This window comes from Ahaetulla prasina, chromosome 5 (assembly GCF_028640845.1).
Source record: "Ahaetulla prasina isolate Xishuangbanna chromosome 5, ASM2864084v1, whole genome shotgun sequence".
Classification (NCBI taxonomy): Eukaryota; Metazoa; Chordata; class Lepidosauria; order Squamata; family Colubridae; genus Ahaetulla; species Ahaetulla prasina.
The window spans coordinates 54,580,079-54,689,576 of record NC_080543.1 but is presented as its reverse complement, the minus strand read 5'-3'; the positions used below and the strand labels follow the sequence as shown (position 1 = coordinate 54,689,576).

Here is a 109,498-nt window from a genome sequence, read left to right as displayed (position 1 = left end):
TTGTCTTACTCATATTCACCTAGGCTAGGGCAACCAAACCTGGGATGCCTAAATCAGATTTACATCTACAGAGAAGAGAATTAAAGTGTTTTATTTATCTCTGCTGTTGTCTATTGGTTGCTGGGATTTTTGCAGTCCAATTACAGTAGCCCCCATTCAGAGGTGCTTTGGAATAACATCATCTAACATAAGCTTGATTTGGAAGGGAAGTTATATACTGTATTTCCCTAAAATATACTGTTCGTAGTTAATTGTTTTGCTTATGAATGTTTGAACTATTGAAAATGTAGCCAAGTGATAGATCAGGGGTGAAATACTACCGGTTCGCTCCGGTTCGATGAATCGGTAGTAAAAAGTCCCATGTTTTTGATGCAATCTGAAATATTCAGGACAATGTCTATTATTGAGTAGCTGCTTCTTTTAATAATTTCAGTTTAATTTTGCTATCTAATGGTCTTGTATTTTAGCCTACATTTTCTTTCCTTACAGTTCTAACACTAATTCTATAGTTCTTGAGCCAATTGTTCATTTATTTTGGGAATTGATTAATAAGTATTATAATTATAACTAAAATGTAAGTTGCTAGAAACTGGGAGACCTGCCTTAGTCAAAAAAACAAAAACAGCTGGATGACCTTGGGGCAGTCACTTTCTCTTATCCCTAGGAAGGAAGCAATGGGGAGCCACTTTTGAAAAACCTTGCCAAGAAAACTGTGGAGACCTCTTCGGGCAGACCCTGAGAACTGGATATGATTGAAAAGAAGGGGGAAAAAGTGTGTATGTAAAAAGTTACATATTTGTGTAGGTTATAGTACTGATTTGCATTTTCTATTATCTCAGAAACAACTCTCAGATATCAATTTCTCTATGAAGATGCTAAACTGGAAATAAACTGACATATATGATTCTTATACCCTAGTGGAAGGTTGCTCTGAAGAAAGTGAAATTAGCTTATTTGGATTTTAAAACAAGACTAATATAACATACATTTTTGGTGTCGATATAATAGACTTTTCAGGAAATTATTAATAACAAATAGCTGCAATTGCTCTGTTAATGGACAGGCGAATCCCGATTTGGAATGTTAATATATGACTTGTTCTATTATTATTACTTTTGGGATGGAAATCTACATTACAGAATTAGTTACTATCTGTGTCGTTTGTCAACATTTGCAGTAGTATTTTTTCTTCAACAAAAGAGTCAAGACTTTTGAATAATTTGAGCAATTGAATATTGAATATTCAATTCAACAACATAACTTTTTAAGTCTTTTTTTAAAGGTTTTGTTTAAAAAACCCTAAATGAATATAATAAATGTAATTACATGAGAATGTCTTCTGCTATGGGAAAGATAGAAAAGTTGGAAATTTCTATTTTTTTTTCCTTTTAGGCATAATGATGGGAATATTCTGTTTCTTGCTGAAGCACTGTAGTCATTCAATATTTGGTATCCAAGCAAAATTATTTCAATCGTGGTTCAGATTATGAAACTTATCTCTCTAATATACAACATATCATGTTTTAGTCATCACACATTCCAATGTTATCATTCCCTGAATTAGAAACATTACAACTTATTTACACACTAGAGTTAGAACAAGCTTGTAACTTTATTCATTTATTTACTTAGCCTGAAAAATTTAGTACCTGGAATAAATAAATAAAAAGAAGTATCTTCTATATAAGAAACACCTGCTTTCCTTTGATTTAACTGCCCTGCTTTTACTTTATTAGTATTGGCAGCATTTTGGTAAAGCAGATGATTTCGTTGACACTAAAATATTTGATGTTAGCCTATAAAATGAGTTTTAAAAATAATACACAGAAGCAAGAAAAATAATACACAACCACAAATGGTTGTTCTCTACATTTGTTAGATACTAAATGCCATCAGGGGATGTGATGGCTCAGTGGTTAAGATGCTGAGCTTGTCGATCGAAAGGTCGGCAGTTCAGAGGTTCGAATCCCTTGTCCCGCATAACGGGGTGAGCTCCCATTACTTGTCCCAGCTTCTCCTAATCTAGCAGTTCAAAAGCATGTAAAAAACACAAATAGAAAAATAGGGACCACCTTTGGTGGGAAGGTAACAGCGTTCCATGCGCCTTTGGTGTTGAGTCATGCCAGCCACATGACCACTGAGACATCTTTGGACAGCGCTGGCTCTTCAGCTTTCAAACAGAGATGAGCACCGTCCCCTAGAGTTGGGAACGACTAGCACAAATGTGCAAGGGGAACCTTTACCTTTATCTGCCATCAGCTTTGCTTACATTTAGATGATCAGGATTATAGTTCTACGTATCTTGAAGAAACATAAAATTGGGAAAAGCTGCTCTACAGAGTATCTCTCAGTGAGAAATATACAAGTTCACTGAAACTGGCTCATACCCGACATTCCCCAAACGCACCAACGACCTAACACATATAGATTTCACTGAAGAAAATGTTGAAAAAGCTCTTCGCAAACTGAAACCATCCCTATCTATAGGACCTGATGGACTATGTGCATACTTCTTAAAAAAGCTTTCCACTAATATAGCAGAACCCCTAAGAATAATCTTTGGAAAAGCCTTCACAACCAGTTCCCTTCCCAAACTTTGGGCACTAGCCACGGTCATCCCTGTCTTCAAAAAATGAGACCCCAGCCTAGTTGAAAATTACAGACCAATCTCTCTATGCTGCGTCACCTGTTGTCGTGTCCCACTCCTCCGCTGACGGCCGGGTCAGGGAAATCCGAATCAGGCTTGCCTCTGCAGCTCTGCCCAAAGTCCTAGCAAAGTCCTCAGAGCAGGCAGGAGACCAGTAAGTGACTTCAGCAAGATAAGTTCGACTTTTGCCTGACTCAGAGACTGCCAGAAAGTAGATCCTTTATATAGGCCATGGGGTGTGGCTCCATGACTCAGCACTCATTAAGGCCTGCCCCTCCCTTCCTTCTGTTGCCTCCACCTCTCCAATCTTCTGATGCGAGGGTCACTCCAATCAGCTGTTGTTGGGAGTAAACCCTCCTCAGGCTCACCTGCTGTGGAGGAGGGGGAGGGGTCTAGCTGCTCCGTTTGCCTGGGCATGGAGTCAGGGCTGGGGCAGGGAGATGCTCCTTCTTCTGCAGTTTGTGTGGGCATGGAGCCAGGACTTGGGCCGGGAGGCATACATTCCTCCGTGTTCGGGAGCAGGTAAGAAGGCCCCGGCTGCTCTGAGGGCGGGCAAGACACAACACCTGTAAAGTTATGGAATCTATCATCAACCAATCCATTATCCTCCACCTAGAAACAAACTATCTACTCTCTAATAAACAATTTGGTTTCAGAAAAAAATTATCATGTAATTTACAACTTCTTCACTGCAAAAACATATAGACTACAAATCTTGATCAAGGCAAAACAATAGATGCAATTTACATAGACTTCTGTAAAGCTTTTGACTCAGTGGTACATGACAAACTTTTCCTAAAACTAAAATCCTACGGCATGTCCGAACCCCTCCACAATTGGATAACAGCATTCCTGTCAAACAGACAACAAGTGGTCAAAATAGGCAGTGCCCTATCAAATCCTGTTCCTGTGAATAGCGGCGTTCCCCAAGGCAGTGTTCTTGGACCAACGCTCTTCATATTATATATTAATGATCTCTGTGTCCATATTAAAAGTAATTGTGTTCTTTTCACTGACGATTTCAAACTATTTAACACTACCAACAATACAGCTCCCCTTCAAAAAGACCTTGACTTTGTGTCAGAATGGTCAAAAACTTGGCAACTCCAAATCTCAACCAGCAAATGCTCTGTCTTACACATTGGAAAAAAAGAATCTAAACACTAAATACAAACTCAATTGACATTACCTTACAGATGACCCCCATCTTGTTAAAGACCTTGGAGTTTTCATACCAAATGATCTAAGTGCCAAAGCCCACTGCAACTACATCGCAAAAAAGGCTTTAAGAGTTGTAAACCTAATCTTACGTAGCTTCTTCTCCAGAAACACTACACTACTAACCAGAGCTTATAAAACATTTGCTAGACTAATTGTTGAATACAGCTCACCTGTCTGGAACCCATACCATATTTCAGACATCAATACAATTGAACGGGTCCAGAAATATTTTACAAGAGTTCTCCACTCCTCTGAATACAATAAAATACCTTATACCACCAGACTTGAAATCTTGGGTTTAGAAAACTTAGAACTCCGCCGCCTTCGACAGGACCTGTGTTTAACTCATAGAATCATCTATTGCAATGTCCTTCCTGTTGAAGACTACTTCAGCTTCAATCACAACAATACAAGAGCAAACAATAGATTTAAACTTAATATTAACCGCTTCAATCTTGATTGCAGAAAATATGACTTCTGTAACAGGGTTATTAATACTTGGAACACACTACCTGACTCTGTGGTCTCTTCTCAAAATTCCCAAAGCTTTAACCAAAAACTGTCTACTATTGACCTCACCCCATTCCTAAGAAGTCTGTAAGGGGCATGCATAAGAGCACAAACGTGCCTACTATTCCTGTCCTATTGTTTCCTTTCATTATATCCAAATAATATAGTTATTACATACTTATGCTTATATATATGCTTATATATTATATAGTATTTTTCATGCTTATGCTTACATATACTGTTGTGACTAAATAAATAAATAAATAAAAATAAATAAACTGAAACTGAAACCCTGTTTACTGAAAATAGATTATTACAAAGAATAAAGTTTTGAGTAAGGGATGGAGGAGGAAATTCATTGTTGTTCCATAGTACAGGACAAGAAATGAGAAATTCCAGTTAAAAAAAGTAAAGGTCAGTTAAATATCAGTTAAAAAAATTCTAATAGGAGAAAATGGACTTTGATGAAGGTGTTTAAAGAGAGGCTGAATGGCCATCTGTCAGGGAACTGTCCTGGATTCATACCCTGGGGAAATGAGTTTTTTTTATTTTGTTACCAATTTATGTAGCTATCTATTTCACATTCAACTCTGGGAAGTGAACACAAGCTTAAACATGAAAAATACAACAGAATAAATAATTAACAATAACACAATAATAGCACAATGGTGACTGAGCTAAATGCTGCTGTTTAGATTAAAATTGTATGTGATTTGTGTCTCATGGCAAGTACATGAATGCAGAGAATGGAAGTAATTTATTATAATCCAAAAATATGGATTTTTCCAATTTGAACTCATTCTTTGTGAAACTGAAATCAACACCAAATTTCAACATAGCAGCAATTTAGTACCAAATTTGGTATCTGTCATGAATATAAGGTTATCCCTCAAAACAGTTTGAAGGACACTACCTGAGAGTGTTACATTATGTTTACATTGCTGGAAATCAGCAGGCTCTCCTATCCTTTGACACTTTTCTGCACATATTTGCTATCACCTGTAACAGTTTCTTTAACACTACCAGACAAATAAGACACCAGAGAGAATCCTACATAATCATTCTGCTTTCCAATACTGCCCCCAAGAGAACATAATATGTTTTTGATATAAAAGGATAACAGAAAGCTGATTTTTTTGCAAGAAAGCTGAATAACTTTGCCGCTACAGTGAGTTATCCTGACCTTCTTTCAGCTTGCACCCACAAATCTTCCAATCTCTTGGAACGAGAAGGAAAGGAGAGAAAAGGGATAAGAAAAAAATCTATTTTGTCAATGGTGCCTAGCTGACAATCACAGTTGGATAAAGACATTCACTAAACAGTAAACATATATGAAAAAGTTATGTAGAGAAGAATAGGAGCTGCTGATGAATTATTTCAAAACTCTTTTTAGTGCTCACTTTTTTTCAGTCTGTTCTCAAGTATGCTTTCTTGTACTGTAATTCTCACTTCTGTATATATTCGATTCTTACTATGCTACAGAGCTCGACAACGACATCGCTCATGCAAACATCTTAACAACACTGCTAACATGGGATACCTCTTGCCCATATCCTCTCATCTTCCTGGGTGACCTAACTCTACCGTCCATTAACTGGATAACAAATGAATGTACAACTGAACCGATCCATACTACAATATACAATGCTGTTACAAACCTACGTCTTGAACAGCTAGTAACTAACAATACAAGACTCAACAACTGCCTTGACCTCATCTTCTGCAACAACACAAACTCAATTTATGGACTACAAATAAAAGAACCCTTTTCCAACAGCGACCATTGCATGATAAACTTTTCTCTCAATATACGCCCCTACATAAATCATCATAATAACAGTATTCCAAACTACAATTACAAAAAAGCCAACTATGACCTTATAAACAATGACCTCTCATTTCTTGACTGGCAAAATCTGTTCTCAACCTGTATCACTGCTGAAGACCACTATAAAGTTTTCCTACTTGAAGTCAATAGAGTCATTAAACTATACGTACCACAAACCACCACCAAAACCAGAAAAAGCAAATTACCCATATCAATAAAAAAGCTTCAATCAAAAAAAAAAAAAAATCCCTCCGGAGAAGAAACAAAAAGGGCTATGTAACAAATTTCAAAAACCACTACAAAAATATATGTAACCAAATAAAAACTGAATGTACTAATTACCACACCAAGCAAGAAGAAGACCTTCTACGCACAAATTCCAATCATGCTTTTTATAATTTTGTGAATAATAAACTTAAAGACTCAAGACCCATCCCACCACTAAAAAATTCTAACGATAAAGAATGTAATGATGAAACAGTTAAAGCAAACCTCTTTAACACATTCTTTGGCTCAGTCTTTGTTAACAGTAATGGCTCTTACCCGACTTTCCCCAATCGTACCAACAATGAGTACAACGAACTAACACATATAGACTTCACAGAAGATAATGTTGAAAAAGCTCTTCACAAACTGAAACCATCTCTATCTATTGGGCCTGAGGGACTATGTGCATACTTCTTAAAAAAACTTTCCACTAATATAGCAGAACCCCTAAGCATAATCTTTGAAAAAGCTTTCATGACCAGTTCCCTTCCTAAACTTTGGTCACTAGCCACAGTCATCCCTGTCTTCAAAAAAGGAGACCCCAGCCTAGTTGAAAATTACAGACCAATCTCTCTATGCTGCGTCACCTGTAAAGTTATGGAATCTATCATCAACCAATCCATTATCCTCCACCTAGAAACAAACTATCTACTCTCTAATAAACAATTTGGTTTCAGAAAAAAATTATCATGTAACTTACAACTTCTTCACTGCAAAAACATATAGACTACAAATCTTGATCTGGGCAAAGCAATAGATGCAATCTACATAGACTTCTGTAAAGCTTTTCACTCAGTAGTAAATGATAAACTTCTCCTAAAACTAAAATCCTACAGCATTTCAGGACCCCTCCACAATTGGATAACAGCTTTCCTGTCAAACAGACAACAAGTGGTCAAAATTGGCAATGCTCTATCAAATCCTGTTCCTGTCAATAGCAGCGTTCCCCAAGGTAGCGTTCTTGGACCAACGTTCTTCATATTATACATCAACGATCTCTGCTACCATATCACAAGTAATTGTGTTTTCTTTGCTGACGATGTCAAACTATTTAACACCACCAACAATAGTAATACCCTTCAAAAAGACCTTGATTTTGTATCCAATTGGTCTAAAACTTGGCAACTCCAAATCTCAACCAGCAAATGCTCAGTCTTACATATTGGAAAAAAGAACCTAAACACTAAGTACATACTTGATGGACATTACCTTACAGATGACCCCCACCCTGTTAAAGACCTTGGAGTTTTCATATCAAATGATCTAAGTGCCAAAGCCCAGTGCAACTACATCACAAAAAAGGCTCTAAGAGTTGTAAACCTAACCTTACGTAGCTTCTTTTCCAAAAACACTACAAAGCTTATACAAACTACAAACCAAAGCTTATAAAACATTTGCTAGACCAATTCTTGAATACAGCTCTAGAACCCATACCACATCTCTGACATTAATACAATTGAATGCGTCCAGAAACATTTTACAAGATGAGTACTCCGCTCCTCTGAAAACAACAAAATACCTTATACCACCAGACTTGAAATCCTGGGATTAGAAAATTTAGAACTCCGCCGACTCCGCCAAGACCTGTGTTTAACACACAGAATCATCTATTACAATGCCCTTCCTGTTAAAGACTACTTCAGCTTCAATTGCAATAATACAAGAGCAAACAATAGATTTAAACTTAATGTTAACCACTTCAATTTTGATTGCAGAAAATATGACTTTTTTAACAGAGCTGTTAACGCTTGGAACACATTACCTGACTCTGTGGTCTCTTCTCAAAATCCCCAAAGCTTTAACCAAAACCTGTCTACTATTGACCTCACCCCATTCCTAAGAGGACTATAAGGGGCGTTCATAAAAGCACAAAAGTGCCTACTGTTCCTGTCCTATTGTTTCCTTTCATTATATCAAATAGTTATTGCATACTTTTGCTCATATATATGCTTATATGATATGTTGTTGTTTTATGTTGATGCTTGTGTATACTGTTGTGACAAAATAAAATAAAAAAAACACCTCAGAAATGCTCCACAGACTTTCAAAGAGTGTTAAGTTGTAATTTATGAGGTTAACATGCTGTATTATTAGCAACATACACTCGATTTCCAACTTTTAAAACATGTTTTCCTGTTTGTGTGTTATTAGCATAATATTTCATTTGGTTCTAGTACTTCTTATTATGTAATATTACAGCTGAATCATTCACCTTCTTCTCATGACAGATGACTAATATTATAGTCTCTGAATAAGTGGTTTATGATCCACTAACAAAAATGTTTATCCTCAGAGATAAGTATTTAAAAAAATATATAGTCCACACATATACAGTACCATATTTTATGCTGAGTGTAGGGATATCCCATATCCAAAAAAAAAATGTAAATGACGGCATACACAATGGGCTTCTTTGATCTGTCTTGTAGTGTCGGTAGCAAGATGCTATTATGCTCTGCAGTTTTATCAGTAAAGAAGAATGATTGGTAAATGTTTTCTAGTAGCTGCTGACATTTGATGGGAAGGCAGGCAAAACTAGGGAATTTACCAATCTTTAACTTGTCTAACATTAAAATGACAGGACTAGCATAAGGCACAGAATGAGGGCAGCACAATTTAGGCCAGCATATTTTTCTACTAACATACAGATAGGATAAGCATTTGTTAATAAATCTGTGAGGAAAACCCAACTGGCTAATTCAGTCTGGGAGGGAAAATAGTGCATTTCCTAGTTACAAATTATGATAAGATAAATAATAGCTGAAAAAACATGCCAAATGTAAGTATGTTAACATTTTCTTCATCAAACCATAATTGTATCTTTAGGGCATAGGGTCTGTGTTTCAAGGAAATATAATTTATGCACCGTCATAATTTCATTGTATTTTTAGCTCAATGTTCCTGTCCGGGACACAAAGTTTCAAGTTCCTTTTACAGAGAAATTCACAAACATTACTGTCATGTGAATATTTCTTACCTTTTAAAAAATATACGATCTCTCATCACTAGCAAAAAGTAAATGGTAATATTGTAATATTTAGATGTGTACATTATATTATTATTATTCATTGTCAATATTTTTTTATGTATAGCCATACATTTCCAACATTAAAACCTGTAGTTAGTGCTAACTCTATCATGGTTTTACTGCTGCTGTTTCTGCTTTCATGTAGCTCAGATTTTTGTTCTTGCAATCTGACAAAGTGTAATCACAAGGATTTGCCACACACTTTTTAATCATAATTACCATATTTTTCACCCCACAAGATGCACCAGACCATAAGACGCACCTAGGTTTAGTGGAGAACAAAAATATCAGATGGAGCCCGGCTGCTATTCACCAAAGGACCAGCATAGTTTCCACCCACTTTGTGGGGGAGGAGTGCATCTTATGGAGCAAAAATATGGTATATATTATTTTTTAAAAGAATGCCTTGAGGCAAATTACAGTTGCATAGAATGGCATGAATTATAATGCTAATCTTGCATTTGGAAATATTTTTATTCTATCATAATTTCAAACACAACAAACTTTCAATGTGTTTTTGGTAAATCAGTACTGTTATTAAACAGAAACTGGCCTAAATGCCATTTTATATTTTATATATCCTGTTGTGTTTGTTTTTAAGTTATTCACTTACCAGTTGTAGTAAACTGTAGATGATATATTTAAACATTCCTTCTTTGCCAAAATTGCGTAAATTTTTATTAGAATGTTAATGAATAATTCTGAAATTGTCAAAACCTGTGGCAGATAAACTAGGTTTTTCATCTAGTAATAGGTTTTGGCTGATAAAAGAAGAGAACCATCCCCAACAATACATCCTGTGACCTTCAGATGGTCCTCTATCAAGGCCAACCATTCTGTACAATATAAATTATGTTGCTAAATAAAGATCCAGGCCAACTCAAAGTCATGACCAGACGTTGATTCCCAAATAAGTATTCAACGCACATACCAAGTTTGTGGGAACACATGCTTTTCAGTTATTTTAGTCAGATATTATTAGGGAGATATTTTAAGAATAAACTTTAATATCCAAACAAGATTTTGGAAACTCAACTCTAGCACATTTTTACCTGCCTTAATTAATAGGATGACTTCTTTGTGCAACCCATAAAATCGGGTCATTTGAAAATGATTGTTTTAAATATATATTTAAAATATTTACTTTGTTCATTATTTACTTCAGCAGAGCTGCAAAATATACTTCTTAAATTGTTGCTGACATTTGGAAATTTTATCTCTCTGAATATTTTATCAGTTATCAGAATAGGTTTTTAAACTCAGAATTCAAGAATAATATTGGTGAAATATTTAAAATTTATGTCCTGTTTATTTGGAATGTTAACTAAGAGGCTTCATTTTATATGATCTGATTTTCTTTAGCATTTTCTTTTTAATTCTCTTCTGATATTAATTGCACCAGAAATTATGCATTGTACTTCCTCCAGTCAACATTACTGGCATTCAAAGCATATTTTATCATTTTGCCTGTTTTAAAAATATGATGCCATATGGGTAGATAATTACAATCAACATAAATATATTAAATCAGTATACTTCTAAGTTCAAAAAGGTTTATAATTGGATTGACTATAATTTTAAGAAACATTCCTTTGCATTACATATTGTACAGCTGAAATGGTAAACATTATAAAAATTAGATTTTAATCTATAAAATATTGACATGATAAAATAGATTAATTGAAATAATTCCCACAATCAGAACACTTTAGTCCACTTTAATCAGTGGAACAACTTGCCTCTAGAAGTTTTGAATGCTCCAACACTGGAATTTTTTAAGAAGAATAGAATAACAGAGTTGGAAGGGACCTTGGAGGTCTTCTAGTCCAGAGGTCTCCAACCTTGGCCAATTTAAGACTTGTGGACTGCAAGTCCCAGAATTCTGGGACTTGAAGTCCACAAGTCTTAAAGTGGCCAAGGGTGGAGACCTCTGTTCTAGTCCAACCTCCTGCTTAGGCCGGAAACCCTACACCACTTCAGACAAATGGTTATCCAATCTCTGTGTGCCACCTCTGGCACGTGTGCCATAGGTTTGCCATCACAGGTATAGGGTTTCCTGCCTGAGCAGACCTCCTCTAGAAGACCTCCAAGGTCCCTTCCAACTCTGTTATTCTGCTATTCTGTAGCACTACATGTTCTTTTGTAGAAAGTTAGCACCCACCCCTCTCCTAGAAGAATGAAATATTCTAGAAAATATTAAAAAGGAGGAATATTATATTTCCCTGGACGAGAAATGGAGAAACAAGTTTTTAACACAGGAAGCAGACTCACTCTTGATAGCCCCCACCCTCCTCAATAGCCCACTGCAGATATCAGCACTTAAGAGATAAAGAGATGGCTAGGTCTATATCTAAGCAAGATCCCAAGATCACCCAAGATCCAGCAAAGGTAGGATTAGCCCTCAGCCACAGTAGGAATTGCCCAATGCCCCTTCATTACTTCACCCAGTAAGATTCAACCAAGCCTGGGACACAGACAGCCTACAAAGTTAGCTAAGACCCCGCCCCCTGGGAGTCTGACAGCCAATAGGATAATTGCCCTTGCCACAGGAACAGGAAGCTCAAGTTCAAAGTCCAAGAGAGAGTATAAATAACATTCACTCTCCACTCTGTCAGCTATCCAGGACTTCAAATCTATGTGTTCCTATTCACGATTAAACCATCCTTCCAAGCAGCCTCCATGTTTCCAGTGTCTTTCAGTTCCACTTGGAACTGAACCCAGATGGATATTTCTTCCAACACTTTATCATCCCCAATGGCATCTGTGGCCTTCTTTCACTTTCCTAATGACAAAAACAATCTTGTGCCATTAACCTCTCCCCTTTGGAGCGGAGGGTGAGGTTTGTGAGGCTTTTGTCACTCTAATCTTCTTTTCCTCACCCCTGGTGTCATCATAACATGGATAATTGGTGAGAAAGTTAAAAGTTGTTCAGCTGCTGTAGAAAGAATTTTAATATGAAAGAATTGAATTTTAATTTAAAAATTAGATTTATTCCTATTGTGCCTCTGACACCCCTACCCCCTTTGATCATTAACATGATCCACAAACCAAACTAGAAAACCATATTGCAGAGTACAGTAATCCACTTCTTCCTCTGATAATCAATGATCAGAGTAAACTAATTACCTGCACAAATAATAACAGACAGAGAAAATCCTTTCACAATACAGTTTCTTTGGGTATTGGAGGTGGCATTGGAGCCAGTAGGCTTATATCAAAGGGAACAGGTCTGCATATTCATCAAAGTAAGATAAGAACATTTCCACCAGAGCTGCGCATCCACCAAATTAAACATTACAGAGGGAATATTCACACACGCACCCACACACCACAAAAACCCGATCCCCTCCTATAAATATTTCCAGTCTGTACCCCAATCTTGTAGCTACTTTCGAGCCCTATCTTTTGTGCTCTTGAAATAAACCTTCTCCTCTTCAAGCAACGTGTCTGGATTTCATCTTGATTTGTTCTTGTGTAACCCCAGGTCAGATTGGGACCTCAAATGCTTCTAATACTGCTTTAGTTTCATAATTTAGTTTCTTTTTTTTTATTGAAAAAGTTTTTACAATTTTTTTTACCCTCCTTTTCCCCCCTCCCCCCTCCCTCCCCTCCCTCCAAAACCACCCTCCTCCCTCCCCCCCCCTCCGACTTCCCAGAGCAAACACAAGGTATAGTTCAAAAAGAAAACAATCATACGCTAAATTTTTCCTAACACAAATTATAGTCCTCCCCTTCTTCTCAAATCCTAACTTCCCCATACAAATCAGAGATAAATACATCCTAATCATTCAAAGGCAATCTGATATCTCTTAATCTGATCTATTTTGCGTATATTCAATCCATTTTTTCCATTCAGTTAGATATTTTTCTTGTGTAGTATCTTTCAAAAAGGCTGAGATTTTGGCCATCTCAGCCAAATTAGCAACTTTCAATAGCCATTCTTCTATTGTGGGTAACTCTTTTTTCTTCCAGTATTGTCCTATCAATAATCTTGCCGCTGTTATTAAATTTAGAATCAGCTTAGTCTCAGTTACTGTACAGTCCGTAATAATTCCCAGTAAAAAAATTGCGGTAGGAACTTTTATCTTCTTTTTGATAATTTTGTTTCTTGTACATAAATCTGCATATTATCATTCTTCACATTATTTGCCTCCTATCTAATGTAATTGTAATGCTACTAATGACAAACATACATAATAAAAACTCAGAATATAAACCTAAGAAGTAACATTTATCTCTGGGTAGTCACAATTTTTCTTCCTGCAAATGTATGGGAATGTATTGAGATAGGGCTACTGTACTTTGGCTGCCAGAATCCAAACTATAAGTAGATGTCTGCAACACCTAATCCAATTGGTCTTCAGTATTTTGTAGCCCAGATAAGGTAGCCCCATTAATAAGAGTTATCTTTCTACAGAAATTTCTCAACACGTTCCTGTTTTTAAAAAGTCTGCTTATTTTCTACTCTCGTGTTTTAAAGTGCTTAGCCAACAAAAAAGTAGCTTTCCAAAGAGACTGAATCTGCCAAATCTTAATTATGAGGTACCTAGCTTTTGTAAAGATGAAAATCAGCTACTTCATTCTACATCAAACTTGGGGAAGCTACTGCTCAAAATATTACTGAACTATAATTTCCAGAGATGTTGAGACAAGAAAGAATGTAAAATTCTCCACCCCTATCCTATTCTTTAACATGAACAGGGGAATAACTGTGGAAAATAAATGTTGGGAATTTTAACTTTGTGAACTTTCAGTGCATTTATTTGTGGAAAAATAATAATGTACACCTACATAGCGAGGTGATGCAGAAATAACAATTAAATAAACAATTCTAGAGGCAATGCAAAATGATTTTTCTGGTGCAGGAGCTGATTACACTGCAGAATTAGTTTATCTTTATAAGATAGCAAAATAAGATAGAAAAATTTATTAAGTGACTTTTGCCCCATTTTTTAATTTTTCTTGCCACATTTGTTAAGTGAATCACTGCAGTTGTTAAATTAATTAAATTAATTAATTAAGTGAATCTAGCTTCCCCACTGACTTTGCTTGTCAGAAAGTCACAAGATGATCACGACCCCAGGACACTGCAGCCTTCATAAATATGACAGTTGTCAAGCATCTGAATATAAATTACATGACAATGGGAATGCTGCAACGGTTGTTAAGTATGAAAAATGGTCATAAGTCACTTTTTTTCAGTGTTATTGTAACTTCGGTCACCAAATATTGATCATCAATTGTGTTGTAAATGTTGTACCTTGATGAAAGTATCTTTTTTTTTATGTACACTGAGAGCATATGCACCAAGACAAATTCCTTGTGTGTCCAATCACACTTGGCCAATAAAATTCTATTCTATTCTATTCTATTCAAATGAACTGTTATAAGTCAAGGACTACCAGTATGCTCTTTAAAGGAGAATAGACCTTAGTACAGGTAGTCCTCAACTTACACTATTTAGTGACTGTTCACAGTTCAACAGCACTAAAAAAAGGGACTTACAACCAGTTTTAACAACCGTTGCAGAATTCCCATGGTCACATGATCAGAATTTGGATGCTTGGCAATTGGCTCATATTTATGATGGCTGCAGTGTCCTGAGGCCATGTGATCACCTTTGCTTCTGACAAGCAAAGTCAATGGGGAAACCAGATTCACTTAACAACTATTACTCATTTAACATCTGCAATGATTGACTTAACAACTGTGGCAAGAACTCATAAAATGGGGCAAAGCTCACTTAACAAATGCCTGTTAGCGACAGAAATTTTGAGCTCAATTGTGATAAGTTGAGGACTACCTGTATTTTTACAGCTTTTATTTTATAGGATGTTACTGTATTTTAAATTTGGCCAATTGAATAAGTTTTTTAAGGGTTGTTCTTAGTACTGTATGTGTTGTTCTTTTTGTATTTTATTTTGGCTGTGCACTGCCCTGAGTCCTTCGGGAGAAGGGCGGTATACAAATTAAAATATTATTATTATTATTGTTGTTGTTATTATTATTATTATTATTATTATTAGCATAGACTGGAATTTAAAGGACAGAAAAGAATGCAAGAAAAAAAACTACTCAAGTTCCTCATTAAACAAACAAATAAATAAATAAAATAAATAAACACATGTGGCTATTCCTATCTCTTCGTTATAAAGAAAAACACTGCTTATATCTCTTTGAAAACTGTGTTTGGTATAATTATAATTGTATAAACATAGAATTAAACGATGCAATATAGTTTTGAACTGGATATCGAAACTACAGTAATTCAAATAATACGATAGTTAAATGATGGAGATCGGTAACGACAAGACGAAGCCACCGCGTTTCTCAGTAGTCTTTTAGCGCCGCTTCCCGTCCGCCAGGCGGACAGCAGTTCTTCAAGTCTGGGGAGAAAAAGACCGTTGATTTGTCATCCCTCATACTCCGCACCGCACCGCACCCCTCCCCTCCTTTTGTGTCAGCCATTTTGGTTAGCCGCGCCTCCTTCGTCTGCGCTTGCGTGTAAAGACGCGACCGAGCGTGAGCGAGTTGCGCGCGTCGCCTCAGCCACAGGATCCACAGGCGTGCTTGTCTCTGCTCGTGGCCTGAACCGGAGAAGATGGCGTTGCACGTTCCGAAGGCCCCTGGCTTTGCCCAGATGCTGAAAGAAGGAGCGAAGGTGAGCGGAGATATTTGCGGGGAAAGGCAGCAGGGCGGCGACAGGAAAGAGGGAAGAGAGAAGGTTCCAGAAGAGAAATCGCAGCCTGCGTTCTAGGCACCGGCTCCACGCGCCGATCAAAGAGGCGGAGCTTTAGGGCCTCCCCGCCGTTACTGCGGCTCACGCTGGGGGCTACGAGCGGCGCGCCGTTGTCTGTTGAGGAATTAATATGGAGCTCACTCCCGCTTGGGGAATGGTTCTCGACTCCGAAACGACAACAGCAGCGCCCAAGGCGGCCTTTCTCGGCATGCCGGGAATTCTGGAGTTGAGTTGCAGCGGTGGCTGACAGGAGCAGGTCAGGGAAATCTCAAGGCGGCCATTCGACTTCTGCTAGTCTTTCTAGCTGTTTCCCACCCAACCGGACGTTTATGGTTGCATGGTTGTATTTGTTTCAACCTTGGAGCAAATATTTTATTAAGAATTAAGGAATTGCTGTGCAAATTGCACGACGGTTGTAACTTCGAGTGGTCACTAAATGAATGCTTGTTAAGTCGAGGACCAACATTTATTGGAAACTTCGTGCATCGTACAATATCTCCATGTTTCTTAGACTCTTGTTTAGAACCCAAATGATTGGAAAAGAGCCAGTCTGATATTTGTTGGATGAATGGACAAGTATAAAAGCTCCCTAAAAAACAACTGGTGATAGTCATACAGCTTTTCTCTGCTTCTGTAATATAGCTGGAAACTAATAGTGTAACAGAGACGTTATAGTTTTAATATTTCCAACAACATTGGAAATGATGCAAAAGGAGATTATTGGAATTTCTGTTCATTGGCAGAGTGACTCTTGAAAAAGAGATAGCATGGTTATGGGGGAAAGTAGCAGAAAAAAAATAGTTTCGAAATGTGACAATCAGCTGAGAACTAGAAAAGAAACATGTCCACTAAACATCTCTCCAGATATATGGCAGGTGAATTGTCTCTTGAAAGTCTTGCCAAGTCCCTTTTTTCTGGTCATTATTTGACTGCAGCCCATACATTGTTGTTCACCAGATTATACAGAGGCACATATACACAAATGTTCACAGAGGCAATACAAGGGAAAAACAATATGCAGAAGTGATATGTTTTGAAATAATAGAAGTGATATGTTCTATACCTGCCCCATCTAATGTGACTATGCACCCAAAGTAATACCTAAATAGATTTTCATGAGCACAGAGAATGATTCATGGTTGCTGCTGAAAAATCAAGCTGCAAGAATATCAGAAATCACCGTTTCTCTATTATTGTTTTAAGATATTTTCCTCTTAGTCTTTTTTTAAAAAAATCCTGACAGCATTTAGTCCTTTTTGCCTTAAGACAGAATCAGAAATGGTAGAAGAATGGAAAATGAAAAGGAATATATAATTTTCAGAGTTTTCATAAGTATTATATTTCATGTAATCATCTCTTAATTCTGACTTAAATTTTGTATGTCTAGCATTATTCTGGATTGGAAGAAGCTGTGTTTCGAAACATTCAAGCATGTAAAGAACTTGCTCAGACAACACGCACAGCCTATGGCCCAAATGGTAAGATGTCAATTTTTAAAAAAAATATGTTTAATTTTTTTATTTACCTAATATTCCATTACTAGTATTAAAAATTAACTGGGATTCTGTAAAGTTTAAAATTGTTTTATAATTTCTCAACTGCACTTTATTTTATTACATGAATAATAGCCAACGCATTCAGTATATTGGACAGCTCACATAAAAACCCAAAACTAAATCTAGAAATTAACTTGTCTTGTTAATTACTTTATCAATTTGTTATCACATTGTCCTTAAGTACTATTTTATGTTTTTGCTTGTTTCAGGGATGAACAAAATGGTTATTAATCATTTGGAAAAGCTTTTTGTTACTAATGATGCTGCTACCATTTTAAGAGAATTGCAGGTAATTTTTTATTGATACTCAAATTATCATTTATGATTACATTTTAATACATTTAATTGTACATTATTTCTTCATGAATTCATTTGCTAATGCAGGCTTTTTTGGGGGAGAGGTACATTTTTCTGTGAGAGATTCTGTGTGCTGGTAGCCGGTGAGAGAGTCTGAAATTACTCTCAATGAAGATTTGAAGTAATTAAAAAATACTACAGATATATGCTGGTGGCCTGCAAAAGGCAAATTACATAGCATTTTTGTCCCATAAAAGATTCAGGAATAGTAACTGATAACTTGAATATGTATTATTAAATACGTTTTTTGATTGATTTTAATTGGATTTTAATATGTGTTCAATTGTTTCTTCTAATATAAAATATTCAATAGGTTCAACATCCTGCAGCAAAAATGATTGTCATGGCTTCTCATATGCAAGAACAAGAAGTTGGTGACGGGACAAATTTTGTTCTTGTTTTTGCTGGTGCTCTTCTTGAACATGCTGAAGAACTTCTAAGAATGGGACTTTCTGTTTCAGAGGTATGGGCATTTTGTTAGATAGAATTACATTTGCTAGTTAGAATTGCATTTCCAAAAATATTCCATTTCTAGATCATACTATTATTAGTCTAACTGTTAACAGTTTATTACATAAGAAATTTATTAAGTTTATTGGGGCTAATTTCCAAATAAACAATTACAGCTTCGGTCTTATTTCTAGTAATTAATTTAAAAACATATTTGAAAATACCTTCTAATGCTGCCCCATACAAAGTATGCCACATACATTCGTAATACATGTGGTGCTCTGACAGACCACAAGCTTTTATGAATATTTATATGCTACAGAATAGGCATTTGCGTATATTTAATTGTAGGTGATTGAAGGCTATGAAAAAGCTTGCAAGAAAGCATTGGAAATTCTGCCTGATCTTGTATGCTGCTCTGCAAAAAATCTTCGGGATGTTGGAGAAGTGGCATCCTTGTTACAAACTTCAGTAATGAGTAAACAGTGTGGTAGTGAAAGCTTTCTAACACAGCTTATTGCTCAAGCATGTGGTAAGTAATTTTACTAGTGGTCTACTTAATATATATATTATTCATTTTATATTCACATTACTAGTATGGACGAAATAATTTTTTTTTACCATAAACAACCAATGGAAAATCATTTCTAATCTTGTCTTAACTCTAGGAATTCTGGTTTTTGAATGTTTGGTTTTCAGATAAGACATCTACCTCTGCATCATTAGATCTGCAATCCTCCATGTAATAGGAAAATAATACACTTTTCATATTAAATGAAGTATATTTTCAATGAATCAATTTCCATACCTTTATTCCAAATTAGCATACAATTTAACATAGAAAAATAGAGCTCTGAAAGCTAATAAACCTTCCTAAAGTTATGTTTTTGATTCTTTCACAGTATCCATTTTTCCTGAATCGGGTCATTTCAATGTTGATAACATCAGAGTGTGCAAAATCTTAGTAAGTTGTGATATTTCTTTTTAGTAATACATAATGCAGATGTTCCAAACTTTCTTGGGAACCTTAGTGTCTAAGTAATCACTTCACAGTCCTCGTAGGCTAAAAGAAATAGCTGTTTATTAAATAGTTAGGTCCAAATTTAAAATATCCTATATTTACCTTTGTGAATTTAATATAAAATATGGAGTGCACAGTAGGAGAACTGTGGGGAGCTAAATATATTGTCTCCAGTTTCTGGCAAGTTGCAGGAATACTTTGAGGAGAAGTTTTAATCCTAAAACTCCCAATTTTAAGAAAAATATTTCATTATCTAGTGTTTTATTTTATAAATTGTGATATTATTAATGTTGATGTTATACATTGGATAGGATGTGAAAAACAGTTTCTTAAGGATCTTCAGGAGTTACTGTCCCTATCTTTAAAATATTTGGTATCAAATTTTTGAAGCAGTGACACATAGTATATTGAATGAATAATACATACATGACAGAAAAAGACAGTTCTAAATCAGCAGTCTATATTTTGTATGGTTAAGTGAGCCTAATTTGGAAAAAGGAAAAAGTTGAAGTATTTATTCATAAATAAATATATTCATTTATTCAAAATATTAGCATTAAAGTATTGTTTTTAATTATTTAATTGGTGTGATTGTTGTTTTTTTTATCGTTTTCAGGGTTCTGGTATTAATGCATCCACTGTATTGCATGGCATGGTATTTAAAAAAGAAACGGAGGGTGATGTTACTTCTGTTAAAGATGCTAAAATAGCTGTCTACTCTTGTCCTTTTGATGGAATGATAACAGAAACTAAGGTATGATTAACTTTGGGTAGTAATTTTTGAGTTTGACAGGGAAAGCTTCTGTAATAGTTTACAATTAGTAACAGGCAACATTTCTGGATCTCAAATTTATTAAAAGGACAAAAGAGAAAAGCAAGAAAATTCAAGTAATAATTTAAATTCTGAGGTATATATAACCAACTACATAAAGTAACCCAAAAGGCTTTACTCAAAAACTGTCCACGGTTGACCTCACCACTTTCCTTAGAGGACTCTAAGGGGCATGCATAAGAGCACAAACGTGCCTACCGTTCCTGTCCTATTGTTTCTTCCCCTATGTATATATATGTTTATAGTACCTCGTTTCTCCTCATATATACGTTCTTATATTATATAACCCTTTATGCAACGCTTGTATATATTGTTACGACAAATAAAAAATAAAATAAATAAATAAAATAAATAAGTATTGTTCTATTATGTGCTCCTATAGTGCCAGGAGTAATTGGTCTTTGATTATTACCAATTGGAGTAGAAAGATTTCCATAGACTAAAGAGTTAAAAGCAACGTACAGTGCCTTATTCAGTGACTGTTTGATGGTAATAATCAAAAACCATCATGATTTGTGTTGAAAAACAAATGTTAAGACCAATGCCCACATCTTATGATTCATAGTGTGACCGGGCAGCTTGACTATTTTATATCATTGTCACATTTTCTGTGTACCTTTTCTCTTATAAAATGTTAAGTTTACCACTAACCAACCAAAAATGGAACATTCTTAATTTAAGTAACAAAACAAATCCCACTAACCATCTGTAGGGAAGAATCACTCTGTGATCTGTATCCTTGATACTACTATTTAATTACTTTGATAAATTCATCTCTAAGTTACATTAGCAAGGGAATGGATTAAGGGTTATTGCATGTTACTACAGCTGCTATTTATCTAATATTTCTGGAATATTTTATTTCCTAGTTCTCTTTTGCAATCACTAAAACATTGAAAGGTTGCCCTTGATTTATGGCCACAATTGGGACCATTATTCGTCATAGCTTGGTGCAGTTGTAAATTTTATTGGCATTTTTACACATTCATTAAATAGATTTCACAGTTCTTAAGTGAATCTGGCTTCCCCAGACGACATTGCTTGTTGGAAACTGGCTGGACAGTTGCAAATTGTGATCATGTGATCACAGAAAGCTGCAAGCAGTTGTAAATGTGAACCTGCTTCCAAGAGCCCAAATTACAATTGTGACTACGGAGATAGTGTAAGGGTCATATCTTTGAAGAAAGGTCATAAATCATCTTTTCTGAGGGCATTGTAACTTTGAATTGTCATTAAATGAATGAGGACTATCTCTAATGAATTCTATCCGAGAACAAGAATAAGCTTATTTTTGGTAAGGCAAAATGTTCAGCATACAAGTTTTATGAATGCTAGGGAAAATGCTTTATTCTTGCAGGGAACAGTACTGATAAAAAATGCTGAAGAGCTGATGAATTTCAGTAAAGGAGAAGAGAACTTAATGGAGCAACAGGTCAAAGCTATTGCTGACGCTGGTGCAAATGTGGTAGTTTCAGGTGGAAAAGTGGCAGACATGGCCCTGCATTATGCAAACAAATACAACCTTATGTTAATCCGGTAAGATTTACTAAAATGAGAAATCTAAATTTTCCACTTAGTTAAAATAGCACACTTTAAAAAAATCTCATTACCTTATGATTTCAAGTTCAGATATGATTTTGATTTCAAAAGCTAAGCTTTAATTTTTTTAAATCACTTTATAACATAACTTAATGCGAAATCAAAGTAGAGGGTCACGACTGGGAAGAATCATATGCTTTCTTCTGTACCACTTTCTTATTTTCCTCCTTAAATGGTATTTCCTATTCAGCTTTGGAAGTAAAGTTTGATGTCCATTTTCAATTAACTTGATACAAGATTTCTTAAATAATTGAAATACAAATTATAAAGAAATATGCACACCCTTGCAAAGTGAACAGTTATGAGATACTTATTTGGTGCTTAGTTTTCTTACTCTGAGTCATGTACATTTGGAAAACTTTGATTAAAGTTACATAATACAAATAGTGTGGAAAAAGTATTTCTGTTTATCATGAGAATACAGTTTGAACACAGGAAGATAACGACATATGATGAGCATGATAGAAATTTGTTTACTATCCATAAAACGAACATAAATATTCCTGAAAAGTTTTATTTTGCAATAAGAATTTTTAAATTATAAAATGTTTTCCTTCTTGAAATATTCATATATTTTAAAGGCTGAATTCCAAATGGGACCTCAGGAGATTATGTAAAACAGTTGGTGCTACAGCTCTGCCCAGACTGGTATGTAATTAGCACTAATGTCTATTTCTATTGCAATAATAATTCTTGACATAACCATATTTTTTCTTTACTTACAGACTCCACCTAATTTAGAAGAAATGGGCCGCTGCAATAGTGTGTATTTATCAGAAATTGGGGAAACACAAGTTGTCGTGTTTAAACATGGTATTTTTCTTTTTTTAGTGTACCAGATTTTTTTTGTCCTTAGAATTACAGGTAGTCCTCTACTGTAGAGATAATACCTTACATAATACCTCTACTGTTTTACGACCATAATTAAGGCTATAATTTACATTAAGCAAGATAATTGTTACATGAATTGTGCTTGATTTTATGGTGTCTTTTTTTGCTACCGTTTTTAAGTAAATCACTGCAATTACTTGTAGTATATGGCTTCCCCTATTGACTCTGCTTCTCAGAAGCTAGCTGAGAAGATCACAAATAGGGGTGCTGCAACCATTGCAAATACATGACAGTTGCAGAATATCTGAATTTTGACCAACTTACCGTTGGGATACTGCATCAGTCATGTGAGGACTTGGTCTTAAGTCACTATTTTCAGTGCTGTTGTAACTTTGGTCGCTAAATGAATGTTTGTAATTTGAGGACTACCTGTAATATTTACATTTGTAAAATAATGTTTCTTGAATCTTTTTTTTTCGCAGAAAAGGAAGATGGAGCTATTTCAACAATAGTAATTCGTGGTTCCACAGACAACCTAATGGATGATGTAGAAAGAGCAATTGATGATGGTGTAAATACTTTCAAAGTACTCACTCGGGTGAGTAAAGCCTTGGGGATCTATAATTTGGGGATATTATATAATGTGCATTTACAGAACTGTTAATATTTTTGCTATGTTGTGTATAATTGGTTGAATCACTCAAGTCAGTCATGTTGGGAGTGATCAGTGGAAAAAGAAGGGGTCGCCCTAGTACCACTGGCTGGACACTTATAAAGGATGACACAGGGATGACCACAGTGGATCTGAAGAAAGCAGTGCAAACAGAGGGGCATGGAGAGTGCTAATCTAGAATGTCCGAGGGTAGGACACCACTGAATGGTTGACTACAAGGATATAATATATTGATTGGCATATTATATTATGATTGGCATTTATACAATATGCTTATCTCATTTGTATCAACTATATACTGTTCTATTAAAATAATGCATTCATTGTGTTTTTAAAATGTTATTAGAAATGAGTACTTTCTTGAAGTTTTCGTGTTTCAGATTTTTAACTTGGCATTTCAAACCAAGTATTTTACATTTCATTTTAATTTTGTAGGATAAACGCCTTGTCCCAGGGGGTGGTGCAACTGAGATTGAATTAGCAAAACAGATAACGTCATATGGAGAGGTATGCTATAAACATATTTTTCAGTCAGATTTCTTTTTTAATTCAATACAACTTAACAGAAACCCCCACCTCTATTTAGACTTGCCCAGGTCTTGATCAGTATGCAATCAAGAAATTTGCTGAGGCATTTGAAGCTATTCCCCGAGCTCTGGCAGAAAATTCTGGAATTAAAGCAAATGAGCTTATTTCAAAGCTATATGCAGTACATCAAGAAGGCAATAAAAATGTTGGATTTGATATTGAGGTAAGACTAGCTACAAATTCACAATAATGTAAAGTAGAAAATCTTAAATTGATTTCAATATTTTTCTAAACATATTAAGTGGTGCCATTAACATTCACAATACGTTTAATAGGCTGTAGCATTTTTCATGGATGGTTACGTATAGGGAATGGGAGCATTGGGTACATCATGTTGAATGAACAAAAATAGTGATAATATCTAATGAATTATTAATATTTTATAACTAAAATGAGAGGCAGTGACTGTGTCACCCAAGTTATTTTTCTTGGCATAAGTAATAATACATTCTAGCAATTTTGAGGCACCCCCATCTAGATCAGAGGCAGACTACGTATGTTTCTATGATCATGCTATAATGTCATTGTTTAACACAGAGATACAATTAAGCATACAAATCTATAGTGCTAGTTCACCATTTGGGTGACACAGCAGATTTAGGGCCTGTAAATTAAGATGGGATAAATAATAGCTTGTAATCAGAGACAAAGACAGTTAATCATTCTAACCTAAACAGGCTGAAGCTGCAGCTGTGAAAGATATGTTGGAAGCAGGGGTATTAGATACACATCTTGGAAAATACTGGGGTATCAAGCTGGCTACAAATGCTGCCGTAACAGTATTGAGAGTTGATCAGGTGAGTTGGCATTATAGAGTTTTCAGTTTTGTACAATATTGGAATACTATTCCAAATGTCAATTTTAACATTAAATAAATTTACAAAAATGTATTTATATTTGGAGCCATGCTTTTATAGTCTGCAGATGCTTGTTTGGACGATAGGTATTGACTTATACAAATAAAAGAATTGAATTCTTAGGTTCATAAGTATGACTTTTCAAATGAAACATGTCAAAATGTGTATGTGATACAAAATTTCTATAGATTATTGTGGCCAAAGCAGCAGGTGGTCCAAAAGCCCCTAAAGTATCAGAGCACTGGGACAAGGATGACTGGAAAGATGCCCCTGAGCAATAGTGTACAGTAAGATATGGCCTTGTGTGTAATGTTGACAAGAGTGGAAACTGCATGAATGCTTTTTACACTCTGCCTGAAATGGATATGTTTACTCCCGTACTCACATATGTATGCCACATCACTAATAATCTGCTTGAAATGTTAAAGCATCTTACATGCCGGTTTAGCTCTGCCTGGTAAGGCCTGTTATTAAGAACACAAAGCCTGCAATTACTGCAGGTTCGAGCCCGGCCCAAGGTTGACTCAGCCTTCCATCCTTTATAAGGTAGGTAAAATGAGGACCCAGATTGTTGGGGGGGCAATAAGTTGACTTTGTAAATATATACAAATAGAATGAGACTATTGCCCTATACATTGTAAGCCGCCCTGAGTCTTCGGAGAAGGGCGGGGTATAAATGTAAACAAAACAACAAAAAAAAAAACATTAAAATCCTCTTTTAAGACTATTGAATTGATAGCACTAAAAGCATATGAGTTGATTGCCAAAAACGACCAAAGGATGAGTAATCACTTTGTGAAATAAGTTTTTAACTACGGCCTGGTAGACTGACCGGCAATATTATTATACCAGTCTACTTAAATATGCCTTGCTATTTAAATCTGTAAATACAGCTGTTATTGTTGAAGCTATTTTAATTTCCTGTTCTGTATGGATATAATTGTTCTGCACAAACACCATTGCATTTTAAAACAGCCTTGGTGTTGGGAACATCAAGTTTCAGACACAATTGGCCATGAAGAACTAGCTTTCACCTTACTATTACTTTCATGAAACCTGAGAAAATTGAATAACCCTTAACTTTGCTCCAAAGACAGTAGTATGCATGCAAAATCAAATACTTAATTTTTGTGTTTTCAAAATGCATTGTCAGCCTATCATGGCATAAAAACCTGTATTTAAAGTATTAATAGACCTGCATATCTTTGTATTGACAATTTGAAATATCTTAATTTCTTTTGTAGATTATCATGGCCAAACCAAGTGGTGGCCCTAAACCGCCATCAGGGAAGAAGGATTTGGATGATGACCAAAGTGACTGAAATAGTTAAGCACATGTAGACATTGTTGTGTATCTTGCCAAATATGTTCAAATTACCTTTAAATTATGAAACTAATCTGTAATAGAAGTTACCTTGAAGCATTTCAATAAAAACAATATCAGTACACTTGTCTTTTTGTCTGATTTAGAAGACATGGTTATTTAAAAGGCTGCCAGGTATACAAGTGTATCTTGTGTAGTACTTTATTTAGTATTGCTACTAAATAGTCCTTCACAAAGTACTTGCTACTTATTTCAGTATTGTACAGCCAGACAGACATTGAAGAATACCCTGTTTCCACCCAAATAAGACATCCCCTGATAATAAGCCCAAGCGGGCTTTTAAGTGCATGCAGTAAGGTCAAGCGCTTATTTCAGTGTTCAAAAAAATATAAGACAGGGTCTTATTTTCGGGGAAACATGGAAGAACTGTCAAAATGTTCAAAATAGATGTTTTTCAGTGCACAGGACCATAATGAGGAACCTATTTTTCACCTGTAGAAACAGATCTTTTGCGAAAAATATGTGCATGTGATCCAGGTACATCTTAAAGTACACAAAGCTGTAAAAATGTGGTTGCCATAACAATTTGAAAATAAGTGCTTTGTACATATTTGTAGTCAAGGTGGTATTTTTACTGTTTTGCATAGTTCTAATACTTAATCTTTTATTAAATACAAAATAATTCTTGAACCTTTTGTTATGCACAAGACTTTTGGAAATGGCTGATTACATTATGTATTGCAAAAGATCAGGAAGTAGATTTAAACTGCATTTTTAATTTTAAAAAATCATGGCAACTACAATATGAAGAAATGATTCCCATTATATTACAAGAAGCATGTGTACTATATTTATATATGAGATAACATTTGTTTATTTTCTCATTATTAAATTTACAAACAGTTCATTTTCCTCACAGAGGCACTCTTGGTAGTGTACAAATAATATGTTAAAAAAACAACTGAGTATAAAAATCAATAGAGGAAAAATAGTAAAATTTAACATGAAAAGTGAATCAAAAGGTTGGGGGGAAGACCTTCAGGGCATTAACCAGCCACAGCTACTACTCTGTCAGGGCCAAGGGAGAAGGCAGAGCCAGGTTTTTATAGACATTTTTGAAAGGCTGGGAGACTGGGGCCATCTTTGCCTCGGGAAAGTGTTGCAAAATACTATATAGGGGTGAACCGTGTTTTAGCTTTTTAAATAGGGTAGTCAAATATAATTTGACACTCCTGAATTGTGTTCTGCAGGGCATCTCACCTATCATAACTTGTGAAAATAAATTGACAATAAACTTTCAAACTATTCGTTAGCCCTATTTATCTCGCAGTAATGATAGATCTCTGCGTACTGCATCTTTTAGGATTTTTTAAAAAATTAATAATGGTGAAGCTTTCCTAGGTTGAATTTTTCCAGTTTACAATATTCTTTCATAGAAGAGAAGATACGCTTGTGACTTCAGGACCTTGGATATGGATACTGCTTGCACATGAGTGTCACTTACATGAAACCATTGTCTTCTGGGTGACTCAGATTCTGAAGCTGAAATTTTTTTAAAAAAGAGGAAATTTTCCTTATTAGTTTTCAACTGGTTCATAGGAATTTAATTTCAAAGTATTTTTCCAAATTCCTTCTACTTACTTGGTTGAATTTTGTCATTGACAAGATCAGAAAGTTGGCTGGTGGTACTTGTCTTCACATAAGCAGTATAATGACCAGATCTCATAGTCCCACTATGTTCGACAATACCATATAATGAGTACAATACTTCTGAAGTCCCCTCTCTTACATTCTGTAAAAGGAACATCTAGAGTATTGAAGTAGCCTTGTTGCTTGCCAGCAAAAAATAAAAAGTTGCACTTTAGTTTTTCCAAAGGTGCATTTTCAAGAGTGAACTGGACTGCCTTTTTAACTTTGAAGAAGTCCAGTTTGACAAAGCACCTTTGGTCAACCATGACTTGTATGACACAGAATCTCCACGAACATTTTCACTTTCGTTTCTTTAAAAGTTGTATATTTTAGTAAAACTATAAAAGCCTAGTATTGCTGAGCATAAAAATATATTAAGCATATTCACTTTGAGATAAGGTAAAATCACACCACTGAAGTAAAAACAATTATGACTAGGTAAGATACAAAGGTGAATAATATAATGAACATGAGTGATGTACTTAAAAGGAAGTAAGTGATCCTGAACATACTAATCTTCAGATTTTGACAAAATGACAACAGGGAGATGAGGGAACCTAAATTTGAGAAATCTCAGTGGTAACACCAGATTTGAAACAGTTCTAGTGAAGAGGTAGAACAGATGAGTACAGAAAAATACATATTATATAAGATTACCTGAACAGAGGGAGAAAAAGGCAAAAAAAAGTACTTGATCTTAAACAGAAACAATGAAAAACATTTAGGCATTTACCACCTTTTTTTTAATAAGTAACTCAAGGTGGCACTCCTTCCTACTTTCCCCAAAACAACAATTAAGCTGGGCTGAGCAACTAACTCAGTCATCCAGCCGGCTTTTATGCTTAAAGTGGGACTAGATCTCGCAGTCTCCTGATTTCCAGTCTATTGCCCTTAACTATTTGATGAAATTATTTGTATACTGCTTTTATTATTTTTACAAATACCTCAAGGTGATGAACATATCTGACACACCTTCTTTCTTCCCTTTTGCCCATAATACCCCTGTGAGATGGGTTGGGCTGAGAAAGAACGATTGGCCCAAAGTCACTCAGCTAAGGGTCTGAGTCTGGGTCTGCTGCTTTCTAGCCTATTGCCTTAACTATTAGACCAAACTGGCTCTAACTGAAGTCAGAATCACACACATTTAGGCAAATGGCCAGTCAAAATTGTCAAGAGCGATGTTAAATTTTTTAGAAATAAAAGCAAAGAAGTCTTTAATCTGACGCCACAATTTTTACTAGTTCTGGAAGTCAACCTAAAGTTATAATTCCATGTAAGGATCAGGTGCTTTTGATCAAATCAGTTTGCATACAACTGAGGAATCAGAACTTTAAAGAAAACCTCTGCCTGCCTTCCTCCTTTTTGAGATAGTCAAGGGAACATTGTTTATCAGTCTCCTAATTAAATGCTAATCAGGATTTATCCCACTCAGCTGCTTCATTCAAAGGCTGTGCTTTGTTACCTGCTGTGAACTGTAACATGTAATACAGCTGTCAAATTAGTAATGGAAATAACACAAGTACTTTATTATTTACCTTGCACTTCACTGAGCAGAAAGGAGCCAAATCCATAATTTCAGGAAACGATATGTGCTTGTTTACTTTTTGGAGATTATATCCAGCCTTGAAAAGAACCAGAAAATGCAAAGTAAGACCAAAGTTTAGCAATAAGTTTATATAGTCCAGAGGGTAACTCCCAGTTTTTCCAGCCTGCATTGATATATGTCAAGGCTCTGGAATTTGTAATCCTAAGTACCAGGAGACCACTCAACTGCCTATTCAACATAAAACCACAGAAGCAAATATCCTAGAAAATTAGGAAAAGAACCCACCCTATTCTTAAAGGCAAAAGGTCTAGTCATAAATTTAAGTTATTTTAAGGTTCAAATTTCATATAGCAATAAATAAGAATGTCCAAGGGCCGGTTTAGCTCTGCCTGGTAAGGCCTGTTATTAAGAACACAAAGCCTGCAATTACTGCAGGTTCGAGCCCGGCCCAAGGTTGACTCAGCCTTCCATCCTTTATAAGGTAGGTAAAATGAGGACCCAGATTGTTGGGGGGGCAATAAGTTGACTTTGTAAATATATACAAATAGAATGAGACTATTGCCCTATACATTGTAAGCCGCCCTGAGTCTTCGGAGAAGGGCGGGGTATAAATGTAAACAAAATATATATATATATATTGATGCTTCTCTTAATCACTTCCTACAAGTTGCATTAAACTAAGATAATTGAACTTAAGTCATTAATTATACCTGTTGAAATCTTTTTAAATGAAGGGTTAAAATTGGAGGAGCGAGAGAAATAAGCATTTGTTTTTTGGCATTAGTGTATACATATTTCTTGGCATCTGGAGAAAAAAGGGAAAAACAAATCATGACTTAATAAATATTCAATAACATTACCTCTTATGCAATTGTTTAGGTTTACTATGTATATGAGATTTCATAATTTTGAATTTCCAGCATTATTATTATTATACAGCTGAACATTCAGCCTCAATTATTTCTATGAGAAGGAAAAGTAAATGCTCATGTTTTATAAAATCCAGAGAAAAAATACCAAAACTAAATCATTTGCTAAGTTTCTAGAAACTGTATTTACGCCATTTTCTTTGTCATTTATGGTAATTTAGGATTTTGCTTATAATTTCAAAATAGGTTCAAAATAGTATGTAAATATTTTCATATCTTAAAATAAATCAAGCTATATTATCAGGCATAGATCTGAAAGCCAAAAGCCATCTTTGATTTTTTCAATTATTGCTTTCCTCCTTAAATTTAAATATATCTCGCAGAGAAATTTGCTTAGGTTCTAGGTTTTTTTGCTTCATTATACAGATATATGGCATACAGAATTCAAAAATATTGTGCACCTATAATTCAAAATGTTATTTTTTTATCTGAAAAACTTGGCAAAAACAAAAAGATATATATCTTCATAGTATTAGCAATTCTACCTGTGCTGCTGGGAGTCCACTTATTCCAACTAAAGAATCAAACATATTGTCATAAATATTTAAACAATGAATTCCACTCAGTCTTGCCATACAGTCCCTTAGGCCTTTCAAAGTTATATTCAAGTCATATTCAACACATATTCACTTCAAACCGGCAATTTGTTTTTCTTTAGGGATCCTTATGACAATGAGACTTTTTATCCCTTTATAAAACAATCATACATACAATACCGTGTTTCTCCAAAAAGAAGGCCGGATCTTATTTTCTTTTGACCTCCAAAAAAACAGCTAGGCCTTCTTTTTGGAGGGTTCTAATTATTGACTCACCTCGTGGCGGTGGCACCGACAGCCCCACCCATCAGGAGCCCGCTGCTGGCCCACTTCTTCTGTGGCTGCTTACCGCCACTCGCACGCATCGCCCCGGTCTCGTATCTTACCTTCAGATGCCTGCCAGAAGGCATCTGCAGCTGGTAATAGAGCTCTGGATCGATCCAGAGCTGTTATCAGCTGCAGATGCTTTCCGGCAGGCATCTGAAAGCAAAATGGAGGCTATGGCGATGCATACAAGTGGCAAGCGGCCGCAGAAGAAGCAGTCGCAAAAGGCAGCAAGGCAGGTGTCGGGGTGTGCGAGGCCTGGTAAGTAGGGCCGCTCCACCCCCATCCTATCTTATTTTTTACCTGTGCCTTGCCCCACTCCCTGCACCCGAGGGTGGGCAGGGTCTTAATTAGGGCTAATTTTGGGGTGGGGCTTAATTTGATCCCATGCGCTCAAAAACATGGTAGGGTTTCTTTTCAAGGTGGGTCCTGAAAAAAGTGGGCCTTTTTGGAGAAACACAGTACTTCCCATCTAGTTCCATTAAAACAAGAAATTGCTCTTATTCAATGTCTTGATAAGAAAAATAAATCCAATATTGAATTTTGAATAATTCTATAAATTGATTAAAAAATAATTTTAACATACTTATTTTATTAGTCTTGATTCCACAAAGTTGATTCCGTGTGCACACTTCGCAAAGCAATTTGTTGTTTTCACAAAGTTTCTCAATATGAGTAAACTGATTCAAGCAATGAAAAATTGAATTTTCTTCTATCTTTATAGTATTGCTGTCTGCAAGACTACAAAATGCTGTTTCTGGATCTTCATTTACTACTTCATATGTTTGTGATTCAAAACCATAAAATTCCTCCAAACTATCTGTATCATCACTCGGCTCTTCCTCCTCCAGGAATAACTTGCTGAAGTCACTGATAATATCATCATCTTCTTCAACCTTATCTTCCTTAAGATGCAAATCATCAAATTTATTGACACACTCTGTAGTGGGAAGAAACTCTTTTATAGAAACATCCAAATTGACTTCATTATTTGCCTCTTGATCACAACTGTCTGCATTTTCATCATGTTTTCCTGTGATCTGTACTTGAACTGTACTTTCTGGCTCATCTACACATTTTTTATCCACACAATGCTCTTCACACGTGTTTAATGACTCTTCCTCTTCTGGTTTCAGACACCTTATGTCAGAGTTACTTTCTATTGTTTGTTTATTGCAATCATGATCAGGTTCAGTTTTTTCAGTAACATCACTATCTGTTAGATGAATAACTTTCTCCTGAAATTTCTGCTGATGGCGTTGGTTCTGCCAAATAAAATATATAAAAAAGCATTTCAAAAGAATAATTACCCGTAATGTATGCTGAAAATGTATAAGCACTATTGTCTTTAAAACTGGAATAAATTGAACTAATGTATGAATTATAAACAGAATTAACATATGAGTTACAAGCAATATGGTAGCATCCAAATTTAAAACTTAACAGTCTGATGTTAATATGAAGTGAGCTTTGGATACTCACATATCATTTTTATATTTGCGTATTTCAAATGGACTTCAAATTTCTCAGCAAAGCTGTAACATAAACTCTATATAAATGACATTCAAATATGAATTTGTCACTTCTTTAGTGAATATCCAAATTAGAATATAGCCAAGGAAAATGCTAAGCAACACTTCAGTTCCACTTACAAGCCATCTTTAAGGCATGGTTTTATACTTTCCTATCCTCACGATTTATTTATTTATTTATTTATTTATTTAATCAAATTTTTATACCGCCCTTCTCCCGAAGGACTCAGGGCGGTTTACAGCCAGATAAAAACAGAACAACAAAATAAATACAGAATAAAATAATATTTAAAATACTTATTCAATTTGGCCCAGATTAAAATATCTTTAAAACAATAATACCCACTAAAATTAAAACCAGATAAAATCTAAAATCCTATGCCAGTCCTGCGCGGAAGAATAAATATGTCTTCAGCTCACGGCGAAAGGTTCGAAGATCCGGAAGTTGGTGAAGTCCTTGGGGAAGTTCATTCCAGAAGGTGGGAGCCCCCACAGAGAAGGCCCTTCCCCTGGGGGCCGCCAGCCGACATTGTTTGGCGGACGGCACCCTGAGGAGTCCCTCTCTGTGAGAGCGCACGGGTTGGTGAGAGGCAATCGATAGCAGTAGGCAGTCCCGTAAGTAACCCGGTCCTAAGCCATGGAACGCTTTAAAGGTAGTAACCAGCACCTTGAAGTGCACCCGGAAGACCACAGGTAGCCTTTACTAACCTTTGCTTGCTTTCTGGCCATTTTCTTCGTCTTTTTCTGTAGATGCTTACTTGTAACAGGAATTTCATCTCTTTCTTTAACGTAACATTCATTTTCTATGTTTTCTTCACAACTGTCAATTTCTTTTTCCTGTAATTTTTTAACATTATTTTTCTTGCCATTCTTAAAAAAAAATAATTTTAGATAGATTAGAGAGCATACAAAGCCAATTCTACCGTATATTTTATTATAGATTTCTGGCTGTTATTAAAAGGAATATGGAAAAAATGGCAATATTCTTTTGATTATTGCTCAGTGTGGCTTGAGTTTTCTTTAATCCATCAAAATCTAAACAAAAGACATGCCTATTTTTTTTAACCAGTTTTACAAATACTTTTTATCCATTAATGAAAATATGCATTGAATATCAAAGTTTGGGAATTCCTCTTATAGCAGTTACTGTAGCGGGAAAAAACAGAAAAAAACAAAAAGCAACTTCTGAAGTTTGAAGATTCTCAAATTATTTGAGGCACAAAGCTTTTTCTTTAGTGGAAAAAAAAATTCAGCAGCTACTCTTTATGAACTTTAAGAATTGGAAAATATTCTTCAAACTAATGAAATCTTAAAATATTTGTTGCCATATGTTTTTCTTAAGGAGTTCATTTATAATATCATGTTGGCTACTCACAAAACAGACAAAATACTCTTTAAATACTGCACTTGACTATTTTATAAGCAGAAAATTGGTCATTTCGCCATGCTTTCGGTATCTGAATTTTATCATCTAAAAGTAAACTTTTTACTTACTTGATCATTTAAGACGGGAAGTGACAAATCAAGAAATGGTTCATGTACCAAAGAAACCTGAAACGAACATTTTACCCTTTACAAAAGGAAAAAAGATGTGTATAATGTCTCCAGAGACTAGATTATATATAATGGGGTATATAAAAACATAATTTCACTTTACATATACTTTAATAATTTGAAAATATGCACCTGCACCCTTTTGAAAGAGATTATACTACATTTGTATGTTTTATCTTACTTTGTTTTGTTCCTGTTAGTCATGGGAAAGTCCTATATAGCAACTACTATAGCTTCTAAGCTTTTTAAAATTGTGCCTGGGCAGAACTTTACAACACTGATATATTTATGATTTGCATTATTTGGGTTAAATAAGCCAAGATTGCCTAGATTCACACAAACATCGTTTAGTCTTTATTAACACAATCACACCAAGTCACTTTATAGTGTAGCACAATGTTGAACGCTGTCAGAAGAAGATAATTTGAAAAAATCCCTGGGAGTGACATTAGCTAGTATTACTTCCCCTCAAATTTATAGACATAAATGCATGCATACATACATAGACACACACACACACATACAACTTACTGTTTGGCACTCTTCACACATGATTGTACTTGTTAATTCTCCACCAAAAATGCGGTCCACAAAACTATGCATTAGCTTTTTCTTTTCATATCCTAAAATAAAAGACAAGATACCAACAATATACATTTTAATCTTCATTTAACCAATGATTACCCTGCTACACTGGTAGAAAAAAATGTATATTTCAGTATAGATGTTTTCTGAGGTTTTCACAGGTGTTTGTATGTAGGTCTTTGGTTGTTCAGGTTTTCTCCCGTGTAAAATTAGAAGTGTCTTGGCGACGTTTCGACGAAGTCTCATTCGTCATCTTCAGGTTTCAGCTTCGTGCTTCTGGGAGCAATTGCTCCCAGAAGCACGAAGCTGAAGCCTGAAGATGACGAATGAGACTTCGTCGAAACGTCGCCAAGACACTTCTAATTTTACATGGGAGAAAACCCGAACAACCAAAGACCTACAGTATAGATGTGTATCTATACAGAAAAGAGAATGTAAGAATTTTATATTTGAAAAAATGAACAGAGCTTCTATTAGAAGCTATTTATAATAGCTTCTAATAACATTTTCTTCTCAATTTGTGCCCTAAAATGTATTGGTGTACAATATCTTTGCTATATTGCCAAGTCACAAAAGCCTATAGTCCAACATATCTGTAGGATGCCCCTATATTCCTGTTTTCCCAGTCTCCAGAGATACTTCAGAGAGTCCAATGATTTGGTTATATCCAAAGAATTATTTTTTTCAAAGGCAGATACTTTTGAAGATCTTTTCAATGTTTTATGCAATATTGAGGCTGTTGCTTAAGAAAAACAACAAAAACTAGAATTGCAGTGTGAGGAAATCTAGAGATCTGATTATCTTAAGATAATCAAATACAGGTAGTACTCATTTACCAATTGCCTCATTCAACAACTTTTTCAAGTTACCACAGTGCTGTCCCTGTCATGTGATCACCATTACAGTCAGTACTCATTACCTGTTGTTTTTCTTGGCTTCCCCTTAAAGAACAGATAAGCATACAATGGAGAATAAACCTAGGTAGCTCATGGCTGCCAATGCTAGTGCACTTTTAATGCGTGTCCCGCATTTTGTATGCTGGGTCCTTTCTCATAATCTCTTCTACATTAGAAGGGCAGGGAAGTGGATTAGGCAGCCAACAAAAGCTGAAGGTGTGAAACTGACTAGTCTTGTCAGTTTCAGTCTCAACATCCCTGGGGTGAACATTCCAAAAGGCAGTGGAGTGTGAAAAGGAAAGCATAGTCATAGTTAGAGATTTCCCACTTAGTAACCACTTTGCTTAGTGATAGACTTGCCAGTGTCAACTGGGGAGCTAAAAGTCTACTTGTATACATATATACAAACTTCAGTTGCCATTTAATCAAATGAAACAAACAAAAAACATATGTAACAACAATTGACAAACTTCATATTGTAGATCTATTAACTTTGCAACTTTATGTCTTCCTTGCAGACATTAAGTTGAAGAGAAGAATTCAAAATTTGCAAGTATACCAACACATAACATAAATGCTAAAATCAAATCAGATAATCTACAGACAGGTGTAAATGGAAGTTGAACGTAACAAAGTGCTGCTGGGAGAGAAGTCTAACCCTAAATTATGCTAGCTGAATATTAACTAATAGAACTCTTTACATTATTATACTACTATCTAAATGAATATCATTTTTAAAACAACTCTCATTCAAGGAAAGATAGGTTCACTTCATCCACAAAAGTGAAAGATTCCATTTAAAATATGCAAATGGTGATAAGATAGGGCTAATTTACCTTTAACTTCTTTTCTCAATTCTTCATTTTCTTTGTCAGAATTATTCAGTGCCTTAAAAATTGCAGCACTCGTTCTCTAGAAATAAATATAATGAAGTATTTTTAGTTCAACAGTTGTATTTGTCGAAGAGAAATACTATTCATAGATAAGTTTATTACTCAATAGAAAATATTAGCTTTAGTATTAGTGTGTATCTGCAACTCTGTAAAATAAAGATATTTATTCCACATTTCCTACTCTGTACTTGTAACAAGTTTGAAAGGTTCTCCAATTCTCTGAGGAAGATTTAAAGGAACTGGATGGGGAATGAAAAATGAGATAGGCTGAATAAAAAGTCATCAAAATAATTTCTCATATTTTTGTACAAACCAGATTTTGGTGGATTAAGTAACTTTCTTATGGTTAGAGGCCCAATGGCTTATGGTAGTCCTTGGGAACGATGAAGGGAATATTCCATTAAATTTAGAGCATTGCTCATATTGTACATAAAAGTTCAATAAGCATTTTTCTTCATTAGAATGACAAAAATAGTGCAAGCTTAATCAACATGAATCACAGATCTACTGTCCACTAAATATGTACAAGATTGAAGCCCAGCTCATATCCATTTTTTAAAAAAAGACTTCAGTCACTTAATATATAGATTTTGTCAGTTGATTTTCAGAAATAATTGACAGTTTCATTCTCATTAATCTTTTTTGTAAATAAAGAAGAATGTGTCTTTCAGGATAAAATTACAATAATGATTCATCATGAAATATTTACTTGGATTTCTTCAGTTCTCATCCCATCCAACAGATATCTAAGCAACTCTTGGCTGTCCTGCTGCTGATATCCTTTGAATCGTGTTGCTCTATTGTAAAATATGCACAAATACAGATTAAAGAAAGTGCAAATTGCACTGAATTTAGTATTTCCAGACAATGGAGGGCAGAATTGTAAATAAAAAGGTGTTATAAGAACAAATATTGTTGAAATTATGAAAGTTTATTTCATTGTACTATTCCTGATATAATCTGATAGTCAGAAAAATATTGCTTAGAGATTCACAATATAATTTTATGCATATATTTCTAAAATCCTGCATTAATTCCTTAAATGCATACAATACAAAAGCCTTTATATATTTATAAGTAAATTGTCATCTTGAAATTCTCTGAAAAAGGTGTATGTGTGTGTATATACATATATATACATACATACGTACACACACATATATATAAACTGATAACTTCACTTTAATATTTAGCTGATCAGTTAGTTATAACAATTTAAATAAATTAGCATATTATCAAAATAATATAATACAATTATGACTAAGACATTGAGTATAATGTAAACTATAATAAATTCTACATACAGATCTCTCTCTTAAACGGACATGCTGGCTTAGTATGTAATACTATTCCAAAATTTAAGGTCCCAGTCCATTCTTATGATTGGATAAGAAGCTGATGTTGAATTGGATTAAAACATTAGTTTAAGCCAATTGTAAAAAAAAAATTTTTTTTAAAAATAAAACAATCTGCTAACTCTTTTGATCTGAAAATATATCTGCTAATCAGTACTTTTACAATTTTATAAATAAAGTACTCACTTTTTACAAATCTGAGAGAAAAGTTCTCTAGGGGTCACAGATCCTTTTTTTGTCTCTTGCATTTCTGCCAGAAACTGGCACATTGCTAGGGTTAGAGGTCTTGGAGGATCAAGCATTACTACCAAAGGTTCCTAAAAACAATATAAAGAGACTTTTATAAATTCATGCATATTTTATGCATTCATTTATTCATTTTGTTTGGGGTTTATATATTTATATTTAGGGTTGGGTGTCACCTGCATGCTGATGATGCCTAGTTATATTTTCTGACCCTGATCTAACTAACTAAGGCTGTCAAGTTTGTCTGTGTGCATTTGGATAGGGAATCACTGTCTCCAACTGAGTCCTAACAAGACTGGGTGGGTCTGGGTATTTGGGCTACCCAGATCTGGGAATATTCCACCTTTGATGTTGGATGGGGTGGCACTTCCATCTTCAAAGTTGGTATGCAATCTGGGGTTTTTTCCTGGATTTGCAGAGCAGGTGGCAACTGTGGGCAGGAAGGGCTTTGCACAACATTAGGTATACCAGTTGCACCATTTCCAAAATTAGAGAGCTTTCAAATGACTCATGTCACTTCTCAGCTTGACTACTTCAATATGTTCAATATGGGATTTTCCTTGACCACCACCCACAAACTTCAACTGGTCTAGAACTCAATAGTGTGAGCAGTGATGAATGTGCTTTGGTATGCCCATGTAACATCTCTGCTTTGTGATCTACAGAATTTGTCAGTTTGCTTGTGGGTGCAATTCAAAATGCTAGCTGTTATCTATAAACACTATACATGGTATAGGGCCTGATTATTTGAGAAATTCCTATCTCCCATAGTGTCTGCTTGGCCATTTCAATATTGCAGCATTGACATACTTGAGGTTCCTTTGATTAAACAATGTCATCTATTGATCTTCTGGAAGTGCACTTTCACTGTAGCAGCAGAGAATGAGGTTCTCGGAGAACTAGATGCCCCCCGCTCCTACAGTTCAAAACAGCGAAGACCTGACTTTTAACCTAGGCCTTTGATGAGGGAGAATGAGAATGCTTGCTTCATTCCATCTGATGTGTCCACTTACCATACTTTACTAATTTTGTTGTAATTCCTTTGATTGTTGTGAGCCTCCCATAGTTATTGGGAATTGTGTGGGTATAAGTTTGATAAATTATTATTGTTTCTTCTGATGTGAGCTGAAAAAGCCAGTCTAACTCTCTGAAGCAAAAGAGGCATACATTTTTGTAGGAATAATGGGCTGAACACCAAAAAGGATTAAGAAGAACTCCAAGCTTTCTTCTCATTTACACTGAATTCTCTTTATGATTATCAAGTATTTTAATGTTTGTTAACTCAGTTTAATGTTATTTTCTGCAATTTAAAGTAGTGTAGTACTTTAAATTGTTAAAGTATTACAATTTAAAGTAGTATACTGGCTTGACATTACAACTTTATGTCAGAAAAAATAAAACATGCAGTTATTTCAGGGCCCTGGACTTAGGCATAATAAAAATATCCTGTTATTCAACATTTTTAGTCTCTCCTCAGCCACTTCAAAGAATGAGTGAGAGACATAAGTCTTTGTGCACATAAACAGTGCAATTTAGCTTGATGCTTGAGTAAGATCAAAGAATCAACACCCATATTATTTTCTGTCTTTAAAAACTATGAAATAATAGCAAAATTTACTTAGTGAATTTAAATATACTCATACCGTTATAGAGAATTCTGGTGGTTTAAGTGTAATTGTTGAATCAGGCATTTTTACTTCTTTCAGCAACTCTCTCAGAACTGATGTTTGTGAGAGATTCTATGGGAAAAAAGTGAATTGTTTACAAATTTAAAAACTCAAAAGATATATATCTTTTATTTATGTTCAAAAGGCTATGACCCTATAATTTATTATATAAATTTAATAGAATTGCCTGTAAAAAATGTGTTGCTCACCATATTTTTTCCACATTGCTTTTACAAATGATTCTACCGATAGTCTTTGACTTATGACTTTCAAAGATTGCTTTATGACTATTGAAAATTACAGCGGCCACAAAATAGGTGCTTTATGGTAAATATCATAAATATCCTTAAGTATGACTGCACGTTAATTGGATCAGCTTTATGACAAGTTGTAATGTTCTGTGGACACATGACTGCAATTTCCCGTTTTTAGCTAGCTTCCAGCAAACAAAACCCTTATCCACTGAATGGGGTGGCTTAATGTCCATGGTGTTCACTTAATGACCCCAGCAAAAAAAAAAAAAAGCTGAAAAATTAATTCCGGACATAGGGATGCCTTAACTTACAATCATAACAACTTATGACCAGATTTTAATGTTATGTAATTTAATGTACCTGTAATAGCATTTAAATAAAAATTGGAATAAAATTTTGTGACAAGACTTAATGAGACATACAAATTATCAGGTTTTATATATAAAATAGGATACACATTTAAAATAGAATTAAATGAAAGATGACCCAGTAAACATTACATGTTCTCAAACCTCTATAAATTTATGAATACCCACCACTCTTAACACTCACAAATAAAGCTCTCCTAAGTGCTGATATTAAAATTAAAATTGAAAAGAATCTGAAATGCAATTTTATAAGATAATGATTTCCACATCAAAATTAGTAAAAAAACAAAACTAGTAAGTAGCAATACCTTACGATTGTATTTTTTCCAGGACAATCATAAGGTATGACACAATAAAGTTCTGAGAAGTTGATTAATTTATATCACACCTGCAAAACCGCATTAAAAAAACATGTATTTCCTAGGTTGCTAAGACCTTTCACCGTCATTTCTGAATTGCCATTTAATTGATTTTTATTGTCTTTGAACAAGATTTCCTTCTTCTCCTTCTCTTCCTCATTTTTGTGGTCTTTAAGTTTTTTGTTTTCCAAAGGTTTTTCTTCATTTTTAGAAGCTAAAAAATATTTTTTTAAAAATACAATAAATAAAAAGCAATAAAAATTGTTCAGCATCTCAAGGATAAAGTAGAGCAATTGCAAATGTTATTTAAAGCAAAAACAAGTACTATAAAACATATAATTTCACCGTTACCCCCTCAAACAATTGATTTATTGATAAAATAGGCTAGGTCATTGGATTCATAGATAGCTAATCAAAGCTGATACATTTAACTTTCAGCTATATAGCTAACATAGAAAAAACAGGCTCTTTAAATAAGTCCATCGAGTTTCAATTAGCAGTACCATCCTAAAACATTTTAGTCAGTTTGAAATTTTTAAACTCTTTAGTATATTACTGTAATACTGTATACATTTTTACTACAGATTTTGCCCTATAGCATTATGAATAAGTGATAGTAAAGATGGACATTTCCTGCATGCTAGTAAAAATTGACTGGTAAAACCCTGACCTCCCAATGATGCTATTTAAAAAGAATGTATGTCAAACACTTATAGCCTGTCCCATTGTTTTAGGAATCTGGGTCAGAGAATGAAATGTGAAAGAAGAGAATTGTAGTATTTAAAGTAATTATTTGTCAAATTTATATAACTGCGTATCTCACACAAAGTGACTATGGATGGTGTAGAATAAAACCAGCAATTGAAACACTCCACAAAACATAAATATAGATTAAAACAAGACCACAAGAGGGAAAATAATACACATAAGCCAATATTACAAGAGAGACAATTTGGTGTAGTGATATAGGCACAAGGCTAGAAACTGGAAAACCGTGAGTTCTAATGATGCTTTTGGCAAGAAGCCATTTGGGTGACCTGAAGCTAGTCACTCCTGCTCAGCCCCAAAAAAAGAAGTAATGCCAAACCACTTCCAAAATCTTGCCAAGAAAACTGCATAGACTAGTCCAGACAATTTCTTGGAGTCAACAGTATTTCAAAGGCACAAAAAACAAAACCAAATTAGTCTTGAGTCAATAAATATAATTTATGAAGGCAAGAAATGTATGGGGCTTTCAAATGTAGAATATATAAAATAAGGGATATTAGTACTTACAATTTAATTTTAACCTAAGAGTAGTTGCTACAAATTTAAATTAAGTATTAGTTCAAATTTTCACTAATTCCTTTCCCTCCAGTCACTGAAGACTACAGTATTCCTGATTTGCTCTAACATCTGTTAAAAATAGTTACATTTTTAAAATCAGTTGGTTATGCATTAAAATTTTTTAGTACTCCCAATATCATTTAATGTAAGTGAATGATTATGTCTTATCAAGTTTGTGTTAACTTTTGATGATGACAAAGTTTCCCATGAGAATAATGCAACTAGTACACCTTAAAAGGAGCTGACCTGTATTTGGAATGCTCACACAAGTTTGTTTTCTAATAAAATCCACAAGCTGGCCCAGTCGAGTAGACGAATTATATTGTATTTCATCATCACATAAGTAGCACCTAGTTTGATTAAAGAGTCCAGAAATGCACAATTAATAATTTGGTTTACATCAAACTAGAACAGTATGTAGTAGAACATAATTCACACATTTTTGAAATGCAAATATATTACTCTAACAGTCCTTAGAAAAATACCTCATTCCAATTTGTGCTAAACATTTACCATTAGTCTAGTGGTTAAGGCATCAGGCTAAAAAGCAAGAAACTGTGAGTTCAAGTCCTGCCTTAATCATGAAAGCTAGCTGGGTGATTTTGGACCAGTCACCCTCTCTCAGCTAAGCCATCTCACAGGATTATTGTTGTGAAAACAGGAGTTGAAAACAAGAATAGGAAGGTATAGTGGACATGTTTGCTGCCTTGAGTTATTTGCAAAAATAGTAAAGGTGGAATACAAATAAATAAAAAAAATCGTTATTTTTTATATTGATAAAACTTACCAGACACACCAGTTTTCCACATTAAGAACCAAACAGTGAGGTTCTGATCTTGGTGTTTCATAGTGTTTTAAGGCATGTTGCTCTTGACAATTTCTGCCACAACCCTGTAATGTAACATCACAAGTATAGAACTTTAACATTCACATACAATGTAAGGTATTTTGTTAAGGTGAAACAAAAATTGTTTTAGTTTACAGTTAAAAATGACTTCTGCAATTTAAGTACATAGTTATTATTTACATGAAGTCCTTGATAGATTCAAAATTAATTAAATAAAAGCAAGTTTGGGCATCCTGCCAATTTGTTCAGTGTTCTGTTGTTAATATGTCTCTAAAAACAGATTGATTTGTTAGACCTGCTACTAGCTGAATGAAGACAATTTCACAACAATAACTTGTGATCGCAAAATTCTATAAACACTCTCCAGGCAATTGCTTGAGCATTTGAAAATGCATCTGGAACATCTTGGTCCCTGGTGTGAGGTTGGCCACAACCCTCCTGACTTTCTATAAAAACCTAAAGACCTGGGTCTGTCAGCTAGCTTGTGGCACCAATGGGAGAACATCACAATGGAGGTGGTTGATTAACAGACTAACGACAGATTGCACCTTCCCCACATCTTGCCTCCTCCCCATCTTTAATTAGATTGTAATGTTTGGCTTGTTTATGTAATGTAATGTTTTGTGTGTGTGTGTGTGTGTGTCTGATTGTAAGTCGCCCAGAGTTATCCTATGGTAAGATGAGGCACCGTAAATTTCATAAATAAATGGCAATTCACTCTTGCAAAGTAAAGAAAGGATGCACACTTACAACAAGATTTTCAAGATAGCAATTTCAACGGTGAAAAATGGAAGTTACATGGAATTACTGAATTTGAAGCAAAAGGATCTGGAAGGCCATGAACAATCTGTTAGAATTTCTCAAAATGTACGTCTTACAAACAGAAGCTAAGATTATTGCTTAGATCAGTACAAATTAGATACTTTAGGAAGATGGTAATTTTACTGAATACTTCAAAATCAACCATGAAGTCTTTACTAGAAATATATTTTAAAAAGGGGAAGGTGGTTCTAGAATGGCCATCACAGTCTGCAGCAGGGATAAAATCCAGGAGGTTCTGATAGGATCTGGAGAACTGATAGTGGAAATTTTGAGCAGTTCGGAGAACCGGCAAATACCACCTCTGGCTGGCCTCAGAGTGGGGTGGGAATGGGAATTTTGCAGTATCCTTCCCCTGGAGTGGGGTGGGAATGGAGATTTTGCAGTGTCCTTCCCCTGCCACGCCACCAAGCCACACCATGCCCAAGCCACTCCCACAGAACCGGTAGTAAAAAAAAATGGATTTCACCACTGGTTTGCAGACTTTAAAATGATTGGCCATTTGGGGGGGATACTCATATATGCAGTTTCAAAAGAAAGCCTAATATTATTTTTGAGCTAAAAGCAAAAGATTTGGACAGCTATGGGAAACATTCAGAAATAATTGTATATGCCCTAAGAGGTCATAAACTACTGGCTGAAAGACAGTCCAAAATTATGCATTTGTTTATTTACTGTTTTCTTGTTTGAATCTGGAAATAATTGTGCATTCAAATTTACAGAAAGAAGGTATGCTTAAATTTTCAACCATGTAGAGGATATTTTGTGATGCTTGAATGGGATTGTATGACAGAAATTTTTTTGGTTCTATTATTTTCCTCATCAGTAATAAAATGAAATCCTAATTTAAAACATCGGCAATATATCTTCCATCGTTAGTAATAGTAACTGGGACATACCCTATGGCCACATTTTAAACATAACCATATTGATGGTTTGTCTTCTGCACTCCTATCAGATTTTTCATCTGTCTTATTGTCATCTATCTGGCAATCCTGGCAGGAATTCAAGTCCACAGTCTGCAACACTTTTTTCAGAAGACTTTGTTCCAATCCTTTGCGAAGGTGCTTGCATGTTGGTCCTGTGAGAAATTTTACACAGAATAAGAATCAACATTAAAGACGCTTTAAATATACATTATTTAGAGTCCATAAAATACAGCCAAAGATCAGTTGTCTGTCAATACCAAACTTCTGAGAAACGGACTACCCTATACATACACACACACACACACACACACACACATATATGTATATATACACATATACATATAGAGAAGAAAAAGTAACAAATCCCCTTCAGAAATCTGATCCATTCATTTTGCAAAATGTTTGTCAATGGCTCTTATCTACAGCACTTATTTGAAAAGTAGCTCCTGGATTTTAATTTGATGCGAATTACCTGAAAACTAGATTACCGAAATATATGGGCTTATGCCTTAAATATGGACTAAGATAAACATATTTACCTGTAAATATTGTTTTACTCTGTAGAAGTTGAACCTTAATTGGATAAACATCTTCAAGGCCACATTAAGCATTTTGCTAAGGAGTAAAATCTTACTGTTCTCCATAGCAGTGCAACTTAAACAAATTATCTGTATATGTTATGCATACCCAGTACATCTGGTGAGACATCTGCAGGAATATTTTTTCCTTTTGTTCGCTTCTTTCCCATTGTAGCAATACAGGCTTTAATTTCACATCAAACTATAAAAGAAAACATTATTTTCCAATAAAATTTTAAAACCTGTAAATAGCAACTAATTTATTATATACAAGAAAGGATTTCTGCTTCCTTTCTATTGTGTTTATCAATGGAACTAAACATTTTACATATATCTGTTCAAAGCAAATTGTGACAAACTGTTTTGGAAAATATTCTATTATTTTAATACAGATTCATGGATGTCTCCATAGTAGCTTTTAAATATTAATCTATGTGATTGAGCAAAGGGAATTTTAAATTCAGCAATAGTTTAAAGAAAAGTATAATTTTGTGTATATTGAATGGGATCAAGCCACAATCTCAAAATATTTAATTCAGAGCTAAAGATTATTTAACACTGGGAAAATTAATAAACCTTATCAATGTATCTATGAAGAGATACACAAATACATTTGTAAATGTAATTGTATTTCCATGGGAATCATTCAAGGACAATAACTCCATCCTACCATACTTTAGGCCAGGGGTCTCCAACCTTGGTCCCTTTAAGACTTGTGGACTTCAACTCCCAGAGTCCCTCAGCCAGCAAAGCTGGCTGAAGAACTCTGGGAGTTGAAGTCCACAAGTCTTAAAGGAACCAAGGTTGGAGACCCCTGCTTTAGGCAATTGTTTTCTGAATTTCTTTTTTTCCAGGGAAATTCTTTAATTGAATGTGTTTTTTATTCATGTTTTCATAATAACAAACATGTGGAACAGCCTAGAAAACAAAATGGCTTCTTTTACTAGTGAATTTGTTTTGTTTCTTATGTTTGACTACTATGAAGATATGAGTCAAAAGCATTTGACTTAAAACGCTTTAAAGTGAAAACGTAACATTAAACACAGCAGTTTGGATATCTCTGTACATACTTTATTTTCCTTACACTTGCAAAGGTAACAAACCCAAACCAAACCCAAAACCCATTCTTCTTAAACAGGGGCAATAGTTCTTTAAATGGGCTAATTTTCTGCGCTTTCAAGAGCAACCTGGAACACTCCAAGCCAGGGAAAAGCTAGCATTTGCCTGTTAAGCAATAATTAAAAAGAGCAAGAATCAGTTGCTAATACTTTAAAGGGCACGTCCAACCAAGCTCTGTTCTTGGATTGACAAGCAAATTTGCTGAATTACTGCACTTTCAAATATAATGTCCAGCCTTTTGCATAGCAAAAAGGCCGTCCAATTTCCTGGCGGACGTGGAAATTTTCTTTTTCTCAGCCTACACCTGCCTCAGTCAAAGGGAGGAGACAGAGAAACAGCTGGAAATGCCAAATGCCAGCACGAACTCTGGCAGGAAAACAAGAATGGCATTAGAAACGCTGCGGGCGACCGGCTTCAGCCATTTCTGCCCGAACGCGCCGCATAGTCCCATGTGAAAGAATCCAGCCGGCCTTTGATTGGCCACTTCAACTTTTTCGCAGCCCGCCTACTCGGTCTTTACTGACAACAGCCGAAACCAATAGTGAAGCATTTCTTACCTTCTTCGAATTAGAGACAGAAGTTCAAGGGGCCGCTGAGGAAAAAAAAGTTCCACGCAGCAAGCTGCAGAAGATCTGCTGTCACTACGCCTCCATAAGAAACCTTCCGAATTTAAATATTTTACGACACATCCCTGCGACGCCAGTGGAGATTTACGACTCTCGGCCAATCCTGTTCCATATTAGTGGCATAGAGCGTTTGCTCCGGAGAGGCTCCTTTACTCGGCAGAAACTTCCGGTCCATTGGCTGTTGGGTAAGAACTCTACGAAAATATAAGCCAAGGCGGCGGTGGCGGAAGTGTGTAGTCAGCGGAGAGTCGTTGCTCTCCAGCTGATGACGCGGCGTAGCAAAAACGGGAACAACGCGACAGCAAGCAGGGTTTTAAGTGCAGTGGCTTGCGATTGAGCGGTAGTGTGTGGCGTTTTTCGTTTTCCAGTGGAAGCAAAATAGACTCCCCCATCTCCGTCTTTAATATAAAAAAGGATCAGAATAGTGACATTTCATTAAAACTGGGATTTCTGCATTTTTAGAAAAGCAGTGTGTTCCCATGTAATGTAGCAGACACAATAGTTTGCAAGCAATTTTGTGTTTACATTTGGGCTACGAAGGTTTTTATATAGGAATTTGGCTTGCAAGCCAAAATGGGCATTCCAGCTTTCGATATTAACGGTTACTATATTACAGAGCTTCGTCGTCAGCTTTCTGTATTTAGGAAATAAGCTCTCTATGGAGTTCATCGTTTAATGTGTCGTTAGTATATAAAATAATTGTAAAAAGACTTAAAGGTTAACTTGTAAAAAATATATTCGCTAGAGTTAATAGTTTTCAGAAAAAGAAAAGAGTATCTTGGTTTTGCTATTCCTGCTGAGTGCTTCTCTATTGGCATAGAAAGGGAAAATAGATTTTGACCAAGTTGTCTGCATTGTGATTTCACATTTTTATCTGACCAATTCCAAAGTCCAATCTTCAGCAGAACGTGCTCATATTTGGTCATATTTGTATCAATCATTCACTTTTTTTCTCCCTCCACTGTTATATGTAATATGTAATAGGGAAAAAGGTCAACTTTCAAAGCAAACGTTCATGAATTCATGTACTCTAAGCAGTAAGTGAAGCCCAGAATGAAACTCTACATCCTGATCTGGAACTTAATACTGCTAAAAACAAATGGGTTTCTACATATACACATAATAATAGGTCTACTTCCTTTTGGGAAAAGCAATTTAATTTTATTAAACATTACAATATTAAATTGTTAAAACAATAAGCTAAAGAAATTAAGAAAAAAGATAAGAAAAAACAGCAATAAAGTAACAGTTCAATGGTTTAGCACTATTCACTATACCTCTGTCTAACTTTGTAGTAGAATGCTACATAATTTTTCCTCAAAGTCATTATATTATCACCATTCCCTAGATTGAATGTGCACTTACTTGTTTGGTCCAGTAGTTAAGGCACCTGATAAGAAACTATGGTACTCTGAGTTCTAGTCCCGCTTTAGGCATGAAAACAAGCTGGGTGACTTTGGGCCAGTCACTCAAACTTAGCACAACCTACCACCCAGAATTATTGTTGGAAAAATAGGAGGAAGGAGAGTTAGTTATATTTGCTGCCTTGAATTATTTCTAAAAATAATAAGGGTGGGATAAAAATAAACATGAAGAAATTATAATTTGTAAACTACTTACAATGTTCTCTACAACAATATCAGTAATGTTCTTGTCTGTTTCACAAATGTATAGCATCTCCATTTTTTCTATTGATTCATATTCTTGGCTATTTACTTTTCCTCAGTCTCAAACTTTAATATGCTAGATTGTCATCGGGTGACCTGATAGATATTGACTTCTATTACCCATCATGGTTTTAGTCAATCAGGGCTTCATCATAATGTCTTTCAATAAGATAATGAAAACACAGATTTGATTACCAACCTTAGTTGCATCTGTGCCAAACATAGCATTCCCTTCTAATGTTACGGATAATGCTAGTTAGTTTAAGCCAGTGGTGAAATTCAAAATTTTTCCCTACTGGTTCTGTGGGCATGGCTTGGTGGGTGTGGCAGGGGAAGGATATTGCAAAATCTTCATTCCCACCCCATTCTGGGGCCATTTCTGGTATTTGCCAGTTCTCTGAACTACTCAAAATTTCTGCTACCGGTTCTCCAGAACCTGTTAGAACCACCTGGATTTCACCCCTAGTTTAATACATTCTTTGGGCAAAATGTAGGAAAAGCCCAAACAAGTAGGGTCACTATTCTTTGCAAGATGGGAACTCTAATCTAGAGACTATCTTGAAAGCCAACATACTGTTGCTCTCCATCAGTTACAAGGTATGCACGTTCAGGACTTGTTTTATACAGTGAATTACATTCTGACATTGCAGAAATAGGAAAGGTAAATTTTCATTATTAAGAATAGTGTAAATACTTGTTTGCAAATAGATTGTATCATTATCTTGAAGCTATATAATTACAGTATACCATTTAGGAACTGAAAATGTTTGACTCCATAGTTGTTTTTAAGAATTTAAAAGTGTACCCAATAACATTTTCTCCATTTGTTTATAGAAATTACATTAATACATCAAAAATGAGCAATTTGGAAGAAGCTGAACTACAACTTTCTGAATTAGATTTACTTTCTAGTATGTTTCCTAATGAAGATGACTTTAAGGTGACTGATCAGTTGGCTTTAGCAGAACTGAAAGATTATGTTGGAAAACGTACTTTAGAAGTGCCATCTTCGAAAATACAATTCATCTTATATTTAGATGTAGAAAGTCCAGATGAAAATAAGGTAATGTATCCTTATATTAAAAGAAAAGTTCACAAATTGATTGCTAGTTGAATTTAAAGATTTTTTTTTTAACTTTAAAAAACTTCTTTCTAGGTACCATTTACTTTGTGCTGTGCTTTCCCATTAAAATATCCAACTATTCTTCCAGAAATCACTATAAGGTACATTTTGATACATACAGGATAAGTAGGCTGAAAGATGAAATGCAGTATAATTTTAATAGGATACTATAATTCTCATATTGGTAAATAGAGTGATCTTAGTTACATAATAAAATCTCAAGAAGAGAAATATATGTTAAGTTCTTATGATCTGAAAAGTACGATATAAATCTAATAGATTTTATAGAACTGTAATTCTTAATATTAAACATGAAATGCATATATTTAATTAGATTTTATTAATAAATATATATGATTTGGACCCTTGCAATCTTCAGGACCATTTTCTTCAGCTCACATTACATGATCTATTCAGGAAAGGTTGCATTGGGAACTAACCCTGAGTGCTTAACCACTGAAGTTACATTGGTTCCCACACTTTTATCTTTTGGGAAACAGTTAAGATTGTGCTCTTGCCCAAGGCTTTAGGAGTATATTTGAAAGATAATAGCATTTTTAAAAAAGAGTTTAATATTCATTCTTTAATTGTTAACCTATATAGAGCTGTTTAAATAAGCAACATAGGAATAATTGTAAATAAATATTGGCATATTACTGAGATACAGGAATGCAAAAGATGGCAAAAACCATACATCATTTGAATAGTTGAGTAAAGATGCAAAAAAGCAGGTATATTATTACTATGAATATGTGTATGTGTGTGTGTGTGTATTTTATACCTGAATTGCCTTATCAGTGAGAGGGGGAGTATATAAGTTAACAAACAAATGTTATGAGATATGCCCCGGTTGATCTTGATTGACCTATTTTGGACCTTTCTGAATTGAGGCATATTTTCACCATGGTTTTTGATTAGGCATTTAATATATTTCTTCCTGTTGTCTGAGAGACTGTGAAATATAGTTAAGTAAGTTTTTGCGTGCATTTGACTTCAGTTGGCAAACTGACTTTTAATTGGTGGGTACCTGTGGGCAATTAAGATCATTCTTACTCTTTGGTTATAACATCTCTTGCTGCATTAGTTATGACTAAATGAACACTTTTAACCTATATCCAATCTGTTACTGTCAATATAAAACAGTTAAGTATAATTGAGAACAAGTCTTGCTTTATATCAAAACAGATTTTTAAATTTTTTTACTTTATCTGTACTCAAAATGATGCCCTTTTTTAGATCTCCATTGATAAGCCGATCACAGCAAGTTCAGATGAATGCAGATCTCATTGCTTACTTGAAGAAACATTGTGCTGGTGATGTTTGCATATTAAATGCAAGAGAATGGGTTAAAGACTATGCTGCCATGTATATCAACAAAGGACCCTTACTGTCTACTGTTGAGAAATTAGATTTTCAGAAATCAGAATGTATTCTCACTAGACTCTGGATTTACAGTCATCATATTTATAACAAACAGAAAAGAAAAAATATAATTGATTGGTCTAAGGAACTCTCTCTTTCTGGATTCAGCATGCCTGGAAAACCAGGCATCATTTGCGTAGAAGGACCACAAAAGATGTGTGAAGAATTTTGGGCAAGGTAACATTTTCATCAAATTCCTTGTTCTCTAAGTAACAAAGGGATGGGTTTCTATTTTTGCTTGACTGACTCGGAAACAATATCTTATATTTAATTGCATTGGAGAGAAGATTCTGTTTAGCAGGGTGGAACATTTCCTTACCAAGATAAGAGATTGGATTGGAAATATATTTCTTTCTGTTTAAATTAGTGGAAATATTTACTTTTTTAATTTATTCATTCATTCAATTTATAAGTTGCCTAACTCAAGGCAATTATAATAATACAGAATGCAAAAGTAACAGTAAACATGAAATCAATTCTAAAATTTTTGGTAGCTTTTCCGAAAGCAGAGATATTGGGGGTTTAAAAGCAGTTGTTAAGGAGAGTATAAAGCTTATGATAGTGGGAATAATATTTTCTCCTATGAACTGTTGTCCCAGTGAACATCATCTATTGATTTCAATAGAAAATCATTTCTATTGTAACCTATACTTCCTGTCCTTCAAGAATTTATAATATACTTATTGTGTTTAGAATAAGAAGATTATCATGGCAGCGAATTTTAATCCGGCACAGAGAAGACATTTCCATAGAAGGGACTGAAGCTGAAATGGAGAAAGAAAAGAAGTTTATGATTTTTGAAGAAAAAATATTTGATGCGCATGGTGCTAGAGGGAATCACATGGATTTGGGACAATTGTATCATTTTTTAATTGACAAGAGTTGTGGTGAAATATTTCAACTCTATTTTGGAGTTGAAGGACAATAAGTTAATTTGGGAAAAACATTAAGGATCTAAACTAAGGATGTAGATTTTTTTTCTTTTTATTTTATTGAAAGAATATAATTCTAAAAGTTGTATTTTATACTTGAAAAATAAATCAATGGATTTGAAACTGGATGCCAGAAAATGTTATTTGCTTTGGTAATTTAAGTAAAGTTTCTGGATATATTATCAATACCTCATTGCTGTTTGTATTTCAGAAATAGCAAAGTTCTGTGCTTATATTACTCGGGGATAGAAGAAATGGCTATGTACAGTATCTGATCTTGGCTAAAATTAAGCCTTTTGCCAGTTTTACGTTAAAATATTTTAGTTCTTTTATAGTTTTATGTGGATAAATAGTTCAGTTTGCTATGAAATTTGTTTGCATTGCAAGATGCTTGAATATGTTGTTCTCTGGAACACTGGCCAGATGTTTTAGGTCTTAATTCTGTCTTGAACCAAGAGGTGCAACTCCTTTCAATTATCTTGCAATTGATCAGGATTCTACTGAGCAGCAGGTAATACATTTGCAAAGAACTCCATAGTTCACAGGTGTATCCATGAACCTAAACTGAAAAATTACTTCCAAATCTACACTGTGCACATTGGGAAAAAGATGATACGGAAAAATAGGATGGCAGTGGGGATACTGTCTTTTAATTGATTGAAGAAGATGAATTTCTAACATATTCTGGACTCTCCTGGATCAGGAGTCCCTATGCTCAGTCATTCAAAGCCCTGGTCAGCTCATATCTGACTACTGCAAGGCACTCTACAATGGGGCTACCCCTGAAAAGCACTTAAAAACTACAACTGATGCATGGGCAGCTTCTGGGCCTCCTAGAATTGCCCATGTTACACTGCAGCTAGTGAGCTGCACTGGCTGGTAGTTTGCTTTTGAGTGCAATTTAAAGTGCCTATATACTACCTATAAAGCCCTGCATGGCATGGGTCCAGGTTACCTGAAGAACAGTCTCATCCCAATGGGACAGGCCCATTCCATCTGTGCCAGCAATGCTGTGGATCCCATCATTCAAGGAATTTCAGCTGGCAGTGTCCAGAAGAGCCTCCTCTGCCATGGCTCCTGCTCTTTAAAATAACTTGCCCACCTGGGGCGAGACCACTCTCACGCTCTTGACCTGGGTCTGAAAAACCTGGCTCTGCCAGTTGAGTTGGGGACTAGCATGCTAGAGGTGGTTGATGGACTAATAACAGATCTCACCCCTCCACTCCTTGTTCCCTCCCTCTCCATCTTTTATCTACCTACCTACCTAATTGCAACTATTTACAATTAAAATTATACACATTTTTTGTTCGTGGTGATCTTTCACTTAAAAAAAAAAACATTGCTCAATGTATTTTTACCCCTGTATTGTTTTTTGGGGGTGGGGGAGGACTTTGTGTGTTTGTCATGTTAAAAATATTAAATGAATAAAAAAGTTATCCTAAATAAACCTTGGCATATATCAATAAATGTTTTGGCTGCATGCTTTTTTAAATCTGCAGACAATCATGATTTTTCCACCTGAAGGCGGCGTTTTGAGCTTTCTCATTAAAAGAGCATAAATTCTGTTGTTACCACAACATACTGCAGATGTAGTTAACAACCATCTTCAGCAGTGTAAAACGTAATTGGTACCGATTGGTGTACAAGCGTAATCCCTCAGAAATTGGGGTGGGGTGGGGAGGGAGGATGAGTAGTTATCAAAAAAAAAGCTGACATAAAACCATCATCTTAAAAATGGCAATTAATTTAGAATAGTTAAGAAAGCATCTATAAAAGCAAACATCTTTCCATCGGACTTCTTTCAATGATTTCAGTAAATTCAGTAACCAATTCATCAGCAACCGCTCCCTCGACCGCGTTCTACACCCCCCCCCCACCACGTGCAATACTTTTTGTATCCTTCCCTAAACAGAGAGGAGCACTAAAGGGGAGGAGCCTCCGTCCCTTCCGCCATTACCTTTACTTCCGTTTAACCCGGAAACAGCCTTTCCTCCACTTCCTGCCCGTGGGACCAACTGTAACCCCTGCCCTCTGTTTTCCCTTCCCTTTTTCCCCAGGTTCTTGACGGCGTTGCAGTCGCTATCATGGGAGGCAAGAACAAGCAGCGAACTAAGGGCAACGTACGGGTAAGCGAGTTGATGCCGCCGGGCGGGGATTGGGTATTTCTGGAGAGGGGCCAGGTAGGGTTGCCTTTCCAGGGCTTTCGGACACGGAGGACAGCTTTGCCTAACTTTTGGCTAAATAAAAAAGCAGCTTATTCCGCACCAAAAGGGACGTTGTATCTAGACACTAGTTTTAAAGGTGTTGCTTTAATTGTCGCTGGCAAGAGAGTAGCATCGGTGACTTCTCTAACAAGGCTTCGCGGGACCCTCCTTGCAATCTTATTTTCCTTTATGGCGAATCTCTCCTTTTAAGGAATGCAAATTGCTAAGTGTGCCTGAACTTTCAAGAGGGGAAAAGTACAAGTAATATTTCGGCTTCTAAAAAGTAAATGGCTCGGAAGCGTTTAAAATGTCAAAAAAATGAATTCAGATAACAAATGATTCCCATATGGCCTTGGCTTTCTTGGTTGTGGGCAGTGTCATATGCACATTTTTAATGCTGTAATCATTTATACCCCTTTCTGCTTTAAATAGTTAGGGTTGCATCCTTGTAGTTAGTGAATCTTCATGTGTCCTGAGTGCCTTGTGTGAAAATTGTTAAACATCTTCTCAAAACTTGATGCACTCTTACTGATTCCATGTTTTCTATGGCAGAAACTGAATATGTCTGGCCTGTTGCTTGTTTGTTTTCTTTTAAGTCACATCCTAAATATTTAAGAATGAACACACTAGCATTGTGAAGGCCATCAGAGATTTAAATTGTGGTAGGAATCTTAACTTTGCTCTGCAGTAACATTTGTTCAGATAAGTTTTTTGGAATTCATTCTAAATGCAGAACTCAAAAGTGATGAAAATAGGAAAAAAGTGGTAGATGAAGATAGAAAGAAGGAATGATGGTTAGGAATTAGAATATCAATTTATAGTGTATTTAACCAATGAGATGTTCATTCAGAAAACCATCCAGTTCTGATTTATAGTTAATTTTTTAAATATAGCATTTTCTTTGGGAATCAGTTCCACTCATCTATATGTGTAATTGCCTTCAGAAATATAGGTGTTGACAGCATGGGGAAATTTGGTGACAGGATATTAGTAATAGTTCAATTGTAAAATTGTCACCAGATGTTAAATTGCCTTATATTTTGTCAAGTAATGAGCTTTCTTAATAAATAAGTAATTAATCTGCTGTAACTTAATTTACAAATTGTCCAATTACTAATTTACTTTATTGTTACTTTATTGTAAATTAATTTTTTAATATTTTGTAAACTTTAGCTTGGTTTTTGGCGGGGGGAGATAAAACAGCATTATTTGCTTTAACAATGTAAGGAATCAAGAAGAAAACCGTAAAGTTAACAATTTGATATGTATGCTGCCTTGAGTTTATAAAAATAAAGATGGGATATACATAATTAAAATAAAAATTGCAATTTTGGACATAACAATGATTCCCAAGGAAGTTTGTTTAGGATTTTACAATTCTGAAACAGCAGTTCTTTTTCTCTCTTTCAAATATAGCCTTCTAGCAGTGGAAGAACAGCTGAACTTCTAGCTAAAGAACAAGGAACTGTTCCTGGATTTGTTGGCTTTGGCACCTCTTCAAGTGACCTGGGATATGTTCCTGCAATTCAGGGAGCTGAAGAAATAGATAGCCTTATAGATGCTGATTTTCGTATGGTGCTAAGAAAACTTTCCAAAAGAGATGTCACAACCAAGTTAAAAGTAGGCTTGTTATATTTAGAGGATCATTATATATTTATTTAAAGGATTATTAATTGCTGTAACATTTTTGATGTTTTGTTTGTTTCTTCCTAAAATTTTTCTGCAAGTGCGGGGGTCTCTTTTTTCATATCTGTTGAGTGTTGATCTGTTGGTTGCATCAGGAATTGACTGACTGGCTTGTCACCCAAGCTTGATGTGGACTGAAAGAGAGTGACTGGCCCAAAGTCTTTTAAGCACAACTTTTAAGGCTAAGACGGGGCTAGAATTCACAGTCTCCTGGTTTTTAGCCTGGTGCTTATTCACTAGATCAAACTGGCTCTCAACTATAATATTTTTGAGCTTATAATTTATTTGTAATTTGTATTTTTTTAAAAAAATAATTTTATAATATGTAAAAATAAAATATCAAAAAATAAAAGCTGAAAAACAACACAAGCATACTCTACATATAAAAGTCATTCAGCCAAGTTTTTAAACACGACTTAACGCAGTATCATTGTTCTACTCTTCCATTACATCAGTAGAAAGCAGTTGAAAAACAAAGTGAATATTTAGCAATATTTCAAGGTTTTAAAACTGGATTAAGTAATCTTTTTTGTTCTTTCCCATGTTAATCTATAATTCCTCATTTATCACTTATGGTCCCAGATTTTAGATATAAAATTCAGTATTGCATTATATTTTTACAACATTTTTTGTTGTACCATTTTAATAAACTTACATTAAACCATGATAATGGGGCAAGGAACTTCCTGTTAGAACTTGACTAACTTAAAAAGTTATAAAATTATTGCATACATTTAGTAAATATTGATATAGAAAATGCAGTGTGTTATGTGTATTAAATCAATGTAATTGACGTACATACATCAATATATAGCACAATTATTTATACTATTTATATAACTGCACATTTCACAGTGGCAACTTTGTGCAGAATAAGAAATTGTGCTCGGGTAGGGTGAGTTGGAGCCTGGAGATGGCTGTATTGTATTGTATTGTATTGTATTGAAGGAAAATGGCTGAAATGCCAGGTTTTTCTTTAATTTTAAAGCTGCCAAGAGTTGTGCTTCTTAAAATTGGTGGCCATAGAAGTCTAGTAAATTAATAGATTTTTTTAAAAAATCAATACTTTCTTGTACACATAGTATCAATTGGTAAATATTAACTTTTTTAATAATCACCATAACAGAAAGCATATAACCGATACAATCATCAGCTTTGTGTTTTGTTTTTTTAAAAAAAACCTAATTATTTTTAATTTTAGGCTATACAAGAATTTGGGGCAATGTGCAAAGAAAGAGAGACGGAGATTGTTAAAGGAGTTCTACCTTACTGGCCTAGAATTTATTGTAAAATTTCTCTTGTAAGTACTGAAATTTATATTTATTGGAAGAGCTTGAACCAAGCCTGCTTTTAATTAGCTGCTGTAGTGGTCAGAGATGAATGCAGAGTTCTGTTGTACCTTTTGGAAGGTTGATTTGTTCTGCAAAAAACTTAGAATTAGCAGTGATAGTGCTCTAGTGTGGTATGGAAAGTGGTATGGAAAGCCATACAGAAAATCGGGCTTTAATGTTATGTATATTTTTAGCCGTAAGATATGACTTAATAAAATTTGCTTTAGAGAAATACATAATCTAAAATTGTTCATATGTATAGTGAAATTATGTAATTATTTTTGTACTTGCCAATGTTTATGGTAGGATCATGATCGTCGAGTCCGGGAAGCGACACAGCAAGCTTTTGAACAGCTTATTCTGAAAGTCAGAAAACATTTAGCTCCTCATTTAAAAAACATTATGGGATATTGGCTTATAGCTCAGTGTGATATTTACTCTCCAGCAGCATCAGCAGCAAAAGAGGCATTTGAAAAGGCCTTTCCACCAAGCAAACAATCTGAAGCCTTAATGTTTTGTAAAGATGAAATCTTAAATGTAAGTTCAAGTTTGTATGCTTTTTAATTTTTGTTACATATATAATTAAAAATTAACAGAAGGGTGTGGCTGCCTAAAGAAATCCAACAGAAACAATTTTTTGTTTTTATACTTGCTAGATGTTTTCATAGTTCTCAAGTGTCCAGTCATTCCCACTTTTTAAAATGATGATGCTCTGTACCTTTGAGTTGGCCTTATGGCCTGGGACTTCCTGGATGAGTCCATGCAGTTTTCCTGTCAACAATTTTGCCATAACTTTCTTTTTACAGCTGAGATTGGCTCAAAAGCATCTAGTTGGTTTATTTATTTATTTATTTATTTATTTATTCAAATTTTTATACCGCCCTATCTCCCGAAGGTTTCACACCTGAGGCAAGACTACCACTCACAGTCTCCCAGTTTGTTGCATGATGCTGTAGACTACTATTTTAAATATTATTTAATTCTTAATAAATACATAGAATGATAAATGTATCTGCTTAATTAACCTTTTCTGAGACCACAATAACCTGAGTGTAATGTCAGTTAAGACGTATTACAATTCATACATACAATGAAAGAAAACCTTTCTGAAATTATTTTGAATTGATTATGTGAAACTGAAATTTAGTAGTAGTAATTTATCTTCTTTATCTATGTTCCATATATATGTGTGTATGTTACATATTCCCCAACCTATTCATTTATTTGACTTTTTTGTCTGGGTGAAGTGCTTTCAGAAGACATAATTATTGGATATTCTTTTTAAGCAGAATAAATATGCAAAGATCCATTTACTTGGATTCATACCATAATAATTTTAAATTAAAGAAATGTACATTTGGCATTGTAATACTGCATTCTTGTATTTAAAAAAGAACAATTACTTTTTATCTATAAATTGAGTATTTTTCCATTTAAGAATATCTGACTATTTTTGTCCAGGTACTACAGGATAATCTTTTGAAAGAAACTCCTGATACACTAAGTGATCCACAGTATGTACAGTATATTTTAATTTCTTTGGAAAAATAAATTTAGTTTAAGTATTTAAAAAGATATTTTTGAATTAAAGGAAATGAAAGATGTTCAAGGTCTATCATGTCACGTGACATGAAATATTCTCCCAGTTAAGTTTTCTTCCTTTTTTGAAGACTTCCTCTAGTAGTTTTAATAGATGGAAGTGATTTCTATGCAGAGAAACGTCTTCTGGCCATTGGTACTGCTGGTCAGAGCTTAAGTCCCTCTTCAAAATGAAGGTTGTTGCCTTTTCACATTAACAAGAACTGTGTTGTTTCTGCACAGTAAAAAACCTTGTTAACTCTCCCATATTTTGATTTCTTGGAATGTGCAGATTTTCTAAATGTGTTAATAAGAAATGATATGTATTAGGGTGCTATGGAACTCCAATTGCCACTGATGTGCACTCAATTCTGTGACTTTAAACCTGACAAAACTGAAATTTTGGAAGTTTCCTATTATTTGCAGTAATAATAGATCTGTGTAGTTGATGCATACATACAATTAAGATTCTGGTTTTCAGGATATGGGTGTATTGTCTTTAATGGGATTTAAAATCAAATATGAAAAAATATAGTGAAATATTAATTTGTAAACCATGTTTTTGTGTTTTTTATTCAGAGCAGTTCCAGAAGAAGAAAGAGAAGCCAAGTTTCATAGAATTATAACCTCTTCTTTATTATCTTTAAAGAAATTGCTTTGTATGATTCCCGATAATGAGATTAAATCATTGGAAGAGAGACTTAAGACGCTTCTCTCTCAAAACAAATTTTGGAAATATGGGAAACATAACATAGCACAGGTATCTTTACCATTTTGCTTTCCTCAAAAAATTATTCTGAAATATAACAAAGATAAAATAAGAATTTGTATTGTAGGCATGAAGACTGTTTTTTGTTTTAAACACAGAACGTATGTTTCATATTTACTGGATTTAGCTGAAAGAATTCTTCGAAAAAACTCATTAGCATTATTACAATTTTTTAACTGGCAATATTGTTTAAAATCCTTTAACAATGGTGATAAAGATTGCATTCCAATTTCCTAATGACTAAGTAGTATCTTATATCCCAACTCCTCAAATATTAGTCCTGGATAAGAACTATTTATGTAAAGAAGTTTTGAAGTATTCGTTCAAATGAAAATACAACTATTATAATTATTAACATAGTTTCATATTTTTCTACTGTATGTTATTTTGTATTTTAAAATGCAACCTTTATTTTAAATAAATCATGAAATTTGAGGAGGGAGGTGAGTCCTTCTGCAGAAAGACTGCAGATTTGGTTCTTAAGTAAAGTAGTTGCTAACTTAGAATTACTGATTGCAAGTGCTCTTATGACTTTACTTCAGCTTTCCTTTGCTTTACAATGTCACAAAATATAATGGTATTGGGAATGACCTTGGGAAGCAGGGCAAAGGGAACAATCAGATAAAAGGCAATTTAGCCAGCAGCAGGAATATGGGCAGGGTAAGCAGCTCATAAGAAACTCTTCCTAGTTTCTTTGGCTATAAAGGATGTGGGAGAGATGTCAACTTGTCAGACTTGTAAGATTTTATTAATGTAACTTCAGAGTAAAGTAGAATTGGTTCATCTAGCTATATTTCCTGTCTGGTCTACTTTGCAGGCTGACGGAAAGATATGATCCCAAACAATTGGGTAAGCCCAAACAATAGAGAACCTTTCTGGAACTCAAAAAGAAGGAAGAAACTGAGCAAAAGGGCAAATTGTATAGTCCTTCCCCCCTCCCCCCATTGGAATGCTCACTTGGTGCTGCAATAATTAACAAAAATAGAATTGTTTGCATTTAGAATCACTCTAGAGGAAAGGATTGAAAGAGAGTAAGCAGGCACATACGTAATGGGGAATATATTTCAAAAGGAGTTCTCTCGCATCAGCATTTTTCTGCTCCTTGCTTACGAGGGAAACAAAAAGCCTTTAGTATGAAACAGATTAGGGTTTTACGACTCTTAGAAAATGGCTCATAGGATTAGGATTGGTAGTTGGTTTTCCATGATAATTTTAAGTGATTGTATGATATAGAGATAGTACAGGTAGTCTTCACTTAACAACCACGATTGGGACCAGCAACTCTGCCACTAAGCAAGCAATTGCTAAGTGAAACGTGACCACAATGGACATATGACATTACTTCCCATTCAATCATTAACCAAGCCACTGTTAGTTGTTAATGAGACATCATGTGACTGCAATTTGTGATTTTATTGCTACCTTCTCAATTGACTTATTGGAAGTTGCTTGTGAAGCACACAAAAGGATGCTGCAACAGTATTTTATTTTTTATTTATTTATAATTTAATTTCTATACCACCCTTCTCCCGAAGGACTCAGGGCGGTTTACAGCCATATTAAAATAAAAAATACAAATAGTAAATTTAAAACAAAATTAAAAACAAATATTTAATAGGCTGAATCAATTAAAACGGTCATAGACCGACATAAAACCCATATTAAAATTACAATTAAAAATTTCACTTAGGCTAGTCCCGCACAATGAAATAATAAAGTCTTCAGTTCACGTTTGAAGGTCCGGAGGTCGGGGAGTTGGCGTAACCCCAGAGGCAGCTCATTCCAAAGGGCCGGTGCTGCCACAGAGAAGGCGCTCCCCCTGGGGGCCGCCAACCGACATTGTTTGGTCGACGGCACCCTGAGCAGGCCCACTCTGGGAGCGCACAGGTCGTTGGGAGGCTATCGGTGGCCTCGTTATAAATGCCCACTGGTTGTGAACCACCTAAATGTCAATTATGTGGTCATGAGGATAGTGCAGCAGTCATAAATGCAAGGGCTGATCATAAAGTTTTTCAGCATTGTCAGAACCTTGAATGGTTGCTTAACAGGACAGTCATTAGAACGAGGTCTAATTGTACTGTAAATCATATCAACATGAAAATATTCAGGTTTCCTCTTGTTTCTATTTTAGGTTCGTTCGGCTTTCTTTGAGGTAATTACTACTTTTTGTCAACGTATTCCTGAGTCCATGAATGAAGAAGCATCAAGAGTTTGTCCAGCTGTTCTTCTTAGCATTGATGATAGTGATGCTATTGTATGCATTGCTCTTTGGGAAGCTGTACTTCATGTCCTTACTACTATTGAGGTAATCTGGAAGTCATTATGTCTTTAAGTCATTATACATTGAAACCGTTACTTAACTCATAGGCACCTTTCAGATTATATATCTTTTTAAAATCATTTTTATTTTATTGTATTCAAACTATTAAAATACAAATGCCAAAAAAAGAAAAAATACAAAAACAAAACAAAATTTGACAAAACTACACAAAAAAAGTACATTAAAAAGAAAAAACAAAACACATTCACATAAATTGTCCCTCCGAATTGAATACTGATAAATATACTTCAAAGATAATAACTCTTCCCCCCTTGAGAAACCGGGACCCCACAATTTATATATTTCTAACACACTGTTTACCCAACCCAATTAGTTTGACATCTATGTGCTATCAAGATACATAGTTGACAGGTAAAACCAACGGCTAAATCAAACTTCAAAACCCTCTGTTAACAGTCTGTCTATTGTATTTCACTTGTAGAAAGTCCATAATGGTTTTTGGTCTACCTTAAGTCATCACAATCATTGCCTCTGATCCATTCAGGATCAAATATCTTCAATTGGTTATTAATAATAAAGCTTATCCTTAAGATAACAGTTGGATTTTATTCCCTAAATTCTTGTATATATTTCCATAGCATTTGTTGTACCAAAATGTCTCCTATAAATTGTAACATAGCATCTCTTAACACATGCTTTCTGATTGAGTATAATAAATCCATTCCCCAATCTCCTTTGATCTTCTTTGAACTCTGAAAAAGTCGAGTTCATCACCAGTCATTTCTATCAACTTGGAGTTCTCTAACCAACTTGTTAGAGATTTGGTAGAGGGGGCCATTAGACATAATAACATTCTTCCTGCCGGTCAAGGTCAGGCCGAGCCTACATCTGGAGAAGGAGTGGTCGGAGTGATGTCTTGAGATGGGACGGTTGGCGATTGGAGTATGTGATTGGCAGAAGGGTCAAAGAGGTGGTGATTTGGGGGTTTGTCTTACTGAAGAAAAATCCGGATCCCCAGATTCAGAGTTTATCCAGTTGTGCCAGTTTACCTATGCTAGTAAAAAAACTTTGAAAGATGTTTGCTTCGGAGTCTTTTCTGCAGGAGGGGGTTTTCTGGAATGCTGACATTAGGATGCTTCATTTTCAGTATCAAGAAACTAAGTATTCTTTAATTTACTGCTTCACATTTATTGCTCTGCAGGATTGTTGGAGCCATGTAAATGCAAAAAAAGGAGTTCTACCAAAATTATGGACAGTGCTTCAGGAAGGAGGAAGAGGACTTGCTACTGTTATATATCCTAATATCTTGCCATTTATTAGCAAGGTGCCTCATAATGTTGCAGATCCAAAGTTAAATTATTCAACAACATTCTTCACTTCTATAATTAAAGGGTATAATAATTAGCTCATGCTTTTTTAATTAAATAATGGTTATGTGTTTAAAGTTTTTTACGTTTATGTTTTAAGTGTGTGTGTGTATTTGTGTTTTATTTAAAGATGAAGAACAAGAAATAGTTGAATTTGAAAGCTGCAAATATAAGGTCTTCTGAAAATTGTAATGAAATTGTTAAAATAATATTTTGATGATGAGGTTTGTAAACTTCCCTCCATGTAGCATTTTTTATGTAATGTTTTGGTGCTAATTTTTCAGTTGCTGCTACTAAAAACACCATATAAATCTAATTATTGATTATAGCATTATTTAATTCAATGTGAATATGAAAATTAACTTAGTTAATTAATTAGTTAATTAGTAGAAACTAATTAGATAATTAATTCCTGCCTTTATTATTTTTACAAATAAATCAAGGCAGTGTTCATTCTGATCCTTCATCTTCTGTTTGCTTAGGCTATTCACCGAAAGAGCGATGGTTTGTCGTTCAGAATCTTCAGCAATCATATCAACTTTTATGGAGTGTTTACAATTTACAGTCCTACAGAATATTGGTGAAGAAGAAGAAGAAGTTAAAATACAAGAAATGCTTATAAATATCCAGGTATGTTAGCATGGCAAAAATAAAATATTGGATTATCTCTAAAAGTTTTAATTGATTTTTATATTAATATTAGATTGGTGAGTTTAGTTTGCACCAAATATTAATGGTTTAAACAGTTTTCGGCTGAAATATGCTCTTATGAAGCAACAAAAATGTTACGTGAAAAAACCATGTTTTTCATAAAATTTTCTTCTGTTTGCTCCTCCTATTAAAAATTTCCCCTTTACACGGCAACAAGGCTTCTGTTTTTTCTAATTATATTATTGTTGGATTGTACACAGCATCAACCTGGATACAGGTAATCCTTGACTTAGAACCATTTGTTTAATGACTGAAGTTACAATGGCCTGAAAAAAGTGACTTATGACTGTTTTTCCTACAGTCACATGTTCACCATTCGGATGTTTAACAATTGCCATGTATTTCTGACAGTTGCATTGTCCTGGGGTCAAAAAGGATCCCCTTTTATGACCTTCTGACAAGCAAAGTCGGTGGGGAAGCCAGTTTCACTTAACAACCATGTTACTTACTTAACATCTGTAGCAATTCACTTAATTTTGGCAAGAAAAGTCATAAAATGGAGCAAAACGCACTTAATAACTGTCTTTGCTTAGCAATGGAAATTTGGACTCAAATGTGGTCGTAAATTGAGGACTAACTTCACATACCTATTCCCTCTGTCCCACTTCTGCTCATGAGATGAACTTTATCCATATGGGCTTGTAAAAAATAACTAAAAATAAAAGGAATATGCTGCATAGGTTGAAACAGCTTTCAGAAAAGGTATTAATACATGTTGAGATTAAAATGCATTTGTTTTGTTTTTTTACAGTTAATTCCTCTCATTGATACAGTAATTAAAGAGCCCAAGTTACAAAATGGATCTTTGTTTTATGAGATAGCAGACATGCTGAATGTTTGGAAAACAAAAGCAGAAATAACTAATGACGATAGAACATCCCTCACTTTTCAGAGAATGTTATCTAACTTTTGGGATGGCCTTTCAAATATATGTGTGGGACATGTTGCTGTAATGGATGCAGATGAGAAATCGTTGGCTGCTGTGTCTTCTTTGTTGCAAATTCTTCAGAACCCAGAAAACAAGATGAAAACAAATAGAAAAAAAGCTGTAAATGTAAGATTTGCAGAAGACAAAAAAGTTGAAATTAACGCCGAACATGAGAATTTTGTTGACATGAAAACTAGCAATGAATCCAGTAATGTTATTCATGAAATTCATGGGAAACATACTTTTCCTCTACAGAATGAATCTTTAGAAGGTTTAGTTTGTAAACTTGCAGAACTAAGTATAGGGTACAACAGCCAACAGATATCTGACCAACACTTAAAGTTCCTCTCTGCTCTACTCAGCACCTTTGCTTCCCATAAAGTTTTCCAGGTGCTTATAGAAGAAAATGGTGATGTTCAGTATGAAAATCCATCTATTCAGTTTCTTCACGAAAAGTTAATTGTTTGGCTGAAAGAAGATTGGAGAAAAGAGACAGACTTCCTGGTTGATATTTTATATAGCATTCTCCATTGCTGCAGCAGTCCCATAGAGAGGGAAAATATTCTCAATGATTTAACAAAGGTACAGTTTTCTTATGCAGTAAATTGATTTCATTCAATTTGTTTTAATGCATTCTGTTAAACTAATTAGAATTTGGAAAAGTAACATTTGTACTTGCACCTGGGTAGCTATGGCTTATCAAGTAACATGCATAAATGTCTTAATATTTGGAAGTAGAATTGCATTAGGACAGTTATAAAATACTTTTAATTATCTTTTAAAAGTATCTGTTTTTTATCTGTTACTAATTTTGCTTATTTATTCATTTCCTGGTAAATCAGTTATAAACTGATTTTAAACAATATTTTAAACATAACATATAAAGAACAATAAACGTATCATAAACAATATTTTAAACAATATCATTAAGAGCAGCACAAACACCAACTTGCTTATCAGGGAAGCTGCAAATCAATTAGTATTGAAGTGCAACTAAAATCAGTTTTATATATCAAACAATGTATTTCCTAGGTTTTGGAAGGTCAATTAAGAGAGCCAACATCTGTCTTCTGAGACATAGTTTCACATTCTAGATATTGTGAACATTCAGGTTTTTGTCTATATTTTCACTAGCCATACTTTCTGATAATAAGACAAAGTACTATGCTTAAGGGGGAAGAATAAGTTTTCTTCAAGTACACATTCTCTGACTAGAGAGTCTCTGGTGAGGCATACCCAATGAAACTAGATCTCATGCAAATCTAGTCTAGTTTTCATGTTAAATAAAACAGATATTATGCATGGGCCATATGTATATACATGTTTCTTCAGAAAAGAAGTAGCAATAGAAATAGCACTTAGACTTATATACTGCTTCACAGTGCTTTACAACCCTCTCTAAGCAGTTTACATAGTCAGCATATTGAGGACAATTTGGGTCCTCATTTTACCCACCTCAGAAGGCTGGAAGGCTGAGTCAACCTTGAGCCTGGTGAGACTTGAGCTGCCAAATTGCAGTCAGCCGGCAGTCAGCAGAAGTAGCCTGCAGTACTGCACTCTAACCCTTGTGCCACCGTACTACTCAAGATGGTGTTTACAATATTAAGTAGAGCTATGCAGCTGCCTAATTTGTATAGCAAAGTTGAGTGTGTATGTAGATGAAAGTGTTGCATGTGTTAGCACCTTTTTAGATCAAATAATCATTTTTCTGTGATTGTGCAGCTAATTTCAAAGCCAGGAAAAAGCAGAGGTTTTTAAAGGAGTGGCCAATAAAATAGAATAGAATTTTTTTATTGACCAAGTGTGATTGGACACACAAGGAATTTGTCTTGGTGCATATGCTCTCAGTGTACATAAAAGAAAAGATGCCTTCATCAAGGTACAACATTTACAACACAAATGATAGTCAATATATCAATATAAATCATAAGGATTGCCAGCAACAAAGTTACAGTCATACAGTCATAAGTGGAAAGAGATTGGTGATGGGAATGATGAGAAGATTAATAGTAGTGCAGATTTAGTAAATAGTTTGACAGTGTTGAGGGAATTATTTGTTTAGCAGAGTGATGGCCTTCGGGGAAAAAACTGTTCTTGTGTCTAGTTGTTCTGGTGTGCAGTGCTCTATAGCGTCGTTTTGAGGGTAGGAGTTGAAACAGTTTAACATCCATGGCCATTCATTCCCAGATTTCCTTCGAATCCATATCCCTTTCTAATATTACATGATTCTGGGAGACTGTCCAGTGTTGTTGTCATGTTTTGATGTTATTTCTTTTTCTTTTCAAGATGGATCTAAAATGGAGTATTCTTCTTCAAATAATCCAAAAGGTATGTTCAAATCCCCTCTTTCCCCCTCCCCCAATTTGCATTTGTATTAGTCTAGGATCCAGAAATGCACTAAGTTGCTTCGGTATAAATTGGCGTCTTAATTGTTCCTTCTATGGCTTATGGCTTGCTGGGTCACTGTTCCTTTGGAATGAATGAGCTCATGTTGCTTGGCAGCAAAAACAGCTGTTTTCCCTCTTTGGCCTGTTTGTGGGTAATTTTTCATTGCATAAATGTTTCTCACTACCAAACATATCTGTCTTATTATATTAAAGTGACTGTTCTGGTTACATATTATATAGGTAGATGAGTTGGAAATAAACATTTAAGAAAAATTAGATGAGAACAGCCAAGAGTACAGTGCTTGATTTTTCTTTTCTGCTGAAACTCTGAGAATAGTGTAATGGAAAGGGAGCAAATCAGTTAAAAAGAAGAAAGTGCAAAGTATTATCTTTTTCATTTAACCTTCAAGACAAACTGAGAGAAGAGAGCTGACAGTGACATTGGGTCAATCACTTGCCCCAACCCACCTCGCAGGGTTGTTGCTGAGGGGAAAATAGGTCTTGAAGAAGGAGTATAATGTCTGTAAACTGCCTTGCTTTACTTATAAAGGCAGGGGGAAAATTAATAAGTGAAACAGATACAGCATGACTTTTAGCTGAACAAAAGACATACATGACTTTCTATGCCAAAGTCTTTCAAATGAATATGGCTCTGCAGAGTGTTTGAAGGAACATTTCACAAAATTTCACAAAATGTGCTGACATAAGTAAAGAAGCTTTTACAGCAGGTTTTTACTGAGTCCTCTGGAAAATCTATGGTGGTTTGCTTTAAAGTGAAGTTGTGGTTTCAGATGGTTTGAACAGGCATAAGAGGGGAAATTGCCCATTTTAGAAATTGATTAATTGCCTGTTTTTCAAGATTCCTTTCAAGATGGAACATTTTAAGTATCTTTGATTTAACCAAGTCTTTAAACTGAATATCTAGTAGTTTTGATTAGAAGTATTTCTCTGCCGGGGGTGGGGGTGGGGGGTGGGGCAGGCACGTAAGTAAGTTCCTTAAAAGCATTATATAAAAAAGCATTATATAAAACCTTTTTTATATAATGCTTTTATGGAACTTACTGATCTGATACTTTGAAGAGTACATGTGTTTTTTTGATGCAGATTTTTATAACAAACCAAGAGGTATATTTTGACATTAAAAGAGTAAAAAACTACTTTGAAAAATATTTGTGTACTTTCTAAACCTTAGGCTTGTTCAAGCTCTGAGAAACATTCCTTAAGTTCTACATGGCTAAAAGGAGATGTATTAGGTGAGAAGCTTGTGACTCTGGCCCATGATCTGTGTAACATCAGCTTGAAGATGACAGTAACTTCAGCCGAATCATTTCATTCAGAACAATGGACTCTCCTAAGCTTGGTATTATCTCAGTTAATTAAAAATGGTAAGTGATGCAGACTTTTCTAATGAGTAATAGACTTCTAGCTATCCATAGCTATGGATAGAAAATTTGAGGCACTGATGTAGGTAAATTAGACAGTATAGTATTTATCATGTGTGCTAATAAAAAGCCAGAGTTTTTTCCAGCACACTAAAAATGAGGACTCAGATAGTAGTAGAGCTGATGGTTTTATGATTATGTAATAAAATGTCTCTTTTAATCCACAGAGTCCTTAATTGGTGAAGTTTATGTTAAAAGAATAATTGACAAACTTCAAGCTGCTCTGTCAAAAGCTAAGGATCTTTCAGAAGCTGGAAATACAGAACTATCAGTGTCTTTCATCTGTGACATAGCCTCCAGTTTTTTCACTTCGGTTAAAGGATGTTTAATGATGCCGTCCTCTGAAGATTTATTATTCACTATTTTCCAGTTATGTGCACAGACCCAGGATACAACACGTTTATCAGGTACAGTTGCGTAGTATGTATGACCAATTCCAAATTGATTTTTTGTGTATATTTCTTACCACCTGTTTGTAACTAAAAATTGCAAGTTCTTTGATTCCTTATATACATATATATATTTACATATATATACATATACATAATATACATTTATATATACACATGCTATATGTAAGTATACATAAACACACACACATACAGAATCAAAAATTACAAAAATGGTGATCATGTTTTCAGTTCACTTATACACTGTAAGCCGCCCTGAGTCTCCGGAGAAGGGCGGGATATAAATGTAAAAAAAAAAAAAAAAAAGTTAGAAATATTGAGAAAACAGAATTTCTGCATGTATGTCAGCCAAACAATGTCGACTGGCGGCCCCCAGGGGGAGGGCCTTCTCTGTGGGGGCTCCTACCCTGTGGAACGAGCTTCCCCTTGGGCTTCGACAACTACCTGACCTTAGGACCTTTCGCCGCGAACTTAAAACCTATTTATTTCGTATGGCTGGACTGGCCTGATTTTAAATTTTAATTTTTTAATTGAATTTTGATGGGTTTTAAATTTTTGTAATTCTTATGGGGTGTAATGTTATTTTAAATTTTCTGGCAAATTAGAATCAGTTTTTTAAGGATTGTTTTAATAATTGTGTATGTTTCTGTTTGTATTTTATTTGCCTGTTCACCGCCCTGAGTCCTTCGGGAGAAGGGTGGTATACAAATTAAAACATTATTATGATGATGATGATGATGATGATGATGATGATGTTTGAATGTACATAACAAATTGTTTAAACAGGAACTAAAATTACACCTTTTTCAATTGAGAAATATGCAGTTTCTTAAAAAAAGAATCTTGGCAGAAACATAAACAATTTAATTCTGTAAAACAGAGTAAGGATGGATCAGGCCTGGTACTATTAGGCAAACAGATACAGCAATGTGTTTTTCATGGTTAAGTCTTCTAATCTGTAATTGAATGCATATTAACTTTTACGAAGTATAAATTGATAAACCTTTTTATCATTTATCCATAAAATAGTTTCATTGGAAAATAAGAACATAGCTTTCTTACTTAAGTGATGAAAACATGATTCTGCTCATAAGCTTTCAGTTTTACAGCATGATTAATGTGTATCAATCTGTTTAATAGTTAAAATTTGGATCCATTGTTTCTTCATGTAGATTTCCTTGTAAATAAATTGAAGCACACTTGGATGTGTGGCATCACTTCACTTGTGCATCAGCGTAGCATTCTGCATAAGGAGAGCAGCTTCCTACAGAAATCTGCATTCTGGGTCAAGAACCAGCTTCAGACATCAGTATTGGATATAAAAAGGTAGCTTTAGAATGCACTACATAATTTATTTGCTCAAAGCTAGCCATCACTCAAACTACTATCCTGTAAGAAGAATTTCATATTTTATTCTGAAATCAATCTTTATTTTGTTTGAAAGCATGATGTTCTGTCCCCTCCCTTCCTCCCCAAAACAATACGCCAGCCGATGCCATCTGCCAGCAATTTATTTACACTTGGCCGGGCTTCTTCTGGCAACGAAAAGTTCTGGCAACGTTCCTTCACGTGCCAGCCAAGTCCTTATCAAGTAGCAGCGTGCTGACAGACCGTTGCCAGGGCAACCAGGAGTCTGCAGGATGATCTAAAGTACTCACAAGAAATCCCAGCCTTCAGTCCAAAGCAGTCAAGGAGCCAGTAGTCCCTAACTTTTCCGACACAAGGGCCTACGGAGCACTCTCCCTGCTTTTATCCCCTGTGGGGTGTGGCTCCATGACTCAGCACTCCCTGGGCCTGCCCCACCTTTTCCTCTGCTGCGCACGCTTATCTCGGCGTCACTGTTTCGCATCTAGCCAAGATTGATCTTCAGCAGCTGGTTCTTGGGGCGTTGCCAGGGAGGAGGAGGGGTCAGGAGAAAGAGGCCTTGTCAGCTCTTCGTCCTCCTCCTGGCCTGCAGCGGGAATCTGGGATGGTGCCAGGGAGGAGGAGGGTCCGGGGGGTGGGGAGAGGAGGCCTTGCCAGCTCCTCCTCCTCACTCTCCGAGTCATCTGGCTCCAGGAGGCCAGGCCTGGGTGCCGGAGCCACAACACATGACCACAATTGGGACTGGACTTCCATCACTAAGCCATGAGGTTGTTAAGTGAATTATCACTTGACCGTGCACAGCATTACAATATTTTTTGTTATGGTTGTTATACAAACCATTCAGTTGTGGAGTGAATCTGGCTTTCCCCATTGATTTGCTTGTTGGAAGATGGCTAGGAAGGTCACAAATGGAGATCTCATGACCCCAGGGTGCTGCATCCCTTGTAAATGTATGTTGGTTGTCAAGTGCCGGAATTATGATCATGTGACTGTGGGGATGCATTGGTCATAAGTGCAAAGACCGGTCATATGTCACCTTTTTCAGCAGCTTCATAACTTCACACTAAATGAATGATAGTAAATTGTGGACCACCTGAACTTCATTTTTCCCATCCCATTTTGGTTCTTGTTCCTTTTCCTATAAAGTAAGTTTTATTGAGATTAAGTGACTAGTAATCACTTAATAAACTTTACCATTGTCAGCTTTTGTTTCACCACACTGCCTTGTCTTCCATGGATATTCTGTATGTTCTGTTGTGTTATTGTTAAAATGCGTAGGCTGCCAAATCATCCAGATTTACCTTCCAAATCATTATAGAAATTATTTTATGCTCATTGTATGAGCTTGAGATTTGCTAAGGCTCATTATACTAAATGATGGTTTCATTGTTTATCTTTGTCAGATTGCGTCTATATATGTGTTTTTCGTACGGACAGATATTTTGCTATTATCTGAATTCTGTATCAAACAAAAAGTTGGTTTATTTTCAGTTTGCAGGTTTTGATCTCTGTGGTCAATAATTTGTTGACTACATTGCTAGAAGCTGAAGATGTTTCTGCTTATGTTCTGAACGATTATGTTGAATGGCTTACTCCAACTCAGATTGAATGGGAAAAGATGCGGGAGTCTCTGTCCAGTGAGGTATGTAAGCTAAAGCAAAATTGATACACAGTAGAGAAATCTTTAGTGTTCGTATATTTTACCTGCTTAGATTTTTTTCATCTAAGAATTCTGCATTAATTATTCTAAGCTTAAAATAAATGAAAGGTGTAAGAAAGATATTATTATAAAATATACATTATAATACTTGCTTTCAACACACTCATTTAAAATATATTTTAAGTATAGCAGTAATAATTTTCTCCATGTATGAAATATACTTTACATATATAATTATACATTATATTTATAATATATATTTTATTTATGTGTAATGTAAATATATCCCTTGACAATTCATGCTATATTTAGCTTTAATTATTATCATGAATTAAATGGTAAATCATGAAATTTTATCAGTATAGAATGAAATATTTGAAATTTTGCTTTTCTCAAAGGAACATATAATACTTTTATATATGTTTTTTTATATGTCATTACAGTGGTTGAGGAAACCACTTCTGGAAGGAAGACTAAATATTAATTGTGAATTACCTGGAATAGATCATAAATTTTCTTTCCCAGCTAAACTTCCAAGTCATCTTTGTACTGCAGCTCTGCTTAGTAGAATGGCATTATTGATACTGGAAAAGGAGGCTGTGTTTGAAAATTCCGAAGTAGAAAGAAAAAAAATTGATAATATCAGTAAGTGATAGCAAAAAATAATAATTAAACCTATCTGTGACAGTCTATTATATTCTTTTATATTCTATTATGTTATGTTATATTCTAATGACCTATTGGGATAAATAATTGAATGTCACAACCATATCTTATGATGGAACAGCACTGTTTTGCATAATTAATAGGTGCCATCCACAATGATATTTCCAGGTTCTAGGCCAGCATTTCTCAACTAGAGTTTTGTGAAACCTGAGTGTTCTGCTACAAGACCCTAATGGTTCACCAAGAGAATACGATTGAAAAAAAATGTTTTTTGAACTATCTACTCCATGTAATGCTCGTGCTCGTGGCAGTGTAATTTTTACACTGTGACTTAGCTGTGGGCATATTGTTTTGCTGTTGGGACATGAAAACAATTCATTTCTAACCTACACAACTCAAAATATTTACAACCGGAATCATGTAGATTAGAAGTGAATAGCTTTGTGTCGTTTTAATATTTTTTCTAATTTTTATATAGGGTTTCCTTAGATCTGAAAATTATTTTAAGGCTTTCTCCAAGTTAAAAAGGTTGAGAAAGGCTACTCTATGCCATAAACTATTTATATTTGTTGAAATACTGCTATTAGCTTTCATTGTTGCCTTTCCTTTTCAATTCTTTATTGATAATTGAAATTATTATAAATAATTTAAATAATTATAACATTTATTATAAAATTATAGATGAACTACAAACTTGTATAAATAATTAAAATAAGCTTTCTTATAAGTTTCTTAATGCACTATTATACATAATTATTTTTATTTAGTAAATTGATAAATTAAATGTCAATCATACTATATAAATATATATATACTAAATGCAGTGTTTTCTTATTTAATAAAACCATAAAGAGTTAAGTGTATACATCTAACTAGTAACTGTTAAATTATAGAAATATATTTTTGTGTTTTTCCAGTTGTAGAACAGTTATATGCCTTACAGTGGATTGAAGAATTAGCAAACCCATCTGATCTGCTACTTGAATTTCTTCATAATAATGAAGTAATGAAAATTTCACATGAAAATTTCTGTCTACTCAATAATATTTCCCATCTTTTACAAATATTATTCAATAGGTAAGTATTAAAGGAAATTGTATTTCTCATAAGGCTCTTATTAGAAATTGTCTTGAATTTTTGATTATAAATGTACATAGTGCCTTTATATAAGCAATTCTCCCCTAAAATAAATATAAATGATTTTATTGTACTCATATATAAGCCATGTTATATAAGGGGCGTGTATAAGAGCACCAGCATGCCTACCGTCCCTGTTCTAATGTTCCCTTTAGCTGTATTCATTTTATGTATGCATTTCATGCTTATATTTATATATATTATTTAATATGTATGTGACAAAATAAATAAATAATAAATAAATGTTAATGTTAGAAATTTTGTATTCTTTGTAGATCAAAAGAGAGTGGACGACTTTGGGCTTTAACAATGGCTAAATTGATAAAAACAAAAAACTTTGCATCCTGTGAGATTAAAGCACTTTTTGATTCATTTGAGAGGTATGATAAATAATAAACTGGGAGTTCATGGGAACTATAATTTCTTGTCCTATTTTTAGTGATTAAATCAAGACAGGAAAAAAGGCTGTATAGAATGTCTTCCACTGCAAATAGAGATGATGTTGCCATTATCATTATTGGTCTCAAACTGAAGAAACTTTGTCCTTTTCTGTAGAGCTGAACATGTGTATATCTGTGTATGTCTGTTTTTTTATGTGTGTATGTGTATACACACATATACATAGGATAATAATAGTTGTCTATTGCATCTGAATCTTATATTAACTAATAGCCAATACTTAACACACACACACACACCTTCAATTCTCTAATGGCTTTTTATCCTATATTACCTAACATTTCTAACCCTAGATCCATAACTGTTTCAAATAGAATAGAATAGAATAGAATTTTTATTGGCCAAGTGTGATTGGACACGCAAGGAATTTGTCTTGGTGCATATAAATGGGGCAGCTGTACAAAATGTCTTACTTTCTTGAAGTTACATGTGTTTTGCTACTCATAGAGTTCTGCATATAACAATCTCTCTCATCCTGATTTTTGTAATTTTTTTATCAGTACAAAAAGTTTTATATTGATTTCCTAATTTTCTTTTCCCCATGAACAGCTTTTTCCCATTAACTGAAGGAAACCTGCATACACTTCAGAGTCTGTCTCCAGTTTTATCGGAGGAAGATAAGGAAGAACTTGTCATTAGGTTCACAGCTAAACTAATGACATGTAATGGAACTGATCTCTTCGGTACTGAGGGTTAGTGTCTTAAATAATTTTTCCAATGCTACACTGAGTTGGAAGAGGTAGGACGTTTAGTGCACACAATCACATATTTATTTTGATAATTGCAAAACTATTTTAATGAATCTTGTTACCTTACTAGAATTATCAGTATTCAGTTCTGATCACTAAACACTTTATTCCTTTTGTTTTCTTATTATACTCAAAGACATTTGATAACTTTTATTAAACTGATATTTCACACAATTCAGGAGCATTTGGATATCTTGGCATTTTAAATTCCTGCTTGAATACTCAAGATACTGATTATGGAGAAGTAATGGCTGGAATATTGAAGGTCATCATATCTTGGCGCAGTGATTATGAAGATAGTTTTCTTTTCAGCTGGTGAATTATTTAATTATCTTATTTTTCAAAGATAATTCATATAATAACTAAAATAGCTTTGCTCGCATTATAATAGTTGAATTTTATTTATTTTAAACTATGATTTTAGTCCAATAATTGGAAGCTTGTCTTGTATCAGCTTTGTCAAACTGGTCCTCTATAGATGTTCTAGCATTTGAATGCATTTTGTTTTAGAAAAGACATAATGTGTGTAACAGGAATAAGAGTGCATCTTAATACACTGTTATTGTTCACAGATTATAACGAGTGTTACACTTTTAAAAAAAACTTCTAGAATCAATTATTTCTTTAAATGTATTCAATTTTTTTGATTGAAAGCTGCCATTGTGATACAAAAGAGCTTAATTTCAGTATATACTTTTGTGCTTTGAGAATGTTGATTTTTACCAAAGAGATTTTAGTAAAAAGATTTTTACCAAAGAGAATGTTGATTTCTACCAAAGATTTTTACCAAAGCTTAATATACTTCATAAGACAAGCTGAGCTGTCCATAAATCAGGTATTGTTTGAGGAGTTCTTGGTGCTCTCTAAGTTTGATTGTTTGCTTGTAGATGTTTCATTACCCAACAGGTAACATCACATTTTGGGGGGGGGGTTTGGGTATTGAAACATTTACAAACAAACAACTAAGCTCACAGGGTACCAAGAATTCCACAGTGCAGTGCTGAGCTGCAGATACTTTTTTCTATTGGAAATAAATTTTTGTTATTTGCGTTCTTGTTTGTTTTGAACTTTCTCAACTGAATGTTTTCTTTAGTAAATGAAATCTTGACAGAAGAAAAATTGGAGGTGTTGGTTTTATTGTAATACAAACATTTGTCTTGCCCTTTCATTTTAATTTAGCTTCTAACATTTTCTTAATTTTTTGCCCCAGCAATCTACAAGAAACAAATCCACAGCTGCTTGGTTTTAATATAGAAATGATCCGTTTCATTTCTCTGTTGCTGAAGAAGTCTGTCTCCTTATTGGAGAGTGAATGGGATTTTGTCATGTGCTCCATGCTAGCTTGGTTAGAAGTAAGTAAGAAACATAAAAAGAATGATATAATTTCTCCATTTGAAGAATTTCATATTCCTTGTGGGAAAAAAATCTCATTTTTTGGAAATGTAAAATATGATGAAAAAGCTTACGTAAACCAGTAAGGTTTATTATATGATCAATATTCTATGATTCTGGTTATAAAATGTTTAAGGTTTTGTGGAACTAAATTAACCCAGTAGTCTATACTAATTTGAAGTAGTATGGATTAAAATATGGAAATATGTATATCATTTAAAGAGTCATCTGTTAACTTCTAAAATCTACTCTGGAGCACAAATCATCATTTTGATTTGTTATAAAATGGTAGATTTTTTTAATGTATAGCTGAAGAGTTATGTGAGAAATATTATTTGATGTGACATGTTTTAAAATTTGCTATGAAAAAGAATAATTTAATTTAATTGTTTGCAGACAACCTGTGAAAACCCAGAAGTCTTTCCTGCTGCACAGGTACAAGTCTTTGCTTCTGTTAGCTGTGACCTGACTGCTTCTCTGAGTGCATATTTCCAGACAGCAACTCCTGAAATCGTTGAAAAATTTCCAGAAAACCTCATGTCTGAATGGCGGGACTTCTTTTCAGAAGGCATTCATAGCTTGCTTCTGCCTCTGTTGGCAAAAATCACCAGTAAGTTTGTGACAAAGGGTAAATATACAGACAGGCAATGTAGAGTCATAACATAAAAATACTTTGACAGGCTATTTAACACTTCAGGTTTTTGTTAGTAAACATTGGCAGTATAAAATATGTAGGTATATTTTGTGGTTTCCAGGATGATATAAAGAAAAAATCTGCACATAATTGCAAGATATTACTTTTCCTTCATAATTTCCATTCTACCATGTTCTTTCAGAATTTTTTGAATATATTTCAATTTTTCTATTTCACTGGTGGCATCATGTAAAACTATCATTTTGAAAGTATGACTGAATAGTATTTATGACACTTTAGATGAAAATCATTATTTATAATTGCTAATTGAATATTATATTTAATATTCGAGTTACGATGGTTTCAGGCTCTGAATTATCTTGTACTTTCTATACAGGAAAAGAACAAGATGTAATGGAAACATCATTTCAGAACTCCATGTTGAAATCTTTGGGTAAAGCTTTAACATATATATCAAAGGATCAGTTACTGAACCACAGGCTTCCTGCCAAATTTGTTGCTGGTCAGAAAACAAATCTCCCTGACAATTTACAGACTTTGTTAAATACTTTTTCTCCATTATTACTCTTCAGAGCTAGATCTGTTCAAATTACAGTGTACCACATGCTAAACAAGTAAGTTATTTCCAATTTCCTTAGAGCATGCTGTGATCTAGTTCTTTTTAATTTTATCAGTATAAGAAATACTTTAAAGCTAGGGAATATAGAAATATTATTATTTATCACAGTAAAAAAATATACATTTTCTATATACTAATAATTTCTTAATCATTCTAGGCTTTCTTTTTAGGGGAAGATAACCGAACTAGTGATTATAACCTCAAGGCCATATAGTTCAGAATTGATTATGAGCTGGATAGGATAGTATACTATAGAGATATTTACTACTATACCCTTTTGAGCTCCCTGTAATAATTTCTTCATAGATATGGCACGTATAAGAATCTGCGGGAGGATGGGGCAAAATTAAAATAGACTTCTATTTCATTGTACTGCGAAAGTACTCTATGATTGTATTCTAGATATGTACAATACGAATATTATAGGCACCAGTGTGACTCAGTTACTCAGTTAATCATCTTGGCCATTGGGTTCTTTGATCTGCCTGGCTTATTTTTCATTCTATAAGAATCTGGCATTCTTCAAAACCAAACATAAGCATCTAATCTAATATGTATCAGCAGATATAGCTTTCTGCTTTATAAAAATCCCCCACCCTGGAATGTAAATATTATCTAAAATGACTGGTGAATTGGTAGTTTGTGACTGGCCCTGCTCACCAAGGCAACTATTTAATAAAAAACCAAGTCTTTTCACTGTAGCCTTTTAATGACTGGGTCTATCATATACCAAAAATTAATGTCTTAATATTAAATCATTTTATTATGATTACTTCTCAAAGTCAGATAAATATTTATGCTATAAAAGTATAAATAGGTTCTTCTCATTTCTTTATTTCATATTCTAGGTTAATGTCTGATTTACCTAAATTTGACAATGTGGATCTCAGATCGTATGGTGATGAAGAAGAGGAACTATTATTGTATGTTTCATTTTATATTTACGATGATTTATAGAGGTCCCTGTCTGGATGATTTTGGGCCAACCCACTCATAGGGTTGTTGTTGTGGAGAAAATAGGAAAAGGGAGGTGTGTTGGATATGTTCACCACCTTGAGTTATTTGTAAAAATGATAAAGGTGAGATACAAATAAATACATAAATAGTTTGAACTATTTGCCTTGAGGTATTTGTAAAAATAATAAGATAATATACAAATAAATAAATACCATGTTTCCCCAAAAATAAGACTTATTTTATTTGGCCTCAAAAATAAGCATAGGGCTTATTTTCAGGGATGTTTTTATTTTTTCCATGTACAGGAGGCCCACTTCTGCTTGCTCGGGGGAGGGCAGGGGGCCATGTGGTGCACTAGTGCTGTTGCCACGAGGCAGGGCGGTGGAACTGCCTCATGCGCCCTAGCACCAGCTTACCTCAGGGGCCCTGCAGCCAGGCCACCCATGCCCTGACACCTGCCTTGCCTTGCAGAGGTGGCTCCAGCAGCCCCATCAAGCAAGATCCTGCATGGCCACCCGCCCACTTCTTCTGCTTGCTTGCGGCCACAACACAGTAGGCCGCCAAAGATCACACTAGTGCCATGACCACAAGGTGAGGCGGGGGGTGGAGCTATTCCATGCACCATGCACTGGATTACCTCAGGGCTCCCACAGCCAGGCCATCCCCGACACATGCCTCACCTTGCGGCCAAGGCACCAACACCAGCACACCACTCTGCCTCCTGCTATGTTGCAGCTGCGAACAAGTAGAAGTGGGCCTGCAGCCATGTGGGTTTCTGCTGCACATGGCTATTGGTGCTGCCACCGTGCAGTAGCTGTTGGAGCATGGATGGCCTGGCTGCAGAGGCCCAGAGATAAGTTGGTGTGAGGTGCATGAGGCGGTTCCACATACTCCCTACCTCATGATCACAGCACTGCAAGCAACCAGATGGAATGGGCGGCCAGGTGGCTGTGCAGACTTTTAAGGTAGGGAGTATGTGCAAAAGTAAAAAACATACTAAGGCTTATTTTTGGGATAGGGCTTATTTTCAGAGAAACAGGGTAGTTTCAACTACTTGCCATGTTTTTGCCACAGTGCTGCTGGTTTTTTTTAAGAAATAAAAGTAGGATAGTTTTTAATAATCAGAAGTTAGAAATCAGTGTAGCAGGATAAAACAAATAATATTTTAGCAATGATGAGTTTTATATATAGGAAAAATCATAACATTAAACATTTTGTAAATGAAGATATATATGTAAATATGTTAAATTCCCATTACCAAATTCCAGTATAGGCCATGAACTCAAGTTTCTGAACATGCATTTAAATCAGATTGAGATTTTTGAAGACCAATTCTATTTAGTTTATGTATTAAAAAGGTATGCAATCATTAGTTTGATCACTTATCTTCTAAGAGACCTAGCTCTCTTTTTCTTTAGGTTGGAGGAAATTATGGCCTTTAGTCATGGTCACTAGAGACAAAAAATATTTTATTTGGAAAGAAATATGAGATAAAATAAACCTTCCTTACACTAATGCATTTTGGAACTTCCTCTTGGATGTCTGCACACTAAGAAAAGTATGTGCTGTGGAGGAAGAGATACAAGCTTTTAAACTCATAAATGAAAAGCTTTATGGGTAAGAATTATATTAGTCTGTATATAGATGCTATGGGTGACCAAGGATTGAAAAGAATACAGTAAAATACTATGTTATGAAAGTTACTCGTACTATTGCTGACTCTATTTTAAGCAATAAGGCTCTCTTAATGTATATGTGTGTGTATTTCTGTATGTAGAAAATAGATTGTTGTTTTTTTCTACATACAATATTTCCTCCCTTTATTTTATTTAGATCCCCACCAGCAGCACTTATGACTGTTCTTACCACTCAGGAAGATTTAATAGAAAACATCCTAGAATGCATTCCAGTTGGAGAATTTGCAGAAATTCAGCCAATGAGTGACGAGTTTTGCCTTATTTTAGGATATCTTCTTACCTGGAAATTAATTCTCTCTTTCTTCAAAGGTGCTTCTTCCCAGGTAAAATTATTTATTTTCCACCCACCATCCTATGAACCCTTCAGGTAGCAGGTCAGTTCAGTTAAGAGTGCTGATCTGTGTACATAAACATTTTACCATTACCAATAGAAATGAATTCATTTCAGGTTGTTTGATCAGGAATTAGGAACTTAAAATCAAAAGCATTCTCATGTCTAGCCGTAAGAGCACGGAAGAAAATTATTCCACACCTAGCAATAGGAAAGCAATATTGAGCTCCCGAGACTATTTGTATTATTGCTTTGTTGTTAAGAATGAAATGTAAACTGTTTGGTAGACAAATAAGATGAAATAAAAATAAATTTTTAAAATAAAAAAATATTTTGTAATAGGAATGTTTATTTTATCTGGCTGTAAACCGCCCTGAGTCCTTCGGGAGAAGGGCGGTATAAAAATTTAAATAATAAATAAATAAATAAATAAATAAAATTTTGATAGGCAAATTTTAAAATAAGATTTAATTGTCATTCTGTAATATAGACTTTATCTGTACACGACACATAATCTCGGGTTGCTTAGAAGATATAAAGACATGTTGATATATTATTATATATGGATGTATGGTTTATCCATCATCTGTACTCATGCTAGCACCTGACAATTTTACCTATTGTTGTCAGGAATAAAATGCCACCAGTGCTCTCTAGTATGATGTAGTGCTTTTGCATGGGCCACTAAACATTAGACGCTGAGAGTAGAAATAAAATAAAATGAAAACATACTTTTAAATGAGCCTTTCTCTATTCCATTTACTTCATGGTCTATTGATGCAGGGGCTTTAGGGGCATTTTCCAGTAAGAATTCTTATTTTATAAAAATGTTTTATAATTAATGGGAATTATTTTACATGTTATTTTTCCTCCAGCTTCGAGCTCTTTATTCACAATACCTTCGAAGAACTAAGAGTTTGAATAAACTACTATATCACTTGTTCAGGCTTATGCCAGAAAACCCAACTTTTCCTGGATCAACATCAGAACTTTCAAATAAAGATGTAAAAACTTATTTTACTGAAGAGCTTGATTTAGACATCAAAGGCAAGTCGAAATATTCCTAATTGTTCTGTATTTCATTATTTAAGAGATTTTTTTTTGTTAGGACTCCTCTAGGGTAGTCATTGTCCTCTAAAATGTTGCCCTATTTTCAGGTGGTTTAATGGCGTAACAAATACTTCCTAAAATATCATTTTATATTGCAGTAATATATGAAAAATCAGCACAAAATAGCTGACACTCTGTGTGCTGAATAGATCCCAGTTAAAGCGGTTTCTTTGACTATTTTTATTTACATTTTTTTGGTATTTACTTACCAATCCCTGCAGTGTTTTCATAGAATTTTTTTTCCCTTTGAAATTTCAAGCTGAAAGAATCTCTACATGCTTCTATATGGTCACCATCCCATGTTCAAAGTGAAATCTGGGATGATTGCCAAAACTGTGAATGATTGTGAGGCATTTCACTGCCTCTAACCTAGGAAGAAGTCAGAATACTTAATATGTGCAGTAACAGGGTAATGCCTTGAAATGTGTTGGAATTCCCAGTCAGCATGGCCGTGGGGATGTGGGTACCATTTTGAGAAAAGAGGGAAAAACAATTTTCTGTTATGTAATAGGTTTGACATAGGCAGCTTGGAATTAAAATAATTTTGAAAGCAATTCTCTATCCTTATCTTAGAATAAGCCGTAGTGAATTTAGTAATTCAAGTTAAGAATGTATACTATTTTACTCACCTTACTAAGAAATGGAAACACTGTAACTGAAAGCACTTTTAAAACTGGCTTTATTTCTATATTTTTTCCATTTGTCCTATAGACACACTAGCAATGTCCTCACACATTCCACATTTGGCTTGCACTGTCTATTGTATGACCTTAAAAGATTTGCCAGCTATGGTTCGTCTTTGGTGGAACAGCTGTGAGAAGCGAGTCTTCAACATTGTAGATAAATTTACAAGCAAATACGTTAGTGGTATACTGTCTTCCCAAGAAATATCTTCTGTACAGACTAGTACCCAGTTGTTTAATGGCATGACGGTTTGTATCATTATCTTTTTATTATTTCACTATCTGTATTGTGTGCATTTCATTGTGTGGTATGCTTAATTAAATAGTGATACAATGTTTTTCTGACAGTTGATTGGAAGCACTGTGTAGGGCTGCTTTCAAAAAATGCAGTGAAATCTGCAACCTACACATTCTTCTACGAAGCATTTCTGTTCTAAGTACCACCAAAGCTGTTTACATTACTGAATGAAAAAGAATGCCTTAGAACAGCAGTCCCCAACCTTGTTGGCACAGGGGACCAGTTTTGTGAAAGGCAATTTTTTTCCTCCACGGGAGGAAGGGGGTGCAATCTAGATCCTGTGCATGCAGTTTCGCTCGTCTGCTACTCACCTCCAGCTGTGCGGCTCAGTTCCTAAAAGGTCATGGACAGGTTACTGGTCTGCGGATTGGGGAACTCTGCCTTAGAATATATGCAGAAACCTAGCTATTGTTGGGTAGTGCCTCTCCCTCAAATAATGGCTTATCTTATAGAAATAAATTCCAGATGACAATACAATTCCACTTGTAAGAAATATGAAGTTATGATTACCAAGCATATGAATTGTGCTGCGATTTTTCTTCACAGAAAAATTAAGCTCATTCATAACAATACAGAATCCATTGTTTTTAAAAACTCTAAGCATCTTCTATCTTGTAAATGTAAGAATATAAATGTTAAGACTTGTTTATCATTTGTATAGATTTGTGTTCTAAACAGTTTTAATGTTAGCCTCAGATTATTAGTTAAAATATTGAATAGTGCATACAGGTAGTCTTACGACAACAATTGAGCCCAAATTTTTTGTTGCTAAGCAAAACATTTATTAAGTGAGTTTTGCCCCATTTTACAACTTTTCATGCCTCAGTTGTTAAATGAATCACTGCAGTTAAGTTTGTAACACTATTGTTAAATGAACCTGGCTTTGCTTGTCAGGTCACATAAGAAGATCATGTAATCCAGTTGCCAAGTGTCTGAATTTGGGGAGGGTGCAATGGTTGTGTAAAAAACTATCACAAGTCACTTTTTTCTGTGCTGTTGTAACTTTGAATGATCACTAAATGAACTGTTGTAAGTTGAAGACTGCCTATATTGTGGAATAGAAAGTATAACTGGTGATCTCTTAATACTAATTCAGCCTTACTTAACCCAGTTTGAACATCTTTAGGTGGAAAGATGTTCACTGTACTATACTATTATAAACATGGCTTTCATTGTTGCTTAAAAATAAAATTTGAAAAAAAAATCACATGAAGGTGGTCCATTTATCCAGCAACTCTTCAAAGTTATGACAACACTGAATGAATGTTAAATGTGACTGGTTCTTGGAGTTACAGCCATTGCAGTGTCCTTGCGGTCATTTGATCAATATCAGTGACTTGGCAGCACCCCTTATGATCGTAGTGTACATTTCAACTGCTCTTGCCTATCTCTTCCATCTCTGCCCTTTTATTTGTGCTGCACTCCCACCTGCTCCTGCCAACTTTTGCCATTTTCTTCCTCCTGCTGCTGCTGCCAAGGCATGCCCAGTCAAGGCAGGTGTTGGGTCTTGCATGGCCTCCATGAAGCCTTGTAAAGTTTTAGGAAGGCAACACAGGGTTAACAACTGCCTCAGCTGGGCAGAAGGAAAATAGCAAAAGTCAGTGGCAGGGGTGGTGGTGGTGGTGGGTAGATCGCAGGGCAACCAAAAGGACAGAGATGGGGTGAGAAATAGACAAATGAAGTTGAAGTGGAGATCAGACAGGCAGCAAAAATGAAGGGAGACCTTTGTCTAACTACTTCAGCTGGAACTGCCATCGCTAAAAGGTAGGGTCATGTGATGGTTCACCTAATTACTTGCTTAGTGATGGAAATTTCGTCCCAGTTAGGGTCATTAAGCTAGGTCTTGAAAGTAGGATCGAAACGTTGTTATAATAAACAGTAACATTTTTGTTTTACAGGTAAAAGCTCGATCTACCACTCGAGAAGTCATTGCTACTTACTCAGTTGATGATATATTCATTGAACTGATCATACAGCTTCCCCCAAATTATCCTTTGGGCTCCATAGCTGTAGAGAGTGGGAAAAGGGTTGGTGTAGCAGTTCAGCAATGGCGCAATTGGATGCTGCAGCTTAGCACTTACCTCACTCATCAGGTAGTTTTTCATATACAGTCTTGACTTTGGTCATATGAATTAGATCTGTTTTAAATAACAGTTACCTGAACTACTTGAAAGATTAAAAAAATTGTCTGGGACTCAAAAGCAATACTTGTTGGACTGTTTATAAAACAGTTGCATTCTTCCCGGATCACATAACTGATCTCCAGTGCTGCAACAATATCCCAGGAAAGCATATAGCAGGTCAAACTGATTATTCAACACATCATCACTACATAAAAACCTTACTGTATATATTATATACTGTATTATGAATTATATTACATGCATATATAGAAAACTGTAAAAGATAAGATGAAAAATTGGGATTTAAAAAATCACTGAATGGTGATATTGCACAAAGCTGAAATGCAAAATTTTCCCAACAGAATGGAAGCATTATGGAAGGGCTAGCATTGTGGAAAAACAATGTGGATAAACGATTTGAGGGCATTGAAGACTGCATGATCTGTTTCTCAGTTATACATGGCTCCAACTACTCCCTTCCCAAAAAAGCTTGCAGAACATGCAAGAAAAAGTTCCATTCAGCCTGCCTGGTAAGTATCTTAACTACTTATTATTTCTGAATGAAAACAAGTCTGAAATTTATATGTCTTTAATGCTATTAGTAGTCATATGAACATTTAAAAAATAGCTTAATAAAAGTTTCTGGTTAATTTTGTAAAGGGAGCTTTTAAGAAAATGTTAGGATCCTTTAAAATGAAATGATTTGCTGTTTTCAGAAAGGCAATAGAAGTTTTTATTTTTCAGAGTTTTTTATACCTTTGATGTAGATTAGAGCTTAAAGGAAGCTGACTTGCAAAAGAGAGTTACTATTTCATGGAGTAGTCTAGTATTGTTGGCTACTAGGCTATTCCGTGAAAATACTTCATTACAAATAGGCACTTAATATTTATCTTCAGAGATAGATTTAAAGATGCCATAAAGTATTCGATCTTGACTGGCTAGTGTTTAATTGTAAATTGTAAATGCAAGACTGTTCTTAATATTTGCTTCTCTAAAATTTCTCTAGTACAAATGGTTTACATCTAGCAACAAATCCACTTGCCCTCTTTGCCGAGAGACTTTCTTCTGATATACATCATTTTTCTGCTTCAGCGAGCCTAAAGAAGCATTTGAAAACCATACTTGGACTGAGCAGTAAAACCTTAATTTCTTCCCTTACAATAAAAAGTTCGAACTGATTAATCATTTATTAGTATTACTTACTATCTTTGCATTAAAATGTTCAGATATGAAATGTAGAAATGGATGACATGTAACAGTTTTTGACCTCTGGCTGTTTCGTAGTCTCTTACATAAGCCCTGTTAAGGTCAAAAGATTTTTAGCAGCATGAAGAGCAATTTAATAGTTTGTTTGATTAGAGATCATGATTAGAATTGGCATTAAAGGCTCAAAAAGAGAGGGATAGACACACACTTGAAATACCCACAAATACATCTGTGGTACTGATTCTTAAACTGTATATTGAATTTGAAGTAGCGGCAAACAATATTGTGAACCAGCTAGTGCAACTCATACCAGCTGCTTGTACTGTAGTAGGGACCAGTGATGTGCAAAAGATTCTGAATTTAAACATTCAAGTTTGAAACAGTTCCAATCATATTTTAAGTATTCTGACTATCTAATGATATTCTAAACCTGAAACATTTAGTGTGAAATTGAAATAACTATTTCAAAGTTGAAACAGTTGTTTTTACTTAAAACTTGCAGGTGCTTGTTTTTATTTCTGTCACGCCAATGCAGAATATCATTAAGTATTTCAAACTTGAAACAGGTGTTTTTACCTAAACTTTGCAAATCCCAGAATATACAGCAAAAAACAAGAGAATTAACTCCATGCTAAATTTATCATTCAGATGAAAAAAGAAGCAATTTAGGACAGCAGCCACATTTTTTCTCCTGTATGATAGGATTGTAACAATGTTTATGCAGTATTTTACTTTCCACATTTATAAATTTATTGTCAAAATTTTGATTTTACACATGGAAATATTATGCATATTTTTGAATTAAGGTAATATGCTAATGTGTACTTGTTGACAACAGCTAGAATTTAATCTTAATTAAATGTAACAAATTAATCCAAGATAGCATTTTAAAGCGAAGAGTCTGCTATATGAAGATTCCTCTAGAAGCCAGTTTCAGGATTTGTAGAATTTCAGAACTGAGAGATACTCCCTCCCTGCTTGTCTGGAAATTACTTTACTGCCATTTAAACCACATTCCTGCAATATTTTAATAATTTCATCTGCAATTTAAAACAAGAGATTATCATTCAGTTTAGAAACAACTGACTTTACTGCCAACCTAACTGAATCTTGGGGGCGGGGGATGACACTGCACTGGAGCCATTTCCATGTATTTTATCTCTATATAATAAAAAGAAAGCCTATTTCGTTAGATCTTAATATCCTGTGCTGGCTACAACCTTCAGTACACGTTAAATAAGTTAATCTGCCCAAGGTCTGAATGTCAGAAACTAGTCCCTGTGCTTCATTTCATTTTATAATTTCTCTCTACATTTGAAAGGGCATCTACGTTTTCTTCTTGATGGTGTTTAATAGCAACATAGTAATATAGAGAATAAAGCTCAGACCTGCATCTATTACAATCGAATTTGAAATATAATTTTTACCCAGAACTCAAAAGATTTTACATAATTATTAAAAAGTTTTTTGCGTGACAGCCACCCCAATATTTAGGAAGAAATTGAGATATGGCTACCTGGATTATTTTCTTTAATTGTAACTAAATAAAACAATCCTCTCGCCGATAGTAGGTCTGACACAAGTGGAAAGAGTCTATCCATAACCTCTCTGCCATTTTTACCTCCAGCCCAGGCTGCCTCTATTCCATGAGTTTGTATCTAGAACAAATAAAATATGGAAAATTGAGCTGAAAGGTCACACAGGGTAGACCTGTTCAGTTATTTCAAAAGACAGGGAAAGGAAGAATAATAATGTTACTGGACATTACACATGTTTAAGAATTGTTCTGCAGTTCTTGTTCTGTGTTTCTTGGGAAGATTCTTCTTCAGCTGTTAGATGCTGCAATAGTGGATTTTTTCAATGGACAATGTAGAAACAAGCAAAAGCATAAGTGAAGGATGATAATGTTCTATGTATAAGTTAATTGGTTAGAAATACAAAAACTGGGGTATGAAAAAATCAATTTCCAACTAACTGATTTTTTTCAATACGAGTGATACTTGTAAAGTATAAGCTGTAAATTATAGGTAATTGGTAAATCGTTAATTAGTATTCTTAAATCTCATATGGTCATACCTCAGCAGAAGGGGTTACCACATAAGGTGGGTTAAATAACAGCAAATCAACTTTTCCATGTAATCGTGGCGACAATCCTGTTACCTGAACATAAATAAAAACATTAGCATTTATGTAATGCATATGATTATGCAGGTTCACTACAAAAGGTATCAAATGATACAGTTTCCTTCTTATAGATGCATAATCTAATTCAAAGAAACAAGGAAGAAAATGAAAAGCAAGTATTGGAGAGATTTTACCAAGCATATAAATTTTGCCAAGCATATAAAATCTAATGCAAGCTAATCTTATTCCCAAACTGCTTATTCCAGGAAAACTACAATGTTTAAAATATATCTATTCAATACCACCTTTCTGGTCTTTAAGTTTGATATTATAATTAAAATTTATCATACAGCCTTAAAAAATTGTTTATTATACATTATATAATGGATAAAGGAGCTTGCACATTGTAACTTTTTTTCTATCATTCACATGCTTTAGATAGCTCTACTGCTAAGAAGTTTCACTCATTCTACACCCAAGCTAGAATACACAGAGGTACCAAGCACCACTAACATTATTCAAGCTAACATACAGTGAATCACTTGAAAACAATATCGGAGCAGCACAAATCATAACTTGTATTATGAAATCAGCTCTGTTGTAATTTGGCTCCTCCAGCAGCCAAATCAGAGGAGGTGGTGAAATGGGAGTGCATCAAAGCAACCTAAGAGCACCGAGAGGGAAGACGGAATAGAGCTGGGAGAGAGAGAGACAGAGGCGGAGCCTGGGCCATCCATCAGCCCTCAGATGGAGAGTCAACAGCTCCCAGGTCTGGAGGTGGCTGATGAAGAGGAGGAACAGCTGGGTCCAGTGCCTGATGCACGGATGTGCAAAAGGCAGAGGAGAGGAGAGCAGTGGAAATCTGTGGACTGATTCTTGGGAAGGAAGAGCCACCACTGCTAGCAGAGCTCCACCGTAGCTCAGGATAAATGCAAGTGGGTGGGGGGGAGATGAATAGATGTGGCAGACAACTATTCATCTCTCTGCTGGACGGACTTGTTAGCCTGCAGTGAGAGAGAAACTTTTTGCCAGGGCTGCTGGCGCTCCTAATAAAGGAATCTCTGAATTAATTTCAGAGGGTTTGTTGTGCTTGGGTCAGAACAAGCTGATTGCCACACAGGCAAGCAAAAGAGCTCCATTACTTCTAGACATTCATGTTATAAATAGCCATTCTTATCCTAAAATTTAACATAAACAATATTTGAATATTGATAACATTTTAAAATTTGCTGACCGAAACAATTATAATTTGTCTTACCAGGTCAGTAATTACTGGCTGAATGTGAACACTATTTTCTCTAGCTGTCTCTACTGTGCATAGACCAGCCACAGGGTTGATATCAGTACACCTGTATGCACAAAACTATATTTTAGTAAACAAACTATCTTTTGTTACTTTAGAAATAATTGGTCAAATATAATTTAGTTCAGATATTTGATTGCATTACCATCTTGATTTTTCTGATGCCTTCCCCAGATACCCCCCGTTTCTTGAAATACGTAAGTCCTTGATTAACAATCACTTGTTTAGTGATAGAGGGTGTGTGGTTTCGTGTGCTGCCTGTATCTCCTTGATGAGGCTTTGCTTGTCTGCGTAGTCCGGTTTCTGGCATGCTGCAGACCAGTACCAGTCTACGGACCAAGGATTGGGGACCCCGATTTACAACAGCATTAAACAAATGGAAATTATGACTGATTCTCAAAGTTCCAGCCATCTGATTCAGTGTAATGCCTTTTATGTGCTGTACCTTACATGTACACGGCTGTAAGAAAGCGCTACTGTATACATATGGAGGACACATTAAAGTAGATAAATATTGGTTTTCAAAACAATGGTGAAATACAAACAACAGTTCTGAACTGAGCCATGATCTTGTGGAACTGTCAAATATACTATTTAACACCAAATTGTATTTCTTTTATCCAATTTTTTTTTACTGAGTGAAGAATTATACCATTGACATAATTCAAATTTACATGTAATAATAGTTCATATTCACATTCCAAAGACTGCTGCATTATTTAACAAAAATTATCAGAATTTTCAGAAGCACCCTATTTTTTGCTTACCGTATATAACTCAAATGGCATATAAATACTTACATATAAACTGCTTTGGATCCAACAATTGAAGCTAAAAAAGTTGAAACTACTCCAGATCCAGATCCTACTTCAAGGCATATATCAATGCTAAATGAATGCAAAAATAATAGTTCAGAGATTAAAATGAGAATTACAATATAACATACAAAACATACATTTTTTAATGTATACATTTTTGAACTATCAGTTTTCAAATTAAAAATTAGATCCAGCAGTCAATGAGTAATATCAGTTATAAATTTAATAAATGTAATCTGAAACTATAAAATAATTACATGATCCAATCTGGGTGAGTCAACCTCTGGTCCAGGTGACTGACGCAGATTGGATTTTGCAACATTATCCTAGGACAAGTATATTTGCCTTCATTTGTAAAAAAAATCACTGCCATAATTGTAATTTAAATTAAATAACTATATCTATATGCTTCCCAGAGCTGTTCAGTGTTAGGTGGCATCCACCTTTAATAAATTATTGTATTATTACTATTACTATTATTCAACTTCGCTGATTTCTCAGATTGATTAAATTCTACCTGCAATGCTATTTTACACATCAATAAGGAAACATGTTATATTTATGGGTAACCTAAGTCTAGAGGCTTTATAGATTTTATTCGATTTATGTCTGGATTTTACTTTGTACATTAATATTTCAGAGATGCTTATTTGCTTTATTCTTAGTCCCTGCAGTTAGGTGCAATTCTAGCAAAACCAAGCAGCTGGAGGAGTGGTGGTAATACACATACACACACACACACACACTCTCTCTCTCTTTCTTTATAAAGTTCATCTGAACTCTTTCCAGCAAAAAATATCTTGTCACTTGATGCAATAATGGCCAAACAATTCTTCTGCAACAGAACAGAACTGGAGTATGTACAGTAGATGGAATTTGCAGCATACTGCTTTGGAAAATAGATAACAGGCCACAAATTAACCAGAAAGTTTATACATTATGGTGACTTGTATGTTATTTAATAGATTACGAAAATCTCCTTTTAAGTGAATTGGATTCCATGGAACTTCTTGCCATTGTCTTTGTCCAGAAAGAGTCCTTCCCCATCTCCACTTTTCCTGATGGTTTCCCTGTCAAATGTTCGTCCCTGAAGAACCCTACTTAAGCTTTTCAAGACCAAGATCAGTCAATGATAACTGGGTGATCTATTTACTTTTTTTAATCGTCTCATATATGATGAGTACCAGCTTAATTCTCCCGGACGTTCATTTCTAGCTCTTTTTTTAAAAAAAATAAATAAAAAAAAAGCGGTTTATTCAATGTGCACCTGGATCTTATGCACGCTCCAGGCCACGTTTACACATTTCGCTAAATTCGACTATGTAAATTGCAATGCGCAGCAACGTTTCCTTATCTCGCCCTTGCCATGCCCGCCGGTGCGCAGTCCCCGAACTCTTCTCTTGCTTGCGCAGCGCCGCCTCACCCGGCGTTTCTCAGAGCTTCGGCATCCCGCTCGAGGGCGTCGAGCAGCAAGTAAGTGTCTTCGGCGGGCTCATAAACAGCGCTGAAGGGACCCTCTGGACCCACGTGCTGGTGCCGCGGGGTTGGGATCATCGCCGCCTCGGTTCTTCTCCCGGCCCCGAAGGTGAGCCTGAAGCAGCCATAGACCTGCAAAACACAAAAATAATAATTTTTCTTTATTCCCGATTTAGCGAATCACACGCCTCGCTTTCAACCAGGGCAAGAGAAACAAGGAAAACCGACCCTTCGCTCCTTTCACGCCTGCGCTTGGTCAGAAACGCCCAATGATCGCGGCAGAGACACTAAAGCCCGCCCCTTCCAAGAAACAGTAGCCACCGATTCGTCGGTCTTAGAGATGGAAAGCTTGCGTGCAGTTAGTATCTGCTGTTCAGGCTCACCTCTCGAAGGAGGTTTATTTGCCTGTTGTGTAGCAAGTTTATTTGTTTTTATTTACTTATATCCCATTTTTATTATTTTTATAAATGTCTCAAGCCGGCAAACATACCAACAACACATTGTGATGGGTTGGGCTGACTCCATAGTCTCTACTCAAAATCCCAAAATCTTCAACCAAAAGCTGTCTACTATTGACCTCACCCCATTCCTGAGAGGACTATAAGGGGCGTGCATAAGAGCACAAAAGTGCCTACCGTTCCTGTCCTATTGTTCCCTTCATTATATCCAATTAATATAGTTGATCTCATTCGTCATCTTCAGGCTTCAGCTTCGTGCTTCTGGGAGCAATGTGTGATCGCAGCTGTTTCTTCCTTTTAACTGCTAGTGGGGGTTTGAACTGATTGGGTGGGAGCTTGGCTGTGCTCTGATTGGATGGGGTTTTTTCTGTGCTCTGATTGGCTGGGGGTGTGTCCTGTGTTGGTGGGGGCTTGGTTGTGCTCAGTCTAGTCTGTGCTGCAGGGGGATTTGAGCTGGTGAGCTGCATAGCTATTGTTTGGCTTTGTGGTCGTGCTACATCTTCATAGTGGGTGTCAGTCTGCTGCATGAATGGATTGGAGGGGTTTGAAATGGCTAATGTTGCAGCTGCGGTCTGGCTTCTGGTCCTTGGTCGTGCTTCCTGATCAGTGTGGGTTTGGGTCTGCTTTCTGGGTGGATGTGTGGTGGTGACATCCTGTGTGGACCTCGTGAGTGTGGGTCTGGTGTCATTCCTCGTGTTAGGGACTCGTTTGTCAATAAGGCGGGTTTCCAAATGGCTGGTAGGCGGAGGTGTCATCTCGTTTGTTCATGCTGTGTGGGCGTTTTCTATCTCAATGGCTTCTCTGATTATTCTGTTGTTAAAGTGTTCAGTTTTGGCGATAGTTCTGGTCTTTTTAAAGTCAATATCATGTCCTGTGACTTTAAAGTGTTGGACCAGGAAGAAGTTGGTTCCTCTTTTTGAATGAGTTCTTGTGTTCTTCAATGCGTGCACTTATTCTTCTGTTGGTTTGTCCAATGTATGTGGTGGGGCAGGCGGTGCATGGGATTTCATATACTCCTTGATTTTCTAACTCAATTTTGTCTTTGGGGTTTCTTAGGATGGGGGATATTTTTCTGTTTGTGCAGAATGCTGTTTTGATGTTGTGTTTGTGGAGGATCTTGCTGATTCTGTCTGTGGTGCCTTTTATATATGGGAGGAGGGCTGTGCCGTTTTCTTGTTCTCTGTCTTGGATTTTAGTGGGGGTTCTTTTGGATTAGCTTGGTAATCTTATTTCTTTGGAATCCATTGGATGTTAGTACGTTAGTGAGAGTGTCTAGTTCGGTTTTAGGTGTTGTTCATCAGCTAAGCATTTTGTTCTGGAGATGAGTGTCTTGGCTACGGAGTTGATCTGTGCTGGGTGGTGGTGTGAGAGTGCGTGCAGATAGCGGTTTGTGTGTGTTTTCTTCTGGTAGATGGTGTGTCCTAGGGAGCCATTGGGTTTTGTAGACTAAGACATCCAGGAAGGAAGTTGGTTATTAACTTCTGTTTCCATGGTGAACTGTATTTTGGGGTGTAGGCTATTGAGGTGTGTGAGGAAGTTGTCAAGTTTTTCTTTCCCGTGTGGCCAGATTATGAAGGTGTCGTCTACATATCTGAGCCAGAGTTTGGGTTTGTGATCAGATTTTCTAGAGCTTGGGTTTCAAAGTGTTCCATGTAGAGATTGGCAATGACAGGTGAGAGGGTGATCCCATGGGTGCTCCTTCTACTTGTTTGTATTTTTGTCCATTATAGATGAAGTATGTGTTGGATAGGCAGTGGTTGGTCAGATCTAGGATGTGCTTGGGGGGGTTATATTTGTTTTGGATAGCTGTCAAGGCTTCTTTGATTGGCACTTGGGTGAAGAGGATATGACATCAAAGCTCACGAGTAGGTCGCTGGGCTGTAAGTTTTGTTTCTTTATGATCTCTACGAACTGGAATGAGTTTTTTACGTGTGAGGTGATGGATTCTGCATAGGACTGTAGTTGTTTGGCGAGAAATTTGGCTAGGTTTTGTAGAGGTGAGCCTATGGAGCTGACTATGGGTCTGAGTGGGGGTTCCTTCTTTGTGTATCTTGGGAGGCCATAGAGCTTAGGGCATCTGGATGATTTCTCTCTGGGAATGATTCTTTGTTGGATTTCTTCGCTGATGGGGAGGCTTTTATTTTGGATCTAGTGGTTTTCTAGGTAGGTGGTGGGGTCTGTGTTTAGGGGCTTGTATGCAGGGTCTTGGAGTAGGTTGGTTAATTTGGTTTGGTAGTCAGATGTGTTCATAACCACCGTGGCGTTGCCCTTGTCTGCTGGTAGGATTATTATGCTGGTATCTTTTTTCAGGTTAAGTAGTGCTGTCTGTTCCTCTTTGGGTAAGTTGCTTTTGGGTGGCTTGCTGGTGCAGAGGATGTTGGAGATCTCGAGTCTGATTTTGTTAGCGTCATCGGGGTTGATTTTGGTCAGGCTGGTTTCAACTCCGCATATAATGGTTTCGGGGGATGTATTTGGGAGTGACTGCAAAGTTGAACTTTGGAAAGGACATCGGTTTCAGCTTTGGTGAGGATCCTATCTGAGATGTTATGCACTGTTTGTTTCATGTGTTGCTGTGAGGGTGGAGGGGTTTGTTTCTGGCGTTCTTGTAGTCTTCGGAGTTTGTTGGTGTGCGTGTCTGTCTTGAGGGTGGTCTGTGTTTCGGCTCTCCAGACGGCAAGTTGTTTGGATTTGTCCCAAAGTGCAGGGTGCATCTTGTTGCTGAGTTTGAGGTGAAGTGTGAGGAGATCTTTGTTGATTTGATCTAGGAGGAATCTTTTTGTGTGAAGTTCATTTCTGATTAAGGCCAATTCTGTTCTTTTTAGGATGCGTTTGGTGGCTGCAGAGTTGGAGTGGAATTTCAATTGGAAGCATTTGGGGATTAAATTTTGATCGCGGCAGTTTCGTAGGAATGCGAGGTCACATAAAATGGAAGCTCTTTGGACTTCTAGTTTTTCATAGGTCCTGGTCAGATGGTCCAACACTTTAAAGTCACAGGACATGATATTGACTTTAAAAAGACCAGAACTATCGCCAAAACTGAACACTTTAACAACAGAATAATCAGAGAAGCCATTGAGATAGAAAAACGCCCACACAGCATGAACAAACGAGATGACACCTCCCGCCTACCAGCCATTTGGAAACCCGCCCTTATTGACAAACGAGTCCCTAACACGAGGAATGACACCAGACCCACACTCACAAGGTCCACACAGGATGTCACCACCGCACATCCACCCAGAAAGCAGACCCAAACCCACACTGATCATAAAGCACGACCAAGGACCAGAAGCCAGACCGCAGCTGCAACATTAGCCATTTCAAACCCTCCAATCCATTCATGCAGCAGACTGACACTCACTATGAAGATGTAGCACGACCACAAAGCCAAACAGCAGCTGTGCAGCTCACCAGCTCAGGTCCCCCTGCAGCACAGACTGGACTGAGCACAACCAAGCCCCCACCAACACAGGACACACCCCCAGCCAATCAGAGCACAGAAAAACCCCCATCCAATCAGAGCACAGCCAAGCTCCCACCCAATCAGTTCAAACCCCACTAGCAGTTAAAGGAAGAAACAGCTGCGATCACACATTGCTCCCAGAAGCACGAAGCTGAAGCCTGAAGATGACGAATGAGACTTCGTCGAAACGTCGCCAAGACACTTCCAATTTTACACGGGAGAAAACCCGAATAACCAAAGACCTATATATATATATATATGTAGGTCTTTGGTTATTCAGGTTTTCTCCCGGCGTGGAACTGTCTGGCGGCGTTCAAGTCTCATCTCGTCACGTGCTTCTGGGAGCAATGTGTGATCGCAGCTGTTTCTTCCTTTTTAACTGCTAGTGGGGTTTTTTTTTTTTTTGTTTGTTTACATTTATACCCCGCCCTTCTCCGAAGACTCAGGGCGGCTTACAGTGTATAAGGCAATAGTCTCATTCTATTTGTATATTTTTACAAAGTCAACTTATTGCCCCCCCAACAATCTGGGTCCTCATTTTACCTACCTTATAAAGGATGGAAGGCTGAGTCAACCTTGGGCCGGGCTCGAACCTGCAGTAATTGCAGGCTTTGTGTTCTTAATAACAGGCTGTTCTTAATAACAGGCCTTACCAGCCTGTGCCATTCACCGGCCCGGTTTGAACTGATTGGGTGGGAGCTTGGCTGTGCTCTGATTGGATGGGGTTTTTTTTGTGCTCTGATTGGCTGGGGGTGTGTCCTGTTTGGGTGGGGGCTTGGTTGTGCTCAGATTAGTCTGAGTTGCAGGGGGATTTGAGCTGGTGAGCTGCACTGCTGCTGTTTGGCTTCGTGTTCGTGTTCGTGCTACATCTTCGTAGTGGGTGTCAGTCTGTTGCATGTATGGATTGGAGGGGTTTGAAATGACTAATGTTGCAGCTGCAGTCTGGCGTCTGGTCCTTGGTCGTGCTTCCTGATCAGTGTGGGTTTGGGTCTGCTTTCTGGGTGGATGTGTGGTGGTGACATCCTGTGTGGACCTCGTGAGTGTGGGTCTGGTGTCATTCCTCGTGTATGACAACTGTGACAATGTTTCTCCACTATAATGGAAATAAGTAGATTCTTTTTTGTTCTTAGTTGTGAAGTCGTGTCCGACCCATCGTGACCCCATGGACAACATTCCTCCAGGCCTTCCTGTCCTCTACCATCCTCTGGAGTCCATTTAAACTCATGCCTACTGCTTCAGTGACTCCATCGAGCCACCTCGTTCTCTGTCGTCCCATTCTTCTTTTGCCCTCAATCTTTCCCAGCATTAGGCTCTTCTCCAGTGACTCCTTCTTTCTCATTAGGTGGCCAAAGTATTTCAGTTTCATCTTCAGGATCTGGCCTTCTAAAGAGCAGTCAGGGTTGATCTCCTTTATAACTGACTTTTTTGTTCGCCTTGCAGTCCAAGGGACTTGCAGGAGTCTTCTCCAGCACCAGAGTTCAAAGGCCTCAATTCTTTGGCGTTCAGCCTTTCTTATGGTCCAACCCTCACAGCCATACATTGCAACTGGGAAAACCATAGCTTTGACTATACGCACTTTTGTTGGCAGGGTGATGTCTCTGCTTTTTAGTACGCTGTCTAGATTTGCCATAGCTTTCCTCCCCAGGAGCAAGCGTCTTTTAATTTCTTGGCTACAGTCCCCATCTGCGGTGATCTTGGAGCCCAGGAAAATAAAATCTGTCACTACCTCCATTTCTTCACCATCTATCTGCCAGGAATTGAAAGGGATGGATGCCATGATTTTAGTTTTTTTAATGTTGAGTTTCAAGCCAACTTTTGCACTCTCCTCCTTCACCCGCATCAAGAGACTCTTTAGTTCCTCTTCGCTTTCTGCCATTAGAGTGGTATCATCTGCATATCTGAGGTTGTTGATATTTCTTCCGGCAATCTTAATTCCAATTTTTGATTCATCTAGCCCCGCCTTTCTCATGATGTGTTCTGCATATAAGTTAAATAGGCAGGGTGATAGTATACAGCCTTGCCGGACTCCTTTCCCAATTTTGAACCAATCAGTGGTTCCGTGTCCAGTTCTCACTGTGGCTTCTTGACCCGCATACAGGTTTCTCAAGAGACAAATAAGATGGTCTGGTACTCCCATTTCTTTAAGAACTTGCCACAATTTGTTGTGATCAAAGTATAGTATAGTCAATGAAGCAGAAGTAGATGTTTTTCTGGAACTCCCTAGCTTTCTCCATGATCCAGCGTATTTTGGCAATTTGATCTCTAGTTCCTCTGCCTCTACGAAATCCTGCCTGTACTTCTGGTAGTTCTCGATCCACATATTGCTGGAGCCAAGCTTGTAGGATTTTAAGCATAAGCTTACTAGCATGTGAAATGAGTGCAATGGTGCGATAGTTTGAACATTCTTTGGCATTGCCTTTCTTTGGAATTGGAATGTAAACTGACCTTTTCCAATCCTCTGGCCATTGTTGAGTTTTCCAAATTTGCTGGCAAATTGGGTGTAGCACTTTTACTGCGTCGTCTTTTAAGATTTTGAATAGCTAAGCTGGAATACTGTCTCCTCCACTAGCTTTGTTGTTGCTCAGATTTCCTAAGGCCCATTTGAGTTCACATTCTAGGATGTCTGGCTCAAGGTTAGTGACCACCCCATTGTGGTTATCAGGGACATTAAGCTCATTCTTGTATAGTTCTTCTGTGTAATTTTGCCATCTCTTCTTAATCTCTTCTGCCTCTGTTAGGTACCTGCCATTTTGGTCCTTTATCATGCCCATCTTTGCATGAAACGTTCCCTTCATATCTCCAATTTTCTTGAAGAGATCTCTGGTCCTCCCTATTCTATTATTTTCTTCTATTTCTTTGCACTGTTCATTTAAGAATGCATTCTTATCTCTTCTAGCTATTCTCTGGAATTCTGCATTCAACTGGATGTATCTTTTGCTTTCTCCCTTGCCTTTTGCTTCCCTTCTCTCCTCAGCTATTTGCAAAGCTTCCTCAGACAGCCATTTTGCTTTCTTGCATTTCTTTTTCTTTGGAATGGTTTTAGTTGCTACCACTTGTACAATGTTGTGAACCTCCGTCCATAGTTCTTCAGGCACTCTGTCTATCAGATCTAATTCTTTAAATCTATTTGTCACCTCTACTGTATATTCATCAGGGATATGATTTAGTTCATACCTGAGTGGCCTGGTGCTTTTCCCTACTTTCTTTAGTTTAAGCCTAAATTTTGCAAGAAGAAGCTCATGATCTGAGCCACAGTCAGCTCCTGGTCTTGTTTTTACTGACTGTATAGAGTAGATTCTAGACTTCTACTATTTTATTTTACTTGTTTTGTTTTGTTTTTGTTTGTCAAATATGTTTGATTACTCATCTCACCCAAAGTGACTCTAGGTGGAGTATAATAAAATCAGGAATTAAAATACTTTACAAACAAACAATAAGCACACACAAGATTGATTGTAAGAGGGAAGATAATATATACAATATAACCAGCGTGTAGGCTCCCAGTGGGGAGATCCTCAGACTTGCTGAAAAAAATGTTTTCCAAAAAATTTCTGAACTCAGAATATTTCAACTTCAAATCTGTATGCTGAAAAGTAAAAAAAGTAAAAAGCAACTGTTTTACTGAAAAATAAAAAGCAACTGTTCCAAGGAAAAAACAAAGATGAAATGAATATATTGAAATTTTGTATTATAGAAGTACCTATTTAGTTGTAAAACCCCTCTAGTACTAGAAAATTGAAGATTAGTACTGCTTTATATTACACAGTTGTATATTACACAGTAAGACCACAGCTGGAGTACTGTATCCAGATGCAAGTACAAAAAAGATGTTGAAATGCTAGAAAAAGTGCAGAGTAGATGTGATTAGGGAAGCAAAACATGAACAGTTACAAGAACTGGGTATGTCTAGTTTAACAAAGAGAAAAACTGGGGTGACTTGATTCTTCCAATATTTGAGGAGCTGCCAGAGAGAGGAGGTTTTTGATCTATTCTACAAAGCACCTGAGGGCAGGACAAGAAGTAATGAATAGAAACTTATCAAAGAAAGATCCAACCAAATTTCCTGATAGTGTAATTGATCAATGGACCAACTTGCCTCCAGAAATTGTGGGTGCTCCATAATAAGAGGTTTTAAGAAGAGATTGGATGGCGATCTGTCCAGAATGATACAGAGTCTCCTAGGGAGTTGGACTAGAAGACCTCTAAGGTCCCTTTCAACTCTGTTATACTGTTAGAGCAGTCTACACAACAATACCAAACAAAGGAGACCTAAGAGAGTGTATAATATCCTTCATTTCACATGATAGTAAAATAAGACTTAGGATCATCATCCCAATGCAAATTGAACTTTACATAGAAAACAAGATGTCAACAACTGTTCAAAAAAGATGAAACATTATTGCCAATGCATGCTGGATAATTGAGAGAAATACACTGCAGATTAGTAGGATTTATTTTATTTATTTTTATTTTATTTATTAAATTTTATGTAGCCCATCTCTCTACCAAATGACTCTGGGTGGTTTACAATTCCACAAATAACAGAATTACAGGATTAAAGCATTCCCATCACCAATCTCTTTCCATTTATGACTGTATGACTATAACTTGTTGCTGGCAATCCTTATGATTTATATTGATTTATTGACCATCATTTGTGTTGTAAATGTTGTACCTTGATGAACATATCTTTTCTTTTATGTACACTGAGAGCATATGCACCAAGACAAATTCCTTGTGTGTCCAATCACACTTGGCCAATAAAAAAAATTCTATTCTATTCTATTCTATTCTAAAAACATCAGATGTTAAAAACTAAAACATTAAACTTAATACAATTAAAACAGATAAAAAGTCAATGTTTGGACAGAGTGGGAGTTCTTGTACCGTTTTTCCTCGAAAATAAGACAGGGTCTTATTTTCTTTTGAATCCTGAAATAAGGGCTTGGCCTTATTATCAGGGGGTCTTATTATTTCATAGTGCAGGAAGCCCTGGGCTGCCTGCGCACTCACAGCCGGGAGTCCGGCAGAGAGAGGCTCCCTTCGTGCACTGGAATCAAGCCCCTCCCCTCCCATGGGGTGTGTGTAGAATGCTTTCCTTGCATGCAGCCAAAAGCAGAAGCTGCAGAAGTCTTTCTCTCTCTCCCCCAAACTCTGCCTCTGTGGCTTCCAAGCCCCAGCCAGGGCAGCAGCCACTCTGGGAGTGTGCTTCCCATTCTATGGTGACAGTCGCTGGAGGCCTCCCCTTCCCCCTTGCTCCTCTATGCTCCAATCGCAGGTCCAGTTTACTGTTTCCAGGCATCTGGCAGCAAGATGCTGGGCAGCCATGCTGAGGACAACCCCGACAGACACAGGTCAGCCGGCCCAGCCACGGCCAACACTCTTCGTCCATGGTTGAGCTTGGCTGCAGGCAACCGTGGGACTCTGCAGGTGGCAGCAGCAGCAACACCTGCAGTGCCTCAGACATCCCTGCTGAGACCCGCACCAGCTGCAGGACATGCCAGGTTCTGTGATTGCCCGCTGTGCATGGAAGCCTCCCTGCTGCTGGTGGCTATCCTGCCAAGGAAGCCCTGGGGCAACAATGCTTGTGCTGGGGCTGCTGTGGCAGGCCTTCAGTAGCGCGGGCTATGCGGACACAGGGCCTGGGTGTGGAGGCGAGAGCGGGCGGGCTGCTACCATGGTGCAGAAACAGGAGCAAGTTCTCAAGGTCTATGGTCAGTGCTGCGGGCAGCAAAAGGAGCAGAGGGGGGCACAGGAATTCGCAGGGATGTAGCTGCCTTGGGAGAGTTGGGGGGTAAGGGACCTGTGTGTATGCGTGTGTGTGAGGGAGGGCTTATTCTTGGGGGAGGGTGTATATTCAGGCTCACCCCAAAAATCAGACTTGGCCTTATTTTCGGGACATGTCCTATTTTTGGAGAAACACGGTACTAGTCTTTTAGCCACCTACAAAATGGTACACATTGAGGCCCCAAGCAAATTAGCAAAGGCTTTTGGCTCTCTTCAAAGCCCAAAAAGGTGTGGGCAGTTCTCACCTCATGGGACATGATATTCCAGAGCCACAGCAGAAAAGGTTCTTCTTTTGGACCCTGCGAGCTATGATTTCTTGGCCAATAGAATCCAGAACATATCCTATGTGCCAGAATAAGTGGGGCAGCTTATCCTACTGAGGTGAGACAGTTCCTCAGGTAACCTGGAGGCATACTGTATAGCAGGGTCCCCAACCTTTTGGACCTCAGCGAATTCATAATTTTAAATCCCATGGACCACTAATATGATCTGCTTAATGACTGGCTGGGTGTGTATGGCTAGGTGGTCATGTGACTGGGTGGCCATGACCAACTTGATGTCACTCACGTCGAGGGGTGCCTCACCGGCCTCTACTCGCCCCTCCCCTCCTACCCACTCCTCCCCTGCCTGCCCGGGCTCCTTAGGGCCCCAACAGGAAGCAGTTGTTGGAACTAAGCAGCCACCACGAGAAAGAATTGGCAAAACAGCTCAGTTCAAATTGGATCTGACCGAGAAGGAGGCTCAGCAGAAGCACCTCACTGAAGGCTAGGAGCATAGGCTTTCCAAGCAGAGGAAAGACCTGCGGGAATGCAAAGCCAAGTACCGGCACCTGGAGGCTCAGTGGGCTGAGATGGTCAGCCAGTTCCAGGCCATGATGCAATCTCACTGGAACAAGGGCCCCCGGCTGTTCACCACCAGCAGCACTTCCCTCCAGCCTTTGCCCAAAGCCCTGCACCAGGAGGCTGAAGCAGATCCCACACAAAAAGACCCTGAAGGGGGAGACTCTCTGCAGCAACACAAGCGTTCATTGCACGTATCCAGTCCAGGAGCTGTAGTTTGAGGACCTCTGATTTAGTGCAACATAAAATAATTTTTCTGGGGACCACCAAAATTTTCTCACGGACCACCAGTGGTCCACGGACCACCAGTTGGTGACCACTGCTGTATAGCGCCTTAAAGATAATAACCAACACCTTGAACTGTACTCCAAACCAGCAACCAGTGCAGTTAGCGCAACAGTGGTGTACAATTATTCAGATGCCATGATGTATATTTACAAAGGTCAAAATCCTGTAAGCAACAATGTTATCTATAATGTTGTATGGAAGTAAAAGTTGAGTTTGAAAAAGCAAGGTAGAAGGAATATTGATACTTTTGGAACTTTGTTGTGGGAGAAGACTCCTGAGAATATAGCAGGAAAAACTGTTTTGCTTCTGATGTAAGGAATGTTAAAGCAGTGCTCATAAAACTGAATATGAAAATGATTTGGGGAAGTATGTTTTCTCAGGCATACCTAATAGTTAACTGGATCTTAGGTAAAAATAAAAAAATGTTTTTGTTAAATGCACAGTGAAGTGGTTTTAGATTTCACTTCAGTCTGCGTTTGCAGAAATATTATGGTTTTTGCCCTTCAGCAAATAATTGTAGTTTGTTTGCATATTTAAAGAGTCCAACAATTTCATTTTGTTGAGTAAAATATTCCAGATGGTGACCATTAGAAATTTTAGAGCATTTTGGACAGACAAACTCAGTCAGGAAAGCCACAAGAATGTAGCGTATCCCTAGAATGTATATTTATTAAAGATAATTTGTTTAATGAAGTGGCTTGTTTTGGGTAATATATATTCAATTGTTCTGTCTTTAAAAAAATCTGGAAATGTTTTAAAAATTATATCCAGAGTTCCTACATACGTTTGGTTAAAGTATGAAGTTAAATATAAACTACTGTATACGTTATGTGAAGTCACCATAACATTGTATTTTAAAGAATACAGCTAAAAATGTCAACATATATAACAGTTTACCGTAGTGCATTTTTAATAAACTTGCTTGAATTCCTTTGATAGAGGTACAGTTCACCTTTGGTAATACACTTAATTAATTTTCACCTGTCCCCAATGACTAAATACATAAAATGGATTGCAATCTAGATTAAAATCACAGCTAAATTAATTAACTCATGAGTTAAATTCTTTTATGTGATCCTGGTCCACTTGTAGGAAACATATTTTAAATGTATAAATCTTTAATACAAAGAAAAAATATTCACCAGCAAAATAAGTTACACTTTTTTTTTGTTAGATTATTAGCTGTGAATTGGAAGATATCATTTTATAGTAATTGTGAATTTAATGGTAAACAATACTGTTGGAGGTATGCATATGTGCAAAGTCAGAAAATAATGAAATGATTGAATATAATTTTGGGAAATGATATAATTATAAAACCTTGCTTCGTTCTTGTTAATTTTCATCTCCATCTATAGAAGCTGCACCTCTACGGAAGCTTTACAAGTGAGTGGGGATTGTGCAACATCACAATCTTCATTTACTAGAGGTTCCCTGTGAATAGAGCTATTCTATTTGTAAACAATCATCCTTTATTTGTAAAGAATAATGAACTAGTAATTATACAGTATAGTACCAGAATTTCTGGAAGTAAATTAATCTTAAGTAAATTAATTAATAATTAATTATTAATTAATTAATTAGTAAATTAATCTTACGTAGCTTCTTCTCCAGAAACACTACACTACTTACCAGAGCTTATAAAACATTTGCTAGACCAATTCTTGAATACAGCTCACCTGTCTGGAACCCATACCACATTTCAGACATCAATACAATTGAACGTGTCCAGAAATATTTTACAAGAAGAGTTCTCCACTCCTCTGAATACAACAAAATACCTTATGCCACCAGACTTGAAATCTTGGGTTTAGAAAACTTAGAACTCCACCGCCTTCGACAGGACCTGTGTTTAACTCATAGAATCATCTATTGCAATGTCCTTCCTGTTAAAGACTACTTCAGCTTCAATACAAGAGCAAACAATAGATTTAAACTTAATGTTAACTGCTCCAATCTTGATTGCAGAAAATATGACTTCAGTAACCGAGTTGTTAATGCTTGGAACACACTACCTGACTCTGTGGTCTCTTCTCAAAATCCCCAAAGCTTTAACCAAAAACTGTCTACTATTGACCTCACCCCATTCCTAAGAGGTCCGTAAGGGGCGTGCATAAGAGCACAAACGTGCCTACCATTCCTGTCCTATTGTTTTCTTTCATTATATCCAATTAATAATTACATGCTTATGTTTATATATATATGCTTATATATTATATAGTTACTTTCATGATTATGCTTATATATACTGTTGTGACATAAATAAATAAATAAATAAAGTAAAAGATATTAAACTTATCTGAATTTACTAGAAAATAAAAATTGATTGATTTGTGATTGCATCATTAAACAAAAGGACCTATAGGCCTATTTCAGTTTTGCAAAGAGAAATGGAAAAAACGCCTTTAATATTTCAAAAATACTTTCTTTCCCAGTTTATACTCCAATTTACATGACATAAACTGAACTAAGATGCAAATACAGTAAAGTAGCAGTGTATGCATAATTATCTGGGAGTAAGAGGCATTTAATTCTTTTTTTTTAATTCCCTGATTGTATATTGTTTTATGTGTGAAATAAATAAATTATATGGGAATTATTTTATAGGAAGTAACTTTAATTCATTAATTGAATTAACATTAACTTAATTTTATTCTGACCTGGTATTGAGTCTTTTTTGAAAAGAAACATCTGGCCAATGTGCATGTACACATTGATCAGTGGACCATTACCCCTGCATACACATAAATATTTCATATAGACCAGTGGTTCTCAACCTTTATAGTGCTGCGACCCCTTTAATACAATTCCCCACAATGTGGTGACCCCAAACGTAAAATTATTTTTGTTTTGAATTTATCGTGCCTGAAGCCGTATTGGCTAGTGATCTGAACTGCTTGCGATTGCCTTGAGGACGGAGGCATTAAAGCGGAGACTCCTCCCCTATTAAGTTTATCGCGCCTGAAGCCAGATTAGGCTAGCGATTGGGAGTGATTGCAGCTGGCTTGAGAGGGAGACAACAGAGCAAAGATTTCTCTCTTTTTTAATTCATCGCGCCTGAAGCTGAATTCGGCTAGCGATTTGAAGAGCCTGCAGCTGTCTTGTGGAGTCAACCATTGGAGCTCGATTCTTCGACTCGCAAGTATACTTCCCATATTTCTGATGGTCTTAGGCGACCCCTGGCAAATTGTCATTCGACCCCCAATGGGGTCGCGACCCCCAGGTTGAGAACCGCTGATATAGACATATTTATGTGAAAAAAACCCACAGGGTTTATGTTGGTATCATTGATTGATTATCTCTATAACCTTTATTTTGGGGGGCAACAATTTAAATTCAAGGTAGCTTTGCCATTTGGAATACTGTATTTAGAGTAAATAAGACAGGAAAGTGTCTTTGTGGCGAAGGTTGTAGAGAGTGTGGTGGCACGTCAATTACCCCAGTACCTGGATGAAACTGTCTATCTAGACCCGTTCCAGTCCGGCTTTTGGCCCGGATACAGCACGCAGACGGCTTTGGTCGCGTTGGTTGATGATCTCTGGAGGGCCAGGGATAGGGGTTATTCCTCTGCCCTGGTCCTATTAGACCTCTCAGTGGCTTTTGATACCATCGACCATGGTATCTTACTGCACCGGTTGGAGGGATTGGGAGTGGGAGGCACCGTTTATCGGTGGTTCTCCTCCTATCTCTCTGATCGGTCACAGACGGTGTTGACGGGAGGGCAGAGGTCGACCCCGAGGCACCTCACTTGTGGGGTGCTGCAGGAGTCGATTCTCTCGCCCCTCCTGTTCAACATCTATATGAAGCCGCTGGGTGAGATCATCAGTGGTTTCGGTGTGAGGTACCAACTGTACGCTGATGATACTCAGCTGTACTTTTCCACACCGGGCCACCCCAACGAAGCTATCGAAGTACTGTCCCGGTGTCTGGAGGCCGTACGGGTCTGGATGGGGAGAAACAGGCTCAAGCTCAATCCCTCCAAGACAGAGTGGCTGTGGATGCCGGCACCCCGGTACAGTCAGCTGCAGCCGCGGCTGACTGTTGGGGGCGAGTCATTGGCCCCAATGGAAAGGGTGTGCAACTTGGGCGTTCTCCTGGATGGACGGCTGTCTTTTGAAGACCATTTGACGGCCGTCTCCAGGAGAGCTTTTTACCAGGTTCGCCTGGTCCACCAGTTGCGCCCCTTCCTAGACCAGGATGCCCTATGCACGGTCACTCATGCTCTCGTGACATCTCGCCTGGATTACTGCAATGCTCTCTACATGGGGCTTCCCTTGAAGAGCATCCGGAGGCTCCAGTTAGTCCAGAATGTGGCTGCGCGGGTGATAGAGGGAGCCCCTCGTGGCTCCCATGTGACACCACTCCTGCGCAGACTGCACTGGCTACCTGTGGCCTTTCGGGTGCGCTTCAAGGTTTTGGTAACTATCTTCAAAGCGCTCCATGGCTTAGGGCTGGGTTACCTATGGGACCGTCTGCTGCCACTGATTGCCTCCCACCGACCCGTGCGCTCTCACAGGGAGGGACTCCTTAGGGTGCCGTCTGCCAGACAGTGCCAACTGGCGACACCCAGGGGAAGGGCCTTCTCTGTGGGGGCTCCCACCCTCTGGAATGAACTTCCCCCAGGACTCCGTCAACTTCCTGACCTTCGAACCTTAAGCTGCAAGCTTAAGACACATTTATTTATCTGCGCAGGACTGGACTAGCATTTTAATTTTAAATTTAGTTTTTAACGGGGTTTTATTATTTTAATTATTATTTTAAATTCGGCCTTATTCAATAAGTTTTTTAATTAGTGTTTTATCTTGTATTTATATTTGTGTTTTTATCAGGCTGTAAACTGCCCTGAGTCCCTCGGGAGAGAGGGCGGTATAAAAATGTGATTAAATAAATAAATAAATAAATAAATAAATAAATAAATAAATAATATACCATAGAGCTATTAATTTAACAGGTGGGAAAAGTTTATATGGAATCCAAGAATTGAATATGGCTCTCCAACCTCATGGAGACTGACTAACCCAACATGGTTTCATGACCATATTGACAACACTTTTGATGTGATAGCCTACACATTAACAGTTATTCTAAGGAGAAGCAAATGTTGCTTATTAAATATGGGGGCCATATTTATTTTTGACATTTGCAACTGCTTTTTATTGCAGCTTTATCAGCAATTCTCTGCAAAAGCTTTATGATCTAAAGTCTACCTTTTAAAAATCACTGAATACTTACCTATTAAGTCAGCACATTCCATTGCTTGTGGAATGCTACAAAACTTTGTGTACCATTTATTCTCCTGCTTTATTTCTTTTTTACTTCCAAATAAACAACATTCCTGGCATGGAACTCAGACACCATTAAGTGAGCTTCAAATATGTTCCATATACGCTTAGATAATTTTCCATTGCTGTAAATAACTTTCAGTTGCTAGGAAAATATATGATCTCCTTTCTAAAGAGATGTTATATGCATTGGATGCATAACATTGGATGTTATATGTTCAGAACATAATAAAAATTTTCATAAAATAAAAATTCATGATTAACTAAAGTCCCTTTTTCTTTCATTCCAAAATTTTATATAAATGCTTAAGAAGATAGAACAACTATTAAAACTCGCCAGCAAACTTATTTGTTTTTTTTGTTTTGTTTTTACATTTATATCCCGCCCTTCTCCGAAGACTCAGGGCGGCTTACAGTGTATAAGGCAATAGTCTCATTCTATTTGTATATTTACAAAGTCAACTTATTGCCCCCCCCCAACAATCTGGTCCTCATTTTACCTACCTTATAAAGGATGGAAGGCTGAGTCAACCTTGGGCCGGGCTTGAACCTGCAGTAATTGCAGGCTACTGTGTTCTAATAACAGGCTCCTTACAGCCTGAGCTATTCCGGCCCCTGCAGTTTGACTCTAATATATCCTCAAAGATTGTTTGTGGTCAAGATATATACCCTGTTTCCTAAAAATAAGACCTATGCAAAAAATAAGACCTAGCATGGTTTTTATGTATAAGCCCTCCCCCCACAAATAAGCCCTACTTAAGAGCCTATGCAGCCAGCCAGTTGGCCATTCCATCTGGTTGCTCATGGTCCTGTGGCCATGAAGTGAGGTCGGGTGGTGGTGGACCTGCTCTACAAACCCTGCACCAGCTTACCTCAGGGCCTCCACAGCCAGGCCATCCACCAGGTGCCCATGTGGCTGCTAGCCCACTTCTGCTTGAGGCCACAACAGATTCGGCCACAACAGGGCCGGTTTAGCTCTGCCTGGTAAGGCCTGTTATTAAGAACACAAA

General features: G+C 36.1%; 5 protein-coding genes across 14 annotated transcripts; 3 read left to right on the top strand and 2 right to left on the bottom strand.

The window, feature by feature from the left end:
• Positions 1-16,003: 16,003 nt before the first annotated feature.
• Positions 16,004-26,450, top strand: CCT8 (chaperonin containing TCP1 subunit 8). 2 transcript variants are annotated; one of them, XM_058185146.1, is made up of 16 exons: positions 16,004-16,162; positions 17,628-17,718; positions 18,006-18,085; positions 18,467-18,616; positions 18,955-19,135; positions 19,506-19,567; positions 20,241-20,378; positions 21,814-21,992; positions 22,637-22,703; positions 22,781-22,868; positions 23,369-23,484; positions 23,995-24,066; positions 24,146-24,310; positions 24,825-24,944; positions 25,193-25,291; positions 26,249-26,450. In XM_058185146.1, exons 1-15 carry the CDS (start codon positions 16,103-16,105, stop codon positions 25,283-25,285), a joined length of 1,662 nt encoding a protein of 553 aa, XP_058041129.1. In that variant the 5' UTR covers positions 16,004-16,102; the 3' UTR covers positions 25,286-25,291; positions 26,249-26,450. The 2 variants fall into 2 exon arrangements, with proteins under 2 accessions (XP_058041129.1, XP_058041130.1); XM_058185147.1 differs by lacking the exon at positions 25,193-25,291.
• Positions 26,451-26,600: 150 nt separating this feature from the next.
• USP16 (ubiquitin specific peptidase 16) lies at positions 26,601-47,375 on the bottom strand. Of its 3 annotated transcripts, none has more exons than XM_058185142.1 (18): positions 47,237-47,375; positions 45,670-45,762; positions 44,953-45,134; positions 43,175-43,278; positions 42,634-42,737; positions 41,091-41,275; positions 40,057-40,152; positions 38,354-38,484; positions 37,522-37,609; positions 36,756-36,831; positions 34,970-35,061; positions 34,379-34,435; positions 33,593-33,754; positions 31,939-32,617; positions 30,274-30,368; positions 29,553-29,639; positions 27,970-28,120; positions 26,601-27,870 (listed from the first exon to the last, which is right to left on the bottom strand). In XM_058185142.1, the coding sequence occupies exons 2-18, from the start codon at positions 45,728-45,730 to the stop codon at positions 27,746-27,748; spliced, it is 2,475 nt and encodes an 824-aa protein (XP_058041125.1). In that variant the 5' UTR covers positions 45,731-45,762; positions 47,237-47,375; the 3' UTR covers positions 26,601-27,745. The 3 variants fall into 3 exon arrangements, with proteins under 3 accessions (XP_058041125.1, XP_058041126.1, XP_058041128.1); XM_058185143.1 differs by having other exon boundaries at positions 33,593-33,721; XM_058185145.1 differs by lacking the exon at positions 27,970-28,120.
• RWDD2B (RWD domain containing 2B) lies at positions 47,355-53,837 on the top strand. 6 transcript variants are annotated; one of them, XM_058185150.1, is made up of 5 exons: positions 47,355-47,490; positions 49,807-50,035; positions 50,129-50,196; positions 51,332-51,694; positions 52,211-53,837. In XM_058185150.1, exons 2-5 carry the CDS (start codon positions 49,829-49,831, stop codon positions 52,443-52,445), a joined length of 873 nt encoding a protein of 290 aa, XP_058041133.1. In that variant the 5' UTR covers positions 47,355-47,490; positions 49,807-49,828; the 3' UTR covers positions 52,446-53,837. The 6 variants fall into 6 exon arrangements, 5 of the variants coding, with proteins under 5 accessions (XP_058041133.1, XP_058041134.1, XP_058041132.1 ...); XM_058185151.1 differs by lacking the exon at positions 47,355-47,490 and adding an exon at positions 47,498-47,645; XR_009155339.1 differs by lacking the exon at positions 47,355-47,490 and having other exon boundaries at positions 47,501-50,035; positions 52,211-53,399; positions 53,435-53,837.
• A 603-nt stretch (positions 53,838-54,440) lies between these two features.
• Positions 54,441-86,622, top strand: LTN1 (listerin E3 ubiquitin protein ligase 1). The gene is made up of 30 exons (XM_058184962.1): positions 54,441-54,575; positions 56,070-56,273; positions 57,541-57,639; positions 57,977-58,207; positions 59,132-59,184; positions 59,828-60,008; positions 62,149-62,322; positions 63,500-63,690; positions 64,148-64,295; positions 65,128-65,886; positions 67,591-67,632; positions 68,884-69,076; positions 69,301-69,540; positions 70,716-70,869; positions 72,400-72,550; positions 73,012-73,213; positions 74,152-74,311; positions 74,647-74,751; positions 75,380-75,522; positions 75,759-75,894; positions 76,790-76,931; positions 77,368-77,581; positions 78,003-78,240; positions 79,094-79,168; positions 81,036-81,222; positions 82,106-82,277; positions 83,052-83,272; positions 85,220-85,414; positions 85,807-85,974; positions 86,451-86,622. The coding sequence occupies exons 1-30, from the start codon at positions 54,534-54,536 to the stop codon at positions 86,511-86,513; spliced, it is 5,283 nt and encodes a 1,760-aa protein (XP_058040945.1). The 5' UTR covers positions 54,441-54,533; the 3' UTR covers positions 86,514-86,622.
• Positions 86,623-87,270: 648 nt separating this feature from the next.
• N6AMT1 (N-6 adenine-specific DNA methyltransferase 1) lies at positions 87,271-93,078 on the bottom strand. 2 transcript variants are annotated; one of them, XM_058184963.1, is made up of 7 exons: positions 93,007-93,078; positions 92,319-92,503; positions 90,878-90,964; positions 90,033-90,123; positions 88,727-88,810; positions 88,167-88,308; positions 87,271-87,690 (listed from the first exon to the last, which is right to left on the bottom strand). In XM_058184963.1, the coding sequence occupies exons 1-7, from the start codon at positions 93,058-93,060 to the stop codon at positions 87,584-87,586; spliced, it is 750 nt and encodes a 249-aa protein (XP_058040946.1). In that variant the 5' UTR covers positions 93,061-93,078; the 3' UTR covers positions 87,271-87,583. The 2 variants fall into 2 exon arrangements, with proteins under 2 accessions (XP_058040946.1, XP_058040947.1); XM_058184964.1 differs by lacking the exon at positions 93,007-93,078 and adding an exon at positions 92,600-92,677.
• Positions 93,079-109,498: the final 16,420 nt, after the last annotated feature.

Excerpts from the sequence above, each read along its gene's own strand:
- N6AMT1 (XM_058184963.1), bottom strand. The coding sequence starts at position 93,060 with ATGAGATCAACTATATTAATTGGATATAATGAAGGGAACAATAGGACA. Across the intron at positions 90,965-92,318 it reads GAAGCTCTGAGAAACGCCGG|CATTGATATATGCCTTGAAG; the intron begins GTGAGGCGGCGC and ends GCATTCATTTAG. Across the intron at positions 90,124-90,877 it reads GGATCCAAAGCAGTTTATAT|GTGTACTGATATCAACCCTG; the intron begins GTAAGTATTTAT and ends TTGTGCATACAG.
- LTN1 (XM_058184962.1), top strand. The coding sequence starts at position 54,534 with ATGGGAGGCAAGAACAAGCAGCGAACTAAGGGCAACGTACGG. Across the intron at positions 59,185-59,827 it reads GATACACTAAGTGATCCACA|AGCAGTTCCAGAAGAAGAAA; the intron begins GTATGTACAGTA and ends TTTTTTATTCAG. Across the intron at positions 83,273-85,219 it reads AGTTGTTTAATGGCATGACG|GTAAAAGCTCGATCTACCAC; the intron begins GTTTGTATCATT and ends TTTGTTTTACAG.
- CCT8 (XM_058185146.1), top strand. The coding sequence starts at position 16,103 with ATGGCGTTGCACGTTCCGAAGGCCCCTGGCTTTGCCCAGATGCTGAAA. Across the intron at positions 22,869-23,368 it reads AGTTGTCGTGTTTAAACATG|AAAAGGAAGATGGAGCTATT; the intron begins GTATTTTTCTTT and ends TTTTTTTCGCAG. Across the intron at positions 24,067-24,145 it reads AGATAACGTCATATGGAGAG|ACTTGCCCAGGTCTTGATCA; the intron begins GTATGCTATAAA and ends ACCTCTATTTAG.
- RWDD2B (XM_058185148.1), top strand. The coding sequence starts at position 49,736 with ATGTTTGACTCCATAGTTGTTTTTAAGAATTTAAAAGTGTACCCAATA. Across the intron at positions 50,197-51,331 it reads CTTCCAGAAATCACTATAAG|ATCTCCATTGATAAGCCGAT; the intron begins GTACATTTTGAT and ends GCCCTTTTTTAG. Across the intron at positions 51,695-52,210 it reads TGTGAAGAATTTTGGGCAAG|AATAAGAAGATTATCATGGC; the intron begins GTAACATTTTCA and ends TATTGTGTTTAG.
- USP16 (XM_058185142.1), bottom strand. The coding sequence starts at position 45,730 with ATGGGAAAGAAGCGAACAAAAGGAAAAAATATTCCTGCAGATGTCTCA. Across the intron at positions 42,738-43,174 it reads GTGGAAAACTGGTGTGTCTG|GTGCTACTTATGTGATGATG; the intron begins GTAAGTTTTATC and ends TAATCAAACTAG. Across the intron at positions 38,485-40,056 it reads CACCAGAATTCTCTATAACG|GAACCTTTGGTAGTAATGCT; the intron begins GTATGAGTATAT and ends TATTGTTTTTAG.